Below are 144,179 nucleotides of genomic sequence, written 5' to 3'. Positions count from 1 at the left end.
TTATACTTTTTTCTTTTTTTTTTCATCCTTTTCTTCCTTGCCAGTGTTTTGCTTCTGACCCCTCTTTTCTCAATCTGCCCTTCCTCCTATAACTCCTCTTCCCTTTTCTTTCCCCTTTCTCCTCCTACTTCCCTATAGGGTAAGATAAATTTCCATACCTGACTATGTATGTTATTCACTCTTTGAGCCAAATCTGATGAGAGTTTCAGACAAATAGTCATTCCCCTCTCCCTTTGTGCCTTTTCATGTGGTCTAATTCATCTCATTTTATCTCCTCTTTCTTTTTCTACTACTACAATCATTTTCCCATCCGTTAATGTCTTTTTTCATTATCACATAAAAATCAACTTATACCCACACCCATCACTCTATGTAAACTCCTTCCAGATGCTCTAATAGCTCCTATTGGCTTGTCCAGACACTGTGCTGGGCTGTACTACCATTTCACCCAAATGGGACTAACTTTCCCTGATATCCTTCCAAGCTATCTTCATTTTGAGCTCAAAAATTGTCCCATTCCATCTCTTTGTAAATTCTCTCACTCCAGTATCTGTTCAGAGACTTGATTTCATACTGTTTCTGTGGAAAACTAAGGAGTGCTCAAGCTCTCTTTTATCTTGGTTCTCCTTAGATCCCCCTTTTCCAAATCTTTGCCACTACAAAAAGAGCTGCTATAAATACATTTTTAAAAATAGATCCTCCTCTCTCTCTCCTTTTTTTTAATTTCTTTGGACATGGATCTAGGAGTGATATTTCTAGACTAAAAGGTATACATAGATTTATAGTCCTTTAGGTATAGTTCCAAATTACTTGCCAGAATGGGTGGAAGAGTTTACAACTTCACTAACAGTGCGTTAGTATCCCAATTTTTCCACTTCTCTACCAACATTCATCATTTTCCTTTTCTGTCACTTTAGGAAATCTAATAGGTGTGAGTTGGTACTAAAAATAAAAAGTTTAAAAAGCTAATTGATAGACTGACCAAGATGTCATATTGGAAAGAAATGGTACACTCAGTTCTTTTCCACTACTACACCACTAGCTAAACTCTTCTGTCATTGGAATGCTTCCAGATAGAAATAAAATAGCTAAAGAAAAAAGAAAGTGGTTCTTGGTAATTAATATACTTTGAATGCAACCCTACTTCTAGCTCTATAGTCAATGATGTCACTCAAAGAGGCTAGATGAAAGGTTATTAGGCCTATTTTGTTTCGTCCTAAAAAGAACAACTGGTGAAAATTGCAAAGAAGTTAACTTGGATTTGATGTCAGGAAATTTTTTTTATCAATGATAACTATCCAAAAATGTAATTACCCATTGCTAATAACAGGAGGCGATGGGAGGCTTCCATTTGCTGGGAGTAGGGATTCCTTTTACAAATGGGTTGAACTGTTAAATTCAATGATTCTGTTCTAGCACAATGTCCATCTAGGGACTGTATGGCCAAAGAAACATATTGGACTAATTCTGGTTTTCTATTTTAGTTTGTCTAGGACTTTTGGGACTGCCTAGGCAAAATGGACTCTCCAAATTTTCTATTCATTGATGCTTTATCCCCATGCTAATTACTTTGGGAAAGTTGTTAGAATTATATTAAATATTGAAATTGGCTGGAAGTTTAAGTGGTTTCCCCAGGGAAGGGGAAAATAAAAAAAGATACCCAATATACAATCATAGATTAGAACAAAATCTGGTAGCATCAGATACCAAAATCATTTAGTATTATTATTTGGGAGACCAATATTGAAATTTCATTGGCACACAAATATCTTGTGCTAATTAATTTACTGATAAGTCAGTTCACATTTCATCTCCACTGAGCAGTCTGTTCAACACCTGTCTTGCTTCCTGTTAGTGCTGCTGCAAGCACAACCATTCTGCAAGATGTTCCTCTTGTTGTTGGTATTTGAAGACATTTCCAAGATCTTTCCACATTCATAAAATTGATGAGAAGAAGAATCATGAAAACAAATTCAAAGCAGCTAAGGGTCTCCAGTACAAGTCTGACTGAGTCCATACTCCATGTGAAGAATGAGCTTTTAAAGTGCCTGGTTCAACCATTATGGAAAGGTAAAAAAATAACTTTCTTTCTTCTACCCCCTGATTAAAATCATATTTTTGTCTTCTTAAAAGTTGTCCCTCAAAATAGTCAATAACTATAGCAACCTAGTTTTTGACAAACCCAAAGACCCCAGCTTTTGGGATAAGAACTTACTGTTTGACAAAAATTGCTGGGAAAATTGGAAACTAATATGGCAGAAACTAGGCATTGATCCACACTTAACACCGTACACCAAGATAAGGTCAAAATGGGTTCATGACCTAAGCATAAAGAATGAAATTATTAATAAATTAGAGGAACACAGGATAGTTTACCTCTCAGACCTGTGGAAGGGGAAGGAATTTATGACCAAAGAAGAACTAGAGATCATTACTGATCACAAAATAGAAAATTTCGACTATACCAAACTGAAAAGTTTTTGTACAGACAAAACTAATACAGACAAGATTAGAAGGGAAGTAATAAACTGGGAAAATATTTTTACAGTCAAAGGTTCTGATAAAGGCCTCATTTCCAAAATATATAGAGAATTAACTCTAATTTATAAAAAATCAAGCCATTCTCCAGTTGAAAAATGGTCAAAGGATATGAACAGAACATTTCTGAGATGAAGAAATTGAAACTATTTCTAGTCATATGAAAAGATGCTCCAAGTCATTATTAATCAGAGAAATGCAAATTAAGACAACTCTAAGATACCACTACACACCTGTCAGATTGGCTAAGATGACAAGAAAAAATAATGATGATTGTTGGAGGGGATGCGGGAAAACTAGGACACTGATGCATTGTTGGTGGAGTTTTTAACAAATCCAACCATTCTGGAGAGTAGTTTGGAACTATGCTCAAAAAGTTATCAAACTGCGCATACCCTTTGATCCAGCAGTGTTAGTACTGGGCTTATATCCCAAAGAGATCATAAAGAAGGGAAAGGGACCTGTATGTGCATGAATGTTTGTGGCAGCCCTCTTTGTAGTGACTAGAAACTGGAAACTGAGTGGATGCCCATCAATTGGAGAATGGCTGAATAAATTGTGGTATATGAATATTATGGAATATTATTGTTGTGTAAGAAATGACCAACAGGATGATTTCAGAAAGTCCTGGAGAGACTTACATGAACTGATGCTGAGTGAAATGAGCAGGACCAGGAGATCATTATATACTTCAACAACAACACTATATGATGACCAGTTCTGATGGACCTGGCCATCCTCAGCAATGAGATCAACCAAATCATTTCCAATGGAGAAGTAATGAACTGAACCAGCTATGCCCAGAGAAAGAACTCTGGGAGATGACTAAAAACCATTATATTGAATCCTAATCCCTATATTTATGCCCACCTGCATTTTTGATTTCCTTCACAAGCTAATTGTACAATATTTCAGAGTCTGATTCTTTTTGTACAGCAAAATAATGGTTTGGTCATGTGTACTTATTGTGTATCTAATTTATATTTTAATATATTTAACATCTACTGGTCATCCTGCCATCTGGGGGAGGGGATGGCGGGGTAAGAGGTGAAAAATTGGAACAAGAGGTTTGGCAATTGTTAATGCTGTAAAGTTACCCATACATATAACCTGTAAATAAAAGGCTATTAAATAAATTTTAAAAAAAAAGTTGTCCCTAAGAGACCACCATCAGAGGGATATAATAGTAACACTTTATGTTATCAGCTCAACAATCAAAGTGGAAGTGATTTTATGATCTAGGATAGGCTCTCATTTGAGTATTATATAACCCTGCAAGGCTGTTTTCTGTTGTTTCAACATGCTATTCCTGTTCACAGACCCTGGTTGTTTCTATTGTTTATTCATACATGAATATGCATATATAGTTCCAGCCTTAATAAACCATCATACAAAATACCCCAAAGAGCATAAGTCAATCTGATACATTCCATATGTTTCAGAGATACTATACCCTCGATTTTGATCCTCTGTTGTGGTTTCTCCAATCTCAACACAAAGTCAAGGGCCATTTCACCTTACCATTTGGACATAGTTAAGAACCTCACACAGATGTCATACATGCTTTCTGCTTTATAAATTGGATTATCTTGCATTTAGAAACATTCAAATACCATGAATTCAAAATATTATGTTTTCAATGTATGTTTCATAAATTGGGGCTAGATTCTTTATTTAAAGAAGAATTTGGGGGAATAAGTTTATACTGACCAAAATATAAAACTAAATCACTCAGGCTTTACTGCTGACAGATATTCATAATGATATGAATCCTAATCTCACTTGCCTAACCCACAAGGTCTCTGGGTGGTTTGGTTCCTAACGATGTAGTTATTACCTCTTCAGCAATTATTGTTTTTTACTTCTGGAGCCCTAGGGATAATCTTGTAGTTGGTTAACTTCCTAAACACTAGCTTATAAGGCCTAATCAGGGCTTTCCCTTAACCAGTTGATTCAGTTTTGGTTTTTTTTAATTTTTTTAAGTTTTTGATTAAGGCTATTTATTTTCAAAAAATGTGCATAAATAATTTTCAACATTCACCTTTGCAAAACCTTGTGTTCCAAATTTTTTTCCCCTTTTCTTCCCTCCACCTCCTCCCCTAAATGGCAAGTAATTCAATATGTTAAACATGTGCAATTTTTTTTTTTTTTTTTAGACAGTTGGGGTTAAACGACTTGCCCAGGGACACACAGCTAGGAATTATTAAGTGTCTGAGGCTGAATTTAAAACTCAGGTCCTCCTGACTTCAGGGCTGGTGCTCTATCCACTGCACCACCTAGCTGCCCCCTGTGCAATTCTTCTATACATATTTCCACAATTATCAAGCTGCACAAGGAAAATCAGATCAAAAAGAAAAAAAAGAGAGAAAGAAAGCAAAATGAAAGCAAACAGCAATAAAAAAAAAAGTGAAAATACTATATTATGATCTACACTTAGTCCCTACCATTCTCTCTCTGGGTACGGATAGCTCTCTTCATCACAAGCCTGGAACTGGCCTGAATCACCTCACTGTTGAAAAGAGCCACATTCAGAATTCCAGCCAAGATGGCAGAGAGGATGCACACGTCTACTTAAGCTCTGTGTTTTCTCTCAGAATTATTTATTTCACAACAAGCCTCGGAATTGGTGCTTGACTTAAAAAAAAAAAACAAAAAACAAAAATAATTACCAAGAGAATATATCCTGGAAATTCACCAGAAAAGGTCTGTTTTTGCTCATGGGTGGGGATGGTTAGATCGGGCACAGACTGAAGGCAGCAGCAGCAGCACAGCAGACAGAGTAAGGCAGGCAGCTCACAGCTGAGCAGCCTGGAGCGGGGTGGGGTGTGATCTCAGCCGGTTCTGTGGAGAGCTTTAACACAGTGTCAGCTACTTTGCCCTGGCAGCAAGCCAGTACTCAAGCAGAGAAGCTAAAAACACAGGAGGTAAAGACTATAACTCCGAAAAGCTAGGGTCTCTCAGGACCTGGCCACACCCACCCAGAGTGTCTCAACACACTCTCAGAGTCTTAGAGCACAGATGCAGCACAGCCATTTCTGTCCTGCTAGTGCCTCACTGCTGCCCCCTGCAGTCTGTAGAGGAAGCTCAGTAATACCATCCAGCCTCCCTCCCCCAAAAAAAGCAGACCATTTGTTTTTCTTGTTAGTTTGTTTTCCTTGATTCTTTTTTGACAAAATGAGCAAAACATTAAAGCGCATTCTATTAATAGCTTCTATATGGATAGAGAACAGACTTTAAACCCTGAGGAGACTAAAATCAAACTGTCTCCAGATGAATTCCCAAAGGAGGATATGATCTGGTTCTCAATGCACAAGACTCTCATGGAAAAGATTTAAAAGACTCTCACAAGAGAGCTAAAAGAAAAATGGGAAAAGGAAAGAGAAGCTTGGCAAGAGAGTCTGGATACCACTCATTTAAAGATAGAGTGAATAAAGAAATCAAATCCTTGAAAAACAGAATTAGTGAGCTGGAAAAAGAAAATAGACCTCTAAAAAATAAAATTGGCAAAATGGAAGAAAATTCCATAGAACAAAAACTCACTTAAAAACTGAATTGGACAATTAGAAAAAGATATAAAAAAGTGAGTGAAGAAAATACTTCATTGAAAATCAGAATCAAAGAAATGGAATTGAATGACTCAAGGAGACACCAAGAATCAGTCAAGCAAAACAAAAAAAAAAAAAAATGAAATAATGGAAAAAATGTCAAATACCTTTGTGGGGAAAACAACAGACCTGGAAAATAGATCTAGGACTGTGATGACCACATATTTTAAAATCAGCCGGAGTCAGGAATTCAAGTTAAGGGAAAATCTTCAATCTTTATTCTCAGTAGAGGTGAAGAAGGATCAGAAGTGAAGGGGGATCAGAGGTGAAGGGGAGTTCACGATTGCAATGTATGTAGCTGAGTCAAGAAGCCAGCCAGACCAGAAGCCAGCCAGCAGTCTCTCTCCACCCCTCTCCTCCACCCACCAAAATCGTCATTTCCTATACAACACATCAGGACTTGCACAAAGAGTGGGCGAGGGCCATTCTTTCTCCAAGCATATATATTAATAGAGTATGGTCCAATTACTATTTAGCCCCACATGCTTGGGACTTCAGTGCATCAACTCGAGCTTCAGCTCTGAGAATTATTGGACTTCCTGAACAATATGATGAAAAAAGAGCCTGGACACTATTTTCCAGGAAATTATCAAAGAGAACTGACCAGAAGTTATAGAAACAGAGGGTAAAATAGAAATTGAAAGAATTCATTGATCACCTACTAAAAGGGACCCTAAAATCAAAATACAAAGAAATATAGTGGCCAAATTCCAGAACTATCAGACGAAGGAAAAAATACTGCAAGCCGCTAGAAAAAAAATAAATTCAAATATAGAGGAAGCACAATAAGGATGAGCCAGGATCTAGCAATGTCCACATTAAAGGATCAAAGGGCCTAGAATATATTTTTGGCTAAAACTAGTATGCGAAAAAAACCAGCCAAAATGGCATCTTTTCCAGGGAAGAAGATGAAATTCAATGAAATAAGTAATTTCATCTATTTTGATGAAAAACGAATTAAAAAAAAGTTTGATGTACAATTATAGAACTCAAGGAAATCTAAAAGGTAAAAATCTTGGGGAACTATATTTTGCTATAAAGAATATAAAAAAGCACATGTTCTTTCTAGAAACTGAGGGAAAAGGAAATCCCCCAGAAAAGAGGAAAGGAAACCTATTATTCGGAAAAGAATGGGGGGGATGAAATTTGTGTATCTTACTATCACAATTGGCTTAAAGAAAAAATATTAAATATTTTGATTTATAGGAATTTCCCCCCATTAAAAGTGGGGGGAAAAGGAAAAGGAAGGAGTAAGCTAAGGGAAGGGAAAGAAATTGTGAGGAAAAGGAAAGATAGGGGGGCTGTGAGAAGCAAGGGGCCCAAAGTTTAATACTGGGGGGGGATAAGGGGAAGGAAAAGAAAAAGCAAAGGGTTAAAAGATGTAAAATAAGAATTTCATTTAAAACCCATTGGAATGGGGTGAACCCCATGAGGGAAGAGGCTGGATTAAAAGCCAGAATCATATAATACGTTGTTAACGGAAACACACCTGAAGGGGAATATTCCAGAGTAAAGTTAAAAAGGTTGGGAGCAGAACACTATGCTCAGGTGAAGCAAAAAAGGGGAAGGGAAGGGTTAGGTTAAGACAACAAAAGCAAAATTATCAATTAAAAGACATAAGGGGGCCTTTCTTCCAATGGTACAATAATGAAAAAATCAATATTAAAATAATGCACCAATGGTTAGCATTTAAATTTTAAAAAAAATTAAGAAAGCTGCAAAAGAAATAGGCAACAAAACAAATAGTGGGAGACTCAACATTGCACCTCAGAATTAGATAAAAATTAGATAAAATTTTCAAACCACAAAATAAATAAGAAAGAAGCAAGAGGTAAATGAATCCAGAAAACTTAGATATGATAGATCTGGAAAACTAAATGGAGACAGAAAATAACTTTCTTCCTCAGCAGTTCTGGAACCTATAAAAAATTGATCATATATTAGGACAAAAAACTTCAAACCAAATGCAGTAAAGGGAAATAGTAAATCTCCTTTTGACCATGATGCAAATGAAATACATTCAATAAAAAGCCAGAAGAAAATAGACCAAAAAATAATTAAACTAAATAATTTACTAAAGAATGATTGGGTGAAAACAAACATAGACATAATTAATAACTTACCCAAGAAAATGATAATAATGAGATGTCATACCAAAATGTGTGGATGCAAAAGGTAATAAGGGGAAATTTTATATCTCTAGATACTTGATAAAATAGAGAAAGAAAAGATCAATGGATTGGGCTTCCTAAAAATGCAAAAAAATTAAAACCCCATAAAATCTTGAAATTTAAAAAAAGGAGAGATTAATAAAATTGAAAGTAAAAAAACTATTGAATTAATTAATAAAACAAGGTTGGTTCTAGAAAAAAACCAAAAAATAGACAAACCCTTAGTAAATCTGATCAAAAAGGAAAGAGGAAAATCAAATTGTTGTCTTAAAATTAAAAGGGGTGAACCTTTACAACGAAGAAAATTAGAGCAAAATTAGGGAGTTACTTTGCCCAACTTTTCCAATAAATTGATAACTTAAATGAAATGGAAGAATACCTTAAAAATATAACGCCCAGATTAACAGAGGAAGAAGAAATAGTCTAAAATCCCATTTTAGACAAAGACATAGAAAAGTTTATTAAACAACCTAAGAAAAATCCCCAGGACCAGATGGTTTATTGTTTACCATACATTTAAAGAACAATTAACTCCAATGCTATATAATCTATTTGAAAAAATAAGGATTGAAGGAGTCCACCAAATTTCATTTATGAACAAATGGTTTGATACCAAACCAGGTAGGTTGAAAACAGAGAAAGAAAATTATAATAATTCCTAAAGAATAGTGCTAAAATCTTTAAAAATATATTTAAAAAAGATTACAGAAAATCTCCCCAGGATAATACACAAGACCAAAGTATTTATCCAGGTGGGGTGGTTCAATATTAGAAAACTAATAATTGCTTATCAATAATCAAATTAAAAAACCATATGATCATTCAATAGATGCAGAAAAAGCATTTGATAAAACCAACATCCATTCCTTAAAAAACCTTAGGTATAGAAAAAATGGACTTTTCCTTAAAATAGTCAGGAAATATATTTAAAACTGTCGTAACATCATCTATAATTAGGATAAACTGGGATCAGGGGAAAAAGGTTGCCATATCACCATTATTATTCAATATTGTTTGAAATGCTAGCCTCGGAAAAAAGTCAAGAAAGAGATTAAAGGAATTAGAGTAGGTAATGGGAAACCAAACTATCACTCTTTGCAGATGATATGATGGTATTAGAGAACCCCAGAAATTCTACTAAAAAGCATTAGAAATAATAACAACTTCCAAAGTTGCAGGATACAAAAATAAATCCCTAAACCTCACATTTTTTAATTTCCCAACAAAATCCAACACAAGAGATACAAAGAAAAATTCCATTCAAAATAACTGTGCAGCATAAAATATTTGGGATTATCAAAAAGGTTCAGGAATTATATGACAAAATTACAAAAAACTTTCCCACAAATAAAGTCAGATTTAAATAATTGGAAAATATTAAGTGCTCTTGGATAAGCCAAGGAATATAATAAAGAGAAATATCCTAAACTAATCTATTTATTTATGTATCCAATAGACTTCCACAAAACTATTTTAATGACCTAGAAAAAATAACAAGAAAATTATGGAAGAACAAAAGGTTGAGAATTTCAAGGGAATTGATGAAAAAAAAAAAATCAAATGAAGATGGTCCAGTTGTACCTGATCTAAAACTATATTATAAAGCAGCAGTCACCAAAACCATTTGGCATTGTTTAAGAAATAGATTAGTTGATCAGTGGAATAGGTTAGGTTCACAAGACAAAATAGTCAATAACTATAGAAATCTAGTGTTTGACAAACCCAAAGATCCCAACTTTTGGGATAAGAATTCATTATTTGACAAAAACTGCTGGGAAAACTGGAAATTAGTATGGCATGGACCTACACTTAAAACCGTACACCAAGATAAGAGCAAAATGGGTCCATGATTTAGGCATAAAGAATGAGATTATAAATAAATTAGAGGAACATAGGATAGTTTACCTCTCAGACTTGTGGAGGAGAAAGGAATTTGTGACCAAAGATGAACTAGAGACCATTATTGATCACAAAATAGAAAAATTTGATTACATCAAATTAAAAAGCCTTTGTACAAACAAAACTAATGCAAACAAGATTAGAAGGGAAGCAACAAATTGGGAAAATATTTTCACAGTTAAAGGTTCTGATAAAGGCCTCATTTCCAAAATATATAGAGAACTGAATCTAATCTATAAGAAATCAAACCATTCTCTAATTGATAAATGGGCAAAGGATATGAATAGACAATTTTCAGATGAAGAAATTTAAACTATTTCTAGTCACATGAAAAGATGTTCCAAATCATTGTTGATCATAGAAATGCAAATTAAGAAAACTCTGAGATACCATACACATCTGTCAGATTAGCTAAGATGACAGGAAAAGATAATGATGAATATTGAAGGGAATGTGGGAAAACTGGGACACTGATGCATTGTTGGTGGAGTTGTGAACCAATTCAACCATTCTGAAGAGCAATTTGGAACTATACTCAAAGAGTTATCAAACTGTGCATACCCTTTGATCCAGCAGTGTTAGTACTGGGCTTATATCCTAAAGAGATATTAAAGAAGGGAAAGAAACCTGTATGTGCAAAAATGTTTGTGGCAGCCCTCTTTGTAGGGTCTAGGAACTGGAAATTGAAGGGATGCCCACCAATTAGAGAATGGCTGAATAAATTGTGGTATATGAATGTTTTGGAATATTATTGTTCTGTAAGAAATAACCAGCAGGGTGAATACAGAGAAGCTTGGAGAGACTTACATGAACTGATGTTAAGTGAAATGAGCAAAACCAGGAGATTATTATACACTTCAACAACAATACTATATGAGGATCAATTCTGATGGAAGTGGCTATTTTCGGCAATGGGAAAATCCAGTTCAGTTCTAACTGATCAGTGATGGACAGAACCAGCTACACCCAGAAAAAGAACATTGGGAAATGAATGTGGACTGCTTGTATTTTTGTTTTTCTTCCCAGGTTATTTTTACCTTCTTATATCCAATTTTTCTTGTGCAACAAGAGAACTGTATAAATATGTACATATATATTGTATTTAAGATATACTTTAACATGTTTAACATGTATGAGACTGCCTGCCATTTAGGGGAGGGGGTGGAGGAAGGGAAGGGAAAAATTGGAATAGACGTGAGTGCAAGGGATAATGTTATAAAAACATTACATGTTTTTGCATGTATTACATGTACATGTAGTACATGCATTACATGCATATGTACTGTCAACAAAAAGTTATAATTATTTTTAAAAAAAAAGAAAAAGAAAAAGAAAGGAAAGACACTGGAGCCAACATTCTCATATCTTTTTATCATCTCCTCAAGGCTTGCGTCCTTATCTAAGGAAAACATGGCTCTCTAGCAATGGGCATTAGAGTTCTCTCTAGCTAATTTCCGGATAAGAAGACCAACTACTAACTTCTCAATAGCTACCTATAGAACAGCCACAAAATCAGGGAAAGGTTGGTACTGCTGGAAGATAGGAGCCAGCCGCTCCTTAACATATGGAGATTCAACCCTGTAAGTGTTAACTGCCTCTTTCAATTCCTTAAGTTTCTTCCACTCTAGTGGGGCCCATGTTCTTTCCTGGGGGCTATCAAACATGCCAAATCCTTGTTTCCTGGTTCCTTTCTTAGCTGCAACTTGTAACATACATTCTAATTCTGTCTGTAAATATATCTACTTCCTGCTTCTTTCCCCACTGCCTCTTCCTGTGACATTACATCTACTTTTGGCTTGCTTTATCAGTCTTGATAAAATCCCTTCCCATAATGGGACCAGCCAAACTCATGAGGTCCCTGACCAATCCCATACCTCTTCAAGTGCCATTTGTAACCTCCCATCAAGGCTACATACATACCAGTCTTCTCTGGAAACACATGAAGATGAGCCGATGTTAAGATGCCAAACAGCCTTTCTTTATTGGTAATCTTAGCAGGGATAAGCAGGAAGCAAGACCAAGTGTATGTATGTCTCTGAATCTCTCTACTTCTCTTCGCATGCTTCACCTATGGACTCAAAGCTGGTTATTTATAATTACTCTTCTCTGGGATTACCCCATACCTAGCCCACTCAGCACTGCGTAGGTGGATCTGCAGAAGGGAGACATCTGGAGTTAGTGCTGCATCCTAAGAAAAGATCTAGCAAGAGGACACACCTCTTGCCATCTCAAGGAACCTTTAACACCTGTAAGACAACCTCCTGCCTCAGAGGCCAAGCCCCTTTTTACCTCCTGGATCCACCCTACCAGCTGACATGGCATACATGGCAATTCTCAGAAGGAAAGTCCCTAACATTCCCTAACCTACTTTTTATCTAATTGTGAAATAAATAGATTTCTCAATTCTCAGGAGTTTACTAAACCAATGAATTCATAGGTCTACTTCAAATAATTTAAAATAGAAGAGGCATTTGAAGTCATCTAGCACAATCACCTCATTATATAATTAAGAAAACTTACCCAAAATTTTACAGGGAATAAATGGTAAAGCCAGGATTCAAATCCAGGTCTTCTGACCCAAATCTCAAACTCTTTTCACTACCCCCCAGTTTGCCCTTCAGATGGTCTACCAGGGAACTGGTGAATGGGGGCAAAATCCAATTCACATGGGAGCAAATACACATACACACACGCACACACACACACACACACACACGATATTTCTCTTTTTATAGCCACATGAAACTGAAAAATCTTGAGAGTGAGTATTTCGAGGAGTCAAGGGAGATCCTCTCTATTTACAGGGTAAGCTCTAAGAAAGCAAAAGCTCTTGTTTACCCAGGGAGTTGCTAAATAGTAGAAGGCTATCTACCAAACCATCACTGGAAATCTTGTAATTAAACTGGCATATAACTTTGAACTATTTGTAATGAAGAGCATAACTTGCCCCTCCTCCCACTCAGTTATAGCAAGAAGAGTAAGCCCAAATGACTGTCTCAGGCCCCTTTTCCCTAGCCTTCTCCACATTGTCAGGAATGACATGTATCAACCTACTGCTCCATACTTCACCGTGGATAACTCTCTAAAGGAAGGCACTACTTCTTGACCATTATTCCTTTATGTTATTTTACTCCCATTAGAATGTAAATTCATTGAGAGCAGGGACTCTGCTTGTTGAGGTCAGGAACCAAATGTTGAGGTCAGACCACATGTTGAGGTCTACATTTGGGGTATCTAAATGAAATTAGGGTTTAGTTAAGGTCTAGTGGCAGGTTTGGGGTACAGGGAGTCAAGCAGAGTTCCCTGAAACCCTTGGATTCGGTGCAAGGATATGGTGGTAAATGAGGTCTAGAAGGATGGAATTTAATAAAAGCATTTATTGGGCCCAGAGAACTAGATTAATAAAAGAGGTTTATTACTGAGTTTAGAAGTAGGAGATAGGTGAAGGTAGAGATAAGGAGGGTAGAGGACAGAGGGTCCAGTGGACAGAGGGTCCCTCACATGAAGACCATGTTTGGAATCTCTGCAAAAGGAGTTCAGTGTCGTCCTTTTTAAGTCGGAGACTTAGCTGAGGGTTTGGGTTAGCCCCAAAGTTGGCTCAGATCCGGTGGAACTGGACAGGTCCGGACCTTCTATTGGAATTCAAAGGGACCAGGATTTGTGAGTCAAAGGTAATTTACATTAGCTAGAGGGTTGGGAATCAAAGATTGGAATCTTTCCGCATCATTCCCCTCAAGCAATTGGAACTTAAATTCATTTAAGGAAAAAGATATGGGGCAAAGTCAGTTATTGAGACAGAATTGAAGATTTTCTCCTTCCAGGATTTTCCAAGTTCAGGGGTCCCCTCTTCATCCCCCCCTCAAGCAGTCACCTCTAAAGGTATGTGGGAAAAGGGGCACTGATCTCTTAACTGCTTCGAGCTGGCAAGGATCTTAGAGATTTGGGGGTTCATGCCAGGAGGTAAGGCGTGAGGTGTGGGATTTGGGAATGGCAGCAGGGCATCTAAGGGGTGTTTGTCCTGGTCAGTTGTTCCCAGTCAGTTGTCCCATGTTCTCCAGGCTGAAGGGCAGTTGCAAGTCCAAAGATTGAAGCCCAGATCTCGGGAGCAGGCTAAAACCGGGGTGTCATCCAGGGTGGAGATGCAGCAGGAAATGCATCAGGTCCCTTCTGTGGGCTGCCTGTAAGAACCCATCTAACAAGGAGAAGTAGGAGAAAATACTGGGAGCAAAAGATTATTTGTCTATAGTAAAAAGTGTTAAGTAGCCGCCCTTTCATTCTTAATTTCCAGGAAAGCTAATTTCTCCTGGGGTTGGTATTAAAGAGTGTGGACTAAGAAGTCAGGGTAGGCAAGAGGCCTATACATCTAGTCAAGATAAGAATTCAATTTAAGCTCTTTAGAAATCTTTTAACTGTGCTGCCTTTCTTTTAAAAGAGTTGGTTCCTTAATAAGCAAAGACCTTTGAGCCTCCCCCCACTTTCCCCACTCTTATGGGGGAGGGGTAGAAGGGGTCAGAGGGAGTGTTAGAAGTATCTCAGCACTGCCAATCCAGTTTACCAGCCCCTGAGGTGTTGGGATTGTCCTGGGATAAAAGGGGAAACAGGGCCAGACCCCAATTCCCTACTGGGGAGCAGGACGCCGGGGACCAATTCAGCCCCTGTGGTGTGACACAGTTTCTCCAGTGTTCTCCTGCTCGATCTCAGAGACTGGGGTCTCCTCGGACAGTTTCCGGGACACCTACAGGCCTAAGTCTGGGAGAGATTTGTATTAAAAGGCGCTTCTGCTCCGAGTGTTTTTTGAGGAGGCACAAGTTGCCCCGAGAAGAAAAGAGCTGAGAGTCTCAGGTTGGAGGTAAAGGGAAACCAACAAACAGGTTTTAGCAGCAGAGTGGAAGAAACATGAGTTTTGGACCCGAAAAAGTTGAGGTGGTGGGTGGGTCCTAGGTTTCATTAGGTTCAGTTTTTCAGTTTTAAAAGAGACAAGTGTTCTGGGTGTGTTTTGGCTGGCTGCTTTTGCCTGAGGGCACAAGTGTTAATCAGTCCCAGGATTAGAAAGAAAAAAAAAGCACATCTCTGTGTCTCTGTGTCCTTGTGTGTCTCTCTGTTTCTGTGTCTCTGTCAGTCATTTTTTGTCTGTCTGTCTCTGTCTGTTCAAAAAACTCCACAGTGATCTGCTTCCCCTCCCAGCAGGAAACAAAGCACAAATAACTGAATAGTGAGAAAAGGAGAGATGGTTTGGTGAATGATAGATAGGCAAAGTCTGTGTAAGTCCTGGTAATTTGAGATATGTTCTAAAGGAAGCTAATGGTTCTATTCTTCAATTGGTCAATTATAATTCTAATGTAAGCGAAACATGCAAATAACTACTTTCATATAAAATTAATACTAAATAAATAAAAGGAAATCTCAGACCGAAGCAGTAGCAGTATTAGGGGAGGAAGGAAGATGAGATGTGACCAGGAAAGAAAGGGGTTTAGTCCAAGCATAGGAGGAAAGCAGGAATATAAAGGCACAAAAATAAAACAGCAAGTATGTTAATATAGTTGATTGTAGGGTTTGTAGAGAGGAGTCATGTAAGAAAATTTGGAAAAGTAGGAAGAAGCCAGTTTGTGAAGGGCTTTCAAGGTCAAATGTGGAAGATTATGTTTGATCCTGGGGGTGACAGGGAGCCACTGTGTTAAGTTGAGAATGAGAGAGGATAACACGATCAAATGATTTAGAAACATTACTCTTGCAGCTGAAGGAAGGATGGATTCAAATGGAGAGAGATTCAAGCCTAAGAGACCAATTAGAAGATTATTGTTATATAGACATGAAATAAATTAAAATTTTGTTACCAGTTTATACACAGGTATACACATTTACCAGATTATACACAGTAACAGCACGATTATACAACAATCAACTATGATTGGAATTCAGCTAATCTATTCAGAATTCAGGTGTTGAGATTAAGGCATTTTTCTCAAGCCCAGTGCATTGAGACAGCTTAAAATCTCCAGGGATGGGGGAGGGAAGCCAATTCATTGCAAAACCCGAAGACTTTCCCATTCTATAACATATCCTTCATAGACGTCTCTAGGTGTCACAAAGGGCCTCCTAGAAGGCCGTTTGCCAAAGAAAACCAGGATTTCGCCCTACGACGTCTCGTAGGCGACTAATTTCCTCAAGACTCCCGGAGTCTGCCAGCAAGCTCAAATTAGCTCGAGACTTTGAGCCGCCCCCCATTATAGAAGGGTGCTGTGGTGGGCTTGCCTCGGTGGAAACCTCCTCAAAGGGCCACCATCATTAAGGGCAAGGTAGCTGAGAAGTGTGCTAGGAGTGGGTGTGGTGTAATAGGAGTGGGTGTGATCTCCATTTCAATAGCTCCTCACTTAACTCTAGACAGTATGCATATTCTATAGCCTCCCCGGCTCCCTGAGCAGTAGTGTCTCAAGGAATAGGGGAGGGAAAACAGGGTACAAGTCTAGAGAACTTGAGAAAAGCACCAGGAAAGACAGATTTTTTCCTTTAAAAGTTCACGAATTTAATGGTTAGTTTCCCATTAACTCATTTCTTGCTGCAGTCAAGGAATGAGGGGAAAAAAAAAAGCCATCTTCTAAAGAATTTAATTTGACTCGACCCGGACAGAGAGCCGACAAAAGAAGCCTTTTGTCAAACCGCAGCAATTCCTCAAGAATTGTGCCAGAGCTTAGAGTTCCCAACGATGACCCGCCCCACCCAAGGTCAGCCCACTGCAAGATTAGGAAAGAAAAAAGTCTTTTACCTTGTCCAACCGGATTGCCTGGTCAGAATAGAGGCCTTTTTTCACCTGAAAGTCAAATAGGTGAGACGGAACTGATATTTCCACTACCTTTAGAGAGAGAGAGATGAAAAGAAAGAAGCAGATTCTTCCCAAAGAATATTGCCGAACAGCCAAAACCCAGATTGGTTCTGAGGCCCCAAAAGGTTGGGGTTCTTTTGGGCCAAATTATCTAGCTTCTGGTGTTCGCTTTCAAGGGAACCAAATGTTGAGGGGTTGAACTAAGTTGAGGTGTGACCACGTGTTGAGGTCAATTTTAAAATTTAAATGAAATTAGGTTTAGTTAATCTAGGGGCAGGTTTGGGGTAGGGAGTCAAACAGAGCCCTGCAACCCCTTTGGATTTGGGAAGGATAGGTGGTAAATGAGGTCTAGAAGGGTATGGAATTCAAAAAATTTATTGCCCAGAGAGTAGATTAATAAAAGAGGTTTATTACTGAGTTTAGAAGAGGGAGATAGGGAAGGTAGACATAAGGGAGGGCACTGGACAGAGGGTCCAGGGACAGAGGGTCCCCATGGCACCATGTTTGGAATCTCTGCAAAGAGGGGTTCCCAGTGTGGTCCTTTTTAAGTCGGAGACTTATTTGAGGGGCTTTGGGGGTAGCCCCGTTGGCTCAGATCCGTGGAGATGGGACAGGGTCCGGACCTTTCTATTGGAATTCAAAGGGACCAGGATTTGTGAGTCAAAAGGGGTAATTTAATTAGTTAGGGGGTTAATCAAAGATTGAATCTTTCCGCATCATGCTTCCGGGTTAATTTTTCTGAGGGGTTTTCATAAAATATATCTATATTTGGGATTAAAATCCAGTATAGAACAATGGAATTTTCCTGAAGCACAAATTTAATGATGTCACTCCCTTACTCAAACTCTAGTGGCTCTTTATGGCCTTCAGAATCATATATGAAATGCTGTTTGACATTCACAGCCCTCCCTAACCTAGCTACTCTTTGTCTTCTTAAACCTAACTCCTTGGCCATATACATTGGCCTTCTTCCTGGCTATTTAATGAACAAGACATTCCATTTTTCAACTCTGGGCATTTTCTCTAATTGTTGTCCACACCTGGAATGCCGTCTCTTTTTCTCCACCTACTGATCACCCTGGCTTTAAGACCCAACTAAACTCCTATCTTTTACTGGAAGCCCTTCCCAAATTTCTCTTTTAATGCCTTCCTTTTATTTCCTCATTGCAAAATTGATTTGCATCATTTCCCTGGCTGAATTATATCCTCTGTGGGAACAAGAATAATTTGTTTCCTCTTTTTGTATCCCTTCTGCTTAGCACCCTGTCTGGCACATGATAAAAAACAACAGCAACAAAAACCTATCGACTGATGATAGGTAGAGGTGAGGATCATCAGCAGATAAGTATTTAAATTCATTATGTCACTAAGTGACATAATATATAAAGAGAAGAGGGCCCAAGACAGAAGTCTGGAGAATCTATAATGATCTGAATGAGAATCCAGCAAAGGAGTATTAAGCTAGGAAGGAGAACCAGGAGAAAATGGTGTCCCAAAATCCTACAGAGACAAGAACATCAACAAGAAACAGGTGATCACCATGTCAAAAGCTGAAGAGATTGAGAATGAGGATTGAGAAAAAAAATGTGGCAATTGAGATCACTGATAACTTTTGAGGACAGTTTCAGTGTAATGAAGAAGCAAGAAACCATACTAGAAATGGTTAAGAGAAAGAAGAGAACTTTAGTGGAGGAAACAATTGTAGATTCCATTTTCAAAGAACTTAGTTTCAAAGGGCAGAAGATATGTAAGATTATCAATAGTTAGCAGGGATGGAAAAATCAACAAGTATATTTTCAGGATTGGAGAGACATGGGCATGATTGTAGGCAGTAGGGAATAAGCCAGTAGATAGGAAAAGATTAAAAATAAGTGATAGATGCTTTGAACTCTCCTGCAAAAAACCTTAAAGGCAAATCCAGGGGATGATTTTCTTCCACTTGACACCCTCTTTGGAACTTTTCTAGTTATAGAAGTTCTGGACCCAAATAACCAAGGACAACCTGAGCAAGATTACACCCCTTTGCCTATGAGTGTTCTCAGAAAATTAAAAGCAGCATCAGAGGATTATGGCCCCAAGTCTTCATATGTTAAGAGTCTTTTAGAACAGGTTCAGAACTTTATTTTACCCCCACTTGATTGGCATATCCTTGCCCATATCTGCCTAGATCCAGGAGATTTGTTAACTTGGTCCACAGATTCTTGGGAACAATGTAGGCTTCAGGCAGTAAAAAATCAGATTTACAATGTAAAATTACCCAGGAGCAACTAACCAGAATTGGTCATTATACTCAGTTAAGAAGACAATTGTTTTATTCCATGCAATCATACCATAAAAATTGCTGCTTGTGCTCTAAGAGCTTGGTAAAAACTCTCCTCTGCAAAAGATAGGAATATTTCCTTCACAAAGATCAAACAAGGACCACTGAGTCTTTCAGTGATTTCCTTGCTAGACTTGTGACAGCTATGAATAGAGATATAGGAGAGAGACAGCCTGCTGATATTATTAATCAAATAGCTAAGAAGAACTGTAACAAAGACTGTAAAAAAGCTCTCTTGAATGAATCCCCTAACATGTCTTTTGAAGAAATGATTTAATGTTATTCCTCTGTGGGCACCCAAACATTTTATATTGATTTACTGTCAAAAGTAATAGCAGCTCTATCTGGGCCCAGGGGTAATTGTTTCAAATGTGGCAAGCCAGGGCACTTTTTTGCTGCCTGTCCATTAGGAGGTGGGAAAGGACAAAACAACAACAACAACAACAACAACAACAAAACCTGACCTTCAAAACCTTGTTCCAAATGTAAGATGTAGGCTTCAGAATGTAAACTGGGAAACCAGCAAAGGGGCCTAACCCCCAGGCTCCATCAAAAAGATATGGGGATGGCACTTCTCTCACAACCACTGACACGCAGCTAGTAGTACATTCAGCAATGGCTGAAGGAGCAGACACAAAAGCCTTAGTTTTTAAAGGTGCTCAAGATAAAGCAATGTTCACTGTGGCATCAGTTCCACTTTTGGTAGCCAATCCTGCCCATGTCTGGAACTTTTTCTACTTCTCAGATTAGTATTAGTGGAGAACCTAGCTCTCCACTCCCCACCCCACCCTACCTCCATCTACCTTAGGCTTTAAAGGCTACATTATTCATACCCTCCTCTAGGGCCCTAAGGAAATATTGAAAAAGGTGGCTGTCATTAATCCTATCAACCAAACCATGCATTTCCAGGGGAGTGAGGTGTTGGCTTATGGCCTTATTTTCCATACTAAAGAGCCTCTTAATTTTAAGAAATCTGACACTGAAGGATTAGACACAGAATGCTCCTGTGTTTATTGGATTAAAACCATATCTCAATCCTCCCAGCTTATATTAATGATTAACATCCATGGAAAAACATTTGAAGGTCTTTTAGACACAGGAGCCAGCAAAACAGTTTTATCATCCTTGTTTTGGCTGGGAGAATGGCCCTCTCAACAGGCTGATACTGCCTTGGTGGCGATTGGTGCAGTTGCAGTTCCTGTATTAGTACTCACTCATTAATGTGGGTGTATAATGGACACCAAAGAAAAATTAGGCCTTATATCATTGATCATTTTACTGTTAATCTTTGGGGTCAGGATTTGTTCAGTTAATTATGAATTTGCTTCACCACTGAGACTTTTTCATAGGTGCCACTGCATAGCCTGCACCTGTTCTGAATCGATGGAAAGTTGACCAACCAGTTTGGACAGAGCAGTGTCCCCTTATCAAGAAAAAATTTCTGGCTTTAAAAGAGATATTACAAATTCAATTGGATCAAGGACATATTGAGCCCTCTACCAATCCCTGGAATTTCCCAGTATTTGTGATAAAAAAAAAAAAGAAAGAAAGAAAGAAAGAAAGAAAGAAAGAAAGAAAGAAAGAAAGAAAGAAAGAAAGAAAGAAAGAAAGAAAGAAAGAAAGAAATCGGGAAAATGGAGGATGTTGACAGATTTTAGGAAAATTAATGATCAGATGGAGACAGTGGGTACATTACAGCCAGGCCTCTCGTCTCCCAATATGATTCCTTCACACTGGCCACTATAAGTCATAGATATTCAGAATTGTTTTTATTCTATACTTGTACATCCAGGATTCAGAGAGAGATATGCTTTCTCTGTTTCTACTCATAATCTTGCAGCCCCTTATGTCAAATGTAAGTTGTTGGGGTTATTAAGTCTGTTAGGGAAATATTGACCCATTACATGGATGACCTCCTTGAGGTTTCTCTGACATCCTCATTTGTTGAGGTCATGATAGTCAGAGCTTTAGAAGCAGTACAGCTACACATTGCTCCTAATAAAATACCCCTGATAAAAAACCACAACCTAGAATTATCTAGGCTTCAAAGTGTCTCCTGAATGCATTATACCACAAAATGTACTAATAAGAACAGATAAATTGACTATACTTAATGACTATCAAAAAGTCTTGGGTGGCTCCCAGTGGTTATATCCAAGATTGCCCTTAACAAATTCTCAATTAAAACCTTTTTATGATATACTCCTAGGTGATCCAGCTATAACATAACCCATTTTCTCTGTCCTGCAGCAAAAGCTGCTTTGGAGCAAGTCATAAATGCTCTTCACTCAGTGTCTCATTGATATTGACCCAGCCCTTCCAGTCACCTTCTCTTTTTCCTACCCCTGTATATCTTACTGAATCACTGCACCAGAATTCTAAAATGGTCTTTTCCTCTATTCAGCCTTGCCATGTGATTTTGCTTTATGCATGGTTAGCAGGACATCTACAAACAGCAGTTAAAAGGACAATTTCATGTTTAGCTTCCTTGCCAGAAGCTATTGTTACTATGTATATTCACAGTCAATTAGATACTCTTTTTTCACAGGACCCTGAATGGCAAGTGCTTCTAATATATGCCACGCTACCAATTGTGTCTACTATTTCCTCTTGGCCATGGATTGTCCCTTGTATAATCAGTATAATAGAGCTTTCTTGTTTCTTCCTGACTTGTCTCAGTCCTTTGTTTATCACATCTTTTACATCTACCCAGAGTAATGAACTCTTTACAATTTTTCAAGCATTAACTTAATATTTCTGGTCCTTTAAATATTATTTCTGATTGTCAATATGCAGTGAATGCTGTTCCTCAATTAGAGATGGCTATCCTCTGCAAAGGTTCTAATAATGTGTTTCAATTGTTTTCTGACTTTCAGAAGGCCTTAATACATTCTCAGTCCTCATTGTTTCTATATTGTCCATCTCCACTCTCCCATTAATCATCCTGGACCAATGGCTGAATCTAATGCCATTGCTGATTTTTTTCTCCTAGGTACTCTCCAAGCTCAACTTGCACACTCACATCTACATCTTTTAAAGGACTTTGTCATTTGTTTCATCTTAAAAGAGAGCAAGCTTGACAGATTAGAAAGAATTGTCTTGCTTGCCTCCCGTTCTCTCCCTACCTCCTCTTCTTTCCTCTTTTAACCCCATGGTCGTTTTCTTAATGATCTCAGGCAGAGCAATGTTACTCATGTTTCAATGTGTTTGGATGCCTTCATTATATACATGTGTCTATAGACACTTGTTCTTTCACTTTTGTCACTGCACACAATTCTGAAAACACAATAGCAGTCAAGGCTCATTTTCTCCTCACTTTTGCAAGTTGGGTGTCCCAACTTCTCTTAAAACAACAGTTGTCCTGCATATACTTCTGCTTTTCACACATTTTGTGCCTCCTTCCATATTCATCAACTTACAGGAATTCCTTACAACCCCCAGGGTCAAGCAATTGCTGAGTGCCAACACCGAGGCATCAAGGCCTATCTATAAAAGCAAAAAGGGGGAGTTAAAGGCCGAGAGCAATCACTCTCCCCAGTGACACGATTAGCACAGGTGTTATTTACTTTGGACTTTTTAACTCTTGATTCAGATAGTATTTCCCTGGCTGAACATTTTTTTCTCCATTCACTCCAACAGGTACCTGAGCACTTCACCGGCCTCCATGACAAGCCTTCAACAGATGGCCTCACAGATCACGTAGAAAGATTTAGCTATGGGGCAGTGGCATGGTCCAGCCACAGTGGAAAGATGGAAGAAATGATCTGTTCTTCTCATTATAGATTCTGGAGACAAGATAACCATACCCAGAGAGTGATATGGCTTGTTGAGAAAGCAATTGCTGACATTTCTCCATGCTGCTCTTGCTGTGCCTGTTCATTCTTCTATCACCAGAGCATGTGTCCATGGAACTCTGCTGGGCCTTGTGAGATGTTCCACTGTGGTTCTTGTGGTGACCTGGGAATATCAATCTATTCCTCTTGGACAGATGACAATCCTGGAGACCACTCATGCTATGAACAAGTTAATACCTCCTACTGTAAAACAATTACCCCATGAGAACGTCATGTTACATTTTGGTTATACAGATGTGTCAGCCTACTCTCCCCCAATTTGTTTTCACTATGGGACAGGCCCTGGGATTCAGTTAAATACAGTAACATTGATAGCAACAGGGAATGCAGCCCTGTATAATAAAAACTTTTACCTAAATGTCACTCTTCCTATGCTATGGAGATAATTAAACAACCTGAAATACCTGTTATTAGTCTCAATCTTCTCTTTTGTTACTATGAAACTGATGTGTTTCATGAATCCTAATTATTAATTCCCTTTTCTGACCCATTGCCATACTGATAAGTTGTATGCTGCTTTTATTTGGAACCTGTTAAACTTTGGTATTCATGTTCCTATGTTTGTACCCCAAATAACCTTTTGGGAGCCAAATCCCAAGGATCTGATACCACCTTTGTTAAACCAGTTTTTCACAGTCCTTCAGTAATTGAGCATTCCTCTCTGTGGATGTTACTTCCCACTTTAGTGCCATCTATAAACATTACCTATTTTTCTTTAAAATTTGACCCAATAAATCCTATTGCAGAACCCTTGTCTCTTGTAGTGTGTATAACCCCTAACTTTGTTTTTCTGCTTGGTACCTCATAGCCTCACTCTAATTCTGGTTTTAATGGCCAGATATTGTGGAATGTGACTTGTATGGATTGTATGATTTTGTAATGTTTATCTTATGGAATGTATACCAAAGCCCAAGACCTGTGGCCCAAAAAACAGATCCATGTCTATATTGTCATCTGTACTCCTTTTGCTATCCTCCCTATAGTAGCTCCACGATGCTAAAAGAAAAAAGGGATGATATTTCATGTATTATTTTAGGGGTTATGCTCCTAGCAGCTCTTGTTGCTTCTGCAACCTCCATTGCTGTTTCCATACAAGCTATGTGTGAGAATAGTCAGCTCAATTTGAAACCGCTTTACAGCATAATATCCTTGCATTGCAAAAATAAGAAGTTATTAATCAAGATTTGTTACAACTTATTACAGAAGGGAGAGATATTTTGTTAGCTTTAGGAGATCATTGTAAACTATTTAGAAAGGAGGTTTACACTGAAATGTGACTATTGATTTCACCCTTTGTGTGTTACTACTGTTAAGTTAATGAATCTCTTTTTGTACAGCAAAATAATAGTTTGCTCATGTATACTTATTTTGTATTTAATTTATCTTTAATATATTTAACATGTATTGGTTATCCTGCCATCTAAGGGAGGAGGTGGGGGGAAGGAGGGGAAAAATTGGAACGAAAGGTTTGGCAATTGTCAATGCTGTAAAATTACCCATGCATATAACTTGTAAATAAAAAGCTATTAAAAATTTAAAAAATAAGAATAAAGTTAATGAATCTGATTATTCTTAGGACCAGCTAAGAGTTCATTTGTTTAGAGTACTTAATACCTCTTAGATTGGTGATGATATGGCAATCTTTGAAAAAGTCATTCAGGATATGAATCAGGCTTAAGGGGGTTGTTGATGAAATTAGGAAATTATTCCAGCAAACCCTGCCTTCATGGCATTGGACACTCACCTTCCTTGGACCTTTTCTCACCCTATTGTTGCTATTCACACTCTGTTGCCTGATTCTTTGGTTTTGTCAAGGAGCTGAAGCCACCTACAAACAGATAGCAGTTGTCAGTCACTGGCAATTGGGTTTAAGTGACTTGCCCAGGATCACACAGCTAGAAAGTATTAAGTGTCTGAGGTCAGATTTGAACTCAGGCCCTACTGACTTCAGGGCTGGAGCTCTATCCACTGTGCCACCTAGCTGCCCCTCTAGTGGTTTGGTTGATTCTCTAAGATTCTTTAAATATACTATCATATCACCTGCAAAGAGTGATAATTTTGTTTCTTCATAACCTACTCTAATTCCTTTAATTTCTTTTTCTTCTCTTATTGCTAAAGCTAACATTTCTTTTTTTTTATTATTTAATAGCCTTTTATTTACAGGTTATATGTATGGGTAACTTTACAGCATTAACAATTGCTAAACCTCTTGTTCAATTTTCACCTCTTACCCTCACCCCTCCCCAGATGGCAGGATGACCAGTAGATGTTAAATATATTAAAATATAAATTAGATACACAATAAGTATACATGACCAAACCATTATTTTGCTGTACAAAAAGAATCAGACTCTGAAATATTGTACAATTAAAAGCTAACATTTCTAATACAATATTGAAAAGTAATGGTGATAGTGGGCAACCAGAGGGGTTTCACCCCTGATCTTACTGGGAATGCTTCTAGTTTATCCCCATTATGTTTGATGCTTGCCACTGGATTTAGACAAACACTACTGATCATTTTAAGGAAAACTTAATTTACTCCTATGTTTGCTATTTTTTTTAATAAGAATGGGTGTTGGGTTTTATCAAATGTTTTTTCTACATCTATTGAGATAATCATATGATTTCTGTTAGTTTGTTTATTGACATAGTCAATTATACTAATAGTTTTCCTAATATTGAACCAGCCCTAATGCATTACTGGCATAAATCCTATTTGGTCAGGTGTATTATCTTGGTGTAACTTACTGTAATCTCTTTGCTAATATTTTATTTAGAATTTTTGCATCAATATTCATTAAGGAAATTGGTCTAGAATTTTCTTTCTCTATTTTGACCCTACTTGGTTTAGGTATCAGCACCATATCTGTGTCATAAAAGGAATTGGTAGGACTCCTTCTTACCCTATTTTTCCAAATAGTTTGCATAGTATTGGGATTAATTATTCTTTAAATGTTTGATAGAATTTACTTGTAAATCCATCTGGCCCTGGAAAATGTTTCTTAGGGAGTTGATTAATAGCTTGTTCAACTTCTTTTTTTGTAAAATGGGACTATTTAAGTAGTTTATTTCCTCCTCTATTAATCTGGGCAATCTAAATTTTTGGAAACATTCATTCATTTCACTCAAATTACCTAATTTGTTGGCATACTATTGGGCCAAATAGCTCCTAATTAACTGTTTCAATTTCCTCTTCGTTGCTGGTAAGTTCACCCTTTTCATTTTTGATACTGGGAATTTGATTTTCTTCTTTCCTGTTTTAATTAAGTTAACTAAAGATTTATCTATTTTGTTGGTTTTTTCATAAAACCAACCTGGTGAATTGACTCTAATTTATAAGAAATCAAGCCATTCTCCAATTGATAAATGGTCAAAGGATATGAACAGACAATTTTCAGACGATGAAATTGAAACTGTTTCCACTCATATGAAAGAGTGTTCCAAATCACTATTGATCAGAGAAATGCAAATTAAGACAACTCTGAGATACCACCACACATCTGTCAGATTGACTAAGATGACTGAAAAAATAATGATGAATGTTGGAGGGGATGCAGGAAAACTGGAAACTGATGCATTGTTGGTGGAGTTGTGAACGAATCCAACCATTCTGAAGAGCAATCTGGAATTATGCCCAAAAAGTTATCAAACTGTGCACACCCTGTGATCCAGCAGTGCTACTACTGGACTTATATCCCAAAGAGATATTAAAAAAGGGAAAGGGACCTGCATGTGCAAAAATGTTTATGGCAGACTTCTTTGTAGTGGCTAGAAACTGGAAAATGAATGGATGCCCATCAATTGGAGAATGGTTGGGTAAATTGTGGTATATGAATGTTATGGAATATTATTGTTCTGTAAGAAATGACCAGCAGGATGAATACAGAGAGGCTTGGAGAGACTTTTTTTTTTTTTAACATTGTTCCCTCTTTATTTTTTTTTTTTATTTTTTATAACTTTTTATTTACAGAACCCATGCCAGGGTAATTTTTTACAACATTATCCCTTGCACTCACTTCTGTTCCGATTTTTCCCTCCCACTTTCCACCCCCTCCCCTAGATGGCAAGCAGTCCTATATATGTTGAATGTGTCGTAGTATATCCTAGATACAATGTATGTGTGCAGAACCAAACAGTTTTCTTGTTGCACTGGGAGAACTGGATTCAGAAGGTAAAAATAACCCGGGAAGAAAATCAAAAATGCAACCAGTTTACATTCATTTCCCAGTGTTTTTTTTCTTTGGGTGTAGCTGCTTCTGTCCATCATTGATCAATTGAAGCTGAATTAGGTCTCTTTGGCAAAGAAATCCACTTCCATCAGATTACATCTTCATACAGTATCATTGTTGACGTATATAATGATCTCCTGGTTCTTCTCATTTCACTTAGCATCAGTTCATGTAAGTCTCTTTTTCTTAATTTCAATATTACTAATTTCCCTTTGATAACTTTTAAAAATTTTATCTTATTAAAAACAGAATAATGAAAAAAGAAAAACAGAAAAGGAATACAAAATAAAATAAGAGAACATATTGCCCAGAAGAATATCAGAGGATTCAAAATATATAATAACAAATTACAAGAACAATGAAATATATATATATATTAGTAGAAGAAATTATATTCATTTTTTTCTTTACTTTTTCCTCCTGTCATCCCTCCCACCCCCAAGAAAGGTATATTTAAGATATATTTATGTATACATATGTAAATACACATATAAATACTCATTATCTTTCTTATCCCTGTTGACTTTGCTTTAATTCTGCTTCTTAACTTACTTTGCTATTACTTAACTTCCTCCCATCTATGGATCCCTCCTTTGTGTTCTAATCCCATACCCTTTGCTTCCTCATCCACCCATCCCTCTCCCTTATTTCTTTATAGATTTTGGAGGGTGCAATATCCTTCATGGTATATTTGTAGTCTTGCCTATTTAACCCATTTCTGATGTGAACAGGTTTTCAGGACTATGAGCCCTCCCCACCCCCAAGCCTCTGTATCTATTGTTTCTCTGAACCTCATTTGTATAGTTACTATTTTTACCTTAACTCTGCCAATCTTTCTTTTGAGCTATCCTATTGTGGATGTGAAGCTTAAACAAATATTATATATTTTCCACAAGGAAAAAAAATAAACCATTTGCCCATGTCGAGTTCCTTGAAACTGATTTTTGATACTGGCTTTTATATGTTCAATTTTCTATTAAGTTCAGGTTTATTGATAGGTTGATAGGAAGTCCTGAAAATCTGCAAGTTCATTGAAACTCCATTTTTTTCTCATTAATATTGAATGATAATAAATGATGATAATAAAGTGGGTAATTTTGTTGAACATATTTTTGGCCACAGGCCTAGTTCTTTTGATTTGTGAGCAGATGTGATTCCAGAACCTGCAGTCTTTTACTGGAGCTGCTGATAAGTCCTGTACAATTCTAATTGTAGCTCCAGCCTTTTTGAATTTTTTTTTCTTGTTTCTTGTAAAAAAAAATTTTGATCTGGGGGTTTCAAAATTTGGCAATATTCTTGTGTGTTCTCCACAAAGGATGGTGATCACTGGTTTTGGTTTTTTTTTTTTATTTTTACTTTCCCCTCATGTTCTATCACTCCAGGACAATTTTCTTAGATTATTTCCTGCATTTTGTCAAGGTTCTTTTTTCAGTACCAACTTTCAGGCAATCCAATTCTTATATTTTTCTCTTCTTGATCTGTTTTCCAGATCTCTTGTTTTTTTTTTTACAAGATGTCCCACATTCTGTTCTACTTTCTCATTCTTTATAATCTTTTTTTTTCTTAAATTTCTTGGTCTCTCAAAGCTTTCACTGGCTCCCCCTTGCCTGATTCTAATTTTCAAACAGTTATTTTCATCTTTGAGACTGTATCTCCTTTTCTAATTGATTAACTTTTTTTTTTCATAATCTTTTTTTCTTGGATGTTTTTTTTTAAAGTGTTTCCTCAATGTCTCTCATTTGATTTTTAAATTTTTCTGAGTTCTAGAAAATCTCTCTGGGCAGGAAGCCATATCATGTTTGGGAAAAGAAACTTCTTTTTACTTCAGGGGCTTCCTCTGAAGATAAGCCCCATTTCTCCCTGTTCCCATAGTAAATAAGTGTGGTGGATTTTTTTTTTTTTTTAAATAAGAGGTATTAGTGAAAGCACCTCTAATTGTGGGGTGGGGAAATGGTGCCTCTGGCTTCACCTGAGTTTTTCCCTCTAACCAGGAACCCCAAACCAATAGCTCTACCCTTCAGCAAGTGCGGCAGCCAACAGCATCCTTTGCACTCATCAGGTACTAGTTCCTTCTCACCCAGGGTTGCATCTCAGCAGCACAGCTGGGCCTAGCATTCCCAGTCAGCCAAGGTCACTTAGTCTTCCTGGACTCAGATCCCTACTGCACAAACAGTCCAGAAGATGAAAATTTCTGTGGCTCTTGCTGAAGCTTCAGCCACATCCAGCTAGCCCCTCACTAGTTTCTGAGGAACTAGCCTAGAGGTGGTTGAACTTCACACAGATTAATTCCCAGCCTGGGGTTTTTCTGAGATCTTCTCAGGTTGTACAAGGAGAATCCCAGTTTTGCTCCAAGTCTACTTGATTATTCACCAGTCTATGTTCACCTTGAGGTGCAAATTTGTTCTATTGTGGGGGAAATCTGGAGCTTGAAATTTACCACCTTACTTCACAGTCTTCCCAGAATCCTTCCCCCTTTTATTTTCAGAATTTCAAATTTAATAGAGGGTATTTAATTTCTTATTTTTCTAGATTTTTTAGTTGAATGCCCAATTCATTGATCTTCTCTTGTTTTATTCAAGTAAGCATCTAGACATGTAAATTTTCTTCTAAGAACCTACCTGGATGCATCCCATAAATTCTGCTATGTTGTCTTATTTTTGCCATTTTCTTGGATGAAATTATCAATTGTGTCTATGATTTGTTTCACCCAATCATTCTTTAGGATTATTTAGTTTCCAATTAATTTTTGGTCTATTTTTCTCTGGCCCTTTATTACATATAATTTTTATTGCATCATAATCTGAAAAGGGTACATTTACTATTTCTGCATTTCTGCATTTGATTGTGAAGTTTTTAATGCCCTAACACATGATCAATTTCTATGCAGGTTTCATATATTGCCAAGAAAAAATTATATTCCTTTCTGTCTCCATTCAGTTTCTCCAAAGGTCTATCTTACCTGACTTTTCTAAAATTCCATTTACTTCCTTAACTTCTCTCATTTATTTTGTGGTTTAATTTATCTAGTTCTGATAGAATGAGGTTGAGATCCCTCACTAGTATAGTTTTGCTCTCTATTTCTTCTAGCAGCCCTCTTAACTTCTCTAGGAATTTGGATGTTACACCACTTAGTGCATATATATTTATTACTGATATTGCTTCATTATCCATGGTACCCTTTAGCAAGATGTAGTTTCCTTCCTTAGCTTTTAAATAGAACTATTTTTGCTTTTGTTTGATCTGAGATCAGGATCACTCCCCTTACTTTTTTTTTTTTTAACTTCAGCTGAAGCATTATAGATTCAGCTCCAGCTTTTTACTTTTACCCTGTATCACTTTGCTTTAAATGTGTTTTTTGTAAACAAGATATTATAGGGCTCTGGCTTTTAACCCAATCTTATATCCACTTCTGTTTTATTGGAGAGTTCATCCCATTCATATTCACAGTTAAAATTACTAATTTTAATTCCATCTTATTTTCCCCAAATTATACTTTTCTTACTTTCCCCCTTTTTCCTTCTTACCAGCGTTTTGCTTCTGAGCACTACCTTCCTCTATCTGCCCTCCCCTCTTACAGCCCCTCTCCCCTTTCTTATTTGAATTCCCCTTCTACTTATGTTCTCCCTTCCCCTTTCCTTTCCCCTTTCTCCTACTTCTCTAAAGAAAGCAAGTTTCTATATCAAATGAATGTCTGATACTCTTTGAGCCAAATCTAATGAGATTAAGGTTCACAAAATTCTCCTTTCTTTCCCTCACCTGCAATAGGTCTCTTTTACCTCTTCATGTATGTCATTTACACCATTTTACCTCCCCTTTCCTCTTCTTCCAGTACAATCCTTTTTCCATCCCTACTTTTTTAGATCAACACTGTAAAGTCAAATTATACAGCTGCCCTCTAAGTATACTTTCAACAAAGATACAGTTCTCAAGAATTAACATAGAAATATAAACATTTTAACTTTTAAAAAGTTTTTTCTTCAATTTTTACATTTTTATGCTTCTCTTGAGTTCTGTATTTGAAGATCAAATTTTCTGTTCAGCTCTAGCCTTTTCTAAAAAAAAAAAAAAATGAAAACTGTTTCATTTAATGTCTATTCTTTTCCCTGTAAGATAATGTTTAATTTTGCTGGATAACTGATTCTTGGCTGTAGTCCAAGCTTCTTTGCTTGCAGTATTTTCTCCTTGATCTGTTAATTCTGGAATTTAGTTACAAGATTCCTTGGAGTTTTCATTTTGGGATCTCTTACAGGAAGTGGTTAGTGGATTCTTTCAACAGCTATTTTACTCCCTGGTTCTGGGACATACTGTAAACTCCCACCCAGAGATTACTGATTATCAATCATGCCTAATTCCCAGGCCTTCAGAAAATCTCTGGCCACCTTCTCTCTGAGCAGTGGTTCTCATGTTCAACAGAGCACCCGAGGACAGCAGCTCGCAAGCTTAATATCTTTATTCTACGTGTTCACATCCTGCCTTTGCCTTACTTCCTCATCCCCACTCCTTATGTTGGGTCTATGAGGTCACACATACCGCCAATTGGAGGAGATACTTCCCATTAACGATGCGATCTTAATGCAACCAGAGCTTCCACTCACGAGGCAGTCTGCAGGGTATCTCAGGCTTCAAGGCCTCTGTACTTCCTGATAGCACTGTGTGAGTTTCCTCTCCAAATCTTTACACATCAGAGCAGTTTTCTTTGATGATTTCTTAAAAGATGTTGTCCAGGTTCTTTTTTTCATCATACTTTTCAGATAATCCAGCAATTCTTAGATTGTCTCTCCTGGATCGATTTTCCAATTCAGTTTTTCTGATGACTTTGTATTTTCTTCTATTTTTTCAGGTTTTTTGGTTTTGTTTCCCTGATTCTTGATGTCTCATTGAGTTATTCACTTCCATTTGTTCAATTCTAATTTTTTATGAATTATTTTCTTCAGTTAATCTCCTTTTGCATTTGGCCAATTGAACTTTTTCCTTTCCCCATTTCTTTTAATATTTTATTTGAATTCTTTCAAGAGAGCCTTTTGAGTTGGAGACCAACTTATATTACCCTTTGAGGTTTCATATAAAGATATTTTGTCTTCAGTGTCCTTAGGGTTTGCACTTTGTTCTCTGTCTCCATAATAGCTATGTGGCCAGGGCTCTTTTTGGCTTTTTGTTCATTTTTTAACAAAGTCTGCTCTTAGGGCAAATGGGAGATTGTCTCAAGCTTCCTCTAAAGGCAACAACAGCTTCACACTACCCTGGGGCTGGGGCTGCTGGCTTCCTTCTCCTGCTGAGTGGTGAGTACAGCCAAGACCTACTTATGTTCAAGTTCAACTCACTCACTGTTGGTCTTCTGTAGCTATGTTGGAGGTCTCACAGCTAGTCTGCTAATCCACTAGCTTCTAAACCAAAATAGAGTAGCCAACACTGCTGTATTCTGGCTAAGAACCTCCCACTAAATTCCCCCCCAACATGGAGGTCTTTGTCCTAAACTTCTCTGCACTGTGCCTATGCTAGATAGAGTTCCCCCTTGCTCAATTGAGACAGACCTTTCGTTAAGTTCCTCTAAAATATCTTTATGGTAATTTGTTACCTCCAAATATTTGTGGGTTCTTGTTATGAGCCAGAATTCTGAACTTGAAACAAGGATTCTTACAAGGTACTAAGTAAAATTGAGGAGACAATGGTTATCTAGTTTAGCATGGTGATTAATATACTCTAAGGTCAGTATGATTGATTTAATCTTACAACAAATAATGGTTTCATAGTGAAATAATGATTGGTTAATATTCAGTGTAGAGCATATAAGCTAGAAACCTCAGCTAGGTTGACAGAGAGCTAGAGAAGACAAGCAGACTGGAGGCTAAGCCCTTGGACTCAAGATCCATTCATCTCATCTCACACACCTTGGTGGCAGGGCTGTCCTCCTTAGTTTCTCCACTGAAACCAAGACTCCAGAAGGCCTTTAAGAAAGCTAAGCAGGTCCCAGGAAAGGAGACAAAGGCTTTGAAGGAGAAGGATTTGAACTTTAACCCCTGGCTGTTCTTGTGGCAATTATTGAACTGAAAAGAAGGCTGTTCCTAGAGATCCCAAGAAAACTGAACCAGAGGACATCAGAGGTTCTGTCAGTCCAAAACATGTTTAGAGGTTTGATCTGGTGTTAATCTGAGAGAAGCTAGGAAGAGATCAAAGAACTGAATACTCTCCACCTCCTTGGCTCTGCTACAATGGAATTGAGCAAATAGAGAGCAAAACAGGAGTAAGGTCTTCTCATCAGGGAAGAGAGGTGAAGAAGCTAGTAGAAGACATATAAATAATATAAGAAAAGGTAACTCAGAATTTTCCCTGGAAAATGTAATAAAGTTTTCAGCTGAGAGAATAAGAGGACAAAAAAAAAAAAAAAAAATCATAGGGATGAAGTTTAGAAGAGCTACTATGGCAAAAGGAACATTTGAATTATGAGGGCCCAGTTGAGACAAATTGTGATTTTCTCCACCTTTGCTCAATGTTATGATCGTGTATTTTAAGATCAGCACGAGACAGGAATTCAGGTTAGGGGAAAATTCTCAGTCTTTATTCTCAGTGAAGAAGGATTGGAGGTGGAAGAGAATCGGCGATAGCAATGTGTGCAGCTGAGTCAAGAAGCTAGCTCAACCAGCAGCCACACAACCAGCAGCTCGGAGTCTCGAACTCAGCCCAATCTCTCCCAGCTTGTCTTCTTCCCTCTCTGCCTCCACCCACCAAAATCGTCATTTCCTATACAACACATCAGGACTTGCAAGGAGAGTGGGCAGGGACCATTCTTAATCCAATCATGTATATTAATAGAGTATAGCCCAATTACTATCTAGCCTCATGTACTTGGGACCTCAGTGCATCAGCTCAAACCTCAGCCCATTACATTTCCCTTTCTTTTATTTTAGAACACGGTGGTCATGCCATCCCTGACTCCTCAGGGAGGTCAGAGCCTCAAGGAGGTGATCACAGCCTCCCTAACTTCTCAGGGAAGGAGGTGAAAGCACCGAAAGGAGGTGATCACAGCCTCCCTGACTTCTCAGGAAAGGCGGTGAAAGCACTAAAAGGAGATGATCACGCCCTCCCTGACATCTCAGGAAGGGAGATGAAAAGCACCAAAGGGAAATGGAGGTTGCTAAGCGGGTTTCTGGGCTGAAGGGTCTTATTATGCACAAACCCATCAGCATGGGAGGTATTACACAAGCACATAGTAATAGCAGAGAGGCTATTAGGGATGACCCTCCCCTCAGTCAGTGCAGGCTCGATGTGGTGTAACAAACATGAATTGTACACACAAGTAGCGGAATAGCAAACAATATAAATCAACATGGTGTTGGAAAAGATCACCAGAAGTCCTAGAAGGTGGGTATGTAAACAACAGTCACACATACCACCTTCTTCAGCAGCCAAGAGATAGTCCAAAACCAATCTATTGTCCATTGTTTCACATGTCAGGGAATCCAATGATCCCCTGAGTTTTTGAAGTCCTGAAAGTCTTTTTATGTGTTAGGGAATCCAATGATTCCAGCAGATTTTGAAGTGTTGTAACAGTCTTATCATTTCTCAGAGAATCCAATGATTCCTGAGAGTTTTCAAATCCTATGTCTCAGAGATCCAATGATTCCTGAGGGTTTTCAAGTCTATGTCTCAGAGAATCCAATGATTCCTGAGAGTTTTCAAATCCTATGGCTCAGAGAATCCAATGATTCCTGAGGGTTTTCAAGTCCTATGTCTCAGAGAATCCAATGATTCCTGAGAGTTTTCAAGATCCTATGGCTCAGAGAATCCAATGATTCCTGAGGGTTTTGAGTCCTATGGCTCAGAGAATCCAATGATTCTGAGGGTTTTGAAATCCGACAATCTTTGATGTCCATGAGTCAACGCCATAACTGCACGCTCTTTCAATGGTGAGCACAATCAGCAACAGCACCACCCGATATTTCTTGGGTCTTCTCCTTTGTTTCAAAGGTCTGCTCCGTCTCTCTGCGATGGACAAGGCGAATATGGCTCGTTGGCAGGCCTTCAACAGCAGCCCTGCTTAAAAAACCGAAGTACTCATTTTTAATCCTAATTGCTGTAAAACGTCTCTTCCCACAGATTGATGGGGATTTTTTCAACTATAAAAGGGTAAAAACTCCTGTTTTGCCTTCAAAAGTCCATCTCATAGGGGCAGCACTAACTTCAGCTGCTATTGATCCTCCCACGCCATGACATGTAAGTGTCTGCTTTAATCTTTGGCCAGTGACTGGGCCAGCTGGCACACTCTAATGACCGTCCGATCTGCACAGTGTCTACTCAATCCTTCCAATGGAAGGCCATTTATATAGATTGTGAGCATAGGTCGGTCAGTTGTTCACTGCTGTCCAGTAAACTGCTGGATTATGTGATCTGGAATCAGAATCTGGGTGACTATCACCAGGCTGCTTATTAGGATTCTGATGAGTAAACCTGATGCTACTATTTCTCCTGGGTGATAAGTCACACATTGTCTGCCTGTATTGGTGACTGGGATATTATCTACACATTCCCCAGTTTCCCACATCAGTATGTGGATGGACACTGTTTTATACGTACTCTCAGGAGGTAAAATGGTCAAGCCTACTGTGCCTGGAGGCAAGGGATCCATAGGCTGGAGAGGAACAGATTTCACCTCTCCAGGGGTATCTCAGTTGTCTCAGCTGCATACAACTCTATTCTCCTAATTGTAATCCCTTTCTCCCATCAGGTTTGCTTCCTGGCTGATTGATTGTGTAATCCTTTCTGCCATCATATGGCTTCTTGGCTGATTGGTCATATTGGGGTATTGGCCGTCTAGGCACTCTCTGGGTGCACCATTGGCTGCCATCATGCCCCAAGTGTTTTTTGCCTGGGGCCCTGGGGCTGGGCCCCTCATCCCGTTTCCCTGAACCTGTCTACATTCTGAGGCCCAATGGAAGCCTCTGTTGCATTTTGGACATGGGATACTGGGTCTTGTTCTCCCACCCTGCTTTCTCACTCTGCCTCTATACCAACATTGAGCTTTCAGATGCCTACTTTACCACACTGAAAGCATTGCCGTTTCTCTAGAGTCCCTTGCTGGAAGGGACCCTGTCTACCATGTTGGGATCTTGGGAAGTCTGCATCATAGTCTGGCTATAAAAGGCATTTGTGCCCACTGTGGCACAGCGTCTTATGAACTCCTCTAAAGGAGCATCCTTGGGCAGTCCTAGTATAATCCTTCTGCACACCTCATTAGCATTTTCCTTAGCAAGTTGCCTTATTAAAACATCTGTTGTTGGATTTTCCCCATTAGTTCTTGTGATAGCAGTCTGCAAACGTCCCACAAAGTCAGCAAAGGGCTCATCTGGCCCTTGCATTATTTTATGAAGGCCTCACCTTTATCATTTTTATTGTGAATCGAATCCACGCTTTGATAGCATTAGCACAATTTGCTCATATGCTGCTACTGAATAATTAACCTGTGCTGTGACGTCTGCATATGGACCTATACCTTGTAGTAGGTCATAGGTGATCGCAGCATGAACAGCATTTTGACTATTTTGTTGGGCTTGTATCCTACAGAGCTCACTATATTCAGAAAGCCACATGTAATTTTGTCCAGGTTCTAGGCATACCCTTGCTATAGATTTCCAGTCATCAGGAGTCAAGACTTCGAAAGCCAAATTCTGTAACAGCATCTTAACATAAGCTGATGTAGCCCCATAATTAGTGCAGGCCTTTTTAAGATCTTTAATGATTTCTACATTAAAAGGAGCATATCTTCGACTTTGTTGACCTGAGGCATTAGACTGGGAAATTACAGGAAACATAAGTGGTTGTAGCTCCCGGATGTCCACACCCTTTTCTTTGGCCTTCATTAAGCCCTCTTGAAGCCTGCTCAAGGTTGGTCCCCTCACTGCCCCCCACTGCCCCTCCTCCCTCCATCCCCGAGGGTGGAGTTGGTGGAGGAGAGTCAATCACTTGCTCCTGGGGTGGGGCTGAAGCCGCCTCCTGAGGGGAAAGGTCATGGTCATTAATCTCTTCATTGTCTTCCTCCTTAATATCATGGCTAATTTGAGGAGGAGTGGAAGGAGTCAAGGGCTTTTTCTTTCTTCTAGGATTCTTAGTGCTAACTGAAATACATTGTATAAATAAAATGCCTCCATGGAATTGAATGAGGACCATATTCTCTGAAATGTATGAACATCTCTTGTCCAACCGGGACCAGTTATCTCGAAGATCTGCTCCTCCTCTGATCCAAGGGAGATGCAGTTTAATATACCCACAAATCTAGCTATCTGTTCCCAAGTTATAAGTAACCCATGTATTTCTGTCAGCTTAATCATGCTTTCCATAGCACCACTCTTGGGTGGGGTTGGAGCGGGATGGAGAGTCTTTAGCTAGCATTTGTCCCATTTTAGCCAAAAAAAAATTACTGGTTTAGTTTTTAAGAAAATAAGTTCCTTATTTGTCTATTAACAATACTCACCCAAGTTCCTGGTCACGGAGACTTCTTCAGTCCTTGGTTCCCACCGTTAGGCGCTAAATGTTAAGATCGTGTATTTTAAAATCAAGCACGAGACAGGAATTCAGGTTAGGGAAAATTGTCAGTCTTTATTCTCAGTGAAGAAGGATCGGAGGTGGAAGAGAATCGGCTGATAGCAATGTGTGCAGCTGAGTCAAGAAGCTAGCTCGACCAGCAGCCACACAACCAACAGCTTCGAGTCTCGAACTCAGCCCAATCTCTCCCAGCTTGTCTTCTTCCTCTCTGCCTCCACCCACCAAAATCGTCATTTCCTATACAACACATCAGGACTTGCAAGGAGAGTGGGCAGGGACCATTCTTAATCCAATCATGTATATTAATAGAGTATAGCCCAATTACTATCTAGCCTCATGTACTTGGGACCTCAGTGCATCAGCTCAAACCTCAGCCCATTACAGCTCAATATTATATACATAGAAGCAAGGGTGGCAGATGGTTGGAATGATCCAAACCTGAAGCAGAATGACAGAGGCTAAAAATTCAAGAGATGGACAGTGTAGATTTGAACTGGTTCACCAACAGGTCAACTGAATAAAAAGAGTGGCTAGTGCAGAAGTGATGGCATGGGAAAGAACTGAAGGATCAAGGAATTGAGGGTCATAGTATGGACGCAGAACAGGGTTTGGTAAAGAAATGCAAAGGAAAAGATAGAAAGTCAATAGATTATGTTCAGATAAAGTAATTGTTGAACATAAAGGTGGTATATTTGTGGGTGATAGCAATATCAAGGGTATGACTATCTTTGTGGCTGGGGCGTTTAAAGAAGAGTCAATATGTATGCTGAAGTAAAAGTAGGAGTTGGGAAATAGAGAAAAACTGAAAGTGCAAAATTACAATAACCAACTTTGGCTCCAAAAAAGAGCTATGAGTGAAGAGCAATCCTTTGACTTTTTTTAAGGGGTAGGGTGTTTTAGGACAGGACATTGAATATCACATCAAAAATTTCTGTTTTTCTGAACTTTTCTTTTTCCTATTTTTTTTAAGGCAACTGGGGTTAAGTGATTTGCCCAGAGTCACATATCTAGGAAGCAAAGTGTCTGACACCAAATTTGAACGCAGTCCTAACTCCAGGGCCAATACTCAACAAAAAGCAGCCTAGTGAGCCCCTCTTTTTAAAAATTCCTTATTTTAAGAAATGGTTCTCTGAAGGGAGAGAGATACAATAGGAAATAAAGGTAATGTCTAAAAAAAAAAATCAATAAAATTTTAATGAAAAAAATTTTTTAATAGAATTTAAATGTTATAATCCACATTCATGAACATACTATTTATTAAACTGCAAAATAAGAGCACTTCTAGGAAAAAAGATAGGTGAATTTCATGCTCATATGGTTGGTATTTAGTTATGGACTACTTTATGTATTAACATATTTGCTTTTTAAAACAGGACAAATAGACATTTGGTTATTTGAAGCCTAATCCTGTTCTTGGGGTGTTATCTAAATCTTGGCTATTCATGGCTACACCAAAAAATTCTAACACTCTTAATAGGAGACTCATATGCAATGAATTTGCAATTTGGGAGTGGCAAACTTTAAATATGTTTTTACTTCAAGTCTTAGTTTTTAGTCTGGATGTAAAAAAGAAAAGGACACATTTTCTAAAACCTCTGTTTTATTTATAACAGAGCCAAGTCCACTTCATGGGAATATGGTTCTTCTTTCAATTAAGAGTTACTGATGATGACGAATATGTTGGTGTTCACCAAATATCCTGGTCAGCACATAGTTGATTAGAGAGTCTAATTACAGTGTTAATCCCTCTCAGCTAGAGCTACAAGGTGTGTATCAATCTCCGATTCTGTGAGAATCCTAGAAGGTAAAGGGGAAAGAATTAAATGTTTAAACACTAGACAAAACTACTTATCAATTAATCTACTGTATTCACAATTAATCTACTGTATTTTCCTAAAGTCTGTTTCTAAAAGAAATAGCAAAAATTTTAGCAAAGGTATGTTATACAACTACAATTTATGACAAGATCTAAACTGATCAAAAAATTAGAAGGTTAGACAATCACCGGATTTAAAGTCCCTAAAAAAATGAAATGAAAAACAAAATTATCAACAGCAATATTTTGGAAGAGTACTGAGGGACTTTTGTTAAGAGAATTAAGAAATTTTTCAAATTGTTACTTCATCATTTAAGTTCAAGGTACACAGAGAGTATTATTAGATTAATGAATGCAAGGAGCTCTAAGTAGTGAAGTATCTTGTAATAAGGCTGAATTTTGCTGGTTAATAAAATTATGGAAATTGGTAAAATCTAAAAATGGGTATTCAAATATCTTTAGGAAAAAAGCAGAAACCGAGGCAGTAAATTTTTTGAGATAAGTATTGTAAAATGAAACATTATCTTAAAACATAAAAATAAGATTGCTATTTAAGTATTATTTTTTCCTTTGGCTCCAAAGCCAAAGCCAAAGCTACTGATTTTGAATTCAATAACTATAAATTTTTTTTTTTTTAAATGTGCTCCATTCAGAACTGCTCAAAAGAAAAAAAAATTTTTCAATAATCCATTCAAGTAGGTTTGGCATATTTTTTTTCAGATGTTTAAGGAAAAAAAGTTAGTTATATATAATTCAAAGGATCTTGTTCTGAAATTTCCTAGTCTATCATTAACTGGGTCACAATTGACCAAGAAACAGTTCCTGTCTTAGTTTTGTCTTAGTTCAAAAAGGATGACCATTCATATATCCATCTTCAAGTAAATGAACATGACTGAAAACATAACTCACCTGAATTTAGGGTTTTCAACTGTGACTACTCCAACTTCTAATTCTGAAGGTTTGAAATCAATGGATAGAACAGTAGACAGGCATGTTATTGCTGTCTGCAAGAAAAATACAAACATATTAAAATATATATTCTTTTAATAGTTCAGATTTTATCTGATTTGATTTTTCTAACAATTTTGAGATAGGCAAGGTAGAATTTATTAATCCTATTTTACAGATAACACAAGTTACCTGCTCAACATCAGGGTTAGTGTGATGGGAGTCCCTCCAACCTCCTTTCCCCCTATTGGTTATTTTGTCAATGTCAAGCAGATCAGATAGTTACACTAATAATTATTCAACAAGAAAAAACAAAACATAGTTGTTTGATATTTGGACTCCAGATCCAAGTTCTGAATCAGAAGCAGAAAGAGAGAAAAGAAAGAGAGAGGGGCCAAGGCACTCTTTTCCCCTACTTCACCAAATCAATGGGCCATGACTCCACTATTAAGCCTGGGTTCCTCTTTCACTATTCCATACTTCCTTGTTAAGTTCTTTTGATTGGTAATCATTTTTATTAATAATTATTTAATATAGATCTCAAAAGTCTTCCTTTTTCAAATCACAATCTATCTCTAATGAACAATTCTTTTTCTGATGGAACTGGGTTCTTACTAATCTAGCTCAAAACAAGGTATTTAACACAACATAAAATATCCAGTGATATAAAAGTTATAATCAAATTTCAGGTACTCAAACCTATACATAAAAAAGACCAAGAGATTCTCTTCTCTATAGAACTGGTTTTTATTTCTAATATGGCCTTAAAGCTATACCTTATAATTACATATTACCCTGCCAAAAAGCATTTTATTCCCAATAACCCCGTGAGGTAGTTGATAAGTATCTATGCCTATTTTACCTATAAGGTAAAAGGCTATGTATAAGGAGAAAAGGCTAAACTTAAAAGAGGTTAAATGAACTTGTCCCAAGTAACATCTAGAAGATACTGATGCAGAAACTCAAATCCTGTTCTTCAGATTCTTGGTTTTTCTATTATCTATTATTATTTTTCTATTAAAAATTTTCTATTATTGTTCTTAGGAACAATAGTTTGGAATTTTTCTTATCAAAATCCCTTAAGTTGAGGAAGCATTACTTTTTCTTCCCTAACATCAATGCTAATATTTTCTTTTAATATTTCTTCTGTAATTTGTGGAAATTATACATGGCACACTAGCTTTTACATAGGCCCCCTTTCTGTAAATATAAGACTTAAAAAAATAGGAATTGTAAGAGTATAAGAATAACTTTAAACTTTTTAAAAATTTTCAATAGCATTTTATTTTTCCAAATATATGCAAAGATAGTTTTCAACATTCACTTTTACAAAACTTTGTGTTCCAAATTTTTCTCCCTCTCCTCCCCCACCATACAGCAAGTTATATAAATCAGATACATGCAATTCTTTTAAACATACTCCCATATTTGTCACACTGTACCAAAAAAAAAAAATCAGACCAAAAGGGAAAAAAACCATGACTAACAAACTAAAGGGTTGTTGTGCTGCTATTCATATTGTCTTCACAGTTCTTTCTGGATGCAGATGGCATTTTCCATCCCCATTCTACTGGAAATGTCTTGAATCATTGCACTATAACTCAATTTTAATCTTTCAATTAAATTAAATTCTAATTTTAAATAAATAATTAATAAAATCTAATAAATAAATGAAATTTAAATGAAATAATGAGCAAATTTCAAAAAGGTAGTAAAGAACTAATTCTCCATTAAAGCCCCTAGAATGTTTTGGTATTTTTGGAAAATCAACATTATAATGATAAAGTTAGCATTTCTTACTTATATTAACATAAACTTAATCAGGTATGAGAGAATTAGGACAGCAATTGCTTAATCATGGGAAATGAATGAACCACACTGACTCCATACTGACCCTGTAAAGATTAAAATTAATTAAAGATTAATTCTTTGTTCCTTTGATTGACATTTGTGGGGGAGGAGAGGGCAATGGGACACTTCTTTTCCTGAACTGTACCTATTAAATTCAGCCTCCCCCCCCCCAACTTGGAAAGTCCCTAATCTTTCCTCCAATTGAAATCATTATTTAATGTTGTATTATTTCCTTTTAATTGTTTTTAAAGTATAAAAAGTCTGTCTCTCCCTATATTTGTAGTGCAGGTTTAAGTGGAGGAGGTCTAGTCCTGCTTAATTGGTCAATTGGCATGCATTGCTTAATAAACTCATGTTTGAAAGGGTAAATTTTTATTTCCTTAGTCATTTCATCTTTCAATTACCACAAGGAGACAACTGGCTATGTAAAGGCAATTTATGAAATTGTGCTGTGTGTCAAATTTGAAAAACAGTTAACAATGATAAATCTACAAGTGACCATAACTTTAATGAAAAAACACAGTGACTTTCAGTTGCCCCTAGAATAAAATAAAAACTTCTGTTTCCTGGAATTTAAAGATCTCCAAAATATGACTTCCAAACTTGACTTCCTTGTTTCATTACTCCTCTTTGTATACTATAAATTCCAGCCATGCTGGCATATTAGCCACCTTCTACACTAGATTCTCTCTCCCAACTCAGCAGTTTTACACAGGTAATTTCACACTTAGAATGAACTAGATGGTATTCTAATTGATATAAAAAATTCTTGATCTCAATGGATTGACATTCCAATGAGGTAAACAATATAAAAAGGTAAACAACATAAAAAGAAAAGGGATTTTGTGCAGCCCTGGCCCTGGCCCTAACCCCAGTCCCAGCAAAACAGGATTCTTATTGCTTTAGCATACTATACTATATCTTACAGGTACAGTGGTGTGGGACCACTCCTAAGAATTTAGGGCAAAAAAAAGAATGCTTGTGGTTAGATCCCTAGAAGGAGCTCTGAATTCCTGAAGCGAACTCTCCACCCTGGGAACAAAGCCCTACTTTAACAAAAAGTTAAAAGCCAAGTAATAGACTAGGAAAAAGAGTAGACAACAAAAAAGCTTCTGACCTTAGAAAGTTACTATGATACAAGGAAGATCCAAATACACACACAGAAGATAACAAAAATTGGGGTCAGGCTATGGAATAGCTGAAAAAAGACTTTGAAAATCAAGTAAGATAAGCAAAGATTAGGAAAAGAATTGAGAGTGGTGCAAAAGGAAACTCAAAAATTAATGAGAAGAATGCCTTAAAAAAGCAAAATTGGCTAACTGGAAAAGAAGGTACAAAATGCTCACTGCGGAAAATAATTCCTTAAAAATTAAAATTGAACAAATGGAAGCTGATGATATTATGAAAAACCAAGATACAATAAAGTAAAAAAAAAAAAAAAAAAAAAAGGAAAGGAAAGGGAAAAATATTAAATATTTCATTGGAAAAACAAGTGACCTGAAAAATAGATCCAGGCGAGGGTAATTTAAAAATCATTGGTCTGAGAATCATGATCATCAAAAAAGAGCTTGGACATCACCTTTTAAGAAATTATCAAAGTTACCCATGCATATGCTTTGTAAATAAAACAAACAAAAAACCCAAATAATCACACTTTCCTTATGTCTTCCCTTACAGAAAGCCCAGCTAGGGTTTGTAACCCAAAGAAATCATAAAAGAGTGGAAAAGTACCCACATATGCAAAAATGTTTGTAGCAGTTCTTTGTGGTGGAAAGCTAAGTAGATGCCCATAATTTGGGAAATGGATGAATAAATTATGGTATATGAAAATTGGGGAATATTATTGTTCTATAAAAATGGGTGAACAAGCTGATTTCAGAAAGATCTGGAAAGATTCACATGAACTGATGCCAAGCAAAACAAGCAGAACCAAGTAACCAGGTTATACGCAGGAACAGGAAGATTGTGCAATAATCAAATGACAGATATGATTCTTCTCAGAGGTTCAATGATCTAAGACAATCCCAATAAATTCTGGTTGGAAAATACCATCTGCATCCAGAGAGAAAATTTTGGAGATTGAATGTAAATCAATACATCCTATGCTCACTTTTTTTTCCTTTTGTTTTTTCCCTTTTGTTTTAATTTTTTTCTACCAGCATGATTCATAAGGAAATATATAAAAAACAATGAATGTACATGTATAATAAAAGGTTTTTATGTGTAACTGAGGAAAACAAAAATTCAAAAAGAATTAAAAATTAAGTATTAAAAAGGAATGTCCAGCTTTTGTCAAAGCATAGTTTAAGAGCTAAATCTCCCTGTATCTAGGAAAAGATCTAAGGAAATTGCTTGTAAATCAACATATGTTATGTTCATTTTTAAAAAATGTTTTATCTGTTCCATGGTTTTTCCTTTTGCTTTGATTTTTCACTCCCAACATGATTCATAAAGCAGTATGTATTAAAAAGTAAACTTACTATAGTTAAAAAAAAAAGCTATATCTCACTAGGTATTTAGACAGTCTAAGATATCTGTCACCTCTAAATCTATGATTTTTCTGATTGTTCATATCCTCTTCTTACTGAATTTTCATTCAAAAGCAGATTTAGAACTAGAATAGATACTAGAGGTTATCAAGTCCAATCGCATAACTTAACAGATGAGGAAAGCATAAAGACTGAGAAGCATAAACAAGTCTTGTTCAAAGTAACTCAGTTAGTTATAAAAGCAGGATCTGAATTCAAGTTTTCTTTTACTTTCACCTCAAAGCTCCATCCACCATACAATTCAGCTGTCTCTATCATTTCACATGTAATCTATATTTATTTAATTGTATAATTGTTGTATTATCCCAATACAATGCAAGCTTTTTGAAGAAAAAAGAAAAAAAAACACCAACTATCTTGATATTCTAGAACCAAAGGTAAAATGGAAATTGAAAGAGATCCCCAAATGAAAACTCCCAGAAATACTATAACCAAACTCTGGAACTCCCAAGTCAAGGAGAAAATACTGCAAGCATCCAGAAAGAAAAAATTCAAGTACAGTGGTAAGCCACAGTCAGGATCACTCAAGATTTAGTAGCTTTCACATTAAAGGATTGGAGGATTTACAATGTTACTTTGGAGAGCAGTAGAGCTAGGAATACAACAACTGAGTACAATCCTTCAGGGGAAAAGATAAGAATTCAATGAAATAGAGGATTTTTAAGCATTCGTGGTATGATTTTCAAAAATTGGACTAAGAAGTATAAGGAGGTAATCAGACTTAATAAAGTTTATCCGTTTACATTCTTACATGGAAGGATGACACTTTTAACTCATTAGAACTTTCTCATTATTATGGCAGTTTGAAGGAGTACATATAGACCTTTGTCTATATATAGGTGTGAGTTGAGTAGGAAGGGATAATACCTACAAAGAACATGATGAAATTAAGGGATGAGAGTGGAATATAGTAGGAGAAAGGGAAAGGGAGAAGTGGGAATGGTGTAAATTTTCTGTCATAAATAAAAAGCCAAGAAAAAGTTTTTACAATGGAGGGGAAGAGGGGGAATGAATGAACCTTGGATATATGGATATATGAATCTATCTTACCCTGAAGGAAAATAGGAGGGGACTAAGATCCAGAAGTGGAGAGGAGAATAAAAGAGAGGCATATTGGGGAAGGGAGTGGTCAGTAGCAAAACACTTTTGAGGAGGGACAGGATGAAAGAAGAGAATAGAATAAATGAGGGAAAACACAGCAACAATAATTGTAAAAAGAATTTTGAAGCAATTTTTCTGATAAGGCCTTACTGATCAAACATAGAAGGAACTAAATCAAATTTATAAAAAATAAGAGCCACGTCCCAATTGATAAATGATCAAAAGATATTATCTATGTCCCTTTGGGGTATAAATCCATGCATACCCTTTGATGTAACAATATCACTACTAGGCACAAATATCAAAAGATTAAAAAAAAAAAAAGAAAGAAAGGAAAAGGACATATTGACTAAAATATTTGTAGCAGCTCTCTTCTTAGGGCAAAAAATTGGAAATTGAGAGGATGTTCATCAATTGGGGGAATGGCTGAATAAATTATAGTAAGTGATTGTCATAGAATATTACGTTCTATGGGAAATAATAAGCAGGATACTTTCAAAAAAAAATTGTAAAGTTCTCCATGAATACAACCAAACTGAAATGTACTGCATACAAAGAAATAGCAATGTTATGGGACGACTAACTATAAATGACTTTGCTATTGTCAATACAATAATCTACAACTACTCTAAAGAACTTATGAAAATCCTATCCATATCCAGAGAAGAAACTGATTGTATCTGAATACAGATTGAACATACTCTTTTTTTTTAACTTTTTTTTGAGTTGTTTTTTTTTAAGTTAAGAGTAAGAGATTATGTTTTCTTTCACAACATGACATTTATGGAAATATTTTGCATAATTTCACATATAATTTCTTAATGGGTGCTAGGGACGGGGATAAGGGAGAAAATCAGGAACTCAAATGTTTTTTAAAACAAATATAAAATTTTTTGTTTTAAATATAACTGGAGAAAATATTAAATAAAAATTTTAAAAAGAAAAAGGTAGGGTTTGGTTTGTGGTGGTACACATAGGTGATAAGATCTATAGGAATAGATGTGAAGGGAATTTTTCTTTTAATGGGAAGGAAAAAGGCAGAACAGTACCATATCTCAAACTATACTACAAAGCAATAATCAAAATAATTGGTAATGGTTAAAAAAGTTAAGTTGATTGGTGGAACCACTTAAACAAACAACACACAGAAAAAAAATTCACCTAGATGATTCACTATTCAATAAAAAGTGCCATGAAAACTGGATAGTCATCTGACAGAAATTGTTTTGGACAACATAATCCACCACATATCAAAATAAGTTTTAAATGACTATATGATTTAGATATAAAAGATCACATTATAAACAAACTAAAAGAACAAAATAGAAATTTCCTATCCTATTTTTGGAGAGGTTGAGAGGATTTAAAAAGTGATATAATCACAGAAAAATTTTGACTAAATAAAGTTAAAAAGTTAAAAAAAAAAACAAAATACAGCTGAAATTAGAAATTTCCCCATTTAACTGCACAGAAAGTTTCTGTTAGCTTTACCATCAATATATCTGAGGAAATGATTCAAATTTATAATAATAACAGTCACATGCCAACAGATTTTTCTAAGAAAAATCCAAGCTAACAGCTCTAAATTACTAATAATCAAGTAAATCCAAATTAAATCTACTCTGAGATTCCACCTCATACCTACCTATAAGACAGAAAATTGGGGTAACTAGTTGGTGTAGTGGATAGAGTACCAGCCCTGAAATTGGAGGACCTGGGTTCAAATCTGACCTCAAACACTTAACACTTCCTAGCTGTGTGATCCTGGGGAAGTCACTTAACTCCAATTGCCTCAACAAAAACAAAAATAAAAAAACAAAGGTAGGAAATAATAAATGTTGGGGAGAAAAAATAAGTTATAAGAAAATAAGTACACTAATGCACTGCTAATAGAGCCATGAGAATTGGTCTGATCATTTTGGAAAGCAATTTGGAATTTTGCTACAAAATTTATTAAATTTTGCATATTCCTTTGACTCAACTACACCATTATTAAGACTATACCAATCAACTTTACCACTATTAGGTCTATACTTCAAGTTAAATCAAGTTAACAAATATTTTTTATGTTCATACTATGTGCCAAGTCCTGCTCTGGGGTAGGAGATTACTTCATCCACAGAACCTATAAGTCTAATAGGGAGACAACACACAAACAAACAAGATATATACAGAATAATCTGGAAATAGTCTTAGAGGTGAATCATTAGCATTAAGAGGCATTGAGAAAGACATCTTGTAAAAAGATTTTAGGGATGAGGGGACAGCAAAGAAGTTGGTATTACTAGACCATAGAGGCATGTAAGAAGACAGGAGAGTGATAGAAAGAGGTCAGGTTGTGAAGGCCTTTAAAGCAAAAAAGAGTTTTTTATTTTTGATCTTGGAATAACTGAGATTTATTAAATTGGAGAGGGGAAGAGAATAGAGAGAGAGAGGTGTGTGTGTGTGTGTGAGAGAGAGAGAGAGAGAGAGAGAGCAAGAGAGAGAGCGAGAGAGAGAGAAAGAAAGACAAAGACACACACACACACACACACACACAGAGACAGATGTTCAGACTTTCACTTTAGGAAGATCTATTTAATAACTAAATATAGGATGGTCTAAAATAGAGACTTGAAACAGAAAAACTAATCAGCAAGATAACCTTAGATGTGAAGTAACAAGGGCCTGCACAGAAAACTAAGGACATATGAAAAATTATGAAGGTTGAAGGTCTTATCAGACATAGTTGACTGATCTAACTGGCTAGCAGGTGAAAGAGAGTGGTGACTCCCAAGAGACTGGGACGATACTAATGCCCTTGACAGTTAAAATGGAACTCAGAAAGAGAAGAAAAATAAGTTTAGTTTTGTATATTTTTGAGTTTAAGATCTCTCTGAGGCATCCAATTAGAGATGTATAAAAATAGCTGGTGATGAGAAACAAAGATCAAGAGAGAGGTTAGAGCTGGAAAAATAAATTTGAGAAACACTTGCATAGAGAAGATAACTGAAATTATGGGAGCGGATGAGATCAAATAAGATACTATAAAGGGAGAAGAGAGAAAGACCCAGGGTAATGCTGGGCAGCACTTAAGGTTAACAAGTGTGATCCTGATGAAGACAATAGTCAATAAACCTGAGAAGGCATGATTACATAGGTAGGAGAACCAGGAAAGAACAAGCATTAAAAACACAAAAAAGGAGAGCGTGTGAAGAGAGTAATGAATCAATGTCAAAGATTGTAGAGAGATTAAAAACAATGAAAAGGATAAAAGAAAGAGGAAAAGGACTCAGTAGCCCCAAACTGGAAACTAATTGAGTTTTCATCTATTAGGAATCACTAAATAAACTGTAGCACATAAATGCAATAGATTATTATGCTCTAAGAAATTATACACGGGATGGTTTCAGAAAAATCTGGAAAGACTTATATGAACTGATATAGAGTAATATGAACAGAATCAGAATATATAAAAATAACACTGTAGAGACAAATTAAGTTTGAAAAGTTTAAGATTCTGCATAATGTAATGATTAACCTTGACTCCAGAGGAAGGATGCCTAATCATGAAACCTATCTCTTGATAGAGAAATTATAGACTCAGGCTGGAGAATGAGGCTCATTTTTTTGGATGTGACCAATGTAGGAGTTTGTTTTGCTTAAACATGCACATTTGTTATCATGGTCTTGTTTTCCCTCCATCCTACCCAAACTGAGGGGAGAGGTAAGAGGAAGAAGGCAGGCGGTAAAGCAAATTTTTGTTAATTGAAAAAATTAAAACTTTCCCAAAAAAATTCCCACTATATTTTTCTCCTCTTTCTTAGACCACTTACTATGAACCATTCAACGTGATTAATATGTACCACCACAGACATTTCAACAATTTTATTCTTCCATCATCCTTCTGGGATTTTATCTTTCTTTTTTATGTAAATCTGCAAGTTGATAATGATAATATAATGGAAATAACTAAGTCTTACAAGATCAATTTTGTTATTAAACTTTCACACTCACTGCCAATTTTAATTATGTAGTAAAATATAAAAAACATTCTGATCACATTAATCAAAAAATTCAAGAGAGGCATCATGGAGAAGGGAAAAGAGCACTAGATTTAAAGGGAAGAGGCAGGTCCAAATCCTAACTGAAATATTTACACTGTGTAACAATGTAGGCAAATTACTAAATCACTTAGAGTCTGACTTTCCTTACCTATAAAATGAAGATAATTTTCACCACCTACTAAATAATGCTACTGTGAGAAAAGTGCCTTGTAAAACATGGGAGTTGTCTAAAAATGTGAATTATAGCTTTTGTTGACTATGGCTTTAAATCTTTTTAAAAAATTTAAATTAACAATTTTTATAAACTCACCTCTACTGTCTGTTCAAATGTCCAGTCAAATTTTTTCTTCACTTTCTTTTCAAGAAAACTGGTTGACTCAGTTTGTTTGACTCCAGCTGCAGTAGCCTTAAATCCACAGTAGTAGCCTGCAGGATCACATTTGTATACTTGAGGGCCTTGTTCTTCATCAACACCAATCAATATCATACCTACAGAGGGAAAGATCCATATCAACTATGTAACAGAACCGTATCATGAAGCTAACCTTGGGATACATTCTATTATTAATGATCACTTTTAATCTCAGGCTGGAAAGGTGTATTTCATTAAAAAACAAATAAACAAACAAACAAAAAAAAAACTAAACAATACAAAAGGACACAACAATATATTAAAAGTGAAAAAACTATAAAACTAATAGATTATGTTTAAGTCATCTTTCACTTGGAAAAAAAACAGAAAGTATTTGCCATGGTATTCTTTTAGCATGCACTGCTGCCTTTTGTTTTTTCTTGGTGGTTTCTAAATAAATCATTCATCATTAAACTTTATCTTTTAAAAATAGTTAAACAAAAATAATTTCTACAGCATAGTGGTAATTACAGTAATATGTATCTAATAGTATATTTATGAAACATTATTTGCCTCAGTTTTGCCATATCTTTTTTACTGAAGATGTTTTATTGTAATTAAGTTACTACAACTATTCAACATTAGGCTTCCTTTCCCTTTCATTCTCATCACCGTATATATGGTTCTCCAGATTTTACTGAGTCGACCCAAGTTAGCTTATGAGTTCTTATGTTTCTACAGATTCTTCACCCCATTATATTCAATAATTCACTAATGGTTAGGTACTGACTTCTCTTCCAGCTCTTTGCCGCAACGGGATGTACTAGGATGAATATGTTGTGATGTTCATACATATATGTTTAGATTAGAGAGCAGATTATAAGTAAAACATGACTGTAAATGTTGTCCCAAACATCAAAAATCTACTGGATTTCTACCTTACATATATTTCAATAAAATATGCCATTTAACAGTATTCTTTTATATTTCTTTTAAATTAAAACAAATAAATTCTCTGGTGTCAAGGGAAAATAGTTCAAAATTCCTTAATATACTTACAACAGCCAAGAGGCCTCATTTCAGCATTTTGCGTGTAGACCTGAGAAATATCTGCAATCCGTTTACACAACATATCCACAGGAATCTCATAGCCATACTTGTATTTCCAATTTGCAGCCTCATAGCGAGCTCTTTGCACCTGAGATCTGCTGTCAGCTAATAGCAAGACAAAAATGATCATAGTGGGAAAGAATACAAAAAAGCCAGATGATACTCTAATTTATAAAACAAGATGGGACCCTCTAGATGCTAATCATCTAACTTCAGAAATGAATATGTATTGTCTCCACACTAAGGTCATAATCCAGGCCTTCCTTCCAAAGCCAGTATCTGCTCTGTGCCCTGACCCACATGTTTACATAACCCTGGTTGTTCCCAGACCCCAAAAGAGATCAGGAAGGAATCTAGGAAATCAGAGTTGGGGAAACCACTGCCACCTCTGGCTAAGACTTATGGTGTAGTATCCATGCAGAGACAATACTGGAGAGAGCCAAGGAATCTGAACAAGAATCTTAAATAGTGCTGCCCTGGGCCTGTGTAGAACAGGAATCACAGTGGAACTAGAGGCAAACCTATAATAGTAATCAGAGCCAGACCTGTACTCTGAGCTTCACCTGGTGTCAGAACTTTTCATATCAGTAGCTTGGTAAAAGCTTTCCAGCAGAAAAGACTTGGGAAAGAAAATCCTGCTGGTCTGAGATTTGGCTACCCTGCTTCTGCTACTCAATATCTTCAAGCCCTAAGTTCTCTCCTGTCTCATCTGACAAATTTCCCAACAATATGACCTAGTCTAGCTCCTTCACTTTTCAGGTAACAAAACTGATGCCCAGAAAGGACTGAGTGCTCATGTGACCACAGACAAGTTACTGAACCTCTGAGCTTCAGTTTCTTCCTCTGCAAAATGAGAATATATATATAATACCTACTTTCACATGGCTGTTAGGGAAAATTGTTTTATTACCTTTTTTTTTTTTTGGCTGAGGCAATTGGGGTTAATTGACTTGCCCAGGGTCACATAGCCAGGAAGTATTAAGTGTCTGAGACCAGATTTGAATTCAGGTCCTCCTGACTTCAGGGCTAGTGCTCCATCCATTGTGCTACCTACCTGCCCCTGTTTTATTACTCTTAAAGCAACATGCAATACGACTTTTTTGGACACACTAAAAAAGGGGCAGAATCCCAAGAACATTGGACAAGGAGATGGATATAGAAATGGAACAGCTAATTAAGAAAATGGTGTCTGACCTGAAAAAGAACTCCCTACCTGTTAATAATTGTTAGAGAAACTGGAAAGCAGTCTGACAGAAATTAGGATTAGTAATATTTTATATCACATATCACAATATATATTCAAAGAGGATAAGATCAGGAGCAGGGGAAAACAACAACTAAGACATGCTACCAAACATACCTTATGAATAGCAAAATAGCAGGTAATATTTAAAAACCATTTGTGAGTTAAGAAGATCATTCTCACTGATCAGATTTCCTATTCTTTTGCCCCCAAGACCACTTAGTCCCCTAATACAGGTATAATTTTTCTAAATATACTTACACATTTATTATGCTGCACAAGAAAAATCAGCTCAAAAGGGGGGAAAAATGAGAAAGAAAAAAGCAAAGAACAAAAAAGGTGAAAATACTATGTTTGATTCATATTCAGTCCTCATAGTTCTCTTGGATGCAAATGGCTTTCTCCATCAAAAATCTATTAGAATTGACCTGAATCAACTCGTTTTTGAAAAGAACCAAGTCCATCACAGTTGATCATCACATAATCTTGTTGCTCTGTACAATGTTCTCTTGGTTCTACTCACTTCAGTCAACATCAGTTCATGTAAATCTCTCCAGGCCTTTCTAAAATCATCCTGCTAATCATTTCTTATAGAAAATAATATTCCATAACATTCATATACCACAACTTATTCAACCATCCACCTGATTTCCAGTTCCTTGCTATTACAAAAAGGACTTCTACAAACATTTGAGCACATATGGGTCCTTTTCCCTTTTTTATGATCTTTAGGATACAGACCCAATAGATATAATGCTGGATCAATTGAACTGAATATACAGTTTGATTGCCTTTTGGGCATAGTAACAACGTTCTTTAAAAAAATATATTTAATTTTCGCAGCAACTACATGCCAAGACAATTTTTAGCATTCATTTTTTATAAGATTGAGTTCCAAATTTTTCTCACTTTCTCCTTCCCCTTGTGCTATCATGTAAAATATATTTCCCTATTATTAGGGAATTATTATGAAAGACATATCAAAATAAGAAAAAAAAGTAAAAAAAAAATATACTTCAATCTACATTTTGAGCCCATCAAGTTCTTTATCTGAATGTGGATAACATTTTCCTTTGTGAGTCCTTTGTGTTTGTCTTAGATCACTGTGTTGTTAGAATAGCCGAATTATTAATAGCTGATCATCAAACAATGTTGCTAATATGGTATACAATGTTTTCCTGGCTTTGCTCATTTCATCAATTTGCATAAATCTTTCCAGGTTTTTCTAAAATCTTCCTGTTCATCATTTCTTATTTCATAATAGTACTCCCATTATATTCATATATCACAACTTATTCAGACCTTCCCCAATTTATAGGCATCACCTCAATTTCCAATATTTTGCCACCACAAAAAGGACTACTATAAATATTTTTGCACATGTAAGTCCTTTTACTTCTTTTAAGATTTCTTTGGGACACAGACCTAGTAACAGTTGTTGCCAGATCAACAGGAATGCAAAGTTTGGTTGCCCTTTGGGCACAGTTCTAAATTGCTCTCCAGAATGGCTGATCAGTTCATGACTACCACCAATTCATTAGTTGCCCACTTTTCCGACATGTTCTCTAATATTTATCACTTTCCTTTTTTCTTACATTAGCCGATCTGTTAGGTGTAAGATGGTACTCAGAGTTTGATTATCTCAGAGTACTCTTAATAGTCAAAAATGATTTAGAGCACTTCTTCATATGCCTATAGATGTCTTTGATTTCTTCATCTGAAAACTGCTTGTTCATATCCTTTGATCATTTATCAACTAGGGAATGGCTTATAATTTTAAGAAATTTGACTCAGTTCTCTATAAAGATTGTTTCCCAGCTTTTTGTTTTCCTTTTAATCTTAGTTGCATGGTTTTGTTTGTGCAAAAGTTATTTAATATCAAAATTGTCTATTTTACATTTAATAATGCTCTCTTGTTTGATCATGAACCAAACATATAACTGGATGCTATATACTTTAACATGTATGAGACTGCTTGCCACCTAGGGGAAGGGGTGGAGGGAAGGAGGGGAAAAGTTGGAACAGAAGTGTTTGCAAGGGTTAATGTTGAAAAATTACCCATGCATATATTCTGTCAATAAAAAGCTATAATAATAATAATAAAATTTGGATGCTATACCCTTTGACCCAGCAGTGTTACTACTGGGCTTATATCCCAAAGAGATCTTAAAGGAGAGAAAGGGACCTAACATGTGCAAAAATGTTTGTGGCAGCTCTTTTTATAGTGACTAGAAACTAGAAACTGAATGGATGCCCATCAATTGGAGAATGGCTGAATAAATTATGGTACATGAGTGTTATGGAATATTATTGTTCTATAAGAAATGACCAACAGAGAGGCCTGGAGAAGACTTACAAACTGATGCTGAGTGAAACTAGCAGAACCAGGAGATCATTGTACATGGCAACAACAAGACTATATAATGATCAATTCTGATGAATGTGACTCTCTTCAACAAAGAATTGATTCAGACCAGTTTCAATTGTTTAGTAATGAAGAGAGCCATCTACACCCAGAGAGAGGACTGTGGGAACTTAAGTGTGCACCACAACATAGCACTTTCACTCTTTCTGTTGCTGTTTGCTTGCATTTTTGTTTTCCTTCTAAGGTTGTTTTTTTTCTTTCTAGATCTGATTTTTCTTCTGCAGCAAGATAACTGTATGGATATGTATAAATATATTGGATTTAACGTATATTTTAACATGTATTGGAATACTTGCCATCTAGGAGGGGGGGGGAAAGAGGAGAAAATTTGGAACAGAAAGTTTTGCAAGAGTCAGTGTTCAAAAATTACTCGTGCATATGTTTTGTAAATAAAAAGCTATAATTAAAAAAAAAAAAGAATTGGATGCTATACCACTTGGTACATGTTTAGTGTTGTTATTAATTCACTATCTATAGTACCTTTTAGCCCTTTAGCAAGATGTAGTTTCTTTCCTTATCTTTTAAATTAGGTCAAGTTTTGCTTTTGTGGTCTGAGATCAGAATTTCTACACCTGCTTTTTAAAATTTCAGCTGAATCTTAGTAGATTCTCCTCCAACTTCTTACCTTTGCTCTGTGTCTCTATGTTTCAAGTATGTTTCTTGTAAACAACATTTTGTAGAATTCTGATTTTTGCTCTTCCATTATCCTCTTCCATTTTATATGAGAATTCATCACATTCACATTCACAATTATGATTACCATTTCCCTCAATCCTTTTTCATCTCCTTTTTGTCCTTTCACCTTTTCCCTCCTCAACAGTGTTTTGATTCTGTCCTACTGTCTCCCTCAGTTGGCCTCTCTTCTGTCAATCTCCCCACCCCCTTTACTTAAATCTTCACACTTTCTATTTTCCTGTCAAGTAAAACAGATTTCTATATTCAACTGATTCTGGCTATTATTACCCCTTGAGCCAATAATGATGAATTAGTTTCAAGCAGTGCCCATTGCCTACTCTCCATCTTTGCTTCCACTATAATAGGGTTTTTGTGCCCCTTCATGTGAAATAATTTACCTCACTCTAACTCTCTTTTCCTTCTGTATCCAGTGTACTTCTCTTTCTTATTCCTTTTTAAAAAGAAAAAAAAAAAAAAAAACACATTAATTCACTCAAATTCACTTTATATCTGTATCCTTTGTCCATGTATATTTTTGTACTATTAGTGGTACCGTCTTCCCATGTAGGGATGTAAATAGTTCAGTTGCACTGAATCCCTTATGTTTTCTTTTCCCTTTTTAGGCTTCTCTTGGGTCTTGCTACTGGAGATCAAACTTTTTGTTCAATTCTGATCTTTTCTTTATGAAAGCTTGAAATCCTTTAAATTCCATTGAATGACCATTTTTTCCCTTTGATGCTTCATTTTGCTGGGCAGGTGATCCTTGGCTGTAATCCTAGCTCCTTTGGCCTCTGGAATATGTTCCATGAACTCTGATCCTTTAATACTTCTTCTATTAAGTCCTGTGGAATCCTGACTGTAGCTCCCCAAAATCTGAATTATTTCTTTTTGGTCACTTGCAATATTTTTTCCTTGACCTAATAGTTTTTAAATTTGGCTATAGTGTTCCTATGTTCCTTAGAGTTTTTATTTTGAGAATTTTTTCCTGAGGTGATCATTAGATCTTTTCAATGCCTATTCTCCCTCTGGCTCCAGAATATCATTGGATTTTTCCTTGATAATTTCTTGAAATATGCTGTCCAGATCCTTTTTTTGATTATGGCTTTCAGACAGGTCAATGATTCTGACATTGTCTCTCCTACTTTACATTTTCTTCAATTTTTTCATTTTTTAAAAATTTGATTCTTGGTCTTATAGAGTCATTAGCTTTCAGTTGCTCAATTCTAATTTATATAGAATTGTTTTCTTCAGCACTTGTAATTTCTTCGGTTAACATCTGAACTTCCTTTTTCCATTTGGCCAATTTTTTAAAGGAGTTGTTTCTTCAGTGGATTTTCTGTCTCCTTTTCCATTTGACCAATTACACTTTTTAAGCAGTTGTTTTTTCTAAAACACTGACTCTTCTTTTTTTCAGTTATCTTGCATAATGAGAAAGTAATGAGAATTCATTACTTTTCCTGTTTTATCTTTTATCTCTCTTAAACTCCTTTTTTATCTCTTCCATGAGTTCTTTCTGGGCTTGAGAATACTTTCTGTTTTTGTTTGCTGTTCTGCCTACAAATATTTTTACATTGTTGTCTTCTTCTGAATTTATGTCTTAATCTTCCCTGTCACCATAATAACTTTCTATGATGAGATTCCTTTTTTGGATATTTTTTTGCTTATTTTTGGGGGGGCTTTTCCCCTTTCTCTTCCTTCCTGTTCTTTGAGCTGCATATTCACTGCCCATTCTCCTGATTAAGAGGCACATGGTAAGGAGTGGAGGTGAGGGTGTTCTGGTGTTGGCATCTATTGCACTGGGAAGGTTAGGACCTCCTTCCAATTTGCTGAGGTTAAGTTTTGCTGCTCATTTGCCGGGATGCTTCCTGTCCTGGATTGCATTTTTCTTTTATCTTCCATATGAATCTTCCAAATTTCTTAGGCTAAAAGACTGTTTCACTTCATCTTTGTGCTGGTTCTAATGTTCCAGGATTTGTTTGGGGACGCTATTTTATAGTTGTTTTGAGGTGAATATGGGAGAGTGACAGCAGAGTTATATCAATTTTGCTTACTTTGCCATCTTGATTCTAAGAAGCAATATATTTTTAAGTAGAGTACAAGCAATATTGATTTGGGATAGAGATCCAGCTTTGTTTCCAAAAAAAAAAAAAATTCTTTTAAAGTTAGTGATCACAGTTGGATTCCTATTTGTTGTAACATATCATTACCATATGGATTCAGGCTTATCAGATCTCCCCATCCTCTCCACCACCAAAAACAAAACAAAACCCTCTCTGACCTTAACATAGACTAGATCTGATCTCTGGGACTAACCTATAAAGAGTTATTTTCTCTCTTTTTCTTTTCTTATGCTTCTACCTGAAGTTTACTCCAGAAAATTTCAATGTCTAGAAGTTGTCCAAATATACATAAAACTGTCCCGAGCTCCTAAATATAAGCATTTAGGTAACAAATGTTCACCCAAGAGAAAATGCAGAAGTTCACAGGAGCTTATTAAGTAGATTTTTATAAAAGACTGAATCCTCTAAATCAAAACTACATAAAAATCATATACAAAATGAACAAGATAGTTATTGCCCTGAAAGCTTTGTACAAGATAATGTTCTACCATGCCAGTCTTAACGTTTGTTTATACTGTCAGGACTCATTGACATTTATCTAGCACATTATGCAAGGTGCTTTGTTTTTTTAAAAAGTCAATATAAATAAGATAATTTAAGAATTTATCTAAGTTGAACACATTACCTGTCATTCCTGTCATCACACAGCCAATGTTTTCAGTTATTCTGAATAAGTGAGTCACTGTGCTTGAATCCAATAACTTGTCCTAATGCAAAAACAAAAAACTATAACTAAAAAGAAATTTTATGAATTATTAGGTGTTGATTTAAAAAAAGAATTAAGATAAATATAAAAGATAGGAACCATGTAAGAATAGGGAAAAAAGAGATAGGAAATAATTTGTGACGTATGCCTCAAATAACATTTAGTAGATAGGACATTTATCTAATCAAAAATGAAATGACTAATGGAAAAAAAAAGCCATCAATACACTAGAAGTTAAAAACACAACTTACTTCATATTCCTACAATTCTTGCAATAATAACAATTCTTCTGAATATTTTTGGCAAATTTTAACTTTAAGTAACTTTAGAAAAATTCCACTTTACTTTCATTTTGAATTCTCTCCCTTCGTGTTCCCCTTGCCATCACCAATTAAGAAAGCAAGCACACAAACAAAAAAAATTCAAAACACAAAACACAAACACAAACCCTCTTATATCATTCCCCTATCCTCAAAAAAAAATTCTTTAAAAGACAAAGCCTGAAGAATAATCTCATTAATTTGTAGCACTGCACACTGAAAGGAGCATCAGCATGATGTCTTGGTAGTACAAAGAACTTTGGGTTTGGAATCGGGGAGAACTGGATTCCAATCAAATCTGACATATGTGATGATAAGCAAGTCATTCAACCTCTCTGGTCATCATTTTTCATCTACAGAAATTAGAATAATAATACCTATAGTACCTGCTTGATAGGGTTTAGATCAATGAGATAAATCTCATTTTTATTATTTACGCCTGAAATTCCCTCCTCACCTTCATCTCAAGGAACCCTTAGCACCACTTGATTCTCCAATTCATATCTTGGTTAATGGACTCAATTTTGATTGCATACCATCTTCTCCCTCAGAAACTACTTTGTATTTACTCTGTGTATATTTTGTGTTTATCATGTACTATGTTATTTCCCCCCAGGAGAAGATAAACTTTTTAATGGAAGGGACTGTGTCCCTTTTTTCTTTGTTACCCCAGCACATTTTATGAAACCTGGGACATAGCAGGTGGTTAATAAATCCTCACTGAACTCAATAAAAAGTTGGTGGTTTAAGTTAGTAATATTGTTTGTAGTCAAATGATCATCAAAGGTAATTCCAAGAGATATTGTTTTCTTGTTCCCTTTGGGGAGTTTCTAAACTCCCTAAAAGCCAGTGCTAGACATGCTCAGTGTAGAACTTGAAAGTTATACTGGGAATCAGGAAGAAGTGAGTACAAATTCTACCTGACACTTAACTAGTTCTATGACCCTAGGCAGATCATTTTACTTTTCTGACTTTATAGATATAAAACAATGGTTAACAGTACTTCTATTTATCAAAGTTGTATGGCTCAAATAAAGTAACATGTGAAACACTTTGTAAAATTTACATAAAATTTAAGGGGATGGAAAAATATTTATTGTCCATATCATGAAATGCAGTTAAAACAAGTAGCCTCCAAATTCCATCATACTTGTGTGTGTGTGTGTGTGTGTGAGAGAGAGAGAGAGAGAGCGAGAGAGCACAAGTACACAGCATAAGAGACACATACGAGTATGTGTGAGTAAGAGGAATTCAGAATGATTGTTTTTGGAAAATGGCAATTTTAATGACTCCCTTAAACAAAGGATCACCTTTTTAACATTATTATTTTTCTAATGATGGTACACGGCTGTGTATGGTTCATAGAACTTTAGTCTGGAAAGAAATAAAGTGCAGGATCACTCAAAGTGTAAAAGGAAAGAAAATAGCAGATGCTAACAAAATGTAACTCATTACAAACAAGGAATCAACACAGATGAAAAAAATGGATTGGTCACATAACAAGAATAAGACACACACTATTATTAAAATTTCAAGAGAATTTGAGGAAAATTTCCCAGTATATTGGAAGGAACTTTTAAGGCAAACTAGGATTATATGATCAAGAGACAGACAACGATGGAGAGAAATGGAAAGGTTGAAATTTGCATTAGTGGAGAGAGGTCAGAAGAAATATTCACATTCAAAAGATCACAGATCCATTGGTATATATTCCCCTTAGAGTGGCATTTTTTTTAATTGATCAATTAGAATCATAGAGAAAATACTTAAGTAGGCATACAGAGGTATATAAAATCAGTGAATTCTTGCATACTAATATACTTAAAATAACTCAATGAATAATACTTACTGGCACTTTCTTCTGTGTAACAATTACTGCACAATCTTTCCCTCGGACAGCTACTGATGTAAGACCACCTTGGTTAATAGCTTTAAAAGCATACTCTAAAAACAAAAATGATAAGATATTCATTCATTTACAATACAACATATTCAAAGCAAGCAGAAAAAAGCTGTCATTTCCTAACTCCTGCCAACTCTCCCCCTCCCCCCCAATACATTTAAGTTCCTTTTCAGAGACACAGCTCAGAAGTGGGCCTGGAAAAACAATCTTCCCAGGCTCAGCTGGAAAAATCATTCGGAGAGAGCTCAACATTGCATTGCCTACTCAATACATCACTATATTCATTAGACACGTTTAAGACCTGAAGCTCCTTATAACCAGACTATCTTATATTTTCCAAATCTGACCCAGATCCAGTCCATTTTTTCTATGACTTTGCTATTTTGTCTCTGGAATACCCATCTTCCCCTAATCTCAAATTTCAATTATTTACTAAAATCCTTGAAGGCATAGTTATTAATCCTCTTGCATGAAAGCTTTCTTTAATCCTAAATTATTTCTTCTCCCCATCTATCTCATTCCTCTCCTGTCAACTTTTGTTCGAATTTGTACTAGAGTTATTTATGTGATCAGATTAAGTTGTAAACTCTTTTATTCATCTTCATAAGGCCCAATGCATAAGTCCCTTTCCAAATCATTATTTAACAAATATTTGTTGGGGGGAAAAAACCTGGAAAAAATGAGTGTCTATAAATTGGAGAAATATTGAATAAATAGGTATATGGATGACATGAAGTATTACTGTATAATGAGAAATGACAAATAGGATAAAATCATAAAAATGTGGGAAGATCTGTTGGGAAGAATGTTCTAGCCATTGTCATATTCTGTCACCAAATAGGTTGGTTTTGTTTTTTTTGTTACAAAGGAGAGTTCAATGTAAGGAGGGAAGGAGAGAAGGCTTTGTCCAGAAATAAATGATACAAAAACCAAAAAATATTAATAAAATAATATTTCTTTTTAAAACTCCCCAATGCCCCAGATGAATGTAAGCAACATACGAAAATAAAAAAGAAACATTAAGAGCTTATGTGATAAATCAGTAAGCATTATTTAAATGCTTAATATTAGCACTGTGCTAAGCGGTGAGGATTCAAAGAGAAGCAACAAAAATAGTGCATTCATGCTAATGAGACAGGCAACATATAAATAAATAAGTTTATGTAAGATACATAGAAAAGGTAACTAAAAGTAAGATTCAAATGTGGCATTTTGAGTTGAATCTTAAGAAACCAAGATTGTCAAGAAATTGATGAGACAAGAGAGTATTTCATATATGAGGGACAGCTAGTACAAGGCACTATGAAGGATAATGGAGCATCCTGTGTAAAAAGGATTATATTGCTGGACTGCAGAATGCATGTTAAGTGGAATAAAGTGTGATAAAATTGAAAACGGTAGGAAGAAACCAGGTTGTGAAGAAACTTACATGATCCTGGAGACCGAGGACCCAGGCTTTAAGAGAATCACTTTGGAAGCTATGTAGAAGGTGTAGAAGATGAAGTGGGGAGAGACTTGAGGAGGGGGGAGACTAATTATAAGATCAATTTAACTTGGTGGTCATATAACAAGCTAATCTAATAATAAGTCATAAGTACAAACAAGGCCAAGTTTTAACCAAGATTCCAAGTTAAGTACTATTTCTACTTCAATGTATACTACTTCTCATAGTAAGAAAGTTAACAGTAGGAAAACAAAAATCACCCAAGGAAAGGAAAAAAGATTAGGCAGAATACTTTAAAAAAAGAAGCTTTGAAATCTAACTTAAACATTCATTTTTCTAATTAAAATATATTCCCCATTCAAGTATCCTGGAATGAGTTTGTGTTGTATTGTTTCTTAACTCTTCCCTAAATCTGTTCTCTGATCACTCTCGAGTTCTAAATATAAATATCCAATTATTTTATGAACATTTTTATCTGATGTCCACTAGCACTTTAAACTCAATGTTACAAACTACAAATTAATTATTTTCCTAAACTCTAAACCTGCTTTTTCTCTTAAAATTCCCCATCAGTTAACTGGATTCTGAATCAGACACAATCAAACCCACTGCCAAGTCACTTAAAACTTTTCTAACCTTCAGTTGACTTATCTTAAAACAAAGATAAAGAAGGGACAGAACAAGTGACTAAGAGTTCTAGGAAACCTAGATCCTAATCCCAGTTTTGATGTTAACTAATTGGATTAGTAACTTTGACATCTGTGGATCCTTCTCTCATCTATAAAATGAAGTAATTAAATTAGTTGACCTTGAAGATAGATGCCTTCTAGAGAGGATTAAAAATCTGGGACTACCACCAGCCTACTAGTGGAAGGTATTGTGAAACCTTTTTTTTTTTTTTTTTTGGAGGCAATTCGGCTAAGTGACTTACCCAGGGTCAGACATCTAGGAAGTGTTAAGTGCCAGATTTGAACTCAGGTCCTCCAGACTTCAGGGCTGGTGCTCTATCCACTGCCTACTTAGCTGCCCCCTGGTATTTTGAAAACTTAAAAGGCTATGTAATTTTACTTAATTATTAGTGAGTTGTCATTGTATTCACACTACTCTCATATTCCATCACCTCTTAACTAGATTCCCAACATCATTTTGTTTCCACTATGTCCTAAAAACTAGATTATAAAAACTAAAATAATCTTTCTAAGGTATAAATGCAAAAACTTTTACTCCAATAGTCATAAACCTTGAAAAATTTCTCACAGCTCATAAAGGTTCTAAAATCAAGTTTCAACCTATCTTTTTCAGCCTTCTCTCACAAAAGTCCTCTTTTGAATACTTTTCAGCTCTGGATTACCCACTCCACCTACTAAGACTATGACCAGCTCAAATATGATGTCTTCTCTAAAGTTTTTAATGACATCTCAGCTAGAAGTGTTTTTTTCTTTCCATCAAATTATCACAGCACTGTGTAACTCTCATGTATTTACCAGATTCTCTTTGCTTGTTTTATCTTTTTTTTTAAAACCAGACTGTAAATCGATGAGGGCAGGAACCATTTTATTTATCCCTTACTGTACTTTGCATGTACTAGGCTTAGTGAATTGCTGTGATTTAAACATATAAAATGCATGTCACCAGAACATATTAGGTGTCCAGCCATATACTTTAACTTCAAACAATACACAGAACAATCACTTTTCTTTTTCTCTCCATAGTAATTACCACTTCTATGTTCTAACCTGCCAACAAAAATTAGCAAAAAGTACAGAGCTAATTACAAATATAATGGAATCTCAATTAGAAGAAACCTCAGAAGTCACTGGATTAGAAATTTAGAGCTGAAGGAACTAAGGCCCCCAAAATTTTTCTTTATATTATGTGGGAAGGGACGGGGAGTGGAACCTTCTTCCACTGCTTTGAACGTGTTTAAGATTCATACCTCTAGTCTTCCTGAATTTATCCATTTTTTCACAAGCATGCTAAAGCAGGATAATGCCTGCATTAGTGACTCTGTGAGCAGTTCTACAGTTTCTTTCTACAGGTCTGAACTAATGGCTGTCCATTGAAGTGCGAAGCGCTCTGATGGTGATGAATGAGAGGCCTGTCTGTTATTATGCCTCCTGGTAGCTCTTTACTAATATTCTATATGATTAAGATTCTAAGAACAATGATTTAATAGCACTTATTGTTTCTTCCTGGCCTTTATTTGGTTTGATACATGAAGGTAGCTGCTTTTCCAATAAACTGAGCTAAACAGGTAAGAATGAAGAAAAGAAACAAAGTGATTTGGTATACTTTGCAAATAAGACACCACTTCTTAATAATTGTGTACCTTTTCTCAGCATAGTAGTTTGTTGTCTGAGTTGTGCCTAACTCTTTATGATCCCATTTGGGATTTTCCTGGCTAAGATACTGGAGTGGTTTGTAATTTTCTTCTCTACCTCTGAGGAACTAACAGTGTTAAGTGGTCACACACCTAATAAGTATCTAAGGCTAAATTTCAACTCAGGAAGACAAATCTTCCTTAACTGCTCGACTCAGTTTTTAAAAATCTACTGTACCACCACTAGTTGCCCCAACTGATCACCCACTACAATGGGCAGATCTAAGAATAATGGAATGATTTTGAATACTTCTGCTTGTCAAAAACTATTTATTCAGGCAAAAATTACCTCAAATAACTGATTTTTAAGAGACATTATGACAGTCTATTCAAATTCTAAAGAGGAAATCAAATTTTTGGTAATTAACTGCTTGAGGTGTATTAAAAGTAGCAAATCAATTTTATGTCACATTTATATTAAACCATCTCTTCCAATCCTTGTGACTTTCATCACGATTCTCCCACATCTTGACATCTGGCTTAGTCTTCCTCTTCACCCCATTCTTTCCTCTACATGTTAACTTCACAAATGTGTTGAATTCCTAACTTCTTATTCTCTTTTAGCTACCTGTGAATGAAACCTTAAATCTCACCTTCATTCTGAAATCACTGAACCTTAAAAAAATTTTAACTATGAAATTTTCAACTCTGCTCACAATATCTTTTCACCTCTCTCACTGCTCATTCCTTTCCTGTTCTTTGATAAATGTGAGGCCTGTCTGTATTATGCCTCCTAGTAGCTCTTTACTAACATTCTATATGATTAAGATTCTAAGAACAATGATTTAATAGCACTTATTGTTTCACCTATCCTTGAATTTTCTGCACAATTCCAAACTTCCCTTCCTAAGCCTTCAATTTTATTTTTATTCTCTTTGTTATCAGTAGATGACTTTGCTTCCTATCAGACCAAGGGGATCTGAAGTTAATTTCAAACTCTTCTCCATATCCTTATACATCTTTCCTTCCAGTCCCAGTGGGTTATTACCCCATTCTTCCCAAACTTGCATATCTAAGCAACAGAAAAAGAGGGCTGAGAGAAAATAGAGAATTGAAAGTGAAAATGTCAAGAACTTCCATGCCGAATAGATTTCTAAAAGGTAAGAATGCACTGGCTGGTAACATGGGGCAAAATAATGACACAGCATAAAGGCAACTACAAGTAGGTCACCTTGCCTAGTAAGAAGCTCCCTACCTCTCTTGGAAATTGAGGGGAAAAAAAGATTATGACCGCAAAGGAAGCTGGAGAAATGAGAGAAACCTGCCAAAGAAGATAAGGAAACATCATGGCCAGCTACCAAAACAGAGACCCTGAGGAGATTAAAGCAGTTCCTCACTTTGATTCAACTTGCCAATGAACCAGGTGAAATGTAATGAGACAGTGATTTCCAAACTCTAGAACTGTGAAACTGGGGGAGAGGGCATGGAAGAATATGACACTAATTACATGTAGGCTATAAATGGAAATTTCTCAGGGAAAAAAATTTAAGCCAAAGTTGCAATGTATTTATGAAACTATGTGGAAATGATTCTTTTATTAAACTCTTAAACCCCTAGAAAAACCTGGAATAAAATGGAGATGGACAAGAACAAGTGTTTGCTACAGTAAGGACAACCACCTCCACCAAACAATCATATCAGTTATTTTATTTGTGGAAGAAACCTAATCACCCCCTCTTTCTAGTCAGGAGAGGAAATACCTATTCTCTTTACCTACCACACCTTTCTAGAGAGTCAAAATCCTTATTTCACATAAATATAAAGGGATTACTAATAATTTTGTTTTTGTCTCTAAATACCTTGAATCTGACACATAGTAGGTAGTGTTTACAGAATGACAGTTAACATTTTTCTCCTGTCCATTGAAAAATTATATAAAAAATCATCTATATGTACTTGTCTCCTTTTCTATACCACTCTTCAACTCCCTTGCAATGCACTGAAGCAGATCTAAGATCACCTCTTAAAACCAAATTCAAATAGTTTTTGCTCCTGGTTCCCATTTGTTGACTAATATTTTATGTCGTTATGAAACTTTTCCCTTCTTCCAGGTAAAAGTAATAATTCCTTGGTACTTTATCTAGAGTATTTTCTTTGTTCCTATCACAATCCATTATTATCTCATATTTAGAGATTTAAGTCATACTCCTTTCCCCATAATCAGATTATAAACTACTTGAGAAAAGGATTGTAATCATGTTATTTATAATTGTATCATACTTTACTTAATTAAATAAATACAAATAATAAATATTAAGCATCTGCTACATGAAAGATTCTATACAAGACTCTAAGGACATTAAAAAAGACATAATAGTTCCTGACTTCAAGAAGCTTATATTCTATAAGGGAAGACAATATGCACAAAAATAAGAAGGTAATAAATATAAAATAGTGGGACTGTCTGGGAAAGGGGGGGGGAGGGGCAGAGAGTGGAGTAAGAACATTAGAAAATGAGGGAAAAAACACAAAAGGAACCATTAAGAAGAGGGCTTAAATTTAAGCTGAGTTTTGAAGGAAGCCATAGGTTCCAAAAGACAAGGTAGAGAGAAGAACAAAGGCACAGGGATGGGGAGGTAGAATATAATGACCAAGATAATCATACTGGCTGTAACTACTTTCATTTTCTTTTTCTCTAGTAATCTCTACCAGGATTCAGAATGGCTGGATCAAGTTAGTAAAATAAATCAGGAAAAAAACGTGCCTTAACCCAGAAGTCTCTTTTCTCTTTTCTCTTTTTTCCTTTTCCTTTTCCTTTTCCTTTTCCTTTTCCTTTTTTTCTTTCTCTCTCTCTCTCTCTCTCTCTCTCTCTCTCTCTATATATATATATATATATATATATATTCTTTCAAACTAATCCATGAAACCCTTATCATTCTATAGTTACTTGTGAATGTATGTGTCCCCCTATTAAAATGTGACGGTCTCGAGGGCCCTCGAATTCTCCTGGCACCTAGTTAGCACGGGACTTCAGAAATCATTCCGCCCAACCTTTTCGTTTTACAAATGAAGTAACTTTAGTTCGGATAAGCTGCGTAATTTGCCCGGCAAACTGGTTTACAATTTCATTTGTACTAAGGAGCACCACCCAGGTTTGCCATCCTCCTACCTCCTCCCCATCCTCTTTACTTCCCACACCCGAGATTTGGGGACCGGAGGCCGCACTTTCAAAGGATCATGGTCCTAAAAGAGTGGAGAGCCCGGCCTTTCTCCCATTCGGGGACTCTCTCTCAAAACAGGGGCAAAAAAACCAGACGCCGAGTAGAAATGGCTCCTGCTCCTGAAACCTGGGGAAGCCCAACTCACGCCGGGGCCTGCTGGCGCCTGGGCGCGCCTCCCGGCTGCGTGGTTGGCCACGGCTCCAGGCCGTACCGTGACGGGGCAGTTCCGCCGAGGTGGCGGCGGGAACCGGGACACTCACCTACTTGGTACAGGCGACCTTCTGGAGAGAAAATAGTAATGTGCCGATCAAATCCGGCGCTGGAGCCTCGGGACATGTCGGCGCGCTCGCTTTCTCTACCTTCGGTCTAACCGGTCCTGGTGCACTCGCGCTGCAGAAATGCAACACCCGGAAGTCTCGGAGACTATTTCCGGAGCGCTAAACCTAGGGCAGCAGACGCCGTTCTCGGAAGTTTAAAAGAGGGGTTTCGGAGTGAGCATGCGCGGCGGTATGCTGCTGCCTGCTGAGACGGGGAGGATGGGGCGGTTACCGAGCCGAGCCTACCCGAGCCGAGCTGCGGGGAGAGGAGAGGGAATTATTGTTGTTAACATTTTTTTAAATTGCATTTCAAATTCACTTATTCTCTCCAGTCTCACTCCCATCTGCCCAACAAGGCAAGGAATGTTATCAATTCTACGTGTTAAGTCAAGCAAAACATCTTCACATTAGCTGTTCAAAAAAAAAGGCAAGAAAAACTAGGGTCCACGGACCTCCTAAAAGTTATATGGACAGATTTCAAACGGCCCATGGACTTACAAAAAAAAAAAAAAAAAAAAAAAGTTAATAGCTTTATTTTAATATAATTGGTTTCCTTTATAATTCAATATATTTTATGCCTTTAAAAATATTTTTTTGGCTGAGGCATTTGGAGTTAAGTGACTTGCCCAGGGTCACACAGATAGTAAGAAAAAGTCTGAGGTTAAATTTGAACTCGGGTCCTCCTGACTTGAGGGCTGGTGCTGTAAGTATTGTGCCCCAAAACATTCTTAGAAGAGGTCCATAGACTTCCCCAGATTGTCGAGGGATGCATGACAAATAATTAAGATTTAACTTTATCAAAATGGAGAAACCTAACCCCAGACTTGTTTTATTTAATGAACATTGATAACGTTAACTTTCAGAAGGGATGCATGTTGCTTCTTTTCCTCTAAAAAGGCATTTTATCAACATTTAGCCCTTTTTAAAAACTTGCTCAAATGTATTTACCTTTTTAGGTTTCTCTCTATGCCTGTGTAATTTCCAAGTTCCTACTCACTCTGGTATTTTTGTCAGGAACGTTAGAAAGTTCTCCGTTTCATCACAGTTCATTTGTCACGCTATAGGATTATATTAAGCTTTTGAGGCAATTAATTCTTGATTGTAAACCTTTTTATCTTTTGTCCTTTGGAATTTGGTGTTCCAAGGATTTCTGTCCATCACGGTAATTGCCACTAATTCTTGGATGTTCTTGTTTCCTTGATACTCTTTCTTCCAACCTTTTCCCTACTGCAGCTATAGTTCTGTCTTGAGGCTGACATTCCTGGAAAATGTTCATTATGAGGTTTCAAGAGGTGTATGTTCTCAGGATAAGGATTTCATTTGTGTAGAGCACCCTGTCTGAAATGTCCCTGAGGTTAAAGTTTCCTTATAAAATTTACCTATAGGGGTCACTAGTTGTTGTAGAGCACCAGCCCTGAAGTCAGGAGGACCCGAGTTTAAATTTGGCCTCAAACACAACACTTCCTGGCTGGGTGACCCTAGAAAGTCATTTAACCCCAAATGCCTCAGCAAAAAAAACAAAAAATCTTAATAGGCCACCCCATGGCTGCTCATCTTCTTTTGGGTCGCTCCACTATGGCATTCTGCCTCATAATGTCTTTCTCTTTACCCTTCCCCCATGCCACATGGTATCTCACTCCACTATACTTCTCAATCCCACTTCTCCTTACAACTAACTCTTTTAGGATGCCAAGTCTCTTTCAAGGGTTAGCCTGCCAACTAAAGGCGTGCCTCAACCTCATGGGGTGCTCCCTTTCTACAGGAATTTTGAGTTCCACTGAGGAACTTGTCTTTCATATGCTCTCCCACCCTACTTCATATTTACCATTCCTGATGTCTATTGTATCCCTTCATTTTATCTGTAATCCCTTCCCCTAAATAAACCTACCTTTTTGCCAAAGAGAATGGCCATTGAACCAACTTTTACTGCCCATCACCATCTGGTGTGTACATCACCATTACCTTAGTCTCCTCAAACCACATCATTTTGGTACACAAAACCCTTTGGCCTTCTTGACAAAGGGTAATATGCACCCCAATTATTTTTTCCTGCTACTCAAGGTAGGAAGTGACCAGAAGCCCAGCAAACATCTGGTGCTTCAAAACCCACTGGCCTTCTATGTAAGAATAATTCTCCCCCATTTTAACTTCCATTCCTCCAGATACCAGAGCTTTTTAGGAGAAACCCAGTGTTTTTTTCCCTCCATCTCTACATCAAACTAACTGGGAGTTTTTCTTTAAGCTTCAACCCTAAGTTTATTTAAACCCATCCTGATTAGATTGCCATCTTAAGATCACTGCCACTTGGGGTTATGTCCAACGTCTCATGTATGGTAGGCTCCTCAGTTTCTCTCTAGGTGGGGACTTTCTGTGTCCCCAACTTCCTGAATCCTAAAACCCTCTTCTCAGAACCCCAACTGAGTAAAAGGATATGGTTTATCAGCCCACCCATCCTGCATCCCAAGGTAACTCTTCTCTTCAATCCTAACTTCAGAGTTGAATGATATATTACATAGGACTTTTATCAAAAATGTTCAATACAAAAGTTTTCCCCCAATTCATTTATTATTCTAGCATTTCAGCTAGCTTTCCAAATGTTATAAAAATCAAAATTTTCTTTGACAATTTTGTTCCTTGTCTGATTATGAATTCTTCCTTATCACCCTTTTGAGATATATTTCATGTTTGGATCATTTATCTCCACTTGGAATTTATTGGAGTACATTTTAAGAAATTCATTAAAAACTATGGTCTACTAGAGAACATTATGAAATGAAAAATGGAGAATTTTGATTACATAAAATTAAACATATTTTAGACAAACAAAAGCCAATCAGCCAAGATTAAAAGGAAAGCAGAAAGCTAAAGAGAAACTTTACAGCTAGTGTTTCTGAAAAAGACTTCATTTCTAAAAATTAGAGAGCTGACTCAAATTGAAGTACCCAGGCAAGAGAAAAACAGGGCAGCCAAAACAATGAAGTTTTAAGAGCGTTTATTACTGGCCAGGGCTGATCCCCCAACACCAAGACGGAAGGGGTCAGTAACAAGTGGCCTTAGGGCCATATATTTATAGAAATATATATTTATACATTTGTCATAATAAAGGGATTTCTGTTCTAAACAGGAGGCAAAAAGTTATCACTCTAAGGGGGTCATTCCCAGACAGCAATAAGCAGTATTTTTTTAAGCTTATCAGGTTGTCAAGGTCTTGGGTTTGGGCTGTTAAAAATACCATCTGTTTTAGGGAATGAAGAACTAGTAATAAACTTCTAACTACAAAGATTCAAGATTATGTTTCTCATGGTCCCATTTGGGTTGCTTTTCCACTTCAAAATTTATAAGAATACAAGCTATTCCTCAATTGATAAATGGTCAAAGGATATATGAACAGAAAATTTTTAAATGAAGAAATTAAAACCATTTCTAGTCATATGAAAAAGTGCTCTAAATCACTATTGATTAGAGAAATGCAAATTAAGACAAGTCTGAGTTACCATTTCACACCTCTCAGATCGGCTAGGATGACAGAAAAAGATGATAAATGTTGGAGGGGGATGTGAGAAAACCAGAACACTAATACATTGCTGGGGAGGTTGTGAAATTATCCAACCATTCTGGAGAGCAATTTGGAACTACACCCAAAGGCCTATAAAACTGTGCGTACCCTTTGATACAGCAATCTCAACTACTGGATCTGTTTCCCAGAGAGATAATAAAAAAGTGTAAAAGGTCCAATGTGTGAAAAATTGTTTGTAGCAGCTCTTTTTGTAGTGCATGGAACTGGAAATTGAGTGGATGCCCATCAGTGGAAGAATAGATGAATAAGTTATGGCATATGGATGTAATGGAATATTATTGTACTATAAGAAATTATAATATGCAGGTTGATTTCAGAAAAGCCTGGAAAGACCTACATGAACTGATGCTGAGTGAAGTGAGCAGAACCAGGAGAGCATTGTACATAGCCAATAACTTAGTGATCATCTATGATCTTCTCAAAAATGTGGTGATCCAAGGCAATTCCAATAGACTTGGGAAATGCCAATCACATCCAAAGAGAAAACTATGGTGACTGGATGTAGATTCAAAGCATAGTATTTTCCCTTTTTTGTTTTTCTTTCTTGTGTTTTTTTTTTCCTTTTGGTCTGATTTTTCTTGCACAAGACAAATATGTAAATATGTTTAAAAGGATTGTATATATTCAAACTATATAAGATTTTGCTTGCTGTGTTGAGGGGGAGGAGGAGGAGAGGGAGAAAAATTTAGAACACAAAGTTTTACAAAAATAAATAATGAAAACAGTATTTACTTAAATCCATGAGAAAGCATGATTTATGATAAAGAATTACTAGAAGCTTTGCCAAAAAGTTAAACCTCCATTGTCCACTATGACAAAGTGCAAGACAAGAAGAAGAAACTAAAGGAATAGATATGAGGCAAAAAGGAGGGACAATTATTCCTATTTTCAGATGATATAATGATTTATATAGAAAATTCTAGTAAATCAATAATATGGTAATCAATATAATTACAGCTTCCACAAAATATTTATACATTTAATAAAGGAAAACAAATGTAGAAATATTCATTTTTTATTATTGGGTAGCACCAAAAATATCTATATAATCATCAAATCTATAACATCTTAAAGACAATAACAAATGAATACTTTAGGGGTGCATCCTTGATAAAGTTATGTGAAGGGAATAAGCAGGATTTCACAAATAATATTGTACAGAAGAAAGGTTATAGTGGGAAATATTCAAAAAAACTGCTTACTAAAACTATAGATTTGTTTGAATGAGCAACAGATATATTTTCTTCTTTTCTACAGCATATGTAGAACTCCAGTTTAGGATTATCTATCCTCCTATATGATAACTTTTGTTTTGCAGTAGCCAAAATGGTACACAGATATTTAAAGAAGATCACAGATGTAGAGCAGAAAGGTCACTCAGAGACCACTTAGTCCAGGCTAGAAGTCTCAGTTTTGTTGTTGAAGGCAAAGCCATTTAGTTGGCACTTCGTAAGAATATCTTTCCACAATGTTTTCGTCATATGGTATATGCCATGAGTCTCCTGTTGTTTGTACCACTGTATTATAGGTGAGAACAGACTGTTGAATCAGAAAACAGGACATAAAAATTATGTTAAGATTAACAGAATATACTGACAGTAACACTGGACTAAAAGAGTAACAGAATTATCTATTGAACCCCTAGGACATTCTTTATCATTCTATAATTTCAGTGCCTGATCTAATGTTTCTCATTGTTACAACTCTTACTCTTCTCAATATACATAATGATGATCTCTAAAATACCCTAACTTTCCATTCTAATTTACTCATTCTCATACTTACTCTTCAACTCTTCCTCATCTACAGGAAGAGACAGTCATATCACTGATCACAACACCCACAACATGCCCAATTCTATGGGTACGATCTCCAAAATTTCTTTTTCTCCACTCACACAGCCATTATCTCTCAGTAGGTGTTCATTGCCTCACACACACACATAAGATGACTGAAATAAACCCATTTCAATCCATCTTCTATTCAGCTGTTACACTGATTTTCCTAAAGCACATGTCAAATTTGTCATCCCCTGCTCTCCACATGCACATCAATTTTATTCTGGTGGTTCCTAGGTGTCTATAGAATCTAGTAAATCTTCTCTGGCATTTAAAGTCTTTCATGGTGGCAGGTAGGTGATGCAGTGGATAGAGCACCAGTCAGGAGGACCTGAGTTCAAATTTGTTCTCAGACACTTAACATTTCCTGGCTGTGTGACCCTAGGCAAGTCACTTAACCCCAATTGCCTCAGAGGGGAAAAAAATAAGTCTTTCATGACTTGATCTCTTCTACCTTTCCAACCTTCTAATATCTTACGCTTCTTCAGGTACTCTGTAATACAACTATACTGGCTTACTCTGCTCCCATGTGATACTCATCTCCTGACACTTTGCCATTTCATAAACTGTCCCCCATCTCACACCTCATCTCAAGGCTTCCTTCAAGTCTCAGCTCGAGTTATCACTTTTTGCAGGAGGCCTTTTTTCTTGGTTTGTTGGCTCCCTTCCCCATTATTAAAGTCTTTCTTCTATTCTGAATTGTCCCTGTATATATATAATTATTTGAATATTGTCTCCATATTAGAACATGAGCTCCTTGAGGGTAGGGGCTATTTTCACCTTTCTTTATATACTTCAGGCACAGCACATTGCCCCACAGATAGCATTTAGTAAATACTTGCTGAATAAGATTGGAAGATAACTTGGAGGCCTTTTAGTCCAAGCTAGACCTGTATGGAAATCCTCCCTATAATGTGCCTAACAATTAAACATCTAGCTTTTGCCTGAAGATCTAAAGTGAGATATAGCTTATTACCTATTTAAGGGTAGTATATTCTATTTTTAGATAACACCATTTTCAAAAAGGGTATTAGTATCTCTTTTTTGTTGAGGCAATTGGAGTTAAGTGACTTGCCTCAGGTTCACAAGCTGGGAAGTGTTAAGTGTCTGAGGCCTCATTTGAACCCAGGTCCTACTGATTTCAAGGCCAGTGCTCTATCCCTTGTGCCACTTAGCTGCCCTAAGTATTACTTTTAAAAAAAGTTTTAGAGTTCATCTGTGAACGACTTAGCTATCCTCAACAATGATTCAAAAATAATTCAAAATACTTATGATGAAATCTGTATTTACCTCCAGGGAAAAGAAGTGAAGAAATCTGAATGTAGATCAAAGCATACTATTTTTCACTTTATTTTTTCAGGGTTTTTTTTCCTCTTTGGGTCAAATGTCTTCTTTTACAACATGACTAATATGGTAATATGTTTTGCATGACTGAGTATGTTTAACCCATATAAAATTGGTTATTGTGTCAGAAAGAGGCTAGATGAAAGAAAGAGAAAATTTGGAATTCAACATTTTTTAAAAAAATGAATGCTAAAAATTCTCTTTACATGTAACTGGAGAAAATATTATTTAAAAAAAATTTTAAAGTCTACACTGGTGTATTCAGGGATGTTTAACCATCAGTTTTGGTTAAAAACTTAGATTGGAGGAGGAAGTATATACAATACATTTGTAATTTCAATTTGTATTATTATCATTGTTTTGTCACTTTCTTAAAGTCTAGACAGTCAACAAAATAATAAATCAAACTCTGGTAGCATTTGCCAATTTCTGAAGTGTGAATGTTTACACTGAAAATTAACAACTGGCTCTCAAATTGGTTTGAATGGTCCCTAATGTAGCTCATTATAGTCTTTACTCATGCCTCCAAGATCAGCACGAAAACTAGGGCTTTGTGTCAGAGCCACAAAATTTCTGGGTGAGATGTCTGGCCTTGCTTAGTTTCACCATGATTTCTTTTCTTTTCTTTAATGTTTTAAGGATAGCTTTTTATTTTCAAAATACATGCAAAGATAATTTTCAACATTCACCCTGTAAAACCTTGTGTTCAAAATTCAGCCCCACCCCCTCTTTCCCCTAAATAGCAGCAAGTAATCCAATATAGGTTAAAAACATGCAATTGTTCTAAATATATTTCCATATTTATCATGCTGCACAAGAAAGGTCAAATGAAAAAAAAAATGAGAAAGGAAAAACAAGAAAGATGAAAATACTATGTTGTGATCTATATTCAGTCCCCATGCACTCTCCATCACAAGTCCATTGGAATTGGCCTAAATCACCTTACTGCTGAAAAGAGCCAAGTCCATCAGTGTTGATCATCACATAATCTTATTGCCAACATTGTTGCCAACAAGAGAATGGTGTTAACATTATTTTTTCCCTTTATATTATTTTATTTAGTGTCACTATATCCTATGCTTTCAAATTGCCATCTATGCTGATAATTCCCAGATCTCTGTTGCGCTTTCCTGAATGTTCTTCAGTTTATCAATGTTACTTGTAAACTGTGGAACTCAAAACCAAATAAGGGGTTCCCAATACAGTAAAATCAAGGTTTAGTACAAGAGTATTTTTCTAGACCAAAACAGAATCTCTTTAATGCAGCCCAAGATTACACTAGCTTTTTTTGCCAATGTGCATCTGGCATAACAAAAGAACTCACCGGAACTAACAGACGCGCACACACACACACACACGCGCACACACACATTGAACAAGGGAAAGAACTATGAAGAATCTTAAGGGAGTTTTGAATCTATAGTGACTAATAAATAATAATTTGATTCCATAGTGCCTAATAAATAAGTAAAAAATAAAAGATTTGAAAAAAGCTATCTATGAAGGAACATTTCATGAAGTCATAAATTCTTTCAATGATATAAATGAATATTGAAAACATTAAGTGTGTTAGAAACTTTTTGTTTTTATAACCCAGAGAATTTCAGACAGTGAAAAAATGAAGTAATTACAACATCTTCTTGGAAGGGGAAAAGGGAAATCCTCTTTAATAGTTAATAGTTGTATTTGAAATAGTGCCTTTTTAAAATTTTTGGTTTCACATTTTTAACTATACCTACTAGTTACTATACCCTGTTGAACATACCTGAAAAATGATCTTTTTTCCTGGGTAATAGTTGAGGAACACAAGTTGATGTCCCTGTTGCCATCTAAAGAATAGCTGTTGAGTCTTTTCATCAGTGAGACAAGCTTTGTGGTCCCGCATCAGATCTCTGGTGAGAAATCTACACTGGTTCCCTGAATGCAGAGTAGCATATAATAGGAAGGCATCATCTTCTGAGCTAAGTCAACCAAAAAGAAAGAGAGGTCTGAAGAGTCAAGACAAAGATATATAATTGTTTTCTCTATGCTTTATATTTCTTTTCTACTTTTTAAAGAAATGTTCTAAATTCTTGATACTTAGAACATTGTAATCCTCATTACTCACATGTAAATTTTTTTTTTAACAGAAATAGTATTATTTCAAAAAAATGGCAAAAAACAAAGGAAAAATGATCTGATTTGAAAGATTAGGGTTATGTTTACTAATTCAATTTTTAAAAACTGTTTAAAATCTTGATTTTCAATTCCTAAATTGTAATTTGTGAACAAAGCATGTAGACTTGTTATATCCTGCCAATCTTGGCCTTTCCCCCTAATGACTCCCCAGGGTTCCTTATTGTTTTTAGAATCATTCATATACTACTATATTCCAGGCACTGTGCCTGTGGATACATTGTGGATACAAGGAAAGGCAAAAGGCACAACTTGCCCTCAAGAAACTCACAATCTAATGGATAGGCAACAAGTACAGGATACTCTTAGAAGTTCTAATATCGAATAACTAAGAGGGCATTAGAATTAAGAGACATTGGGAAAGTATTTCCTATAGAAAGTGGGATTTCATGACCAGCAGGACAATTTCAGAAAGGCCTGGAATGACTTACATGACCTGATGCTGAGTGAAATGAGCAGGATCAGGAGATCATTATATACTTCAACAACAATACTATATGATGATCAATTCTGATGGACGTGGCTCTCTTCAACAATGAAATGAACCAAATCAGTTCCAATAGAGCTTCATTCATTGAAATTCATTCAATGAAAATTCATTATAGAGCAGTAATGAATTGAACCAGCTACACCCAGCGAAAGAACTCTGGGAGATGACTATGAACCACTACATAGAATTCTCAATCCCTCTATTTTTGTCCATCTGCACTTTTGATTTCCTTCACAGGCTAATTGTACACTATTTCAAAGTCCAATCTTTTTGTACAGTAAAATAACTGTATGGACATGTATACATATATTGTATTTAACATACTTTAACATATTTAACATGTATTGATTAGCCTGCCATCTGGGGGAAGGGGTGGAGAGGAGAAGAAAAATTGGAACAAAAGGTTTTTGCAACTGTCAATGCTGAAAAATTACCCATGCATATATCATGTAAATAAAAAGCTATAATAAAAAAAAAATAATAAACCATACAAATAAAAATGTCTTCTTTCCAAGGAAGACCTAAATCATCAAAAAAAAAAAAAAAAAAAGTGGGATTTCAGATGGAATTTGAAGTAAGTCAAGAAGAGAAGGGAGAATTTTCAAAGAATACAAGGTAGACAGAAAAAAATACCCAAAAGATGGAATAATTTGTTTGTGGAAAGAAAAGAGGCCAATGTAAAGTATAAGAACACTCGAAAGGTGACATGGGGGAGGTTAGGTTACAAAGGACTTTGAATAGCAAACAGATGATTTTGGATTTGATCCTAAAGATAATAAGGAACAACTAAAATTTACTAAGTAGAGAGATGACATAGTTAAATCTGTGCTTTAGCTTTAGGCATATCACTTGAGCAATGGGAAGTAGGAAGAAACTTACAGCAGAATAAATAAAGTATTCTGGCATTTAAATGTCTGTATGACCTGGCCATTTGATTAATTAATATCCTTAAGGTAAGGGACTGTTCTTTTGCCTTTCCTTGTATTTAATGTTTTAATGATAGTTTTGTTTCCAAAATACATGCAAAGATATTTTCAACCTTCATCTTGTTTGCAAGGAACCTTGTGATCCAAATTTTTTCCTCTTCCTTCCTCCCATCCTTTTCCTCTAGAGCTTAGCCTAGTTTCTGGCACATAGTAGATGTTTAATATTTATTCATTAGAACTAGATTACATTTCCCATTTTATAACATATTACTGTTTCGCAATATCTTATAAGTGCTCTGCTACTCCAGTCACATAGGCTTTCATGTTGTTCATTATACATGATATTCAATATCCTGTCTATATTTCTAAACTGTCTAATCCCTATGTCTGGAATTCTTTCCTTTTATCTTTATCTTTTGTAATACTTAGTTTCTTCAATATTCAGCTCAAATCTATCCTTGTATGTACGGGTTCCCCTCAGGTGCTAGATTCTGTGTGTGTTTTGTGGATACCAATATTTGTGCATTGTTATGACCTGTTAAAATATAAATTCTTTGAAGACAGGAATTGTTTTGCTTTGGTTCACAGTACCTAGTACAGTGCTGGCACTTGATATGATAGATGTTTAGTAAATTCTTGTTGATCAACTTGTAGAGTACGGGTTTGCTCCCTGGGGGTCCTTGGAGTCAGCCAGAGTCATGATAAATTAAAGTCCTTGGTCTTTAGAGGGAGAAGTGAAAGGCAGGCAAGCAGAATCCTGGATTCAGGAGTGTGGAGTCACCAACTTCTCTCCTCCTCTTCCTGTGCCAAGTGACTCTGCCTATCTCCCCTCCCCCTCCAATCCTTGCCTCTGATTATCTTAACACCAAACATTCAGCAAGCACCAACAGTGAGAAGAGCCATTTCATCTCCATTCACAATGTGTGCTGAGCAACCAGGCCAATTAAATCTTTCCCAAATGGGAATTCTACTTCCTGCCCCTGTTTCTGAAAAACCTCTCCTCCTATACCACCTCACGCCTCTCAAAAATTGGCAAAGAGTACAGGAAAAGATAATGATAAATGCTGGAGATGTGGGAAAACTGTAACACTAATACATTGTTGATAGGGTTGTAAAATGATCCAACCATTCTGGGAAGCAATTTGGAAATATGTCCAAAGGAACCGATTTACTATTTTTCATTTTCTTTTTTTTTTTTTTTTGGGGGAGGGTTTTTGTTAACTTTTTTTGTCTTTTTTTCTTTTATCTTTTGATCTGATTTTTCTTGTACATATCTTTTGATCTACAGTGTCTCTAACTGAGCCTATATTCCAAAAGAGATCTAAAAAAGAGAAAAGGACCCACATGTGCAAAAATGTTTGTAGCAGCCCTTTGTGCAGTGTCAAGGAAATGGAAACTGAGTGGATGTCCATTAGTTGGGGAATGGCTGAATAAGTTATTTAAGTAATAACATGAATGCAATCAAATATTATTGTTCAATAAGAAATGACTTGCTTTCAGAAAAGCTTGGAAAGACTTATATGAACTGATGCTAAGTGAAGTGAGCGAATCAAGAGAATATTGTAGACAGCAACAAAATTATGTGATAATCAACTGTGATGGACTTAGCTCTTTTCAACAATGAGATGATTTTTAAGGCAATTCCAACAGACATGATAGAAAGAGCCATCCACATCCAGAGAGAGAATTGTACAAACTGAATATGGATCATATATATATATATATATGTACATTTTTTGCTGTTGCTATTTGTTTCCTTTTTTCCTTCTTTTTTTTCCTTTACCTTTTGACCTGATTTTTCTTGAGCAGCATGAGAAATATAGAAATATATTTAGAACTGCATATATTTAACCTATATTGGACTGCTTGCCATCTATGGAAGTTAGGGGGGGGTGGAAGGGAGAGAGAAAAAGTTGTGGCGCTAAATTTTTGCAAAGGTTAATGTTGAAAACTATCTTTGCATGTATTTGATAAAATAGCTTTAAAAAATTCTAAAAAAAAAAACCTCTCCTCCATGCCTGGAATGCTTTACATACTCAGTTTCACCTCTGAGAATTCCCAGCTTTCTTCAAAGTTGATAATATGGGCCATTTCCTACAGGAAGCCTTTTCCCATACCACAGGTTTTTAGTGTTCTTTCACTTCAAATTATTATATATGTGTACACACATGATGATTTATTATATCCCTTCCTTGAGAGGAATTTTTTTTTTCTTGTCTTTATATTCCTAGTACAATGCATTGCATATGGTAATTTTATGTTATCAATGTTTATTGGACTTGATTGGAAATCAAGATAACAGATGAAAAGAGATAAGTGAAAAATTTGAGGACCTATGGGTAAAATGAGTTGTCAAATAAGTCAATTTGTAACTTTAGTTAGCACTAAATGCAACTAGATTCTGTTTTCTTTAAGACTTTTTCCTGACAACAACATTCTGTCTTTATGTAGTAGTTATTTCCATTCAGGCACTCTAAAATTATCTGCTTTCAAGCTTTTTTTTTTTTTTTTTTTAGACTAATGGGAAAATAGACACAGAGACACAACAGAAATTTGGGCAATATTACAAATTGAATGTTTAATGACTTTAATGACTAGAGGAAGGACCTTAACTTTCTTCATTCTCAAAGTGAGAAAATTCTGCATAAGATAATCTCTAGGGTTCCTCTGAGTTAAAGTCTTTAATTTAGGTTTCTAGACTCAGCCTGGTGTTCCATGCATTATGCAAGCAACTCAGTCATTTTCAGAAATAGGGATTTTTCAAATACAATGGCAAACTCCACATAGTTTGGGGATATAATCTTGCTTCAAATGATTTTTAATCTTTCTATTTACACACAACTAACTAAATGCTTGTCCCACCCTTTATGGAATACCACAATAAAATATTACTGGGATCAACTCATCCAGAAACTAGTTGCATGTGCCTCTTATCCTGCATACTTACACATTGTCAGCAAAAAAGCAGTAGGCCATGTTCTGCACAGCTGTCATTTCATTCTTGTGCCACCTGGAACGTCCATTTAGCATATGCTTCCGACCCAGGACAAGCACCTGGAAGTTCTGTTTTGTTAACTGAGAGACTATATCAAGAAGCTGAAACATGCAAAATCAATATAGAGGATAAGTTACAGGAAAAATTTTATGGTGAGAAGCATTTCTTGTGACCAATCAGCTTCCCATTCTCTACACTAGAAACTACCCCTAGTTCTGGGATTTTCACCAATTGCCTCTAAATATGAAATTCTTTCATTCATCTCTGCCTATTTTATCTTCCTTTAAGTATGAGAAAAAACTTCATCTTGTGTAAGACGTCTTATCTGATCTTCCCTTATTGCTAGTGTTGTCCCTTTAAGGTTGTCCAATTCTGTACAGTTGCTTTCATGTTGTCCCTCCCATTAGGCTATGAGCACCTGGAGAGAAGGGACTATTTTCTTCACTTCTTTACTTTCTCAATGGAGAAAGGCTTAGTCCAATGCCTAGTACATAGAAGATATTTCTTAAATACTTACTGACTTGGTTTTAATAGGCTTGAAGCTCAGGGAATAGGCTGGGGCTAGATATGTATGTAGATACATACATCATAAGAGAATCAAACCAGTGGGAGAAGATGAAGTTACCAACAGCAAACATATAGAGAAAGAAGAGAAAAGAGACCATCTTGCAGAGCCCCCCACAATTAGGGGATATCATATAGATGAAGAGAATGCACAGGAGTCTGAAGAGCAGTTAGATGGGCAGAAGAAAATCAGGAGAAAAAAGTGTCATGGAGGGACTCATAATGAAAAATGCTATCCAACTGCAGAGAAAGAACTGATGGTGTTGAAAATGTATTATTTTTCATTTTATTTTTGTCTTTTCTGGGGGGAGGGGAAGAAGAGACGTGTGTTTTCTTTTACAACATCATATACAAATGTTCTGCACGAATGCACATGTACTATTTATATCATATTGTCTCAAGGAGTCTCAAGGAAGGCAAAGGAAAGAATTTTGAACTCGAAATTTAAAAAAGCAAATGTTAAAATAGGGAAAAAATAAAATATTTTTTCTAAAAGGATCACGAAAACAGACAGAAGAATATATCCAGGAGAAGATGGTCAACAATGTCAAATGTAGAAGACAGATTGAGAAGAATTAGGACTGAGAAAAGTCAATCAAATTTAGCAAAAAAGAAACCATTGGTAAATTTGGAGACAGCAATTTTACTTAAGTGATGAGGTCCAGAAGGCAGAATAAAAAGAAAAGGAGGAATGAATGAAAGGAGAGAAAGTAAAGGTAGTGTGTATAAACAGCCTATTATGGAAGTTTGGCTGAGATAGGAAAGGACAATAGCTTGAGGATTTAGGGTGTACTAAAGGTTAATGAAACATTGGGGAGGGGAGGAAAAGAGAGGAAGAGAAAGAGGAAGGAGTTAAGAAGGAGAGGGAGAGAGAATTTAGCTATGAAACAAATCAGAAAAATAAAATTGAAACCTAAGAAATGGAGGTTAGGATAACAAAGAAAAAGGAAACAAAAATTTATGGAGGGAAAATGTAATCAGGGATGGGCCTCAGTCTTACAAATGGAGGGAAAAAGTAATCAGAGGTAGGGACTTGGAATAAGAAACATTGTTAAATGTAATTACAAGTGGAGACTCACAAGTGGAAGAGAAGATGTAATTAAGGACTTACAGTCACTTATATGTAATGATATAATAAGAAATAGAGACTCATATGGGGGAATCAGACTCTGAATTAGTCCAAATAAGTTGAACACAATTAACTGTTACATGGAAGCATTTCTACTTAGGCTGTAACTGGTAGTACCCAGCCAATGGTAAGAACAGGGAAGGGAATTGCATGTCAAAATATGGAATAAAAGACCATTTTTTTTGTTTTTCAAGCGTGTTTATTCTATTAAGACATCCACTTCTGCAGCTGCATAATTAAATGACTTTACTTCACTCCTTTCAATTACAGTGAAGTTACTTCTCCCAAGATGGAGAAAGGAAGAGGAAATTAATGTTGTATGGTTACAGTTTTCTCAGTAAAGTAAGAGACAGGATTCTCGGCTGAAAGGCAAAAGGAAAAAATTGTGGAAGGATTAAAAGAAGAGAAAGTTAGGAATAGCTACTGGGAGAAGTAAAATAAAGAATGATTTAGGGAGGAATAAAAAAACTAACTTGCTACTGCTGGGCCAAGTCAGCATGGTTATATTAATTTCTCCAGCTTTAGGCCAATGCTATATATGGGGTAAGTGCTTAACAAAAACTTGTTCATTCATTTAATCACTCCTTCATTCATGAATTATGCTCGTTCATAATTCTCACCAGATGCCCTGAAAGTCAACAGCACACAGCAACTAAAGAACTGAGTTGTCTCTACCAAAACCCCAAAATGTGTCTAAGGTGAATTCTGGTATTTTTTCCAAGCCCCTAAAATTCAATGTACTCCTAAAAGGAAAATTGTAATAACTTGCACAAACTGTTTGGTCACTGTAACACAGAAAAATATTTTCTTTTCATGGAAACAGTTGTAGAAAAATCCTGGGAGAGAAAGATTTATGAAATTACATAATAAGATACAATATAAAAGTAGTTCTACAGATATAAAGTAAAAGAAAAACAAACAATTCACTCACAGTTTCAGATTCACGAATTTTAGGAAACATTTTGGTAACATTGAGTCCATCAATTACAATATCAAAAGGAGGACAACTTTTAATAAACTTTTCAAATCTGTTAATTTCCTAAAAATAAAAGACAAATGGTTATTGTATTAACAAGAACTTAGCTGAATTTTTATTAAAGATAATATACTGAAATTCATGATTTTTATGGTTAATTTTTTTTTTTTTTTTTTTTACAGAAAACACAACATATGCATACACACTCTCTCAAAAGTAGACTTTTTAAAAGAGTATAATGGCTGCACTGACATAGAGTAAGCCTATTATGGATTGTCAAGCTATTGAGGAAATACTGCCATCAGATTCAAGACATCCGTGCCATACTCAAATTTCACTTGACTTTTTGGGTACTGAATGGTGCAACCAAATTTGGAGACCTGAAGACCAGTACTCTATTAAATAATTCTTAATATTCATTGAGGACAATACATGACTATTTGTTGAAATCTGTTTATTAATTTGATGTCTTCACTAGACTTTTGCATTAAAACAACTTGTGAAAACTAATGCAGACAAGATTAGAAGGGAAGCAATAAACTGGGAAAACATTTTTTAGTCAAAGGTTCTGATAAAGGCCTCATTTCCAAAATATAGAGAGAACTGACTCTATAAGAAATCAAGCCATTCTCTAATTGATAAGTGGTCAAAGGATATGAACAGAATTCTCAGAAGAAGAAATTGAAACTATTTCTAGCCGTATGAAAAAATGCTCCAAGTCATTATTAATCAGAGAAATACAAATTAAGACAACTCTGAGATACCACTACATACCTGTCAGATTGGCTAGAAAGATAGGGAAATATAATGTGGAATGTTGGAGGGGATATGGGAAAACTGGGACACTGATACATTGTTGGTGGAACTGTGAATACATCCAGCCATTCTAGAAAACGATTTGAAACTATGCTCAAAAAGTTATCAAACAGTGTATACCCTTTGATCCAGCAGTGTTACTACTGGGCTTATATCCCAAAGAGATCTTAAAGAAGGAAAAAGGACCTGTAGGTGCAAGAATGTTTGTGGCAGCCCTCTTTGTAGTGGCCAGAAACTGGAAACTGATGCCCATTAATTAGAGAATGGCTGAATAAGTTGTGGTACATGAATGTTATGGAATATTATTGTTCTGTAAGAAATGACCAGCAAGATGAATACAGAGAAGCTTGGAGAGAATTACATGAACTGATGCTAAGTGAAATGAGCAGAACCAAGAGATCATTATATACGTCAACAACGATACTGTATCATACAGTACAGTATCATACTTGATTCTGTATGAAGATGTAATCTGATGGAAGTGGATTTCTTTGACAAAAAGACCTAATTCAGTTTCAATTGATCAATGATGGACAGAAGCAGCTACACCCAAAGAAAGAACACTGGGAAATGAATGTAAATTGTTTGCATTTTTGTTTTTCTTCCCGGGTTATTTCTACCTTCTGAATCCAATTCTCCCTGTGCAATAAGAAAACTGTTTGGATCTGCATACATACATTGTATCTAGGATATACTAGGACATATTCAACATATATAGGACTGCTTGCCATCTAGGGAGGGGTGGAGGGTGGGAGGGAAAAATCGGAACAGAAGTGAGTACAAGGGATAATGTTGTAAAAAAAATTACCCTGGCATGGATTCTGTCAATAAAAAGTTACTATAATAAAATTAAAAAAAAAAAGAAAAGAAATGAGCAGGACCAGGAAATCATTATATACTTCAACAACAATACTATATGATGATCAATTCTTGATGGATGTGACCCTCTCTTCAACAATGAGATGAACCAAATCAGTTCCAATAGGGCAGTAATGAATTGAACCAGCTACACCCAGTGAAAGAACTCTGGGAAATGAGTATGAACCACTACATAGAATTCCCAATCCCTCTATTTTTGTCCACCTGCATTTTTGATTTCCTTCACGGGTTAATTGTACGCTATTTCAAAGTCTGATTCTTCTTGTGCGGAAAAATAACTGTATGGACATATATACATATATTGTCTTTAACATATACTTTAACATATTTAACATGTATTAGTCTACCTGCCATCTGGAGGAGGGGGTGGGGGGAAGGAGAGGAAAAATTGGAACAAAAGATTTTGCAATTGTCAGTGCTGAAAAATTACCTATGCATATATCTTGTAAATAAAAAGCTATAATAAAAAAAATTGAAAAAAGAACAACTTGTGAGTATTGAGAAACAGAGATATATGAATGGATAATTCACAAAACCAAAATGTCAACAACAATGACTGCTTTTTCATTTGAAGCTAGCAGTTTTGCTTTATGATTTCTTGAAATAATAAGTCTAAACTTTTCTCTGATTAAGGCTTCAGGTTATTTCAATGATTCTTAGGGCCAGGCCAGGCACTGGGCCCTTTAACTGAGAATGTCTAGACTAAAGCTTATTATCTCCTTGGATTCTTCTCATGTTTTCTTGACTATCGTGCTGTTCTATAATCTATAATATAAATAAGGATCTGTAAGCTTTTAGTGTGACCAGTGAGATTACCTTCTAGTTGCCTTGTAATGATGATAATTTTTAGGAGTTACAAGTATCATTCTTCCATCTAGTAAACTGTTTAACTTTATTTGGATCCCAATTTTCTTTTTCACGTTTCTCTTTTTATGCTTTTCTTGAGTCTTATATTTCAAAGTCAAATTTTGAAATCAGCCCTAGACTTTTCATCAGGAATGCTTGAAAATCCTCTACTTAATTAAATATTCATTTTCCCCTTGAAAAACATATTGGTTTTTAAAAAAAACAAAAAAAACAAAATTTATTTCACATTGCTATTCAATTTAGCAATCACTTTAAACATTTATCTATGTTGATCATTTTGTGAAAGAAAAATACAAAGGGAAAACCACAAGAAAGAAAAAGCAAACAAAAAAGGTGAAAATAGTATGTTTGATCCATTTTCAGTCTCCATAGCTCTCTCTCTAGAAGGAAATGATATTTTCCATCTCAAGTCTATTGGAATTGTCTTGGATCACTATATTTCAGCTTTGCTGGTTAGTTTTTCCTAATATTTTAATGATATTTAAAAATTTTTTTGCCTTCCTAAAATTTATATTCCAAGTCCTCTGGCTGCTTCAATGTCATTGCTAATAAATCTTGTGTGATCCTTACTTCTGTTCCATGACATCTGAAATTTCTTTCTGGTAGCTTAAAGTATTTTCTCTTTGATCTGGGAGCTCTGGAATTTGACTATAATATTTCTAGGAGTTTTAAGTGGTGATCAATAAATTTTTTTTTTTGGTTCTAGGATTTTGGGAGAATTTTTCTTCATAATTTCTTGAAATATATCTAAGGTCTTTCTTTTAAAATGTTATTTACTTAAAACAATTACAAAATAAAAAAGGAAAGACTGTCATGTGCACAGAACATGAGAGAATTCAAAATATAAAACATTAAATTTCCATTTCAAGAAAGCAAGTGTCTTAAGTATTACATATTGTGTTCAGAACTGTCCATCTTTTCTTTTTTTCCTTACAGGTTTTCTTTTGTTCTCTGTTGTGTACTTTTACTTTATTCTTTTATTTTCTCCCTTTTTTTCCCCAAAAAGTCTACCATTAAATGTGGGTATTTTTACATGCACACATGCATGTATATATGCACACACATGTATGTATACATATACATGCACAATATAGATATCAATAATCATACCTACATATAAACATACAGATTTATATAGATTTATCTAAGGGCCGACTATACTTGTGAATAACAATCATATTTTATAAGTCCAAGTCTTTTCATATTTTTCTATATCTACCAATTCATAATTTCCTTTACCATAGCAATAGTCCAACTTTATAGTATCTAGTTGTTTTAAACAATCAAAAACAATATGGCTGCCCCATTTTTTTCTCTTTTGATTAAATCAATTTTTGCTTTAATTTTGTCTGGGATCAATGATTACTACCCCTCTTTTTTTTCCCTAATAAATTCTACTCCCAATCATTATTACTATTTTGTGTATATCTCTTATTTCCTATCCCTCCTGTCTCCTCTGCTTTACTTCTATATACTATCTTGCCACTGCTATTAATTAACCTACCTCTACCCCTTCCAAGGATCTCCCTTTATCTTCTCCCTCATCCTTTCTTTCCCACTTTATCCCATTCCCCTTAATCTATACACCTTATCCGGATTCTGAATCAGTGGTGGTACTGGTGGCTTCCAGACCTCTCAGACACCAAGGAGGATCTAGAATGTCAGCAAGGTGTAAAAAGTCTATGGAATTAGATAGAGCCCAGGCACAATCCCAGCACAGGCCTAGCCCCAGGGCCAGCCTAGACCCCAGCCTCAGCAAGGCAGGACCTCTGAATCAGTAGCAGTGCTAGAGGCTTTTAGACCTCTTAGCCTAGAGATACCAGGGAGGACTTGGAAGGCCAGTAGAGAGGATCTGTGGCAATGAGGGGGGAGCTCAGAGTGCATTCCCAGTGCAGCCCTGGTCAGCGCAGCCCTGGTCAGCGCAGCCCTGGTCAGCGCAGCCCTGGTCAGCACAGCCCTGGTCAGCACAGTCTTAGTCCTAACCAGTACACTAGATCTTATAGCTGCAGAGGGGTGGGGACAAAGTCAACAAATCCAGGGCAGAAAAAAGTACTTGTGGTCAAGTTTCTAGAAGAATCTCTGAAAACATCTACTCAAAACAGCTACCTGGAATCTTAGAACAGTGCACCTCCATCCTGGAAACAGATCCCCACTTTAACAAAGAATTAAAAGCCAAGTAATAGAATAGAAAAATTGGCAGAAAACGAAAAAAAGTTTCTGACCATTGAAAGTTACTATGGTAATGAGGATTAAAAACACACTCTCAGAATATGACACTAGCTACATCCAAAGCTTCCAAGAAAAATAAGAATTGGATTGGAAACAAGAATTGGATGGAAGAATTCAAAAGGGACTTTGAACATCAAGTAAGATAGAGGAAAAATTAGAGAAAGAATTGAATTATCCAGTGTCATTCTTTTTCATTTTACTGAATTGCTAAATACATTCATATTTAGAGTTAGTTACATCAACATTTTGCTGAATTAGGATCTTTAAACTTCTATAAAAAAGTAAGAAATAACTTAATCTTTTAAAGACTATAAAAATGTAAACTGGTTCAAGGACCAAAAATAAAGATACAAACCCAAATAGAGACTTAATGAAATCTTAAAAAAAAAAAACCAAAAAAAAAAAAGAAATCCTAAATTATGAATGGGTCAAAGAACAAATCATAGAAACAAAGAGAAAATTATACTGATGAAAAACTACAACAAAATTTCTAATATAGCTAAAATCCTTAAAAAATACATTAATACAATATAATATTAATTAAAACAAAAAAGAGAATTAATGAATTGAGTATGATTTTTAAAATTAGAAACCAAAAAACAGACCTATATAAGCACAAAAGAAGAGATATTAAAAATGATAGGGAAAAATAGATAAATTAGAAACAAACAAACAAAAAATCCCCATCTAAAGAAATGACAAATAAAACTAAAAACTAGTTCTTTGAAAAGACCAATAATATGGATAAACCCTTAGCAAGAGATTAAAAAGAGTAGAAAATAAAATTTAAAAATAGCAAACTAAGCAAGGTAAAATCACAGAAAAACCAGAAGAAATCCAAAGAACAATGACAACATAATATGCAGATACCTAACAAAACTGAGAAAACAAAACAAAAAAAAAAAACCAAAAATACCTTTAAAACTATGTAATACTCAAATGATAAACAGACTAGCCAGAGAACTTCAATAATCCAATACCAGAAAAGAAAACATCTAGTTGTAAAGGAACTACAAAGAAAAGTCTTATCAAATTTTAAAGAATAGTTAATACTCATACTTCATATTATTTTCAAAAATTAGTAAGGTATTTTATCAGAATACATAAACTAATACCTAAACTAAGGAAGATAAAATACAGAAAATTAAATATAGGTCAATATCACTAATGAACTAATGAATAAACCAAGGAAGATAAAATACAGAAAATTAAATATAGGTCAATATCACTAATGAACAGTGACTCAAAAATTTTAAACAAAATTCTGTCAGACTTGAATAATTTGTACAAGAAATCATTCATGATGTTCAAGTGCAATATATATGCAAGCACTGTCAAACACTAGGAAAAAAAACTTAATCACTTTAAAAAACAAAACATCCAAGATCACACAAATCATCTAAACACACGCAGAAAAAAACTTTCACAAAATTATGAGACTCTTTTATGATATAAACCCTACAAAGTCTAGGCACAGAGGAACTTTAAAAAAAATTATAATAAATTATTGTTATAATATTTATTATTTATTAATAAATATTATAACAAGCATCTATCTAAAACTAAAAGCAAGCATCATATAACAGTATCTACTAGAATATACTAGAACTTTTCCAAATAAACATGGGAGTACAAGGATGCTCACTTTCCTACTATTATTTGATATAGTTCTGGAAATGCTAGCAACAGAAGACAGAAAAAATTTAAAGGAAGAATATTAATGTGCTGAAAGAAATGGCAATATTACAAAAACCTCAGGAAAATATGATACTATGCTAATCACCTCTCTCAGCTGAATGAAACTTTTTTTTTTGGGTAGGAGGAAATAGCCATTAATTTTGCTTGACTATACATATTTCTAAATAACAGAAGTTTTGTTTTTCTTTCATGTTCAAGTGAAGAGAGAAGGTAGCTGTGTGCTGTTTTATGTATGTGTGTGTGTGTGTGAGAGAGAGAGAGAGTATAAGAAGAATGTTAAGTTCATTCAATTGTTGAAACATTGCTCCAATATCCCCTAGAATGGGGATTGCTCACATGTATTTACCTTTTTATTCATCAAAACTATTTTGGTATTGGCTGAAAAATTAAAAAAGGAAATCAATAGAACAGATTTGATAACATAACTCTGACTATAAAAATTTATAAAGCTTGTACACATCATGACTATTTTCTTCAAAATAACAATTAGTAGATACTGAGCACTCTCTGCATGGAATACTTCACAAAAAATGAAAGTGATTTCAATTTCTTAGATAGGAAATTGTAACTAATGTAGATGCTATTTCTGAATCAACTGACCACCATCAGACCACTGACATTTTATAGCAAAAATCAAAATTATGTTTAAAAACTGATCTGAACTCCCCACGGTCATCCCTTGGAGAATTCCACAATTTTATTATTTTCTTATATAGCTTTGCATAAAAGATCAAGATTATAAGGAATATATACCAAAAAGATATAAAGAATATATAGCAAAAAAGAAAGTATGATAAGATATCCAATCAGCTAAAAATCATCCCAGGAGTTATTTAAGAATGAAAAATGAAGAAAAACAGAAGCACAAACACAAACAAAAATGAAAAAGCTCAGTCAAGATTTTAAATAACATTTTTAAGTAACACTCTCAACATCACAGATAAAGGAAACAAAAATTTGAACACTAACATCACAGGCCCTGATGTGATTATGAATGAGGTAGAAATGCCACTGAAGAGAAACATTTGTAGGAAATGCATCTTAATTATTCCAAGCATATGCATAAGTGCAACAGCTGGTCAAGTGCTGACTTGAGAGTCAGAAACACGTAATTTATAAAATCTTCCCTCAGATATCTCCTAGCTGTGTGGCAATAGCAAAATCCTTCTCCCACTTTCAATTTCCTCATCTGTAAAATGAGTGTAATAATATCATCTGCCTTTTTTTTTTTTAATAGCCTTTTATTTACAGGTTATATGTATGGGTAACTTTACAGCATTGACAATTGTCAAACCTCTTGTTCCAATTTTTCCCCTCCGTCCTCCTACCCTCTCCCCAAGATGGCAGGATGACCAGTAGATGTTAAATATATTAAAATATAAATTAGATACACAATAAGTATACATAACTAAACCATTATTTTGCTGTACAAAAAGAATCGGACTCTGAAATATTGTACAATTAGCCTGGGAAGAAAATAAAAAATGCAGGTGGGCAAAAATATAGGGATTGGGAATTTAATGTAATGGCTTTTAGTCATCTCCCCGAATTCTTTCGCTGGGCATAGCTGGTTCAGTTCATTACTGCTCCATTGGAACTGATTTGGTTCATCTCATTGCTGAGGATGGCCAGGTCCATCAGAATTGGTCATCATACAGTACTGATCTCCTGGCCCTGCTCATTTCACTCAGCATCAGTTCGTGTAAGTCTCTCCAGGCCTTTCTGAAATCATCCTGTTGGTCATTTCTTACAGAACAATAATATTCCATAATATCCATATACCACAATTTATTCAGCCATTCTCCAATTGATGGGCATCCACTCAGTTTCCAGTTTCTGGCCACTACAAAGAGGGCTGCCACAAACATTCTTGCACATACAGGTCCCTTTCCCTTCTTTATGATCTCTTTGGGATATAAGCCCAGTAGTAACACTGCTGGATCAAAGGGTATGCACAATTTGATAATTTTTTGAGCACAGTTCCAAATTGAATACCATCTGACTTATAGAGTTGTTTTAAGAATCAATGAGTACAATACGCACAGCATTTTGCAAACCTTAAATGCTAGCTGTCATCATTATATGCAGCACATTACCACAACTATGAAAGCATGGAAGAATCAATTTACAAAATAGTAGAAACATAGAAAAAATCCTCAAACCTATCTAATTGCTAAAAAGACCAAATACACTACCTACTAACTACTAGAAATGTATTTGTCCATTTTCTTTTCTATATAAAATTTTTGGGAAAAATATATAATAATACACCTTTGGGAAAATTATATTAAAATATAATTCATAAACCAGTGACAAGTATCCAGGGAATGATGTACTTTGTCTTGTTTTTTTATATTATATTATATATTATAATACACCCTTCAACAAGGGCATTTATTAAAACTAGGCAGACTTTTAAAAGCCATATTTTACAAATTACATGGCAGTTTGCTGAAATATGAAGAGAATAAGATCCCACAATGCTAAATGTGTAAAAATAGTATATTTTATTTGTTTCAATCAGCCAAAATCTGGCTTTTCACTCCCTTACCCTTTCTCACAACTTTTTTTTTTCTCTTTGCCTCCTATTTCCTATTGAATGAAAAGCATTTCTGCACTGAACTGTGCATCTTGCATGTGTATATTCTTTCTTCTTTTGACCAGTTCAAAGAAAAGTGAGAATTGAGTGTTGACTGCTGCTCCCCATCCTCTCCTTTTTTGTAGGGAGTCTACTAGCCTACTTATGGCAAATAATTTCCCCTTATCTTCCTCCAGTGTTATTTTCCTTCCCCTTTATTTTCTTTCTTTTCTTTTCTTTTTCTTTCTTTCTTTCTTACTCTCTTTTCCTCTCTCTCTTTCTTTCTTTCTTTCTTTCATAAACCAGTGGCAAGTATCCAGGGAATGATGTACTTTATTTGTCTTGTTTTTTTGTTGTTGAGGTAATTGGGGTTAAATGACTTGCTCAGGGTCACACAGCTAGGAAATGTTAAGTGTCTGGAGGCCAAATTTGACCTCGGGTCTTCCTGACTTCAAGGCTGGTCATTATCCACTGCACCATCTAGCAGTCCCCTTCCCTTCTCTTTTCATTCTTTATCAAGATCAACAAAACATAACACGATCACTCCCAGCCAAAGGTTTGCCTTTTAAAGGCTGACAACTGACAATAGTCTTCAAAGAATTAAGAAGGAGGCAACATACTGAACATTTGTTGGACTCAGGCTGAGGAAGATCTGAGTTCAAATCTTACCTCAAACACCAACTACCAGAGCTATCTGTGAAATGAAGGGGCTGAACTTGACCTTTTTATTTTCCTGCTCTAAATATGTCATTCTCACAATGGAAAATGGTGAGTATGAACAAACTGCAACATTAAACAAATGAGGAACTGCAAAAAAGGAACAAGAGTAAAAGGATTCCAACAGGAAAATTTATGACAAAACATTTTCAGCATCACAGATAATAGAAACAAAAATTTGAACACTAACATCACAGGCCCTGATGTGACATAAATGAGGTATAAATGCCACTGAAGAGAAACATTTGTAGGAAATGCATCTTAATTATTCCAAACATATGTAAGATAAGTGCTAGATGCAACAGCTGGTCAAGTGCTGACCTTCGAGTCAGAAACACCATGGGCATGTTGAGAGCAAAAGGGCCATTAGATGGCCTGGTGTTCTCTTGGTGTCAGGATACCCTATGGTCCTTCAATGACCCCTCCCTGAAAATGGTGAACTTGAAAGAACATGGACAAAAGTGGGGTAGGTAGATAAGCCTGAGATCAGCACTGCCAGAGAGAATAGCAACATTAATAGATCACTGACCCAGCTGAGCAGAAGATTCAGCTGAATAGGAATCAACTGCCAGCTCGTGAGTGTGTATATATGAGCTCACACATGCAAGCGCTCACACATCTTAAATAGTGCCTACAGATGGACAATGAGCTGCACCAGAATAAAATAAAAGCGAGATTGACAGAATTTAGGAAATTATATGGCATTTTCAATAAATAAAACCTGATCCTTCATGTAAAAATGTGTTGTCATACCACTATTCTCTCCTAAAATGGTGGCATGAAATAAGAGAAGTTTGGCCTTTGAAGTCAGGAATCCCTAGGTTCAAAGATTTCCCTCTGAAACATGAGTTCTGAGACCATGAGTAAGTCACATAATTCCTCAGTGCCTTAACACAACTCTCTGAAAACTTAAATTGCAGACAAGTTGCTAATCTGCATCAATGAAGGGACTTTCCACATAGGAAACTCCCCACACATGTCCAGACCAAAAATAAAATCTAATGATGCTATGTGACTGTAAATTATAAAATACTTTAATCTTTAAAAGATCAAAATTATGCATGGGGAGGTAATCTATGACCGATTATTAGCAATGACATGTAAAAATATAGTAAAAGGTATTACATAAACATATCATCATAAAGATGATGATCATGTTGAAAGATTGAGGTGCGAAATATTACAAGACCTAATTTCTAGATCTTTGGATAGATAAGTAGTTGGGTATTACAGTGGATGAAGAGCTAAGCCTGGAATCAGGAAACTCCAAGTTCAAATCTGTTTTCAGACATTAGTAGCTCTGTGATCCTGGGGCAATACATTTAAACTTTTTTCCTCACCTGTAAAATGAGAAAAACAATAGCACCTACTTCCCAGGGTTGTTGTAAGGCTCAAATAAGATACTAATTATAAAGAGTTTAATAGAGTACTTGGTCCATAATTTAGAGTTATATAAATGTCAAGGACTATTGGGAAGAGAGATGGAACTAAGACAAAATAAATCTTTATCTCCTTAAAATTTTTTTTAAATTTTGAATCAAGTCAATTAGTAAGCCCAAGTCCTTTCCCAGCAGAAATATGTATTCCCATGCAGAAATAAAGATATTTACCTCTATTTTTTTTGTAAATAATCATTTAAAACTTAAATGCAAAATAAGAAAAAAACAAAATACAAAAAAGAAAAAAAAAGAAAAAAAATTTATCATGTGCCCAGCAAAACATCAGAGAGGATTCAAAGTATGTAACAATAAATTTCCATTTCAAGAAAGCATATATTATAATAACATAGTAATAATATAATAATAAAAATAGAAGACATTTTATTCATGACTGTCCATTTTTTCTTTGCTTTCTTCCAAGTTCTTTTAATTTTTTTACTAAAAGCTCTTTATTTTCAAAATATATACACCTAACTTTCAACATTCATCCTGGCCTAAATTTTTTCCCTCCCTTTTCCCCACCTTCCCCTACATGGCAAGTAATTCAGTATATGTTAAAACATGTACAATTCGGAAAAAAATGATAAAGAAAACAAAATGCAAGCAAACAACAACAAAAAGTGTGAAAATATTATGTTGTGATCCACAATTAGTTCTCAAAGTCCTCTCTCTGGGTGCAGATGGCTCTCTTCATCACAAGATCTTTGGAACTGGCCTAAATCATCTTACTGTTGAAAAGAGCCACATCCATCAGAATCAATCATTATCTAATCTTGCTGTTGCCATCTACAATGATATCCCAGTTCTGCTAACTTCTTGTAGGTTTTTTGTTCTTTGCTTTGCACTTTTCACTTCCTCCTTTTTTCCCCTCTTACCTCCCCCCAAATAGGCTACAGTTAAGCACAGATATATTTAAACACACACACACAAAATGCATATACATATGCATCTAAACCAGTATTAGTGAGGCTGACATATAATAGAGATTTCTCTATGATTGAATCTTTATGTCTGACTTTGAGATCAATGATTATAGGATATTTACCTTTTACTACCATCTTCATAAACCAATTTAAAGTCATGAAGGTAGAAGCAAAAGACATTAAACCAACTTAATTTATAATATGAATAAAAACCTTTTTTAAAATTCTAAAAAGTATACTTGTGCCTATATGTAAGAGATATAAACAAGACAATTATTTCATCTCATCAGTTTATATAATGCTAATTTTCTAAAAAGGAACTGACTGGCCTCACCTTTGGTGTTGTTTTTCTGTATTGGTCACCTCCATCAAGTATATCTTTCAGGACTCTCTGCTTAAGAAACTCATACTCTTCTGAGTTCAAGTGAATAGACTCCAACATTCTTCCACAGGCTAAACACTGTCCACTGTTAATAATAATAGTATTTTGTTAAGTATGACAAAGTTCAGGAAGGGAATTACTCCAGTGGAGAATTCCAGAACTGTAGCCAAAAAGGAAAAACAAAATACAATATTATGCAAATCAATGTGACTTTTTGGTCTCAGACAGCTTTTTAGTTACCAAATTAGGTTAACTGAAGTCATCCATAAAGGGCAAATAGATATTTACATAATCGTTTTTACTAAAACAGTTATCGGAATTTGCAACTAGAGGGAAATTAAAACTAAGTCCTCAAATCAGACAAAACAGAGATTAAAGTTGTACTATACCTTATAACAGGATATGTAGTTATTTTAAATCAAAAAACTGGTTTATGCATTATTGTCTTTATTTTTGAATTGATATATTGGTATGTATGATATATGATATGTTGTTTTAATATATGATACAAAGCTTTATTTATTCCCAAACTAATTTCTGGGGAAAAAAAAAGTTTTAGTAAAATAAGTTTAAAGAGCTAGTGAAACTGATTGTATGTAATACAACATTATACTCTGGTACTCTTCAACTAGTCAATTGACATGGCAGAGAAAGAGAAGATCAATGAATTGGGCAAGCAACAAATGACATGCCAGATGTTTATCAGTACTAACATAGCCCAATGTTTTTGAGATCTTTTTTGTTGATATTCAAGGTTATTTTCATTTACTACATAGTAATAATTGTGTAAACTGCTCTTTTGGTTCTGCTCTATTCATTGCCTTTTTCTATGTCTTCCCATATTTATTTGAATTCATATTCATCATTCCCTAATGATGCAGAATTTTCTTAATTTCTGAGTCACTGAATACTCACTTCCCTTTTTCTTTTTTTGCTTTTCAAAATAGTGTTTTCTCCTTGTTTTCAATAAACTTGGTAATGGGATTATAAGTATGATCACATAATGGTTTTGTTGATTGATTCCGTGTTGCTTTCTTCACTAGAAGCTAATTAGCACATTTATCTTCACAAGTTTTTTCATGTAACCATGTTTGCTAATATGATGAGTCAGAGACAATTTCAGGGTTGTTTATTCACACTTGTGATTTTATATAATCTTTAGAAGTTTGCCAATAGTTTTGAATTTTTATTCTCTTTTATATCCCAGATCTGTTCAGTAATCCCTTTATAACTTTGCACTGCAGAACTTAGTTCTTTAGGATTCAATTTCTTCAATTACAAAAGGAGAGCTGAACTACATGAACTCTTAAGGTCCCCACTAATACTAAGATTTATGATGGATTTCTTTGTTTACAGTCTGTGGGCTACTGTGTAGTAAATGGAAAAGAATTGTTAATTTTATAGATTTGAATAGACTGACATAAAATTTTATTGGAGAAATTTCCTACCAAGATTTCCCCAGTTAATATCTTTTATTTTAAAATGATTGCATATTAAATGCTATATAAATGTGTGTATATATGTATATATACATACATAAAAACTATACACATACATATATAAAATGGTATATAAATATATTGTAGTGATTATTAAAATTATATAAATGCTATATATACTTGCCATGATGAACATGAGGATGATATTCCTTATGGAAATATCTAATTCTTAACAGTACTGGAGAACTTCACTGTAGTTTTGTCTTTTTTTTTTTCCTATAAGGGTTTCCTTTTATTTCCTTTTTTAAACCACTACTCTTTTCTAGGTATATTTGTTTTTTCTGGTAATGCAGGAGAAATTGGGCTTATTCATATATAACTGTAATGGGCCAGAATTCTGGAGAAATGTACTTGAAGCAAGGATTCTTATACCAAGGTGTCAATTCAGTGAATTCAGTGGAATTGATAAGATAACGGTTATCTAGTTTAGCATGGTGATTAATAGTTTTCTAGTTGAGTATGATTGATTTAATCCTAAAACAAAGTATTAAACTCAGTGGAATTAATATAATGATTCTCTAGTTTACATGTACTTAGTATAGTTCTACAAGTTGACACCTATTCTACAAGATTGACACCTACGATTATGTAGTTATAATAGAGTATATAAGAGCTAAGAGAACTGGGAGGGAAGATAGACTTCAAGATAGAGACCTTTCTGGTGGCTCTCCTGCATTTCCCCCACTGAAATCAAGATCCATTCCAGAGGGCCTCCAAGAAAGCTAGCCAGGCCCCAAGTGATGGAGACAAACTGTGAAGGAGATAATAAAGATTTTTGACTTTATTTCTGACTATCCTTGTGGTGATTATTCTGTTGGAAACAAAGCTGGTCTTGAGACCTTTAGAAAGCTAACCAGAACATTACATGTACTCACCTCTGCCATGATACCAGAATCCACAAATCACTTCCAACACTGCCACTAAATATCAATTCTTTCTCCCATTTAAAAAAAAATTAAAACAAATGTCTTAAAGACTTTTAAAAATAAAGTTCTTTTACCTCTTATGAATGATGACAGATTCTCCTTTCCATTTTTTCTCAGGAATACTGAAAAAGGATAGCCAAAAGAGAGTCAGATTTATATTTAGCCACAAAATAATATAATTCATTTAGAATTTAAGCTCATTGACATATAATTATCTTAAATTTATGACATACTAGTAAAGTGATCAAGTGATACAGTGCAAAGAGTACTAGATTTGAAATCTTTTAACTTCAGTTCAAATCCCAGTTCTATTATTTTCCCTGCTGTCAAAGGCACCACCATCTTTACAATCTCCTAGGTTAATAACTTAATAATCCTTGACTCTTCACTGTCTCTCACTCCATATATCCAACCAATCCTCTTGCTTCAACTTCACATTTCTCTAATCTGATCCTTTCTCTCTATTCACATGGTCACCAACTCAATTCAGTTCCCATCTAGATTGTCCTAATAGCCACCTAGATGGTTTTTTCCATACTTGAATTCTCTCACCACTCTGATCTATATATTATATGATGCTGCCAAAATAATTTTCCTTAAAATAAATCTAACTATCCTACTTGGCCCCTACTAGTGATTTCCTATCATCTCTAGGAACAAAAATAAAAACCTGTTTAGTTTTTAAAATCTTACAGAACTTGACCACAAATTGCCTTTCCAGCCTCAATGGACATTATTCTCCCTTCTGTACTCTGCAGGTAAACTAGTATTCCTTCTTTTCCTCAAACACAGCGTTTTATCTCCTGTCTTGTGTGCCTTGATACTAGTCATTCACAAAGTATAATTCTCACCTCTAAGACATATTTAGAATATACTCTTTTCTTCCTCCTACCCTCTCTTGTTCTGCATAAAGCCCTTGCTAGTCCTCCCAAGTGCTAGTGGCCTCCCTCACTTAACTACTATGTAGATATTATAACCTTTATATTTATGCGGTATTTTTATGTGTACTTGAATATCCCATTAAAAGATAAGATCTTTAATGACCAGCAGGATGAATACAGAGAGGAATGGCGAGACTTACATGAATTGATGCTAAGTGAAATAAGCAGAACCAGGAGATTATTATATTTCAACAACGATACTGTATGAGGATGTATTCTGATGGAAGTGGATTTCTTCAGCAAAGAGAAGATCTAACTCAGTTTCAATTGATCAAGGATGGACAGAAGCAGCTACACCCAAAGAAAGAACACTGGGAAATGAATGTAAACTGCTTGCAGTTTTGTCTTTCTTCCCAGGTTATTTTTACCTTCTGAATCCAATTCTTCCTGTGCAACAAGAGAACTGTTCGGTTCTGCACACATATATTGTATCTAGGATATACTGTGACATACTGAACATGTATAGGACTGCAGAAAAGGACTGTATAGGACTGTAGAAAATGTATAGGACTGTAGAAAAATATCCATATATTTATTTTAAATAACAATTATACTGTATTGATTAGTTGTTTTATACTTTAACTAATACATAAACTACTAGAACTGATTTCCATACTTGTTGCCACTTGTTACCAGTTTTCTTCAGTTTCCTATAACATGGTTTATTCCCACTTCTCCCACCTCTGCTTTCTTGAAGATTGCCAACAATCTCTTAACTGCCAAATCTAATAGCCTTTTCTCATTTCTCATTCCACTTGATCCCTGTCTCCATCTTTCTATTCTCTACGTATTTATATAAGCAGTCTTTTTAAATTTCCTCTACTGGAACATCTACTATGTGTGGGTAATTCAAAAGTTCTCTATTAAACCCTCCTCTTTTTCCTATCTCCAGTGATTTCACAAGCTTAAATAGATCATTTATCAATACCAACTCCAAAATCTATAAATCTACACATAATCTTTATTACGAACTACTCACTAAACATCTCCAACTTCCTTTCTCATAGGAATCTCAAATTTGTCATTTTCAAAATCAAATTCATCTAACTATTCCCTAAACCACTGTTCTGAACACCTAACTTTTAACAATTTAGAGTCATCTGCCTCGTCTCCATCTAAGCCTGTTTCTTTGGATAACTCGAAATTGCTCTCCAGTGATAAAATATGTACTTCTTAAATGTAAATATATATGTGCACATATAATATGAACAAATATATAAAGATGTATAAATGAAAATGATTTTTAAGACTATCCTTCCTCCTTCCCTTCCTCCCTCCCCCCGTCACATAAACTTTATTCCTCTGCATTTGCCTCTCAGCAAGGTCTCTCAATGCATCCTGGATCATCACCAGTAGTCTTAACTTTTGTCTTGTCACTGGATTTCTATGATTTTTGTTCTATTTGCTTACGACAAACAGATCTTAAATCACTCATCGCATATTCCTCTGTCAGCCACATAAGATTAGTAATCATTGTAGCCCTTATACAATCTCCTAAGCCCCGTTCTTCCATCTTCCATGCCTTTGTACAAGTGATTGCCCATATTTAGAATGTACTCTTTCCTCATTTGTTTCATATCATCACTTTTTTCAAAGCACAATTTAGATATTGAATCCCACCATCAGGCCTTTTCTAACCTTTCTAAATATTAGCACTCTCACTTTGACATTCCTTATATTAATGTTGTAGTGGGATACTCTAAAGATTCTACTGCCTACTGTCCATTTCAAAGCTGTTTCAACAAACCACACTGAAATTATGACATATAACCATATAAACTGTGAAGTATCCTAGCCACTAAACCACTTAAGAACTTGAGAAATTCAAGTTTCAGCCAAATTCTACTTTCCTTTTCCTTTCACTACAAGCACCTGAGCTTAAAAAGAAAACAAAACAAAAATCAATCACCTTTAAACTCAAAGTTGGATGAAGTGGATAAAGAGAAAGGAAAAAAAGGTAGAAAATGCACTACTTAGTTCAGATTATATATGTTTTCTAAATGTTTTGGTTTGTTTTTTAAAAATCACAACTTACCTCTCAAACCATATTTTTATACTCTGGGCAAAGGGTTCATTGGGATACATTTGATTGTTTCTTAGATATAAAAGGATATCTAAGAGTCTTCTTTCAAATTCATTATTCTTCACACCTTTTGCAAAATCAAAGAAAGCTTGAAAAGTTTCCCAATTAGGAATTATTCTATGGTTAAGCATTTCAAAATAGAGATTCCAAGCTAAGTTCATTTCTCGGTGAAGAAGAGCTCCTTTGATACAGTCACCATAATTCCTTTTTGAAGGAGACATGATTTTTTTGATGTCTTCTAATAGGATCAGGGTCTCTCTCCACCTATCTGAATGAATTAATCCCTGGATGAGAAGGGTATAACCTTCATGTTCGAGAGTTTTGTACCTGGTTTTCATAATTTCATAGACATCAATAATCTCTGCTGTCTGTCTCTGAGAAACACACAAAGTCAAGTACCCAATAAGTAGCTTATAGTCCACAATTCCATTATTTTTCCTGGCTATCCAAGATAGCAAGGACTTTGCAATATCTATAGAGCAGTTATATTTAATCATCTGCTCCATCATCCAATGTTCAAAAATGTTTTTTTGTTCAAAATTTTCCTTTACTTTTTCCCATTCTTCTGAATTCAAAGGTTTCGTTGGGAGTAACACAGGGCTACTAGAGGGAAAACAGTGTTGTTGATCTTTCTTATATCCAAGTATCTCCGATTTCTTCTTTGCAGTTCCAGCTGAAAATAAAGGATGCCTACTTGTATCCTTATCACTCTTATTACTAGATATGGCCTTGGAAATCAGGAAATTAGTTGCTTTGATATTTCTCTGAAATGGTAAAGTAAAAGAAAAATATCTCTGCTCTTTCTTACTGAAATGGAAGTAAGAGTATAAAACAGAAAATGTCCAGTTCCTGGGACTTGATCCAGGATACAGTCTGTTCTTCCAAAGCATCTGCAAACTTCGACAGAAAGATAAAAGGAGAGTCATCATGCAAAATGGAAAAAGCAATCCAGGGACTATCTGAATACAACAAGAACAAGAGAATGAAAATGGAACCAATTTTGAGGAGACAGATATTTAGTTTCTCAATGAAAAAGCAAGTTAATGTCCTTTCTTTGTAAGGCAATTACAATATGTCAAACTATAGAGAACATGATCTCTTTCTAGGAACAAAGAGGCAGTTAGATCCAAGATACAAGTTAGTATATATCTTAAAGCTAAGGTTCTTCCAGGTACTGGAGAATCCAGAGCTGCAAATGGACTTAGAAGTCACCTAGTCCAATGCCTTCATTTTACAGATGAGAAAACTGAGGCTCAAAAAGGTTAAATAACCTTCTGAAGATCAAACAAGTGGAAGCCGTTCAGTCTATGTCTGTCTTCTGACTCCAAATAAGAGCTATTTTGTTATAAGCCAGTCAGAGAACCTTAAAAAAAACAAAAAAAAAAAAAACAATATTAGTACCTCATCTGGAGTTACAAATGGCATTTAATCGAGGTAAATCACAATATTCTTACAAAAGGTTCAATTCAAACATTCCTTTCTTGGCTATACTACTTTGGGATTTCTCTACCATGTCCTTGGAAATTCATTATTATTCTTCATCATCATCTAAGATCTCATCAACCTTGCATCACTAATCCACTCACCACTAATCTTAACTTTTGATTGGAAGGAAGAGCCATGAATGTCAAAATTCCATTTAATGAAAAAGATCAGTCCAGGAAAGTTTCCCTGATTTCTCTAATGTGTCTTAGAATGGGCTACTACTTACCCTCCTTCCTCTCCCTCCCGTTCCTTTTATGTGTTGTCTTTTTCTGTTAGATTGTAAGCTCTTTGAAGATAGGGACTGTCTTTTTTGATTTTGTATCCCCAGTTCAATGTTTGGCACATAAGTGTTTAATAAATGTTTATAGTTTATTTAGAGGGGGCAATACAAAGCTGGATAACAGACCTTGTTTGAGAGCTTAGAGTTCAGTCTCTTGGAGGGGAAAAGCTAATAATAATAATGTTTATTTAGTACTTAAGGTTGCCAAAGCACTTACATGTTACCTCATCTGATCCTCACAATAACCATTATTATGTAATTAGGGGCCCACCAGGTTGAGTGCCAGACCTTAAAAAAGCTGTCACTTGCTGGGAAACATCAATCTTGGACCAAAATGGATGCCCATAGTCAGTTAATCAACCAATATTTATAACGTATCCATTACATGCCAGGAATTATGCTAAATGTTGAAAATACAAAAAGAATCATACAATTCCTATTTGCAAAGAGCTTATTACTAAATGGGAAAAGGGAGAAAGACAACACAAAAAAGGAGAAAGAGAAAACAATTACATATATGGACGGATAAGAATAAATATAAAGCAAATATGAAGTTTACAAGATTGTCTGGAAGAGGGAATAATAGCAGTTGGATAATCAGGAAAAATTTCATAAAGAAGGTTGTGTACAAGCTCCATTTTGAAGAGAATGATATGAAGGGGAAAAAAAAAAGAGTATATTCTAGGTATGGGAGTCAGCAAGTACAAAGGCAGATATGAGAGATCGAGTGCTGTGTATGAGTAACAGTGCCAGTTTGAAATGTAGAGTGCAGAAGTGGTCCAATAAGCTAGGAATGATAAATTAGATTACAGTCGTAAAAAGCTCTAAAAGCTAAATAGAGTTTCTATTTCATCCTAAAGACAATAGGGAGGTAATGGATTTTACCTGATAGGAATGTGATGGTCAAATCTGAACTTAAGTTAAATCACTTTCATAATAGAATTGGAGGATGGACTGGAGTGGTAAGAGGTGGGAAGATCAATTAGGAAAGAAGGAAACAAGTGTTTACTTTGTGCTAGGCACTGTGTTAACCATATTTACAAGTATTATCTCATTTGATTCTTATAACCCTGGGAGATAGCTATTTTATTATCTCCATTCTATACTTTTGAAAACTGAGATAAATAGAAGTTAGGTGACTTATCCAAATTTACATAGCTATTACATTTTTGAGGTTAATGGACTCCAATAAAAAGACTACAGGCAAAGACCAGGTCTTTGGCAGCTAGGTGTGCAATGACAGAGAAAGCTGAATTACTGTAAACAATCTGGAAGCCAAGCTACTTCCAGTTAGAATTTTAAGTGGATCCTTTGATTTTGATTATCCTTTTGTTATCCTAAGCAGACCTTTGTTGCAGTATGCCTTGGATGAATTCCTCCTTTAATGCCTTGCATTGATAAACCCTACAATTACTGTCTTTGATTCTATGTTTGTCCCCATTGAAGGCATTTGACAATATGACTGAAAACTTCATGCTAAAAAGAATGGAAGAAAACACACAGACCTCTTTCACTCCACTGGTGACCTGAGAAAACATGACACCGTTGTCTACTGTCCAGAACATGGGCAAGCATGCCATCATGAAACTGATGTACTATTCTGATGAACCACTATACTGGGCAACCCAATTTTGACATAATTTTCCATAAGTCCTTGTGAGATCTACAAATGTTATATACAGACCTCTATTCTGCTCCTGGCATCTCTCTCGGAGTTGTTGGGCTGCAGACATCATACTGATAATGAAACTGACATGCATTGCCAGAGCTAGTTCAGTGTCTGAGAAGCTTCAAAGCAAAAGTGTGGGAGAGAGGTATTAGACTGACTACCAAACTGAAGGTCTATGGAGCTGTTATACTGGCTTCATGCTGATATATAAGCCAGAAAACTGAATCAATTTCATTTAAATTATTTTAGGAATATTCTGGAGATCACTTGGCACAGGATAAGATACCAGATACTGAGGTTCTTTCTTGAACTAAATTACCAAAGCATTCCAACTCTACAAGCAGGGAGAACAGCTCTGCTTAGCTGGCCACACTGTTCAAATGCTAAATGTAAAAGTACTATTTTATGGAGAACTCACAAGGCAAGAGCTCATAAAGTGGTCAGAACTCCATGAAGAGTCTTAAGAGATGGTCTATAAGAGATGGCCAAATGGTTTCCTACTCCAGCTCATTTTACAGATGAGGAAACCAAGGCAAATAGTGATGTGAGAAAGATTCCTTTCTAGATTCCTACCCCCTCCTAGTTAATAATGTAAATTACCCTTTGACTCACAAATCCTGGTCCCTTTGAATTCCAATAGAAGATCCAAACCTGTCCCAGCCCCACCCGGATCTGAGCCAACTTTGGGGCTATACCCAAAAGCCCCTGGAGCTAAGTCTCCTATCATAAAAGGGCCACGCTGGAAACCCCTGTTCCGTAGAGATTCCAAACATGCCAGCCATGTGAGGACCCTCTGTCCACTGGACCCTCTGGTCCAGTGCCCTCCTTCTCTACCTTCACCTATCTCCTACTTCTAAACTCAATATAATCTCTTTTATCAATCTAGCTCTCTGGCTAATAAATCTTTTATTGGGGACTCACGCCTACTAGACCTCATTTACCGCGAATCCAAGGGGTACAGGAGCTTTGCTTGACATCCTGTACCCTAAACCTGCCACTAGACCTTAACTAAACCTTAATTTCATTTAGGTACCCCAAATCTAGACCTCAACAATAGGATTAAATAATTTGCCCAAAGTCACATAGCTTACAATTGTTTGAGTACATATGGGTCTTCCTGAATTCTGGACAAGTACTCTATTTACTTCAAGGCCTAAGTAAAAAACTTCACTAAGTGGAGTTAGCAGTTAAGAAAAAGTTGGATATTCATTCTTCTTTAACTCAGTTCCACTCACTCCTGTATCACAACAATGTGATTTTTGAAGATTTTTTAAAATTATCTCTAAAACAAGGGGTTTAGGATAAATCTTAGGAAGTAAATCATAGATTTAAAGCTGGAGGGAACTTCAGCAGTCATCTAATTACACACACACACACACACCAATTTTACAGATGAGGAAAGAGGTCCAGAAAGGTTAAGGCAGGGATTTATTATTAGGAGTGTTAGTTTCACTTTACATTTAAAGTAAATAAACTCAAAGAGATCAAATGATTTTCCTAGGCTTCAGCCTGTTACATCAAAATTGAGATATGGATTCAAAACTTTCTAGACTTCGTTACCCATTGGGGAACCTTATATAAAACCCGTTCTCAGCAGATACTGATGTTTCCCCCCAACATTTAAGAGAGTCCCTGCTGTCCTTAAGCAAAAAGTTGGGGGAAGCTTTTATAACTATTAAGAACTGGGCTCTTCTAGCTTCGAAATTAGGGAGGAAGATTTTTTTTTTTAATTTAAAGATCAATTCACATCACACAATACGATTCTACGAGAGCTATAAATTACCTGACAAAGTACTAAAAGGGGAAAAAAAAAAAAAAAAAGTAGGAACCACTGCCTCAGGGGACTTTAAAAATAAATTCTGAGAACCACCAGACTCCAAGTGCATGCAGATGGTGACATCTAGTTTTGCCTACTACATGTGCTTGTAAAGAGTTCCCCACCCCACCCCCCCCCCTTAATTTCTTAACGGGCACATGGGGAGAGAAGAGAAATTTTCATTTAAACAAAAAGTCAGAAACGCATTAACTACCTTTCCCCAAAATGCCTCGCAATCCAATCCCAGAGCATGGAAGGAGTAAATTCTAAGTATTATGCAAGACTGGGACGAAAAAAATCCATTGTCTGCCATCACACAGCTTCCCCTCCCCTTCCCTAGCGAACAGAGGTGGATGACTGAGAACTTGGTGTCTCCTTTCCTATCAGCGAACGACGGTCCCTACAACCCACTCCATCCCCACCAAAGAGGAATTCGCCGTTAAGGGGCGGGGGGCGGCAGTCGTGGAGCGGCGCGTACCCATTTCAACCGAACTTCTTTTAGCTTTTTAATTTTCTTGACCTTTCTCTGTTCTGCTGTTAGCTTTCGGGCAGCATTGGCCTCTTCGTGCGCTTTCTGTCTTTTTGCAGATTCTGTCTTTAGTGACGATTAGGAAGCTACAAAACACGAGAAAGAAAAAAAGACGCCTATTCTTTAAAAGAAAATCGCAAAGAGGCTGGCTGACACTTACTGCGAGCCGTTAGAAGAAACAATCCATCCCACTTGTCTCTCTCCTTCAGAAAGAACCCTGCGAATGAGTAACTAACTCCCCGGGGGTCGGTTAACTCCCACATGCCTCTCCGCTCTCACTTCCGCCCGTACCTAAAATGGACAATCAGCGTCAACCTCCTTCCTGGAGCCCGCCTCCTTTCCCCGCCCCGCCCCCTTCCCAAATGACTACGGTGGCCTGCTGGGGGAACTCTAGAGAGGGAGCCACCGGGCAGCCGTTGATGAAGAGCCACGGCCGGAGGCACGGCGCAGGGATTCATCTATGGATTGGAAAGAGGTGCTGCGGCGACGGTTAGCAGTCCCAAACTGTGAGTGCGAGGAGTGACAGGCACGGAGGAGGCGGGAGGTGGGAGCGGGAGGTGGGAGCGGGAAGGCCGCCGCCTTCTGGTGGTCCTCGGGGAGCCGCCGTGGAAGAAGGGCGAGCCTGGGCTTGGCGCGCGCCACTCGGCGCTTCCTGCTCTCTTTCAGTCGAGGAGGGATAACTGAGCCGGACCCGCAGTTGCTAGGTGGCGGGTTTTCAGCAAGGTCCGTGGGAGGTGGACCTTGAGCTTTCTCTGCATAAAAACCAGTTGCTTTCTACGCAGCGTCTGTGTTTCTATCCCCAGCGCCCTTTAAGCACCGGGAGCTTATGCAGAAGTCGAAAAGAGACAGCCCGGAAAGCTGTGTTCCCTTTTTCCAGGGCAGCACGCATTCAAGAAGTACTTTTGGTGCTTTTATAGATACGCCTCCATGCTAGGGCCTGTTTGAAAGTATTAAACCGAGTCATCCAGGCACACCTCCCAAGTTGTCATCCATGGCTCCTCTTTCTCTCCCCGTCAAAATCCAATCAGTTATTAAATCCTATCATTTCAATCTTAATAAAATCTCTACTATATGTCTCCTTCCTTTCGCCGATAACTGCAACCGTTCTGGTACAGGCCCCCAAGTCTAGGTGACAGTAGTCTCTTAGTTGTCCTCCTTGCCTTAGATCTCGAAATCCAATCACATCCATTCTATCCTCCATTCAGCTGTCAAATTGATGTTCCTAAAATGAAAGTCTTAACCCTATTCAATAAATTCTAGGGACTCCCCACTGTTTCCAGGAAAACATTATAAAATTTTCTTTTTTGCTCTTAAAGCCCTCATTATCTTTTACAACCCTCTTATCTTGTAACTCCCTGCCTTTCTAGTCTTCTTACACCCTTTCTGCCATTTATGTACCCTGCAATCCAGTGACATTGGCATCCTTAACGTTCCTTGTACATGAGGCGTGTTTTTATTACCCGCATTTAATGCCTGAAATTCTTACCCTTCTCTTCGATTCAATCTTAGTGCTTTCCTTCTAAGATCACTATCTATCCTGTTTTATATCTTTTTTGTACATAGTTGTTTTTATGTTGTCTTCTTTGAAATTCCTCATTATGTCACATATTGTAATCTATCCCTTTCCCCCTTTCATACCCTATCTCACCAGTTTCCTTCTGAGTGAAATTAATTTTTAATATGTGGGAATTATATTCTATAATAAATTATAATATCCTATCTCATCTAGCAACATTGTTAGGAATGTTTGTTTCTGTGGGAAGCTTGGGGTCAAAGGAGTCCTACAGTTTTCCAAAGGCAGTCTAGCCCAATGTTCTCCATATTTTCAACTCTGATATGAATTGTGCATCTCAGGAATATATATATATATTCGGTTTATATAGGAATAGATTTATATATTCCAAATTCATGTGCTGGCCAACGTGTATTCCTAAAGTGCAGATCTTATCCTATCAGTTTAATCTCTCATGAAGGCATCTCATTGCCTTTGGAATGAAAAACAATCTCCTCTATTTTTTCCACCATGCCCCAGGAATTGGGAAAATCTTATGCCGTAAGACCCCATTTGGTATTTTATTTCATCACCATCCCTCTGATTGGAAGGTTGAGCCATGAACTCCAAAATCACTATGGAAGAACTAATCCCTCATATCTAACATGATTGTACAACTTTGGAACTTCACTGATTTTCCCACCATGCCCCTTAGTTGAGTAGCTTCCTGCCTCTTTTTAACATTATTTCCACTGATGAAATTATATCAGTTTCTGTTAATGCCAAGGATTATGATGGCAAGAGCTGTGACCATAGCACCTCCAGGAGCAGTTGCTAGGCTGCCTACCCACAGGAATTACTTGCCAGGATGATGCCTGAAGCCGCAGGTTTGAAGGTATTGCCATTCTTAAGGCTCTTGGGTCCCTGAGCTGTTTCTAACAGAATCTAAGGAGAAGATGGTAGTCAAAATAGTGGTAGTGATTTGACTTGCCTATTAAAGAATACCTCCTGTTTCTCCTTAAATGTTCCTTGCTGTTTTAGCTAGACTGGTTTATCTGCTTTGTTTGTGACACTTGTTGCTACCTCAAATTCTGGCCAAGAGGGCTAGACTAGAAGCAAGACTCCCAAGCAAGACTTGGGAGATGCTGTGACTCCCAGAGCTCCTGTACTTAACCTTATTATTGGAAGCAGTTGGTTACCTTTTGGTGATGTTGAGGAAGAAGGGCCCTTCTACTACCATTTTTCCCCATCTTATTAATAATAATGGCTAACATTTACATAATGCTTATTATGTGCCAGGCATTGTGGCTAAATATTTTACAATTATTATCTCATTTGATCCTCACAACAACCCTGGGAGATGAGACTACTATTAACTTCATTTTATAGATGAGGAAACTGAAGCAAAGAGCTTAAGTTAATTGCCCAGGGTCACACAGCTAGTAAATTATTGAGGCAGGATTTCAACTCCGATCTTCTTGACTCAAATCTGGTAGGCATTGCTATTCCCAAATTTCTTAATTTTAGGTTCCTATGTGCCTCTTTTCAACAGTGAGATGATTCAGACCAGCGTGCGAATTTGGCTGGGTTCTTTTCCACAGAACTTGAGATTTGTGCCTACACATGAATTTCTTTTACCCAAATGGCATATTAAAATTTTTCCATCCTACAAAAGTTTATTTTTCTTTCTAGCAAGCCATGAAAATAGGACAGGAATAAAGTTCATGACAATAGAAGGTGTAATATGGCATGCAAATGACTATAACATATTAAATATTTCTATGTGGCTTCATGTCTTCTGTTATCAGCAAAAAAAAATGAAAAAGAACTTAAAGAGGAAGAAATGGATCTGTTTACAAAATACTACACAGAATGGAAAGGAGGTAGAAAAAATGCAAATGCATTCTACAAATCTATTCCACGGTTTTATTATAGGGTAAGTAATAGAATTAGGCAATGAAAGAGCCAAGAATCTTTTTTAAGTATTGGTTAAATCTTTATTTTCATAAGATCAGGATACTTTATTTAAATATCAACTGAGATATATTTAATATATTATCTATTTTTGTATCTTTGTTGTCATAATTCTTATAAAACATAATTGAGCATAGAATGCTTGAATTTTTTCCACCCCCTCATTTTAATCTATTTGTTAATTAAATTTTCTTTTTTTTACAATCATTGAAAATCTGTATTCTCTCTGTTACAAATATGATAGTCAAGCAAAACAAATTTCCTGCAGTGGACATGTCAAAAAATATATATGTCAAAATTTTCACTCTGAGAATATTACTACTCTGTCAGGAAAAAGGTAGTGTGTTTTATCATGGGTCCTCTGGGATTGTTATTGCATTGATCAGAATCCCCAAGTCTTTAAGTTGTTGTCTTTATAATATTAGTTTTCATCTCTTTAGAATATGGCTAGTAGTAGTACTTCTGGGTCAAAGGTTATGCAAAGTTTAATAACTTTTTGAGTACACTTCCAAATTGATTTCTAGAAATCTAGACCAGTTTATAGCTCCAATGTCTGCAAAAGCATTTATTAAGCACCTGCTATGTGCCATCCAGTGCTAAATACTCAGACTATAAAGGCAACTAAAAACCCCCAAAAACTAATAGTCCCTGCTCTTAAGTAAATTATGGTTTAATGGGGAAGGCAACTTGCAAACTTTATACAAACAAGATATATATATATATATATATATATATATATATATATATATATATATATATATATATATATGATAAATTGGAGATAATCTTAAAAGAAAAGCACTAAGATTAAGGAAGAATGAGAAAGCTCTTATAGAAGATAGAACTTAAAAGGAAGCTGGGGTGCAAGATGGAAAGAGTTAAAAGACAGACTGTCTTCTTTGAACTCTGTAGGATATGTGAAAGTATAAAAAGACAGAAAAGATAGGAATGTTATAAAGACCCTTAAAAGCCAAATATGGGATTTTGTATTTGATTCTGGAGTTAAGGAGTCACTGGAGCTTATTGAAAATGGCCAACCCAAGCTAGAACTTCAGAATTTTTTTAATTTGTATTTTTCTATTAGTGATGTAGTTTTTTTTTTTTTCACATGGCTACTTACAGCTTGGATTTCTTCCTCTTGATGTTGTCAGGATAGCAATACCTAGTTCAAAATAAACATGTGACAGATTCACAATGGCCATTCTTTTTGGCAAAAGGTAGATTTATTTAGGGGAAGAGGTTACAGACAAAATGAAGCAATGTAACAGATAGTTAGGAGAGCAGAGAGGTAAGCTAAGGAAAAACACTAGTTCCCCAGTGGAACTCACAATTTATCAGGACAAAGGAAATAGTGAGGAAAAAGAAAGCCATTGTTTGGTGGGTTAGACTAACAAGAGATAGCTAGAATAAGGAAGATGGTGCCATTCAAAGGAAGGCATTATGAGGGATAGAGTACCTCAAAGTAGACTTAGTTCAGAAGAGAAGTTATCAAAGATCTTCATCATAATCAGATCTTTTAAAATTTACTGGGCGATTTTCTCAGTGAGACCTGAAAAAAGGGGTTAGGAGAGAGGGGTCAAGAGCTAGGTGGCAGCTCAGAGGGAGGAGTCATCAGGAGGCAGCGGTAGCAGATCAGGTCTCAGGCCTGTCTAAAGATATGCCAATCAATATATCAAAAGTTGTTTGAAGCTACCCAGAGGTTAGGGGAAAAGATAGTTGAAGTTGGTAAAAATTCCTTCCTAAATAATCTGGGAATTGCCTTATAATAGCTTCTTCTGAAAGGGGAAGAGATTAAATCACATCACTCTGAAAACAGCTTTGGTCATTTATCAATTGGGGAATGGCTCCCCAATTTGAAATATTTTCCCTATATATCTCAGAAATAAAACTTTATCAGAGAAACTTGCTGCCAACATTTTTCCCATTTATCTGCTGCTTATCTAATTTTGACTGCATTCCTTTTGTTTATGTAAAAACTTAATTTTATGTAATCAAAATTCAATCAGTCAATAAAAATTTATTGCTTATAATGCTATGGAATACAAAAAAAGAGGCAAAAGAAAGTCCCTGCTTTCAAAGAGCTTACAACCCAGTCATTGAGGAGAAAGTATGTGGGACAGGTGCTAGACCTCCTTTCCTAAATTAACTAATCAGACATCTTCAGGTACAAAGAGAAAGCATTTATTTAATCCCTACAGCGAAAAACACACACCTGGGAGCCATCCTAACTCTTGCCATGTGCCCCTGGAATCTACCCAATTTCTGGGTTATCCAGGATTTAAAAAGCAAAAGACTGGAGCCTTTTCATTGGATAGACTAAAAGGACATAACCGTCCTTGACTAATGTTATCTGCTTCCTGTGGGTCATGTCAATTCTTGAGGGTCTGACTTTTAGAAGTCCAGGGTTTAAGATTTGAGAATAAGAATCATGTGATGACTTAGTCTCAATACTGAGAAAGCTTCATCCAATCAGTCCCATTCAAAAGAAACTCTCAACAAGATTAGGGACCCCTTTGGTCCAGTGTTGTGGATTTGGGGAAACAATTTGCACACTCAGTCTTCAAGGTAAGTGGCAAAGATTTATTATGGCTAAAGTTAGTAAAAAGGCAGAAGCAAGAAGTGCTGCTGCAGAGAGCTAATTCCAGGGGATTCTAGCAGAGTTGGAATCAAAGAGATAATTGGGACACCAATTGAAGGATGCAAAAGTTCCTAGGGAATCTAGCAAAGAGTATCAGGGAGATAACTTTTTGGGAAAGAGATACAAAAATTAAGTTGATATGCTAATATTATGATTTACAGGTACTATTGCTAAGTGGTAAGGGTGGATAGTTCCCATCTTTGAGTTCTTTCTACAGCTTTCTGATCAGTAGAATCAGTATTGCATTACTATTGGCCAGCATTGTTTATGCCACTTCAAGAAAGGTAGCCTCAGGATTTCTCAGGCTTTGCCACTTTCTCACCCTTCATCACAATGGGGGAAACAAAATGCAAAAAATAAAGACAAAGCAAACTTCTTTATTAATTAGTAGGAAGGCCCTGGAATGAAGAAGAAATAGGAAAGACTTTCTAGTAAAAGAAGGAATTTTAGTTAGGACTTAAAGGAAGCCAGGGAGATCAGGTCAGTCCAGTAAGTGGATTGGAGGAGGGACGACTGTTCAGATATAGGAGACAGCCAGAGAAAATCGTTGGAGTTGAGAGATGGAATGTCTTGTTTGTGGAACCAGAAAGTTATTATCTCTGAATGAAATGAATAGACTAGAAAAGTAGTAAGGGGTTATGTTATAAAAAAGCTTTGAATAAAAAGAGTTTTTGTATTTGATCCTGAATGCTATAGGAAGCTACTAGAGTTTATTGGAAAAGAGGATAAGATGGTGTAACTTGTGCTTCAGGCAAATCAATTTGAGTTGGGAGAGATTTGCAGCAGCAAGATAGTATAAATATTCCAGGCATGAGTAAATAAAGGCCTGCATTTGTGTGATAGGGGAGAGAAAGAGGCATATTAGAGATTTTGCAAAAGTGAAATTGACAAGTCTTACCAACAGATTGATAATGAAGGGTGAGAGATAGTGAGAAGCCCAGGATAACTCCTGGGTTGCAAGCCTGAGGAACTAGGATGATGATAGTGGTGCCTTCTATAGGTCTAATGGGTAATTTTTCCCCCTAATCCTCTGATTTGTTTTTGATGTCACTTTTTATGTCCAAGTCATATACCCATTTTGTTAACTTGTTATATAATGTAAAATGTTAGTCTATAACTAGTTTTTGCCAGTCTGCCTGCCATTTCAACTTTTGTCAAATAATGAGTTCTTAGTAATAATAGTGAGTATTAACTGCTGTCTTTAGAGGGTACAGTTTCAGGTCAGTGATAATATTGGAGGTCCACCACATGTGCAAAAACGTTTATAGCAGCCCTTTTTGTAGTGGCAAGGAAATAAAAACTGAGTGGATACCCATCAGTTGGAAAATGGCTAAATAAGTTATGGTATATGAATGTAATGGAATATTATTGTTCTGTAAAAAAAAAAAAAAAAAAAAAAAACGATCAGCAGGATGGTTTCAGAAAGGTCTGGGGAGACTCCCATGAACTGATGTGTGGTGTAGCTAATAGGGAAGATGTAGAAATAACTTAAGGCTACCTGGTCTTGGAAATGCTATAGTTCTGCTGTAATTCCACAAACTAACAATCTGAGACAATCTAGGCCAGGGGTCCTCAAACTATGGCCAGCGGACCAGATACAGTAGCTGAGGACGTTTATCCCCCTAACCCAGGGCTACGAAGTAAAGGCCCACAAAACAAAGTTTTTGTTTTTACTATAGTCCGACCCTCCAACAGTCTAAGGAACAGTGAACTGGCCCCGTATTTTAAAAGTTTGAGGACCTCTGGACTCTAGGCCATGAAATTCAGTAGTGAGGTACAATTCTGCCTCTAAACCCTAGAATTCAGTACTCTTCATCTCTACTTCTCAGTCCACTCCTCAGTTCTACCTCTAAGCCATAGAGGCTGAATTCAGTTATGGCTTCACCACTCTTCAGTTCTACTTCTAAGTCATAAAATTAGCATGTCTGGTGGTTCAGTGGATAGAGCACCAGTCCTGAAGTCAGGAGGACCTGAGTTCAAATCTGGTCTCAGACAAGTGTCTTCCTTGCTATGTGACCCTGAGTAAGTCACTTTACCACAGTTGGCTTAGGAAAAAAAAAAAATTAGCATTTCAGAAGACTTGAAGACTTCCTATAAAAATTATCTTCTATATCCTGATTATTTGGCAAGTTCTTTTTGAAATTTTAACTCACTGATAGCAGGGAAATAAATCTTTGCCCCTCAATTTGGAGACAAAGTTTGCAAATTTTTTCACTATACATGTGACACCAATCTGGGGACCTTCTAATATTGTTGAGGTGTCTTCCGTCTCAATACTAAATGAAATAGGACCAAGAGAACATTGTACACAGCCACAAGATTATGTGATGATCAACTGTGATTGACTTGGCCCTTTTCAACAATGAATGGCCAATTCCAATAAGCTTGTGATGGAGAGAGCATCAGCAGCCAGAAAGAGGACTGTGAGGACTGAATGTGGATCACAACATAGTATAGTTTTCGCCTTTTTTGTTATTGTTTGCTTTTTTTCTCCTTTTTGATCTCTTTTTTTCTTTTGTAGCATGATAAATGTGGAAATATGATTAGAAGAATTGCACATATGTAACCTAAATTAGGTTACTTCTGGTTTAGGGGATGGGGGGAAAGTAAGGAGAAAAATTTGGACTGCAAGATTTTGCAAGGATGAATGTTGAAAATTATCTGCATGAAAATAAAAAGCTATTTTTAAAAAAAAGATTGGAGGTCCAGCTGCAGAGGATTCAGGAATGCAGCAGTAGAAGTAAGGAGTTTAGAAAGCTTTTGACCAGGAAAAGAAGGAAAGATAAAAGATGATAGTTTGAAGGGAGCTGTGATATGGTAAAGGTTTTAGTTAAAGTTGGGAAGAAAGAGATAGGGAGATGTTAAAGATGAGAAGAGATCCCAATAGCAGGCATGTTTGGGTTTGTGTGGAACAGCAGCAACCCTTATGATGAGGTTTAGATTTGGGACATCCAAATGAAATTAGAGTTTCTGGTGGTCAGGGAGTTAAATGAGGTCTAGTGGCAGCGCAAGGGTAGGGAGTTCTGAGGATTCCCTTTCTGGCGGCACAGAGTCCTCTGTAAAGGAATTTAGACTCAAAAACCTAGACTGATAAAAGAGATTTATTATGGGAATTGGAAGTAAGGTTAAAGTCTAGTTAGTAAAAGGTGTTAGGTAAAGAGAAGAGGGCACTGGAAACAGTATTCCAGTGGGCAGAAGCTCCTTGGGATGCTGTGCATGGTATAGCTGGCATGTTTGGAACTCTGCCAAAGAGAGGATTTTAGTTTGGTTCTTTTTACAATGAGAGATTTAGCTAAAAGGGGCCATAGGTGGAGTCCCAAGTTGGCTCAGATCTGGTGGGGGCTGAGACAAGCCCGGATCTCCTATTGGAATTCAAAGGGGTGCTTTTGACCAGGATTTGTGAATCAAAGGTGCAGGCTTCCTGAACTGATAATGCATCAGCCAGGAGGGGCTGGGAGTAATCTGATCACAAATCAATTTCTTAAAGGATCACAAATCAGTTTCTTAAAGGAACCACAACCCGCTTTATTCCCCCCTCAAGCAGTTAAAACTTAAATTAATTTAAGATAAAAAAAAGAAAGAAAGAGAAAAAAAAGAAAAAAGAAATGAGGTAGGTCATGAACAGATTATAAAAGGAAATTTAACTCAGGGGTTTGACATTGTGAGAAGTGAATATGATAAGATCTAGATTTAGGGTGGTCAGGGAACTAAATGGTGAGATTAGGGTTTCTGGTGGTCAGGGAGTTAAATGATGAGGTTTAATGGAAGGTTCAGAGTTCAGGGAACCAAATGAAGAGGTTTGGCTCCCCTATACCCCCTTGGGATTTGGCACATGAGTAAGGGGAGTTTTGGAACTCCCCTTCTGGCGGCACAGGGATCCTTCGTAAAGGAATTTACAAACCCGAAAATCTAGATTGGTTTATTATTTTATTATTGGCATTGGGAAGTCAGCCTTTGCTATGCATGAATAGAAAGGTTGAATTCCTCAGTGGCAGAGTCCTGACAGAAATAAAGTAAAGTCCTGACAGGAGAATAAAGTAGTGGAGTAGTCCTGGCAGAAAAGTTTCTAGTAGAGAGATCCCAACAGAGAGACATAAAGTTTCATTAGGGAAATAGGTGAGGGAGATAAAGAGAGGATAATGCTGGAAGAGAATATTCCAGTGGACAGAGTTTGCTATGCCAGAAAGAAAGAGAGTTTCCTTGGCATGTTAGCTCCTCTGCAAGGAGTTGTTCCAAGTTGGCTCTTTTTATCTACAAGCATGAGCTGGAATTTGAATAGAGTTGAATGAGTCTTTTTGATTCAATAGGAAGCTTAATCAGTAGTGAGTGTTAACAATGGGGGTGATGCCCATCTCTCAGGATCTTTTACAGAGGCCAGAACTCAAGGAGAATCTGTCCTTCAAGAAGTTTTAGAGAGTTTCCGGGCTCCCTTCAGATGAACATTTATTTGGTTCCCACAGTTATGAAAATTAAATTGGAGAAATGAAACTTAAATTAGAAAATTGAAACTCACAGGGTAGTCGGAGATGGAGGTTAAGATTTAACCCTTGCTTTCTACTTATATCTTCCCCTTCTAGAATGGAAGCTCCTTGGGGGTTGGGACTGGATTTGAGTGATAAATAAGTTGGCTTGTAAAGCATTTGAGAGCCTCAAGCTTTCTTAACTCACATTTTTAGAAACTGTACTTTAGAAACCTCAGCCAACAGGAAAAAGAGCCAGAAGGTTGAGGAGAGGAGTTTGCATTATAGGGAATAGAAAGGGAGACCACCCCTTTCCTGGATATGTGTCTTCTCTCAAACCACAATCTGTGGTTTGTACATCCTTTCTCATGAGAAAAAATAAACTTTTTCCTGCACTCATAATCAGACTTATGATTATTTTGATGGTCGCTATCATCGCACACAAAATTATAACTTAGCTTTTTGATTGGGTATAGTAAGGTGGGGTTTCCCAAGACTTCCACTGGGGTGGGATTGTAGGACTGAACTCATGCCCACCTATGCCCTTCCCTGCCTGCCTCAGACAATATTATAATGGTATCAGTACTTCAGGCCAGCTCCATCTACTTACCCTGGATTTTTATCAATATTAGGAGTGGTGAACTTTGGCTGATTCAGAAGTTACCTAGTTCAAACCATATGATAGAAAAGTAACAGAACCAGGGAGGAGGGATGCAAAAGGGAGTGAAAAATTGAAGAGTCATGGCCAATAGATAGAACAGGGAAAATGAAGGAAGAATCTTAACAACAATCAGGATTGTAGGAATCTTAGATGTCTTGTTATACCCATAAGAAGTTTGTTAGATAGCAGATTCCTACTTTATAGATGAAAAAGTAACATTTTATAGCCCTTTTCTAGCATAGTGCCAGGGACATAATAGGAACTTATTAAATACTTAACTGATTGAACAATGCTGGCAGAAGCTTTGCTCAAGAGATAAGATTATGAACATTTTTTTGATTTTGTGTAACAAGGGCTGCTCTTAAGTAGTCCTTAAAAGGCAATCTTTTAAACACTTGAAGACTTCTACTATATCTTCCTCAGTTTTCTTTTCCCCAGGCTAAACATACCCTGTTTCTTCAACTATCTTTAAGTCATAGTCTCTAGTTCCTCACCATCTTGGATGCCCTTTTCTAGATATACTTCAACTTATCAATATCTTTAAATTATGGTGTGTGGAACTGAACATAGATCTGAATAAGGTCTAATAAGGTCAGAATGCAGTGGGACATCTAAATTGAATTAGCTTTATTTTTGCCTGTCATATTATTCTATTGACTCATTGAACTTGTAGTTCACTAAGACTCTCAGATCTTTTTCAGAATAACTAATACCTTTCTAATCTAATACTTGTGACATTGATTTTTTTTTTTATCCCAAGTACAAGACTTTAAATTTATTTCTGTTGAATCAAGATTCTATTGGATTCTATCATCCAGTGTGTTAACTATCCCTCCTAGTTCTATTGCAATATGATGTGCAAATATGATATGCAAACTAGCTGTGATTTTATCCAAGTTATTGATAAAAATGTTAAACAGTACAAGGACAAGTATATTTCCCTGGGATAGTCCACTGGAGACTTCCTACCACAGCTAAAGGAATCCCACCAATTCTGAGTCTATGTGATTGCATTGTTATCTAATCCATATTGCTCCCATCTTCTTCCTAAGAATAGTATGAGATACTTATTCACAAGTTTTGGTAAAATTTAGGTAAAGATATATGCAGCATCCCCTAATTTACTAATTTGATAATCTTGTGGGCTTAGTCTGGTAATAAGTTGTTCTTGATAAAGCTATATTGGCTTTTAATCATTACTTTTCTTTCTAGAACTTTCTCAGGAATCAAAGTCAAGATCACCATAATGTACCTTCCCCTCTATACACCCTTTACAGGGTTCATTGCTTTATACTTTACTAAGAAAATGGAGGCTCTTCAGAGTATAACTTCAGTCATCCCCTCCTTTATAATCTTAAATTCTCATTTTCTCTTTCACTCTCTTCCTCCTGGTTTCTCCTCTACACTCTTCAGATATGCCTAAGTTTCCATGATCCTAAATCATACTAGTTCCTCAGGCAAACATACTATATTTCTCCCTTAGCCCCAAAGTCTTAGAAAAACTTTTATAAACTCATTGCTTCCACTTCTCTCTCATTCCATTAGTAAACTAAAATTGCTCCCTCCAAAATTACCTGTGATCTTTTAATTGCCAAATCTGATGCTGTTATCCTTTCAGTCCTCTCTACGGCATTTGACATTTGTGATAACCTGCTCTTCTTGGATACTCTTTTTCCTCTAAGTTTTTGTGACTTCTGGTTTTGTGTCTTCTGGGTTTTCTCCTATCTGTATCTCCTATCTCCTATCTGTATCCTATCTGTTTTTCTCCTACCTTTATTAATTTTTTTCCTGGCTTTTCATGCATGTTTCTTATCTATATATGCACCTTAAGACAGGCTGTGTTTTGTAGGCCCTCTTCTCTTATTATCTTAATTGTTGACCTTGGTTTAATTTTCTCTATGCAGATTAATTTCAGATCTATCTATCCAGTTCTCATCTCTTTCCTGAACTCCTATTCTTTATTATCAGCTAACTACCTGTTAGACATTTCATTCTGGATAACAATTCTCTCAAACTTAAAATGTCTAAAACAGTACTCACTATCTCTTTCTCTTCTGTCCTCAACTTAAACTTCTCCCATTTTCTATTGATTACATCACCATTTCCCTAGGCTTCTAGTTCTCAAGCTTTTAACTTTCTTCTTCACCCCCCATATCCAATCATTTGTGAAATATTGCCATTTCTATAGCCACAATATATCTCATATTTATCCTCACACTATTCATACAACTATCCCCTTAGATCAGATCTTCATCAGCTCTCACTTGAATCATTGCACTTGCCTCCACTGCAGTGGTTTTCCTACCTCAATTCTCTCTTCTGCTAATCTACCTTCTACATAGCCAGTTTCTAAAGCTCACATTTTACCATGTCACTCCCTTATTTAATACATTTCAGTACTTTTCAATTTCCATTAGGATAAAATACAGTCCTCTGGTTATTAAAATCCTTCACAATCTGGCTTCCCTTTACAAACTTCTTTATAATTTCCCTTCTTATACACTAATGTTTTCACTGCCATTCTTGCTGTTTCTCACCCATAATATATATCTCCTTGTCTATGTACTTTGTAATGACTATTCTGGCTAATAGAGCTAGAGCAGGAAGGCACAAAAAAAGAGTCATTTAATTCAATCCCCTCATTTCACAGGTGAGGAGCTGAGCTCCAGGGGAATTAAATGACTTCTTCAGATTAACAGGCAGTAAGTGATATGAACTATCTTCCCATCTGGAAGAAGATCATCTGGCAATTATCAGATATAACCTATTTCCAGACTATCCATTTGGTATAGAGTGATTGTGAGGATGGAACTTTTTATTTTTGAAATATTAATTAGCTTATCTTTAAACAGGTCTGGGACCTGATCTACCAGATGCATTCAATCTGGCTCCTTGATTCTCCCACCTTTGAGCTCCTTGGCATTTCCTTTCATTGATTCTCCCTCTTAAGTTCCCAGCTTTACTTCTCTGGATTCCCAGAGAAACCCATAAGGCTATATTTCCCTAAAAAGAACTGCATATGATGAAGAGCCTTGCTAAATTCTATTCAGTATTAAACCCACTATCTCTCTTTTCTCTCTCTCGAAGTACCTTCCTTTTAATGGCACCTTTGTTACTCTATTCAACTTAACCTGTTACTCATTGGCTTACTCCCACCTCATAGGGTATTTCCTTTCTCTTGATTAATTTTGAATTTTCCCTGTGGAGAACTTGTCTTTTTCCTTGCCTAACTATATGCTCTCTCAACTTTATTTCATATTTACCACTCCTGGTGCCTATTTTACCTCTTATTTTTGTCTGTGCCTTATTTCCAATAAACCTTTCTTTTGGCAATGAGAATGACCATTGTGAATTTGTCACATGTTTATTTTGAACTAGGTATTGCTACCCCAACTTCATTAGTAAAGCATCAAAGTCAGAATTTTAACACAGGTCCTCTGGCTTCAGAGGCAGTGCTCTTTACATTTTTCTATGGAATTTTCTCACTTTACCTTTTTATGTCATACCCATTTTATGTCTTCCTACAAGACTCAATTTAAGCACGAACTTATTTGTGAAGGCTTTACTGATATTACCTCTCCCCACAAATACTGATATGCTTATATGTGGAAACATAGATCTTCTAAGATGTTAAGTTCCTTGAGGGGCAACAGCTATTTTGTGTTTCTATCTCTAGGGCCCAGCACCAAGCCTGGCACATAGTACTTAATAAATGCTTGATTGAATTTGGTATAACTAACACAAATATTATTTACTTTGGAAATGAGGAAATTATTTCATGGAGTTAAAATGGCTTACCCAATATTTACATTGTTAGAACTCAAATCATCTAATTTTAAGTTAAGTCCATTTTCTATTACATCACACTGGTTCTTTTACATTAGCCTAATGCTGTAATAAAAGCATTTCTCCAAAAATAGTATGATAAAACGAAATTAAGAACACTCAAAAATGTAAGTCAAGAAAAAATTTGATGAGTTTTTTCCCTGGCTATTTAAGGTACCAAAATGGTTGCTTTAGAGTCAAGATAAACACTTCCAGTCAATATACCTATGTGCAAAATATTTGGTAACACTTTTCTGTATCTGTTTTAGCTCCCAGCTGAAGATGAAGTTTTATTGCAGAAATTAAGAGAAGAGTCTAGAGCTGTTTTTCTGCAAAGGAAAAGTAGGGAACTGTTAGACAATGAAGAGTTACAGGTGAGACTAGAAAAAAATTTAAATGTTAATAAGTGTATTTAGATAGCACCTAAACCATGAATGTTTGACTTAGAACCATTCTTTTTTTTTTTTTTTCCCAAATAGAGAGGCGAAGATTTTATAATTACTTGGTATGTCAAGTTCCAAAAGGGAGTTTGCTATTGACAAGGGAAAAGACCCAGGTTAGGTTCATTAGCAAACTTCCATTAACTAGGGGGCCGACACCCTTAGGTAGACTAGGTCCTAATGGACTTGCAGCCATAAAATAAGCAATTCCTAATGAACCTAAGATGCTATTAAGCCATGCTAAATTCCTAGAAAAGGATTTAAGGCCCTAATAGGAGTTAGCAAGGAAGTGAGGCACTAGTAGGTTCTTTATATAGGAGAGAAATAACTTCAAGGGTTGGCATCATAACTTGACTTTCTGATTGGGTACAGTAACTGTAGTGTTTGTGGATGAAAAGACTTCAACAAGGATTTCAATCAGGTAGGGCCTACTGCAATAAAAGGCCTAATCAAAATCAAAAGATCCATTTAAGAGATCTTAAGAAATAAATCTTAAGAGATTCTTTAATGAAATAAGGGCTTAGCAGTGGTGAGAAAAGAGGATTAAAAAGTACAATATTAAAACTCTTTTAAAGGGAATTAGCTTGTTTTGTTCAAAATTCAGAGATTTTTTGGTTTTGTTTTGTCTTGCTACTTATATGTCCTTCTGTGTCACTTTTAAGAATTTATGGTTTCTACTGGACAAACACCAGACACCACCTATGATTGGGGAGGAAGCAATGATCAATTATGAAAACTTTTTGAAAGTTGGAGAAAAATCTGGACCAAAGTGCAAGTATGAATCATTTAAAGTAGTATTTGTACTTAAGTTAAATATTTCAGACTATCAGATGAAAGATAATAAAAGTTAAAAATTACCATAAAACTTTTTATTTATTTAATTATTGGTCATGGAATCTTAGATTTGAGAGCTAGAAGGGACCATAGAAATGTAGACCATACATTCCTGGCCAACACTCAAAGGATAAAGCAGCCCACATTTTGTAGGGTTTTAATAATTTAAACTTCTGAAGAATAAATAGCCCCTTGACAGTAATAGTGATACCAACACCTGTGATAGTATGAGGTGATATGGAGGGATAGAGCTAAAAAGGAAAATAGTTTGAAAAGAGCAACAATAAAATATTTTTTTTAATGTAGAGAAGAAAACTTTTAAATGTCAGTAATCTTAAAGTACTATGCAGTAGTATTTTACTAATATCTCAGTGATTTTATTACATTTGTGTTAAATTTAATATACTTTAAAAAATTAGTAAGCTATGTTTCATGCACAGTTCTATTAAAGGTGCTACAGAATTTTTTCTCTTTCTTTCCCAATCTACACAGTGTTGCACTTAGTAAGGTCTTAAATGCTTGCTATTTATTAAATGTTTGTGGATGATTGAATTCATAATAAATATAATTTTTAAAAGGAACAAATATTCCCTGTGGTTTTTAGCTTTGTTCCAAAAATTACTTCATTTATGAAACTACATTCAATAATTTATTTCTTAAGTAATTTATATTATGTTTGTAAATTATTTATTTTTCTTAGGCAGTTCTTTATGGCAAAAGTTTTTGCTAAACTTATTCACACAGATCCCTATGGAAGAATATCTATCATGCAGTTCTTTAATTATGTTATGAGAAAAGGTAGGTAATTCTTTCCCTTCCCCCATCTTCTAAATCAATGGAAAACGATCATATGATTAGATTGTGGCTCTGTCTTTATTTGTTAAACTAAGAATAACAATGCTTCTCTTTGCATAGTACTTTTCAAATTTATAAATCCCTCAAAAAATTTTGTAAAGTAGATAATGCAAGTTATATAAAATTATAGATTAAGAAATTAAAGTTCACAGATGGAAATGGATACTTAAAAGGACATTTGGCTTAATTAAGAGAGACCTGGATTCCATCAAATTCCATATCTTATGTTTACTAATCTTGTGATCATGAACAAATCAGTTGAATTACTCTATACCTTAGTTTCCTCATATGAAAAAAAGCAACTAAGATTATCACTATGGTATTTAACTTCATGGAATTGCTGTGAGGAGATCTTTAAACTCAGAATCCTGACGTTGTTGAATTGAGTGAGGATTCCTTTTGGGGTAGAGAGAAAAGTACTGAGGTGGAGTAGCTGACCACTGAGATCCCTTCAACTCTAAAATTCTGAGGCATTATTTTTATGAATAGAGATAATAACTATAAAAAGCATTGCAAACTTGCAAGTATAATATAAATATTAGTTAAAATTTTAAGTGATTTGACCACAACAATACAAGGGTAAACTTGAGTCTTTTGACTTCAGATTTAATGCTTTTCATATCTCTTTTAAATAGTAGCACTGTTTAAGCTACTTCAGAGTGCATTAAAAACATAAAGTAATTCAGATCAATTTAAAATGTGGCATAATGAAGATATCTAGATTTGGAGTTAGAAGACCATGGTTCAAAACCTGCTCTAATCATCTTACCCTTGTATAATTTACTTAACTTAACTGGGCCTCAGTTTCCTCATCTTTAAAAATGAGTGAATTATACCTGGTATGAGCAACCTATAGAATTGTATTTCCACATAGAGACAAGGACTTAGAGAAAGGTCATGTCAGCTGACCGAGTTACTTGTACAAAACAAGATATTGAACCACTAAACTGATAAATGACTAAAAGTTACCCCAAAACATGATGGGCAAAAGGTAACTAACTGCAAGCATTGAGTGAGCATTTTTACTGAGCTAATTAATATTAACTTCTCCTCCCCACAATAGTAATTTTCTGCCCTTTTTTAAAAACATGGATTGCATGATGAAAGAGGGAACATGTTAAGGAGGAACATGCAATGAGAAGGCTAGGAAGTCTGTTAACTTGCATCATCCCTAGCCAGTGGGGTAAAGAAGGAAGGACCTTGTGCTTCAGTATAAATAAAAGGCTCATTCTGATGTTTATAAGTATGGATCTGTCAGTGGGCAGATTGTCCTCTTCTTGCAAGAGCAATTAACCAACTTACTTCATGTGCTCATAAGTCTTTTTTTTTTTTTTTTTTTTTTTTTTAATCTTTGTTGTACATTTCTAAAACCTGGGTATTACCTAGGTCCCTCCCAGGTCTAAATTTATGATCTTTTGATCCTACTATAATCCAAAAGAAAAAAAGAAAATGATGCAAAGTCACAAATTCAGTTTACCAGGACTCTTTATTCTCCTTTACCTCACAACATGGTTGTTAAATCCTGCAGATTCTGCTTTCATGGCATCTATCACATCTCTTTTTACTAATATGGGGAATACCATAGTTTAAGCCCACCTTACCTTTCACATGAACTATTTGGGTACATTCCTATTTGATCTGTTTTCTTCCAGTTTTTTCCTTCTCTCCAAATCAATCTTTGTTCTTCTGCCAAATTAATATTTCTTAAGCACAAATCCAAACATTTTATTCCCTTGTTCTAAAATCATCTGTGACATTCAGGTTTATCCTAAGTAGAATAAAATACAAATTCTTTTCTGGAGGTCTCTTGCCAATTTAGCTCCAGCATACTTTCCAGAATTATCATACATTGCCTCCTTTCCTTACCTTTGCAATCTAGCCAACGTGGCCTTCTTAACTTTTCTTAGAAAACAAGCATTTATTAAACACCTGCTATGTTCCATGCTCTGTGCTAAGTGCTATGTTTACAAAAAAAAAATTACCAAAACAGGCCCTGTTCTCGAGGAGCTCACATTCTAATTAAGAAGAATAATATGCAAACAGCTGTCTACAGACAGGCTATATACAGGACAAACTGAAATTGAACAACAGGAGGACGACATTAAAATTGAGAGAGATCAGGAAAACCTTTCTGTATAAACTGGAATATTATCTAGGACTTGAAGGAAACCAGAGAAGCCAGGAAAAGGGAAAACATTCTATGACATTGGGACTACTAGTCAAAATGTCTGAGGAACAACAAAAAGGCATTGAGAGCAGTATCACTGGGTTACAGAGTAAATGGACAAAATAAGTTCCATCTCCTGATCTCATGTTTAGGATGTGCTCTCTTTACCTCTGCACTTTTTGAGATTCAGCTTTATGCCTTCTCCTTCATGAAGTCCATCTTGATTCATCCATATGTTTATTTTGTAGTAGGTATTTTCTTCATTGTGTTATATATTGTTATCCTCCAGGGAAAGGGACTTTTAATTTTGGCTTTGTATTCACAATGACAGATAGCATGTGTACTTAATAAATGCTTGCTGAGTAAATGAACTTCTTTAGAATTAAAGCAGTTAATTTATAACATCAAATATCCTTCCATTTAAATTATGATTTCCTATTTCTGTTGGGCTTTATTTTCACTGGAAATATTCTGCAGCTAAAAGCTAGTCAACATGTGTGTAAATTTCATTGTTGGGTTTGGAAATTTGCATCTACCACTAGTGTATTATATTCATTATGTGTGCCCAAATATATTGAAAGATTAATTTCACATATTTTGAATTTTCTTTTATAGTGTGGCTCCACCAAACAAGAATAGGGCTTAGTTTATATGATGTGGCTGGCCAAGGTTACCTTCGGGAATCAGTAAGTATGAGTTTATTAATGATGAGGTCTTCAATTTTAGGTGTGGTTAGCAAAGGAATTGATAAAAATTAGTCCTTTAGGCAATCCTTTAGGAAGAAGGCTCTCATAATGGAGATCAGTTTAGTTCTTTGGTCCCACCCTCTAAAGGTAATCCAGTTAGAAATCTAAGTTACATCAAGACCCTGATGCCAAATTTTCCCTATAAAACAATTTATGGCTTATGGCTTTGCTGCTATCTTCCTTTGGCTCAGCCTGCCACAGCACTCTGTCTATTGTAAGGCTATTGGAGTTGCCTTAAATCACCTCATTGTTGAATCTAAGAGCCAAGTGTGTCACAATTGATCATCTCATTATCTTGTTGCTATGTATAATGTTCTCTTGGCTCTGCTCACTGCAATTAGTATCATTCATGTAAGTCGAGACTTTCCCAAAATCAGCTTGTTCATCATTTCTTATAGAATAATAATATTCCATTACATTCATATATCATAACATATTCAGCCATTCCCCAATTGATGAGCATGCACTCAATTTTCAGTTCCTTGCCACTACAAAAATGACTGCTACAAACTTTTTGTACATGTGGGTTCTTTATAAGATAATTTTTTAGAAGGGAAAGAGCACTAATAATTAAGGAATTTAGGAAAGGCTTTCTGTAGAAGATGACACCTGAGTTTCTTGAGGTTGGGAAAGGAGGACCCCAAAAATTTGGAGTCCCAGACTGGTGTCGTGAGGTGTCTCAAAAGAATTTGCAGGTTTGAATGCACCTCCTAGTCAAGGGGCAAAGTTTTATTGAAAGTAATGATATGCCATTACAAAGTGGACTGAATTGTAAGGGAATTCAGTAGAGAAACAGAAGCAGGGAGATATGTTTATACAGCTTTCAATCATAGATATGTTAATTCTGTGGTCCACAAGTAGGGGTAGGGAGTAATCTCCAGATGAGTTGAAGATGATCTCCAAAATTTGATTTTCACTGACCAAATCAGTGGGCAATGAACTGAGAAGTAATCTATTCAGAATCAGACTAGACATAGGAATTTCCTGAGGCAGACTCCAAAACCAAAGGATTTAGGATTTTCTGACTCACTGCCAGAACAGAGGTCCCCCAAGGTCAGGGGACCAGAAAATCATATTACAGCAAGTTGAACTTGAGGAAAACAAAGGATCCTAAGAAATGGAAATGACTAAAGAGAGGAGGGAAAGTTAGGAAGAAGGGAGAGAAAAAAACAGAGAGAGGGAAGTAAAGGAGTAAATAAAGGTGGGGAGAAAGACTGAGTCAAAGCTTAGTCTTCTTTAGAACCTAATCTCTTTTTATTCCTAATTTTAAAAAAAAAGAGCTCAGAATTAATTACAAATTTGTGCACTGTGATAAATAACAAAATTTGCTATACCAGAATATAATATTTTAAACAATATAGGTAGAACAATTTAACAAAGCTTTAAACAATTATGAAATAGTTTCCTCAGTGATTAGTTATGAGCTTATTTCAGTAATTAAAAAGATTAATACAGAGGATTTTAATCATGGAAGGTTAGATACCATTGTTTAAATAGGAATCAAAAAATAGGAAGATTGCATATTAAAGCTTAAACATTTTTTTTCCCTCAGGATTTAGAAAACTACATATTAGAACTCATCCCCACTCTGCCACAGTTAGATGGACTAGAAAAATCCTTTTATTCTTTTTATGTCTGCACTGCAGTTAGGAAGTTCTTCTTCTTCTTAGATCCTCTGAGAACAGGTAAAAACATACTTTGTCAAACTTAAGCATTGTTAATAATATTTGATTATAAATGTGATAAATAGAAATATCATGTCTTGAAAATGTTGCCATTTCTTTGAAATGCTGCTATAGCTATTAAATTTCAAAAGATAGAAAAGAAAAAGTAGTAGCAGTGATTTACAGATTTAGGAGTTCTCTTTGAATGATATCTAATTGCTACTAACTGCCACTAACTTGGTTCTATGAATTTCAATAAATTTTAACTTAAACTCAGGGTCTCAGTTTTATCATTTGCAAAATGGAATTGAATGAGACAGGTTCCTTAGTATAATCCTTTGTGCTTTTAAAAAACATTTTACTTTAAAAATAATGTGCTTTATAATTACTTATGATAAAGACATTGTGTGTAATACACTTTTAAATTATACCAGTGAAGTTAAATATGTTCACTGTGTGTATTCCTACCCAATTCCTACTTTGATCAAAATGTTCCTATATACATTTATTAACTGATCATGAAACATAAGTTTTTTTTCCCTCCATTAAGTTTAGAAAGTAGATTAGTAGTTTTGGTTTCATTAATAACACCATATTATTGTGTAGGACAGTATCAACCACAAAAACAGAGAGACAAAGAGTAAGGGGGGGAAAAAAGGTCAAAAGCGAGTTTATTAAGATCTCATGAGAAAGGGCATCTCCCATCTGACATGATGTTTGTCAGTAAAAGGAATGCAAAGTAAAAACTGTAAAACACAAGATTAAATAGCAGAACCCCCACCACCACCCTGCCTGGCCTTTTCTCCCATTGTTTGGGAGGAATCTGGGTTTACATTCTAATGGAAAATGTATCCCAGAAATAAAATAATAAATTGCCTTTAAAAGAGGTACTTAAGTGCTAATTAAGAAGTGAGGAAATAGAAGGGGAGGAACACACTTTTTTTTAGCTACAGCTCTACTTATTGTTGTAAAGCCTCAAGTCACAGTTAAGGTATATCTTCCTTTGAAAGTATCTTCACTCAAATTATCCCATACATTATAATCAAGTGACTTCACTTTCCCAGACTTAGAAGATTATCTATAGAGTTATAATGATATTTTTGCCTCCATGGGAAGATTCTGAGGGTCATATTTGAAATTGCTTATCCTCTTCTTTTGAACCTGTTCTTATTTCAGAAACAAATGAAATGTATTCCAGGTTTTTAGAATGGCAACTCTTTAAATATGTACTAGGATTAAGATGAAACTCAATTGTTTTAATGTGTTTTTAGGAAAGATAAAAATCCAAGATATTTTAGCATGCAGCTTCTTAGATGATTTACTAGAGGTAAGTAAATTATTTTAACAATATTTATTATTCTAATTTATTGTAACAATATTCTGATTAAGTCATTGTCATGTACATTTAGCTTAGGGATGAAGAACTTTCCAAGGAAAGTCAAGAAACAAATTGGTTTTCTGCTCCTTCTGCTTTGCGGGTTTATGGTATGTTGCTAAATTATGCTACAATTTGTATATTCTTAATGCATTACCTTAATATTACATCATTTCATAAGATTTATAATGTTCTGGGTTGGGAGGATTTCCAAGATTATTAAAGTACTTTATTAGTGTCAAAAATTGATTTTGTAAAAAAATTAATATCAGCTTTTTGTTTTCAAAATACATGCAAAGAGAGTTTAACATTCACCCATGTAAAATCTTGTGTTCCAGATTTTTCTCTCCTTCTTCCCCTCAACCCCCTTCCCTAGACAGCAAGTAATCCAATATCCAGTAACCAATAGGTTAAATATGTCCAGTTCTTCTAACCATATTTCCACATTTATCATGCTGCACAAAAAAAAAAAAAATCAAAAGAAAAAATGAAAAAGAAATAAAAAAGCAAACAACAACAAAATTGTTGTTGATCCACATTCAATCTCCACATCTTGCAAATGCAGATGGCTCTCTCCATTACAAGTTTAGTGAAAGGGCTGCTAAGTTGTGGAGTGGATGGAGCACCAGGCCTGGAATTCAAATGTGACATTTGGCACTTAACACTTAATAGCTGTGTGACCCTGAGCAAATTACTTAACCCCATTTGTTCCACCAAAAAAAAAAAAAAAAAGTACAAATATATTGGAATTGGCTTGAATCGCCTCATATTTGAAAAGAGCCAACTCCTCCATCATTGTTGATCATCACATAATCTTCTTGTTGCTGTGTACAATGTTCTTTTGGTTCTATTCACTTCACTTAATAGCAGTTCATGCAAGTCTCTCCAGGCCTTTCTGAAATCACCCTATTGATCCTTTCTTATAGAACAATAAATATGATATACCATAACTTAACCATTTCCCAACTGACAAAAATTTTTTCTAGAATGTATGACATTTTTCAGGTTTCTTAAATAGGTTATAGTACATGATTCCCAGAAAACCATTTTCTTACTCAGAGATATTATAAATTTGAATTTTTACAATGCTAAAGCATAATGAAGCCCACAAAAACAATTAAGTATAGGGCTTAGCTCAATTCAACTGAATTTCTTCAAGTCAGTGACTAGATAATGATCATGCAGTCTTCCTTATTGATAATATCAGAATGAACATTATTAATAAATTTGGTTGTACCTATACCAGCAACTGAACTACTGTGCTGTGTTTAATCAGTCATTTACCAAACATTTATTAAATGCCATCAGTCAAGCACAGATGAAATGATACACTTATGTCAATTATTATAAGTAATAGTATTAGCACAAGTACAGCATCATTCAAAAATGTAAAATGTTGAATAATTAAAATAACAATGGCTGTTGCTAGAAATATATAGGTAAATAATGGTTTCTAATCTATCAGTTATACTGGAGCATTTTGTTCCTTTACATTTCTGTCCCCCAGGCCAATATCTGAATCTTGATAAGGACCACAACGGAATGCTCAGCAAAGAAGAACTCTCCCGATATGGAACAGCAACTATGACCAATGTCTTCCTTGATCGTGTCTTCCAAGAGTGCCTTACTTATGATGGAGAAATGGTATCAATATCCTCTCAGTCAGTGATTTCCTGAAGAAATATAGCCAGTTCTTTTTGGACACTCAAAATTTCTTTCTTTCTTTTCTTTTTTCTTTTTTTTTTTTTTTTTTGCTGAGGCAATTGAGGTTAAGTGACTTGCCCAGGGTTACACAGCCAGGAAGCAAAAAGTGTCTGAGGTCATATGTGAACTCAGGTCCTCCTGACTTCAAGGCTGGTGCCTCACTGTGTCACTTAGCTGCCCCAGCACTCAAAATTTCTTTGAGTTTCAGATTGTATTGATTCCTTACTTGCTGAATAGTTTAGGAAATAACTATTAATCCAGGTCACGTAAAAATTGATGATTTTATTCTCTGTGTTATTGTACCTGTTGTAGAATGGGTATGCTGATTGGCAAAAGAATTTCATAAATTGCCAAATCTTGTGGATTTTTAAAGAGGTAGTATTTATAAGGTCACATAATATCACATTCATTTTAACATATATTTACTATATGCAAGTTCCTATCTGGGAAACAAAGGTGAAAATTCTTGTTTCTCAGGGTTTACTGTAAGTTCTTGGACAGTTAGGATTAAAAATTTTTGTTTGCTTGATTGATAGGAAATATCTTAAGTGCTTTATACAATTACTAAATTAGTCAATGTTACTTTTGAGGTCAGCAGGAATTCTAGGCCATTAAGAATTTATAAATCATCTAACATATGTTAGGAACTATACTAGTTACTAGAGAAAGACAAAAAGGGAACAGGCAGTGCCCTCTAGGATCAGAATCCTATATTATTTTCTAATTCAGCAACAGTTGATCTGTATTAGAGTTGTAGATCTAGTTTACTAGCTCACATCTTTAGCAATCAATAGCAATATTATTTACATTCACAGGACAGCCATTGCAATTATAAAAATCCTAAAAAGTGAACATATTCTTTTATACATTATAAAAAGATATGTAGTTTGAAGACCAGACTTTAAAGAATATATTACAGCATAATTCTATTGGCACCCAAAAAGGAATACAATATATAGATAATAGTGCAAAATTATTTGAGAGCTCAGAGAAGACTTCGTAATCAAAGATATCAAGGAAAATTGTGCTGAGTATTAAGGGAAGTAGAAGATTCTCAGAGCGAAAGTTGAGGATGGTCAGCCTTGCAATAACATGGAGGCAGAAAATGAAATTGCCTATTTAGGTAAACTAGAGCCAGCCTGTGAAAAATACATTTTAGCTTTGTGACCTTAGGCCACAGTTGTCTCTAGACAATTCCTTAAGACTTTTAAGTGGCAAGAGAAGGTACAGACCTGCATTGATAAAAAGGAATTTCCTCATATGGTGTTTGTTTATTCAGTGAAATCACTGGTCCAGTCTCTGTTCCTAAAAGATTTTTTTTTTTTTTAATCAGCTTTATAGAGAATGGATTGATATGGGGAGAAAGACTAAAAACAGGGACACTATTGGAATAATCCAAGTGAGAGGTTATGAGAACTAGAACTAGAATTATGGCTTCTTGAGTAAAGAAATTAAATCTCCAAGAGATGTGAAGAGGAATCAGTAAGTCATATTGGTTTATTCCCTATGGTAAGTAGAATGACAGAAACTACAGATTTGAGGATAATCCTCACGTGACTGGAAAGACAGGAGGAAGCATAGGGTTAAGTTGGGAGATAAAGAGTTTGCTTTTACAAATCAGGAGATGGAGTGTCCTATTGAGGGCTAATTCCATTGGGTGATAGATTTGAGGTAAAGAACTTTTTTCATCCAAACTCACATATCAATTAATACAGTTGGGACTAAAATTCAGACTTTTTGGTTTCCAAAATGCTATTCTTATTTATTATATAATGTATTATTTGTTAAACCATTGGTCATCATCCAATATAACAAATCAATCTATTAAAATAGTTTGATTTTATATATCCTGAATTTGAGGTATCTGTGATATATCCAAGTAGAAATGAGTAGTACTCAATGAGTAGTACAGAAGTAGAACTCAGAAAAGAAATGGTTAAATATACATATGTACCATATACACATACACACACACACACACACACACACACATACACAGGGTTATCTGTGCAAGGTTAATTGACTCTTAACTAATGAGACCACCAAGATAGAAGGTGTTAGAGAATAAGGCTTAAGAAAGAGAACTAGTGAATATCTATATAAAGGAGCAAGGCATGGATGGCATCCATCCATTGTGGTAATCTCACAAAAGAAATTCATAAGTAGTGGTAAAATATTAAGAATTATCTCTAAATAGGAAATCATCATAAAAGAGGGGTTCTGTCATGTCAGAAGCAGCAGAGAACTTAAAAGAGTGAGAAAAGACCATTGATTGGATTTTTTTTGTCAGATGTTCGGTGACAGAGCAGTGATTAGTAGGTAGGGAAGTATCTAGAGAATGGGGTTTTTGTGTGTGTGAAAGAAGAGATAAAGGATGAAAATGGTTTGAGAAAATGACCTCATTTAAATCAAAAAAAAATTAAATAGCATAATTCATTTAATGTTTTTTATTTGTTATGCTACTAAGTGGTTGGGGCTATGAACAAACAAAGGCTGTATTATCCCTTCAGCATATCATAGAATTTCAGGGATGTCAAAAATAAAAAGTCTAATTGTATAAAAATTTAACTCTACATTCCTTAGGATAACAACACTGAAGGGTACTGAAAAATATTCCATCTAGTAATAGTTGAGGAACAACATGAATAGTATGCAAAAGCCCTCCCTCCCTCCCCCCTTTTTTTTTTTCTGAGGCAGTTGGGGTTAAGTGACTGGCCCAGAAAACTAGGAAGTTTCTGAGGTCAAATTTGAACTTAGGTCCTCCTATCTTTAGGGCTTGTACTCTATCCACTGTGCTATTTAGCTGCCCCTAAAAAGTTTTATCTTACAACTGAAACAGTTAGCTCTTAGCTAAAGAATGGATTTAATTATGGTTGATTGCAAAGGGATGAAGGAAAAGAGAGTGATAACTTTTGCTGTGTAATTCCTACAATCATAGCAATCAGCAGTATAGAGTTTGTGATGATTTGGAGTGAATAAACCAAAGCAGAAACTGGATTCAGTTAGTAATGATAGGCTAATTTGATTCCTTTGATTGTGATTTTACAGGTCTGAATCCTTAATACTTTTTATTTTTCAAAAACCTTTACATATATAATTATCTATTTTATTTTCACTAAGTAGCTCTCATATATTTCATCTTCCTTTACCATGTCAAAACAATTTTTTGATAATCACTCTGAAATGGGGAATTCAGGCTATATACTATATTCTATTCTCTTTTTCCTGGGATGGAAGGGGAAAAATCAGCACTTGCAGGGATCAGAAAAGTTTTCCTTGTCACTATGGAAAATTGCATAGATTCAATATAATTATTTTAATAGACTCTTAATTTTTTAGACTATTCAAAGGAATTAATTCAAATTTTCTGCTGTGATTTTAAACACTTAACAGTGTTGTATAAACAGATTACTGTGACAGACTTTCTTCTTAGTTTAATTTGATTCAGAACTAATTCACAGCAGAAATTCAGATTAAGAAATTTAAGTCTATTGTCTATTTCCCTGTGAGAGTTCAGTCACTAACTTATTTTCCCTTTTAAAAATGAAAAGCAGGTATGATATGGCTAAGGAAGTCTGATTGGGAATAGTTAAGTGTGCCCATCAACTATTCAGGATTAACTATTAATGTGTACTCAAAGATAGAATTAAATTTTTGACTATAATAGTTATTTCCCACTGAGTTTAAAGTAATGTTTAAACTCTTACCTTCACTCATTGCAAAATAATTTTATCATGTACTTGCTTGGAAAATCAGTCCTGAATTCAACCAGTCATATATTTATTAAGCACCTGTTATGTGTAAAACATTAAACTAAGCACTAGGGGTACAAAAAAATCCAAATAAGTCCTTATGCTTGAGGTTTCTAAATTCTATTTGTATATCCTAATTTAATATTATTTCCTTTCTTCATAGGATTATAAGACCTATCTAGACTTTGTGCTTGCATTAGAAAACCGAAAAGAACCTGCTGCACTGCAATATATTTTCAAATTGCTTGATATAGAGAACAGAGGATACCTGAATGTCTTTTCCCTTAATTATTTCTTCAGGGTAAGTCTCTTGTGGATGTATATTGTGAATATGTCAGCTTAGATCATAGTTTTATAAATGTTTACATCAGTACTTCGCCATTTAACAGTTTATATTTAGTTTAATTTGTTAACCATTGTGATTTTGATCAAAGATATGTTTGTTTGTTTTTTTTAAGTGAGGTGGATACTCCAATCGTAGTAGTGCATGTTAGTTTTGGCAGACATTGATCCAGCCACATGTCTGCACTATTTTTGGCTCTATAGGCAGCTTCCAAATAAAGGAATATATAGAAATATTGTGATCATTACTATACAAGACTAACTTTGTTTGATATCTATGGATCTTTATTAAAGAATTTTTTTATCACATGCTTCTTTAATATGATTTTTCTCTGGCTTCTAATTGTATCAGACTTAGGATTGGTTTTGATTTCTAGTAGTTAGGATATTATTGTCCAGATGGATTAAGTATGAGCTATAAATACATAACCTTTTTCAGAGAACTCTTAGCCAGCATTCTATCATAGAATCTGTGGACATGAGTGCTTTCTTACTGCTGCCGTGAGGACCATACTCATTCCATAGCTAGAATAGCAGACAACATGATCTGTCTTTTCTTACTATAGAGTGAGTATTCACACATTCTCTTTATATTTTAAAATGAAAGGCATGTTGAATCAGATTAAACACTGCTAATTTTTCACTTTTCAGTCAAGATTTATTTTTTAATTTATGTATTTTTTGTTTTTGCACATTTATTTCCTCTTAATGCAGGCTATACAAGAATTAATGAAAATCCATGGACAAGATCCTGTCTCATTTCAAGATGTTAAGGTTACTTCTTCTTTTCAGTTTCTGTAGAACCATGTTATGAAAGTGAATTGATCACCATATATAAATTCCATAGAAAGAGTAAAAATATTTGAATTGAGGTTAAATTTCATTTTTATCATGATAGGAAATTTTTAATAGGGTATTTTTTAGAAGCTAAATTGTGATATGTGGAAGCTATTCAAATAACAAATATTTTTATATCAGTGAAAGTGATTAATAATTAGATGGATCTGTCTATTATGCTGTTAGACTTACTCAGGTTTCAGTAGCTTAAATTGAATTTCCTTTTTTGTATTCATTATCACTATCTTGTTATTAAATGGAGCAAAATTATAGGATACTTTTAACTGAATTTAATGATTAGATTATTTTTCTTATTGTTGGTTCTTATTTTGAGCAATTTGGTATTTTTTCCGTAATAATTTAGCTATATGGGCTACCCAGTATTTTTAGAGCATTACTCTTCAGAACCATATTCTCAACAAACCAGCTTATTTTCTATATCAAAACTTAGTTTCACTATTACACATTTGAAATTTTGTTACAAGTACATTAATATATGGCAATTAAAAAAAAAAAAAACTGTAGCCAGCCTAAATCTAGGGCTATAGTTTCACAGATCTACCCACACTTCAAATTAAAAAGAAATACATTTCACTAAATCCAACTAATCTAAGTCTAATACCAATTTTTTGTAAATATAAGGTTCCATTTCATTCTGTGATGCTTCTGAGATTCTGTATCTGCTTTTGATTTGTAGAAGACTACCAAAGTATACTTAGGAAGTATATTGTAGATTTTAAAATATATATATGTATATATAGTCTTGCTCCCTTACTCCATTTAATAATCTAAATAATGAAGTTCGATTACTACTTATCATTTATAAAGTCCCATGTCTTTATTTTAAATTATAAAAGGGGAAAGCAGATGTTTTACTATTAATCTTGGCTTCTTCATTTAAATGATTATTATTTGTTGAAAATCATGTTTTATATTGATCTTTCTTTGATCAAATGTATATTAATTGTTTGGTGAGGCGAGTACTTTTAATCTGCTAATGGAATCTCAAACCAAAAATCTTCTCAGTTCACTAGTTGATTTTCAAGTAGACTAGAATTTAAACCTGAAATCTAGTCTTGGCTTTGCCAGTCACTTAACTATACTGGTATTCAGTCATAAGGTTCTTTTTCTCCTCTCCTTCTCTCTCCCTACTTCATGAATAAAATAGTTATTTGGATTATTTGTTAAATTTAGTAAAATAAACAAAAGAAATTTAAAAAGCAAGGGTAATTCACAATCCATATTTTTTATTTACTAGTCATACAAATTGAGTGAAATCAATCCAGTGGTCATGTTTTATTGTATCTTTCCACATTTACAGGATGAAATTTTTGACATGGTGAAACCTAAGGATCCCTTGAAAATATCCCTTCAAGATTTAATCAGCAGTAATCAAGGAGACACTGTCACTACCATCCTAATTGATCTGAATGGCTTCTGGACTTATGAGAACAGAGAGGCTCTTGTTGCAAATGATAATGAAAACACTACAGACCTAGAGGACACATGATTTTTAATAGATAAACTGACTCCATTGAGACATGCTTGAATACTATATAATCATTAAAAAAACATTAATAAATTGTAAGAGCATGATTAAAATATTCATATACCTCTAGAAAGCCATGAGCGCCTAGTTTTTTGGGATTTTCAAGTTAACTTAATCAATGGGGTTAAATACTATTTTAAGGAAGTTAAATATGATTATATTTAACTCATATATGGCAGACAGTCATGTATCACAGGACTTAAACTTTTCCCATTCATGACCCCTTTTTGCCTGAGAAATTTTTATGTGACCCCCATCTCGAATCTAAGATGAGGTATTTCTAGCAGGTTTTTTTTGGACATGCAAAATGTATGTATTATGTGTTTAGAACCAAGGCTGTAGCAAAATTGTGTGATACAAAACAGGCAAAGAGCTGTCAGAAACATCTCATATTCATTATGTTTGATTTTGAATTAATTTTTGGTCATCACATTCAGAAATCTTTTACTATGCGAAATTTTTCACAATTCCCACATTATCATGTGATCCCACATGGGGTTGTGATTAAGAAGCTTTGATGTACTATGCCATAATGTTTTGCTGACAGCAAAAGGCATATTTTAAATTTTTTTAATAGTAACAAGTAATTCTAATAACAAAATAGGACTTCAAAACAAAACTATAAAGCTTAGCTTTATTGTAAATCAGTCACAATGGAAGTTCATGAAATATTTTATATATTGTCATTTGACCCTCAAAAAAATAGTATAAGATATTAGAAGAATTATCCCATTTTACAGATGATGAAACTGAGGCTCAGAATAGTTAAATGACATGATTAAGTTCACACTGGTAGTGGTAGACCTTAGACCTTTGCAAAGGCTATAGATTCATTTAGCTTTTTGAATATACACATTTGCTAAGTGTTTTCCTTATGTACTATAAAGCAGGGCTTCTTAAATTTTTTCTACTTGTGACCCCCTTTTGCCTGAGAAATTTTTCTGCACCCTGGAGTGTGTAGGTATATAAAATAGGCATACAAACTAAACGTGCAGACAAGTCATAATTTTGCAGTTCCCACATTTAAGAACCTTTGCCATATGGCATTAGAGATTAAAAAAGGACAGACCAAACTTTCAAAGGGCTTAAATTTTTACTGGAGGATTTAGGAACATAAATGAATACATAGAAGACCATACTTTAAAAACTTAAATAAATGTGAAAAGCCTTTTGTTAAAGGATCAAGTAGAAAATTTCTAACAATGTTAAAAGCCAAGCAAATTTTATTGCTATTTTACATTGGTGAGAGGATTTGTATTTTTAAGAAGTTAGTTCCATTTACCAAAATGAGTAAATTTAATTTCAGTTCAGTTCAAGAGTTCATCTTGTGCTAAGTGCTGGGTATAAAAGAGTGCCCCAATGACCCTCCCATCCTAAAAAAACAGGGATGCTCAAGGTTGGGAAGGGAAACACACACATATATATATATACGTGCATATATAGAAATACTGTGGTGTTCTTTTCTAAAATATGATCGTTTTCTCTGGGAGCAGGTTTCTTGGGGAGGTTTTCTGGAGGAAGCCTTAGTTTCGGTTCCTAGTAGTAATCACCTCAAATGCAGCCAGGTGTTAAAAGTCTAAATCCTTTATTGTTTCCTTCAGAATAGCCCGGTTTAGTTTTCTTAAAGGCCTATCTCCCTCCTTGATTCCAAGAGCTCCTGCAGTTTGTCTGCCAGCTTCAGCCTCCAGCTCTCTCTGAATCTTGGTTCTACTCTTCTCATCTGAATTCTGGCTCTCAATGTCTTCAACTCACTGACTCCACTGATTCAGTTCCTTTTATGCTCTTTTAGAGGTGTAAACTCAGAGGTTGACTCCTCTTCTGAGAGTGGGATTGTGGGAGGTGTAAACTTGTGAATTTCATACTAAATCCTGACTTTGTGAACTAATGTGTGAGCTAATGTATGAACTCTCAAAGGTGTAAACATAAGCATTGTTTCTATCAATTCTAGTGATTTAACACCTTGTAAGGATTCTAACAAAATACAGAATAAGTAAATAAGTATAACTGTAACATTAAAATATTGGGAGAATTACAAAAGACTTCTTGTAGGAGGTGGCATTTGAACTAAAGAAGGAAAATACCCAGGTCATGGGGGACAGCCTGTGCAGAGGCACAGAAAGGAGATGATGATAAGATATTCCATACCGAGAAAGCAAGGAAGTTAGAATTAAGTTCAGAAATTTCAGGGGAAAGAGATTGGACCAAGAATGTCAAGGGCTTCAATTGCTAAATTTAGATTTTGTCCAGTGAAGCTAAAACATGTTGGTTAGGGGAGGTATGTCCTGTGGTTCAGATAAATCATTTTGGCAGCTTTATAGAGAGACTAGAGGCAAGAAAACTTAAATGTTATTACAGGTGTCTGGGCAATGAAGGCATGAACTGTGGGGTAGCATTCTGAGTGGAGATAAACAGACATGAGAGATCAGCATCATTAGGACACAATATTAAGAAAGCTGTGAAGATTATGAGATTAGTGGATGTGGATAATACTAAGAAGATTGTACTAATATGTACAATCAGGAGTGAAAAGAATGGGACCAGGAAAGAGCAGTGTCTGAGGAAAATGTCAAGGAACAAGTCACCCATTTTTAGAGCTTCAAAGAGGTCATTAAGGACTGATAAGAGAGTTTTAACATTGGAGAACAATGGTTGTGATCTTTAAGAAAACATTGTCTAATTGGATTGCAAAAATAATTTAGAACTGAAAGAGATATTAAAGAGTCTCGTCCAATCCCTCTTCATCCCTACCTCATTTTAAAGAGGAAACTGCTTTTGGACTAGGTTCTTTATAAAACTTTTCTGGTCTCGCATAAGTAGAAATAACAGCTGGGATTGGGACCTAATTATTCTCTTTGTCAAGAGAATTTGTCATTTTTCTACTTCATTATGTGATTACCTCTAAAGTTGGACTTCTTAAAACTTTTTCCATTCACACCTTTTTGCCCAAGAAATTTTTACATGATTGTGGGCATAAAATAAGTATACAAATCAAACATTTATTAACCTTTCTTACTTTCATAAGAATAATGATCAAATGATATTCATAATTTCATGATCCCCACATTCAGTTCAGTTCAATTTAAGAAGCTGGACTCTAAAGGGGTTGACCAGAAAAGTGAGAATAGGGACAAGAAATGTAGAAAGCTTTTAGAGTTTGGCTATAAAAGAGAAAAGGTAAAATGATAGTGGGAGAGACAGGCAGGAGCTCTAGGCATCTTTCCACAAAAAGGAGCTACTGGGGGTTTTTTGGTTTTGTTTTTTGCTGAGGCCATTGGAGTTAAGTGACTTGCCCAGGGTCACACGGCTAGGAAATGTCTGACGACAGATTTGAAAACAGGTCCTCCTGACTTAAGGGCTGGTACTCTATCCACTCCAATGGATATTTCAGATGAGAGAGGAGATAACCAAAGAGGTATCCTCCCAGAGGAAACAAGTGGGAATGGGATCAAGGGCAGAAATAGGGCATTTGGATTGAACAAAAGAGAGAATTGGGAAAATTAGCAAGGGGATTGAAAAGATTAAGGTGTACCACTGTGGGGCCAATGGAGAGAAAAAATGTTTAGTGGACCAAGTCAGCCTATTTGTGAATTTTTCAGGGACTTTTAAACAGCAGATCAGAGAATAATGGTCTGAGTGATGAGGTCCTGTGTTGGACAGAGAAAAATTGATCCCTGAGGCAATCAGGAAGAAGGCAGTGATATCAGCTTAACTTCATGGCCCCACTCTCTGGGTAAGTTGTCCAGTTTGAAAAACAAGTTATGTCAAACCCCTGAGACCAAACCTCTTTAGAGATCTCCAGCAGTCTCACCTTGACACGCCCTATCAGAAATCCCAGTCATATCCCTGAGGTTAAATTTTCTCTATAAAATCTACTTATGGGCCATCCCATGGCTGCTGCCTTCCTTTGGGTCTCCAATGGCACTCTGCCTCATATTTTTCTCCTTACATCCCCCATATCACCTCTCAATTCCTCTGCTCAATCCTACTTCTCCTTATGGCTAAGTCTTTTAGATGAGTACTAAGTCCCTTTCAGGATTTAACCAAGCTAAATCAGCTAAAGACATGCCCCAACCTCATGGGATGCTCCCTTTTTACCGAGTTCCACCAACAAACTTGTCTTTCATACATTCTCCTACTCTATTTCATATTTTCCATTTTGTGTCGATTGTATTCCTCCATTTTGTCTGTCACCTCTTCCCTAAATCAAGCCAAAGAAACTTTTTTTGCCAAAGAGACTGGCCATTGTGAATTCTTCACATGAATGAACTTTTGGTGCCTACCTTCATCTAGTGTCTACATCATCCACATCAAGGGATCCTAACATTAGGATTGGAAAAGGGAGAAGGAATTCAATATTAACGAACAGTCTAAAATCAAACTGGTTTAAGATTTCAAAGGGAGGAAAATCGGGCCAGAGTATGAGTCAGTCCCTGGGAAAATGGAATGGAGCAACAAGTTGTAGATAAATTGGAGAACAGATTTAAAAGAGAAGGAGAGTGTTGTTAGTGTGGAATTTCAGAGTTCCAGATCATGCAGTGGAATATTTGTAGATCATATAAAGTATATGTGTTGCTGGTGAGAAGTAAAGATACAAATGATGGGAGTTTGTAAACTAATCAACTGGGAAGGAAGGGTATTTAAAGGGATATTAA

The 144,179-nt window shown here is 35.7% G+C and overlaps 3 protein-coding genes across 9 annotated transcripts; 1 reads left to right on the top strand and 2 right to left on the bottom strand.

Annotated features, from left to right (window-relative positions):
- Nucleotides 1-39,557: 39,557 nt before the first annotated feature.
- On the bottom strand, nucleotides 39,558-68,559 carry PSMA6 (proteasome 20S subunit alpha 6). 2 transcript variants are annotated; one of them, XM_031952938.1, is made up of 7 exons: nucleotides 68,386-68,559; nucleotides 61,087-61,181; nucleotides 58,837-58,918; nucleotides 51,698-51,853; nucleotides 50,597-50,775; nucleotides 40,701-40,795; nucleotides 39,558-39,772 (listed from the first exon to the last, which is right to left on the bottom strand). In XM_031952938.1, the coding sequence occupies exons 1-7, from the start codon at nucleotides 68,459-68,461 to the stop codon at nucleotides 39,715-39,717; spliced, it is 741 nt and encodes a 246-aa protein (XP_031808798.1). In that variant the 5' UTR covers nucleotides 68,462-68,559; the 3' UTR covers nucleotides 39,558-39,714. The 2 variants fall into 2 exon arrangements, with proteins under 2 accessions (XP_031808798.1, XP_031808799.1); XM_031952939.1 differs by lacking the exon at nucleotides 68,386-68,559 and adding an exon at nucleotides 64,521-64,669.
- Nucleotides 68,560-72,619: 4,060 nt separating this feature from the next.
- PRORP (protein only RNase P catalytic subunit) lies at nucleotides 72,620-108,559 on the bottom strand. Of its 5 annotated transcripts, none has more exons than XM_031952933.1 (9): nucleotides 108,504-108,559; nucleotides 108,162-108,298; nucleotides 102,386-103,796; nucleotides 99,484-99,531; nucleotides 96,937-97,069; nucleotides 84,412-84,519; nucleotides 81,740-81,888; nucleotides 76,967-77,162; nucleotides 72,620-73,558 (listed from the first exon to the last, which is right to left on the bottom strand). In XM_031952933.1, exons 3-9 carry the CDS (start codon nucleotides 103,360-103,362, stop codon nucleotides 73,427-73,429), a joined length of 1,743 nt encoding a protein of 580 aa, XP_031808793.1. In that variant the 5' UTR covers nucleotides 103,363-103,796; nucleotides 108,162-108,298; nucleotides 108,504-108,559; the 3' UTR covers nucleotides 72,620-73,426. The 5 variants fall into 5 exon arrangements, 4 of the variants coding, with proteins under 4 accessions (XP_031808793.1, XP_012404770.1, XP_012404773.1 ...); XR_004232052.1 differs by lacking the exon at nucleotides 108,162-108,298 and adding an exon at nucleotides 75,148-75,336 and having other exon boundaries at nucleotides 73,472-73,558; nucleotides 108,373-108,504; XM_012549316.3 differs by lacking the exon at nucleotides 108,162-108,298 and having other exon boundaries at nucleotides 108,373-108,504.
- PPP2R3C (protein phosphatase 2 regulatory subunit B''gamma) lies at nucleotides 108,506-140,335 on the top strand. 2 transcript variants are annotated; one of them, XM_031952935.1, is made up of 13 exons: nucleotides 108,506-108,718; nucleotides 111,513-111,640; nucleotides 123,532-123,636; nucleotides 124,365-124,477; nucleotides 125,237-125,334; nucleotides 128,174-128,244; nucleotides 129,857-129,989; nucleotides 131,240-131,295; nucleotides 131,378-131,453; nucleotides 132,851-132,987; nucleotides 136,963-137,100; nucleotides 137,856-137,915; nucleotides 139,300-140,335. In XM_031952935.1, exons 1-13 carry the CDS (start codon nucleotides 108,673-108,675, stop codon nucleotides 139,486-139,488), a joined length of 1,350 nt encoding a protein of 449 aa, XP_031808795.1. In that variant the 5' UTR covers nucleotides 108,506-108,672; the 3' UTR covers nucleotides 139,489-140,335. The 2 variants fall into 2 exon arrangements, with proteins under 2 accessions (XP_031808795.1, XP_031808797.1); XM_031952937.1 differs by lacking the exon at nucleotides 111,513-111,640 and having other exon boundaries at nucleotides 108,594-108,718.
- The last annotated feature ends 3,844 nt before the right edge of the window (nucleotides 140,336-144,179 follow it).

The sequence above is a fragment of the Sarcophilus harrisii genome, chromosome 2 (genome assembly GCF_902635505.1).
Source record: "Sarcophilus harrisii chromosome 2, mSarHar1.11, whole genome shotgun sequence".
NCBI lineage: Eukaryota > Metazoa > Chordata > Mammalia > Dasyuromorphia > Dasyuridae > Sarcophilus > Sarcophilus harrisii.
Note: the sequence above shows the minus strand (reverse complement) of the source record. Positions and strands in the feature narration are given on the sequence as shown.

Excerpts from the sequence above, each read along its gene's own strand:
- PRORP (XM_031952933.1), bottom strand. The coding sequence starts at position 103,362 with ATGATGACTCTCCTTTTATCTTTCTGTCGAAGTTTGCAGATGCTTTGG. Across the intron at positions 81,889-84,411 it reads AAATTCGTGAATCTGAAACT|CTTCTTGATATAGTCTCTCA; the intron begins GTGAGTGAATTG and ends TGCATGTTTCAG. Across the intron at positions 73,559-76,966 it reads GAAAAAAGATCATTTTTCAG|TCTGTTCTCACCTATAATAC; the intron begins GTATGTTCAACA and ends CTGATTCAACAG.
- PPP2R3C (XM_031952935.1), top strand. The coding sequence starts at position 108,673 with ATGGATTGGAAAGAGGTGCTGCGGCGACGGTTAGCAGTCCCAAACT. Across the intron at positions 123,637-124,364 it reads TAGACAATGAAGAGTTACAG|AATTTATGGTTTCTACTGGA; the intron begins GTGAGACTAGAA and ends GTCACTTTTAAG. Across the intron at positions 125,335-128,173 it reads TAATTATGTTATGAGAAAAG|TGTGGCTCCACCAAACAAGA; the intron begins GTAGGTAATTCT and ends TTTCTTTTATAG.
- PSMA6 (XM_031952938.1), bottom strand. The coding sequence starts at position 68,461 with ATGTCCCGAGGCTCCAGCGCCGGATTTGATCGGCACATTACTATTTTC. Across the intron at positions 61,182-68,385 it reads AGGTCGCCTGTACCAAGTAG|AGTATGCTTTTAAAGCTATT; the intron begins GTGAGTGTCCCG and ends TTTTGTTTTTAG. Across the intron at positions 39,773-40,700 it reads GTTGAAAACCCTAAATTCAG|GATTCTCACAGAATCGGAGA; the intron begins GTGAGTTATGTT and ends TTTACCTTCTAG.